The 139,106-nt window shown below is 42.6% G+C and overlaps 2 protein-coding genes across 4 annotated transcripts; one reads left to right on the forward strand and one right to left on the reverse strand.

Annotated features, from left to right (window-relative positions):
* The first annotated feature begins 9,767 nt into the window (after window positions 1–9,767).
* On the forward strand, window positions 9,768–24,557 carry LOC134610461 (zinc finger protein ZFP2-like). Its single transcript, XM_063453427.1, has 7 exons — window positions 9,768–9,802; window positions 16,751–16,860; window positions 17,459–17,581; window positions 18,463–18,607; window positions 19,084–19,182; window positions 20,746–20,853; window positions 21,955–24,557. The coding sequence occupies exons 1-7, from the start codon at window positions 9,790–9,792 to the stop codon at window positions 23,376–23,378; spliced, it is 2,022 nt and encodes a 673-aa protein (XP_063309497.1). The 5' UTR covers window positions 9,768–9,789; the 3' UTR covers window positions 23,379–24,557.
* Window positions 24,558–46,019: 21,462 nt separating this feature from the next.
* CYTH1 (cytohesin 1) lies at window positions 46,020–113,651 on the reverse strand. 3 transcript variants are annotated; one of them, XM_063456243.1, is made up of 13 exons: window positions 113,530–113,651; window positions 59,871–59,953; window positions 58,564–58,628; window positions 57,045–57,111; window positions 56,839–56,957; window positions 56,618–56,698; window positions 56,393–56,505; window positions 55,781–55,929; window positions 55,450–55,561; window positions 49,353–49,429; window positions 48,744–48,815; window positions 48,002–48,156; window positions 46,020–47,216 (listed from the first exon to the last, which is right to left on the reverse strand). In XM_063456243.1, the coding sequence occupies exons 1-13, from the start codon at window positions 113,597–113,599 to the stop codon at window positions 47,138–47,140; spliced, it is 1,242 nt and encodes a 413-aa protein (XP_063312313.1). In that variant the 5' UTR covers window positions 113,600–113,651; the 3' UTR covers window positions 46,020–47,137. The 3 variants fall into 3 exon arrangements, with proteins under 3 accessions (XP_063312313.1, XP_063312314.1, XP_063312315.1); XM_063456244.1 differs by lacking the exon at window positions 113,530–113,651 and adding an exon at window positions 72,479–72,649 and having other exon boundaries at window positions 49,353–49,431; window positions 55,449–55,561; XM_063456245.1 differs by lacking the exon at window positions 113,530–113,651 and adding an exon at window positions 65,753–65,833 and having other exon boundaries at window positions 49,353–49,431; window positions 55,449–55,561.
* Window positions 113,652–139,106: the final 25,455 nt, after the last annotated feature.

The raw sequence follows: 139,106 nt of genomic DNA on the forward strand, positions 1-139,106 counted from the left end.
GCCTAACCACAGGAGTGATTTATCTACTAATCTGCTCCTGCGGTTTAAAATACGTAGGCAAGACTTTTCGTCCTTTAAAATTTAGGATACGTGAGCATGTGAATTCCGTTAAGAGACACCTGGAAACACCGGTGTCGAGACACTTACATTTACACCATAACCACTCCTCTGCAGGAATTAGGTTTATGGGTCTTGAACATATTCCACAACCACCACGCAAAGGAAATTGGGACTTGAAACTGAGACAGAGAGAAGCCTTTTGGATCTATCAATTAAAAACCCTGTCACCGGCAGGGCTAAATGAAGGTTTCTCTTATTCCCCATTTATTTGATAAACTGATTATTAATGATATTCCAGCTAAGTTAAGACACATTTGTATATATCACTTCACACTGGTTAAGATTTCTCTTTAATTAATTTTTTGAGCCTATTTCTCCTATCGAGCATTGATGTGTTTAGTCTGCATACATCGATTGATTTGTATCATACTATATTTGAATAGTTACATTTCAATCGTGGTTTGTATGTAGGCACAACTTGAACCACACATTAGCTACATAGTTATCAATGCATGCATATTATGGACACATCTGCTGTGTGAATGTCATTATGCAGTATATAAGCCATGGGGAACAGAGGCAGACACAGTCACTTCTTAGTACCGGTACAATATTACATATTTGAGCAGGCTTTATATGTAGCTGTGTTTGCTCAATGGTAATTCTGTATGATATACAGTACAGGCATAAACTTATTACTTTCTTATTGGTTATGCCGTTTCATGTTAGATGTACATGTTTGGCAAAAGTATATAAAGTATATGAAGTATACTTGCCTTTTGATGCTAAAGATTGCCCTTTTATACTATACAGGCAATGTAATCAAACTGGCTATTTTACATAGTTATAGGCATTACACTGGGTTATCAGACAGGTTATATACTCGCTCGACTACCAGTTAAGCGTTACACCTGCGGACACACAGTGTATCTATAACTGTTGATGCTGCATTGATCTTTTGTACCGTTTCGAACTTAACCCTGGAGGATGATTAGGCACTCTATGGGTTAATTCTACTATGCTCCCAGTCCTCCAGATCGCCGTATAAGTTACGCAACGGGGCAATCAGACACGCCCCGTTTGCGTCATTGACAGACGATCGGTGATTGGCGGACTCCGATACCGGCACAATTAGCAGGGTATATAACAGACGGCCGGGTAGGCCGTACTAGCGTTACCCCTGATGACGGCGTGTGGAACACGCTGAAACGCGCGTCGGGTTTTAGCCTTCACTTCACTCACGTTTGAGCACCCTGCACAATTGATATGATTTGACACTATTTCTAACTATTGGACCTTCTCTATTATTAGCTTGAGCTAAGATTAGAACACCCTCGAAGGTGTTTCATAGGAGCATAGGGTTTAGCACAGCGTGAGACTGTTTGTCGGGAGTTTGCAAAGGGTGGGAGAGGTTTATTAGTTTTGGTCGTTTTATACCTATCGTCCTCACCTACCTCTCTCCCTTATTTCTCCGACTACCTCTCACTGTCTTTCCATATACCCTATACCATAGCATTAGAGAGCTTATCTCCTTTCTTGTTTTTAAAGGTAGCAGCTTCTCTAGTAGGCGGTCTAGCCTCTGCCTATTTATTCTATTATAATTTTTTTTGCTTGGTCTCTCCACTATTTCTGTAGCTTTGTGCTAAGACTAGGACACCCTCGAAGGTGTCATCAGAGGAGCATAGGGCTTAAGCACAGAGATGGTTGTGTGGGATTTGGCAAGTGGGGGGAGAGGTATATATGTTTCATGATTGTATTATATTAGTCATTGACTACTTTAATATTACCTCTCTCCTTTCATACTCCCTCTCCTCTCATTGTGGTTTTAGCCCCAGTACCAGTGTACTCATTCCCTTTTGAGTCTTGGAAGTGAGCACTTTCTATGGTAGGCTATTACTTTAGCCACCCTTTGTATTGTGCTTTGTCTCCCCACTGTTCTCTCTGGCTCCTCTTATTGAGATCGTTTTCCATTAGTTATTATGTTTTAATTTTGTGTGCTTTTTTCTATGTTAGATAGAGTCCTGAGTTATATACCCCTGTGGGTTTTCCAGGAGTACTGCCAGTACTATTCAGTATATTCCTTCTAGTTAGAAGGTATAGTCAAAGCAAGCTAATTTTTAGCCACTTTGTCTATGTTCTGATGGTAGGGATTTCTCTATCTACTTAGATTTGTACTTTTATATACAATTTCTATCTAATAAAGTTATTTATTATTTTTTTCTTATTATACTTACGGAATTGGACTGGGTAACTCTCCATATGGCTGTCTCTTAGTTAGACAACCTAAGGAGATCTCTTCTTTATATTTTGTGTCATTTCCCCGAGGGTTATCCCCTCTTTACCCAGTCTAGGTGACCACTTTTCACCTTTTGAGTCGGCGACAGAGTTGAGGTTTTCCTTCCTGTCTTCTGGTCTCTTAAGGTTTCATTTATATCAATATTTACAGGTGTTATTCGCCATAAGGTCACCATCATTATTTACTTATCAGATTGTCATTTCATTAAATGGCGGGCTTTCTGTCTAATAAACCTAATGCAAGTACCTGGTGTGCAGATGCTGATTCAGTTTTCAGTACAGAAACGACAATAGAAACTTTGTCTCCCCCCAATATCTATACGAGTTTTAGTAAATTAACTAAACTTTTTAAACAACAAATTAAGATAAGCTGGGAGGTCTCTACCCTACAAAAATATATCTCAAAAAATATTATACCTAGGGGATTAAGAGTGCAAATTTCCCCAACACGACAAGTAGACCTTGATGAATTCCACAAAGAATGGGATGAGGCAGCAACAAAATGCTCTAATACCTTTATGAACATTATTTGTAAATATGAGTCGATCAAATTAACCAACGTCCAACTAGAATTGGATAAAGAGATTGAATTGGTTCAGGGTTTCAAAGTAGAACCATTATTTGAGACCTTAGAGATTAAACTCAAATCCAATCTAGATAAGTTCTCACATATTATCAAACTGAGAAAGCATCAGAAATATATGAGGGACATAAAAGACTTTGAACAAGGTAGAGTTTACCATCCATTCAAAAAGAGGACTAAAGTAGACTCGGATCAATTCAGCACGTCTGAATATGAATCAACTGATACTGAAATCGAGAGTACCACAACCATAACTCCGAAAAGTCCATCCAAAAGTATTCTTAAAAAAGGGGTGGATTTTTTAGGCTTAAAACAAGCGGACCTGTCTCAGGGACCGCACACCAGGTACAGAGGCAGAGGCAGAAGCCAGAGACGGCGCAGAGAATGAATGAATCTTCCCTGCGCGTCATTAACCTCTCAGGTACCACTCTAGGCCCGACTGAACTTATGGTGTTGGACAAAGGTTTTTCGTTTGTGCCCACACCAACATTTAGTAAGTTCAACTGGACCAAGGATGTGAATTTGTTTGTGAGAAAATTGGCCCTTTTTAAGTATCATGCAATACGCAAAGAAATCAGAGCACAAAGCTTAGGTTTACTACCAAAGGACCTTGAGTGTCTGGATACTCTGGTTGAATTGTTGAATTTAGGTGATGAGGCTATACAAAATGATATCCCGCATACTAACCTTAAACCTAAGAGCAGATTTACCCCACATTTTTCAGACTATAAAAATCTGGAAGTTTTCCTTGAAATGGTTACCAGAGAAATAGAAAACCTGAATGAGAATGATTTTCACTTATCTCCTAATGGTAACCTTAACAAACAGGAACTTGAATCCCTTAAAAAGCTACAAAACTATACGGATTTGATTTTTAAACCATCTGATAAAGGGGGTAATGTAGTGGTATTGGATAGAACTCACTACATCAGCATAGCAGAGAAATTGTTATCTGACGGTAACACCTATCGTATAATAGCAAGGGACCCTACAAAACAATTCCAAGAAGAATTGAAAAATTTGCTCACGAAGGCAGCCAATGATCAATTGATCAATAAAGATGAGTTTGATTTCATGTACATTAAGCAACCATGCTTATCTACATTCTATTGCTTACCTAAAGTACATAAATCATTGACTGATCCCACCGGTAGGCCGATTGTATCGGGATGTGGCAACCTTACCCAAAATGCGAGCATCTATGTTGATAAAATCTTGTCTCCAGTGGTACAAAAATTACCCTCATTTCTTAGAGACACCAAACAACTACTGCAGCTTTTGACCACTCTTAAGTTGCCACAAAATGCCACACTATGTAGCTTGGATGTGGAAGCTCTTTACAGCTCCATTCCACATCATCTGGGCATTAAACACGTCGGCGAACTTCTTAAGTCCGAAAGTAATTTATCCCAAAATGTTATCAATTTCGTAATGGAACTATTAGATTTCATTCTAACTCATAACATTTTTCTTTTCAATGGTAGGATCTACCACCAGACCACTGGTACAGCTATGGGGACGTCTTGCGCGCCCTCATATGCTAATTTACATCTAGGATGGTGGGAACGATGCATTAGGTCTGATCCTAGGCTGAAGGCATACATTGATCAGATCTACTATTGGAAGAGATATATCGACGACGTGTTCTTAGTGTGGCTGGATACAATCGATAGATTTCATGAATTTGTAGACTTGCTGAACAATAATGATTTCAAACTCCACTTTACTAGTGAAGTTGGGGGCAAAAACCTCTGTTTTTTGGACTTAACTCTATTGATTTCCGAGGACGGTAGAATTGAAACTACACTATATAGAAAAAAGACTGCAACCAATAACCTACTATGCTGGAAGAGTCATCATCCTGTGTCACTAAAGTCAGGTATTCCAATTGGTCAGTACCTGAGACTTCGCCGTAACTGCTCAACTGTGGAGGAGTTTAAAATAAAAGCCAATGAATTGCGTCACATGTTCAAAAATAAGGGTTACCCCAATAGGGTCCTCAAGAGGGCATACCTGAGGGCAATACTCTCTGAACGTGAAAACCTTATCACAGATAGGACTACTAAGACCGAAGATACTAAAATACGCTGTATCGGCACATTTGACACAGGTTGGGATGCCATGCAAAAAACCTTTCATAAATTCTGGCCTATCCTATACTCTGATAAACATCTCAAGGAAATACTGCCTCCCTCCCCTTCCATTACAGCACGGAGGGGTAGAAACTTAAGGGACATGTTAGCACCTAGTCATCTTCAGACCACTGCACCTTCTGGTTACTTCCAGAAGTACTTACCAATAGGCACATTTCAATGTGGCCGGTGCAGTGCTTGCCCCTTTATTAAGAGACATTCAAAATTAACCACTGACAGTAGCGGTATGGGACAATTCAAACCTCGTTCCTTTTTTAACTGCCTAACCACAGGAGTGATTTATCTACTAATCTGCTCCTGCGGTTTAAAATACGTAGGCAAGACTTTTCGTCCTTTAAAATTTAGGATACGTGAGCATGTGAATTCCGTTAAGAGACACCTGGAAACACCGGTGTCGAGACACTTACATTTACACCATAACCACTCCTCTGCAGGAATTAGGTTTATGGGTCTTGAACATATTCCACAACCACCACGCAAAGGAAATTGGGACTTGAAACTGAGACAGAGAGAAGCCTTTTGGATCTATCAATTAAAAACCCTGTCACCGGCAGGGCTAAATGAAGGTTTCTCTTATTCCCCATTTATTTGATAAACTGATTATTAATGATATTCCAGCTAAGTTAAGACACATTTGTATATATCACTTCACACTGGTTAAGATTTCTCTTTAATTAATTTTTTGAGCCTATTTCTCCTATCGAGCATTGATGTGTTTAGTCTGCATACATCGATTGATTTGTATCATACTATATTTGAATAGTTACATTTCAATCGTGGTTTGTATGTAGGCACAACTTGAACCACACATTAGCTACATAGTTATCAATGCATGCATATTATGGACACATCTGCTGTGTGAATGTCATTATGCAGTATATAAGCCATGGGGAACAGAGGCAGACACAGTCACTTCTTAGTACCGGTACAATATTACATATTTGAGCAGGCTTTATATGTAGCTGTGTTTGCTCAATGGTAATTCTGTATGATATACAGTACAGGCATAAACTTATTACTTTCTTATTGGTTATGCCGTTTCATGTTAGATGTACATGTTTGGCAAAAGTATATAAAGTATATGAAGTATACTTGCCTTTTGATGCTAAAGATTGCCCTTTTATACTATACAGGCAATGTAATCAAACTGGCTATTTTACATAGTTATAGGCATTACACTGGGTTATCAGACAGGTTATATACTCGCTCGACTACCAGTTAAGCGTTACACCTGCGGACACACAGTGTATCTATAACTGTTGATGCTGCATTGATCTTTTGTACCGTTTCGAACTTAACCCTGGAGGATGATTAGGCACTCTATGGGTTAATTCTACTATGCTCCCAGTCCTCCAGATCGCCGTATAAGTTACGCAACGGGGCAATCAGACACGCCCCGTTTGCGTCATTGACAGACGATCGGTGATTGGCGGACTCCGATACCGGCACAATTAGCAGGGTATATAACAGACGGCCGGGTAGGCCGTACTAGCGTTACCCCTGATGACGGCGTGTGGAACACGCTGAAACGCGCGTCGGGTTTTAGCCTTCACTTCACTCACGTTTGAGCACCCTGCACAATTGATATGATTTGACACTATTTCTAACTATTGGACCTTCTCTATTATTAGCTTGAGCTAAGATTAGAACACCCTCGAAGGTGTTTCATAGGAGCATAGGGTTTAGCACAGCGTGAGACTGTTTGTCGGGAGTTTGCAAAGGGTGGGAGAGGTTTATTAGTTTTGGTCGTTTTATACCTATCGTCCTCACCTACCTCTCTCCCTTATTTCTCCGACTACCTCTCACTGTCTTTCCATATACCCTATACCATAGCATTAGAGAGCTTATCTCCTTTCTTGTTTTTAAAGGTAGCAGCTTCTCTAGTAGGCGGTCTAGCCTCTGCCTATTTATTCTATTATAATTTTTTTTGCTTGGTCTCTCCACTATTTCTGTAGCTTTGTGCTAAGACTAGGACACCCTCGAAGGTGTCATCAGAGGAGCATAGGGCTTAAGCACAGAGATGGTTGTGTGGGATTTGGCAAGTGGGGGGAGAGGTATATATGTTTCATGATTGTATTATATTAGTCATTGACTACTTTAATATTACCTCTCTCCTTTCATACTCCCTCTCCTCTCATTGTGGTTTTAGCCCCAGTACCAGTGTACTCATTCCCTTTTGAGTCTTGGAAGTGAGCACTTTCTATGGTAGGCTATTACTTTAGCCACCCTTTGTATTGTGCTTTGTCTCCCCACTGTTCTCTCTGGCTCCTCTTATTGAGATCGTTTTCCATTAGTTATTATGTTTTAATTTTGTGTGCTTTTTTCTATGTTAGATAGAGTCCTGAGTTATATACCCCTGTGGGTTTTCCAGGAGTACTGCCAGTACTATTCAGTATATTCCTTCTAGTTAGAAGGTATAGTCAAAGCAAGCTAATTTTTAGCCACTTTGTCTATGTTCTGATGGTAGGGATTTCTCTATCTACTTAGATTTGTACTTTTATATACAATTTCTATCTAATAAAGTTATTTATTATTTTTTTCTTATTATACTTACGGAATTGGACTGGGTAACTCTCCATATGGCTGTCTCTTAGTTAGACAACCTAAGGAGATCTCTTCTTTATATTTTGTAACTAGGTAGACAAGGCTTGTATACACATGCATATGCATTTTCCATGTTAATGCCACTAGCGCACTAATCAATATGACTACTCTATGTTAGTACCTTGTAAGCTTATATGTATCGTCTATGTGGTAACGGCGTTATGTGGTATACGGTATCGTATATGTGGTAATGGTGCTTAGCGTATACATACCCCATTAGCCTGTACAGGGTCACTGAAGCTCTATCGTAACTTATCTTACTCATGTATAATCACTTTCTTTACTACTACACGAAACTTAAAAGAATAACTTTCCATAATATAAAATGAGGCTATGAGATATTCAGGGATGATGTAAATTGCTCTGTATTATACCCGTAATGTGCGACACTTTATCGTCTCCCTTTTTCTATTCTGTACCCTATATAATTTTATGCCTCAATAAAAAAAGAGATTGACAAAAAAATATATATAATCAGTACAGACAGTGTATAATAATATTATAATATATATATAATCAGTGCAGACAGTGTATAGTAATATTATAATATATATAATCAGTGCAGACAGTGTATAGTAATATTATAATATATAATCAGTACAGACAGTGTATAATAATATTATAATATATATAATCAGTGCAGACAGTGTATAATAATATTATAATATATATAATCAGTGCAGACAGTGTATACTAATATTATAATATATATAATCAGTGCAGACAGTGTATAGTAATATTATAATATATATAATCAGTGCAGACAGTGTATAATAATATTATAATATATAATCAGTACAGACAGTGTATAGTAATATTATAATATATATAATCAGTACAGACAGTGTATAATAATATTATAATATATAATCAGTACAGACAGTGTATAATAATATTATAATATATAATCAGTACAGACAGTGTATAGTAATATTATAATATATATAATCAGTGCAGACAGTGTATAATAATATTATAATATATAATCAGTACAGACAGTGTATAGTAATATTATAATATATATAATCAGTACAGACAGTGTATAATAATATTATAATATATAATCAGTACAGACAGTGTATAATAATATTATAATATATAATCAGTACAGACAGTGTATAGTAATATTATAATATATATAATCAGTGCAGACAGTGTATAATAATATTATAATATATAATCAGTACAGACAGTGTATAGTAATATTATAATATATATAATCAGTACAGACAGTGTATAATAATATTATAATATATAATCAGTACAGACAGTGTATAATAATATTATAATATATAATCAGTACAGACAGTGTATAGTAATATTATAATATATATAATCAGTGCAGACAGTGTATAATAATATTATAATATATATATATATAATCAGTGCAGACAGTGTATAGTAATATTATAATATATATAATCAGTGCAGACAGTGTATAATAATATTATAATATATAATCAGTACAGACAGTGTATAGTAATATTATAATATATATAATCAGTACAGACAGTGTATAATAATATTATAATATATAATCAGTACAGACAGTGTATAATAATATTATAATATATAATCAGTACAGACAGTGTATAGTAATATTATAATATATTTAATCAGTGCAGACAGTGTATAATAATATTATAATATATATATAATCAGTGCAGACAGTGTATAATAATATTATAATATATATAATCAGTGCAGACAGTGTATAATAATATTATAATATATATAATCAGTACAGACAGTGTATAATAATATTATAATATATATAATCAGTGCAGTCAGTGTAAAATAATATTATAATATATATAATCAGTGCAGACAGTGTATAATAATAATAATATTATAAGATATATAATCAGTGCAGACAGAGAGCAGCCTACAATGTGTCATTATACTGAGTTAGCCCCAGCAGTACAGGCTGAGCTCGCTCTCTGATTGGCTGCCCTGCTCGGCCCTCGCATTGCATGACGGATGTTGTAGTTCAGGTTCCCCGCCATAGCCACTGTTCTTAATACGTGATGACGTCAGACGGAACTCCAGCCAATGACTGCGAAGCTTGTTGCACCCTGCCCCTTCCATACCCGAATGGCTGCTGCAGGTATAGGAGGAAATGCTGAGCGGGAGGGAAACGGGGAGTCCGGGGGGACATTTACTGAATGCAGGGGTAACCGGGGGACCAGGGAGGGCTCTCACTGACTGATGGGGGGGGAGGGAGGGGTATAGTGTGTGTTACTGTGTGTGGGAGGAGAGTGTGTATTACTGTGTGTGTGTGTGTTACTGTGTGTAGGAGGAGAGTGTGTGTTACTGTGTGTGGGGTATAGTGTGTGGGAGGAGAGTGTGTGTTACTGTGTGTGGGGTATAGTGTGTGTGTTACTGTGTGTGGGGTATAGTGTGTGTGTGTTACTGTGTGTGGGGTATAGTGTGTGTGTTACTGTGTGTAGGAGGAGAGTGTGTGTGTTACTGTGTGTGGGGTATAGTGTGTGTGTTACTGTGTGTAGGAGGAGAGTGTGTGTGTTACTGTGTGTAGGAGGAGAGTGTGTGTTACTGTGTGTGGGAGGAGAGTGTGTTACTGTGTGTGGGGTATAGTGTGTGTGTTACTGTGTGTGGGGTATAGTGTGTGTGTTACTGTGTGTGGGAGGAGAGTGTGTGTTACTGTGTGTGGGGTATAGTGTGTGTGTGGGGTATAGTGTGTATTACTGTGTGTGGGGTATAGTGTGTGTGTGTCACTGTGTGTGGGGTATAGTGTGTGTGTGGGGTATAGTGTGTGTGTTACTGTGTGTGGGAGGAGAGTGTGTGTTACTGTGTGTGGGGTATAGTGTGTGTGTGTTACTGTGTGTGGGAGGAGAGTGTGTTACTGTGTGTGTTACTGTGTGTGTTACTGTGTGTGGGGTATAGTGTGTGTGTTACTGTGTGTGGGGTATAGTGTGTGTGGGGAGGAGAGTGTGTGTTACTGTGTGTGGGGTGGGGAGGAGAGTGTGTTACTGTGTGTGTGGGATTGTGTGTGTGTGGGATTGTGTGTGTGTGTGTGGGATTGTGTGTGTGTGGGATTGTGTGTGTGTGTGTGGGATTGTGTGTGTGTGTGTGTGGGATTGTGTGTGTGTGTGTGGGATTGTGTGTGTGTGTGGGATAGTGTGTGTGTGTGTGGGATAGTGTGTGTGTGTGTGTGGGATAGTGTGTGTGTGTGGGATAGTGTGTGTGTGTGGGATAGTGTGTGGGATAGTGTGTGTGTGTGTGTGTGTGGGATAGTGTGTGTGTGTGTGTGGGATAGTGTGTGTGTGTGTGTGGGATAGTGTGTGTGTGTGTGTGTGTGGGATAGTGTGTGGGATAGTGTGTGTGTGTGTGGGATAGTGTGTGTGTGTGTGTGTGGGATAGTGTGTGTGTGTGTGTGTGGGATAGTGTGTGTGTGTGTGTGTGTGTGATAGTGTGTGTGTGTGTGTGTGTGTGGGATAGTGTGTGTGTGTGTGTGTGTGGGATAGTGTGTGTGTGTGTGTGTGGGATATTGTGTGTGTGTGTGTGGGATAGTGTGTGTGTGTGGGATATTGTGTGTGTGTGTGGGGGGGATATTGTGTGTGTGGGGGGGGGGGATATTGTGTGTGTGTGTGGGGGGGGATATTGTGTGTGTGTGGGGGGGGGATATTGTGTGTGTGTGGGGGGGGATATTGTGTGTGTGTGGGGGGGGATATTGTGTGTGTGTGTGGGGGGGATATTGTGTGTGTGTGTGGGGGGGGGATATTGTGTGTGTGTGGGATATAGTGTGTGTGGGGAGGAGAGTGTGTGTTACTGTGTGTGGGGGGTATAGTGTGTGTTACTGTGCGTGGGGAGGAGAGTGTGTGCGTGGGAAGGAGAGTGAGAGAGTCTGTCTGTCTGTGTGTGTGTGTGTGAGAGAGAGAAGGAGAGTGCCTGTGTTGCGTGGGAATGAGTGTCTGTTAATGTGTGTGTTGCGTGGGAATGAGTGTCTGTTAATGTGTGTGTTGTGTGGAAATTAAAATCTGTGTTAGTGTGTGTGTTGCGTGGGAATGAGTGTTAATGTGTGTTGTGTGGGAATGAGTGTCTGTGTTTGGGCAGTTGAGTGTTTGTGTTAGATTATGTTGTGTGTGTGTGTGTGTGTGTGTGTAGCATGTGTTACTGTGTGTGTTGTTTGGGCAGGGAAATGTGTGTGTTGTGTGGGAAGGAAAGTGTGTTTGTTACTTGTGTTGTGTGGGAAAGAGAGTGTGTGTGTGTTGTGCTGGCAGAGTGTGCATTTATGTACTTGTTTAGGAGAAATTGTGTGAGGAAATGCTGTGTGAGAGGGAAATGGGGTAGATCAAAGAAGCCATTCACTGACTGCAGGGTGGCAAAGGAGAGTGTGTGTTACTGTCTTTGTTTCAGAGTGTGTTACTGTATTGTATAGACATGAAATGTATGTAACTGTGTTCATTTAAGAGAGGGTGTGTGTGTTACTGTGTCTGTTTAGTTGAGGGTGTGTGTGTTGCTGTGTCTATTTAGGCGAGGGTGTGTATGTTATCATGTTTGTTTAGGAGTGGGTGGGTGTTACTGTGTTTGTTTAGGAGAGAATGTGCATTATTGTGTGAGAAGGACATTGTATTACTGTGTTTGTCTGTACGTTACTGTGTGTAGAAGGGTGTGTTTACATTACACACAGACACGATGTATGCTTCTGGCATCTGAAAACTCACCAGATCCTACGTGTTTACTGGACACACATACCCTTTGTGTTTACTGGACACACATACCTACTGTGCTTTTTGGTCACACATACTTTTTGAAGTGTATGGAAACTGCTGGCCTGCAGTATGTAGAATTCAAAAGCATTAGGAGATAGTCATTAAAAGAGCACTCCATTGGGGGGGAAACTATATAGTAGATATACCCCAGACAAAAGCATGCATGGATTTATTCCTGCATCTTTTTCATTGGGGGTAATCTAAAACCAGCTTACACAAGCTGAAGATCTCTTCAGATATATCTGAAAAAAAGGCTGGACCCGGAGCTACCTGAAATACCCACATTAGTGTCCAAGCTTTCAAAACTAGTTTACCTACCATGGCCAGCGCCAGGCGATTCCTGGTTCTATAACAATTACAGCACTTGACTGTGTGCCTGAATCTTGAGTTTATTGGGCCTTCCTGTTAAAGTAGCTCTGTCACTTTTTGGGTTTTTTTTTGTGCATATTTTGTAAAGATCCCGTGTTGTGACATTGCGTCTGTTGTAGGCACCACCACATGCTATGGAAGATCCTGGGATACTGTTGGGAACCTTATACCACAGCCATAAGGCAGTGTGAGGGGGGCAATCGACAGAACTTGGAGGTAGCTTCTGTCAAGTTTGACAACTTAGGACTTTAGTCCTTACTTTATCTTAAGAAATCTTTTGACCGCATTACACAGTATTTTGTATTCATTGTGTAACAATTGTATATTTATCAAATGTTCCAAAATATTTTGGGTGACCAACCTACTTTAGAGAAAAAAAAAGGTAATCTGTTGATGGCCTACTGGACATGTTTGTCGATAAGATTTAAATCTTACTGTAAACAGTTCAGCCGTGCCAAAATGTCTTTCAGTTCTTGAAATCCTACCTTAGGAGGCACCTTTAGTGATTGATTGAATAACAGCCACTAGAGACATTCCACCTGACAAATGTAAACTTCTGTTTCTCACAAACAATGTTTACATTTGTCAGAGATCACTGACTGGATCTTTGAACAAAAAAAACACTGCATTGAGATGTGGTTGTGGTCCTTCAAGTGTCCTTTTGGACGTGGGATTCACTCACTCTGTAAGATTGTGTAGCCCGTGGAGAGGCCTAGGGGCCTGCTACTATGGATTGTAATTTGGGTCCCTGTAACTAGTGCATTGCAACAATGCGGATTATTCTCTGGTGCGGCATGGGTGAAATCATTTATAGTTATTTGCTGGTGGATGCTAACATTTATATAGTATGATTCGGTGTTAGAACTATTGGTTGTGTGTTTAGTTTGCTTGTGTCTACTCTTCCTTCCTTTTGTTTAGAATTTATTATTTTTTTTTTTTTAATGGAAATTAGTTATTCTGATTCGGTTGTTATGCTAATGTTACTATGGCAGCTAATGTAATTAGTACAGTGCATTAATGTTTATATGTCAGTTAAGGAAGGGCTCGACAAATCCCTGGCGCCAGGTGGCGACTAAATATTTTTCCCAGGCGCCTGGGATTTGTCAACTTTTTATCTAAATAAGCAAATAATGGAGCCTGCCGCCCACCAGCGGGAGCATGGAGGCAAAATTGCCCTGAGCTTCATGGAGGCGGCCGGCTAAGTGAGCGTTGTAGCTGGCCGCCCTGAGCATCATGGAGGCGGCCGGCTGAGTGAGCGTTGTAGCTGGCCGCCCTGAGCATCATGGAGGCGGCCGGCTGAGTGAGCGTTGTAGCTGGCCGCCCTGAGCATCATGGAGGCGGCCGGCTGAGTGAGCGTTGTAGCTGGCCGGCTGAGTGGCACATCCAGGCGGTCGGCTGGGGCAGCTTGTGAGGGAGCAGTGATCTTCCAGCGGCTCCCCTGTGCTCCCTCGCGCTGTTTAGTGATGCCTGAAAACCGGAATATGACGTCATTCCGGCCCTGGCATCTCAGGGAGCAGAGAGGAGCTGCATGGTAGATTACTGCTCCCTCTAACACAGGAAGAGCGAGCAGCCCCAGTAGACCCCAGGGAACGTCCACTCAGCTCTCCCAAAAGGTAGGGAAGCTGAGTGGATTAAAAAAAAAAAAATGTACATTTGTATTTGAGAAAGTGTGTGCCCCTGTCAGTGTGTGCCCCTGTCAGTGTGTGCCCCTGTCAGTGTGTGCCCCTGTCAGTGTGTGCCCCTGTCAGTGTGTGCCCCTGTCAGTGTGTGTGTGTGTGCCTATGCCCCTGTCAGTGTGTGTGTGTGCGCCTATGCCCCTGTCAGTGTGTGTGTGTGCGCCTATGCCCCTGTCAGTGTGTGTGTGTGTGCGCCTATGCCCCTGTCAGTGTGTGTGTGTGTGCGCCTATGCCCCTGTCAGTGTGTGTGTGTGCGCCTATGCCCCTGTCAGTGTGTGTGTGTGCGCCTATGCCCCTGTCAGTGTGTGTGTGTGCGCCTATGCCCCTGTCAGTGTGTGTGTGTGCGCCTATGCCCCTGTCAGTGTGTGTGTGTGCGCCTATGCCCCTGTCAGTGTGTGTGTGTGTGTGCGCCTATGCCCCTGTCAGTGTGTGTGTGTGTGCGCCTATGCCCCTGTCAGTGTGTGTGTGTGTGTGTGCGCCTATGCCCCTGTCAGTGTGTGTGTGTGTGCGCCTATGCCCCTGTCAGTGTGTGTGTGTGTGCGCCTATGCCCCTGTCCGTGTGTGTGTGTGCGCCTATGCCCCTGTCCGTGTGTGTGTGTGCGCCTATGCCCCTGTCAGTGTGTGTGTGTGTGTGCGCCTATGCCCCTGTCAGTGTGTGTGTGTGTGTGTGCGCGCCTATGCCCCTGTCAGTGTGTGTGTGTGTGTGTGCGCCTATGCCCCTGTCAGTGTGTGTGTGTGTGTGTGCCTATGCCCCTGTCAGTGTGTGTGCCTATGCCCCTGTCAGTGTGTGTGCCTATGCCCCTGTCAGTGTGTGTGCCTATGCCCCTGTCAGTGTGTGTGCCTATGCCCCTGTCAGTGTGTGTGCCTATGCCCCTGTCAGTGTGTGTGCCTATGCCCCTGTCAGTGTGTGTGCCTATGCCCCTGTCAGTGTGTGTGTGTGCCTATGCCCCTGTCAGTGTGTGTGTGTGCCTATGCCCCTGTCAGTGTGTGTGTGTGCCTATGCCCCTGTCAGTGTGTGTGTGCGTTCCTATGCCCCTGTCAGTGTGTGTGTGCGTTCCTATGCCCCTGTCAGTGTGTGTGTGCGTTCCTATGCCCCTGTCAGTGTGTGTGTGCGTTCCTATGTCCCTGTCAGTGTGTGCGTGCCTATGCCCCTGTCAGTGTGTGCGTGCCTATGCCCCTGTCAGTGTGTGTGTGTGTGTGCCTATGCCCCTGTCAGTGTGTGTGTGTGTGTGTGTGCCCCTGTCAGTGTGTGCGTGTCTGTCTGTTTAGGTACCTGCGATCACGATTGGTGTTTTTACTCACCCTTTTTTTCCCACGATGTGCAGGTTTTGCCGTGGCTTGTCCCGCCTCCATTGCCGGGTTCATCAATCTTTTTGATCTCAGCTAAACAATGCATTCCAATAGGAAAGCATTGGGAGGATATAGCACATGTTCTCTATGGATAACATTCAGCGCGTCCATGCAGAGCACTGACACAGGACTCTCTAGTGGCCGTCTGAGTGACAGCCACTAGATGTCTTAGTAGGCAGCAATGTAAACACTGCCTTTTTTCTGAAAATGCAGCGTTTACATTGAAAAGGCTACAGGGACAGGCTTTAGGCACCAGAACCACTACATTAAGCTGTAGTGGTTCTGGTGACTATAGTGCCCATTTAAAAAAAAAACTGGCTCCTAACTTTGTTAGCTGGCTCCTAGATTCCAAACAAATTTGTCACGCCCTGCTATAATTGCTTAAAGCCTGTAGTCCCATGCTGCTTGCCAGGCCTTAAAAGTTACTTGGCAACACAAGCCCACAGCATATTCACCAGGGCTAAATTTTCACTCTCCAATGGTTAATGTAGAACGGAAGCTTTGAGCCCTGTGTACATTAATTGCTTCCAAGGCAGGCGGCCATTGCTGAAAGTGTATGTCCCTGATTTTTCTTTTAGATTTATTTATATCTTTGCCCTATCTAGTTCTATTGCTTTTTAAGTGGCTTCCTTTAATGGGACATTTGAAGCAACTTAAACCTATTGTTTAAATATTGGGCCTTAGGAAGTTTATTTCTTCATTATTTGGGCTGCAGCAGCAGAGAGAGAAACACATTTTAGGGTGAAACTGCTTGAAAATGTTTGGCGGTAAAAGTGGAGAAGCTGTACCCAAATAAACCTTGCACCATGGCTTTTGCAATCAGCTGGCACAATACAGTGAGCTGCTCTGGTTATGGAGCTTGGAGCGTGTTTTCTTAGTTGAAATAAATCTTTGAAACTAACATCTTCCATCCTTTCCATTTGAAAGGTCTCCATGTAGGACGATCTGACACTCCGATGATGAGTATGGGGAAAATGCAGATGGGAGAGAGAATCGTGGATCACGCCATTGAGATTATTTGCCTGCTGACTGGAGAGGTGAGAGCTGTTAGGTCTCTCAGAAAGACCTCGCTCAGTGTGGAGGCTAGTCACAGTATACAGTGGAGGGGAAGCAGGCAGAGTTGTTCTTGGCAATACAGAGTAGCCAATGGTCTCAAGGAAGGGGCAGAGTGCGTACTTAGAGATAGGAGGATGTGCTTGGATATGAAGATTTGGGTGCCCAGGGAAGAGGCTGAAGACAAAGGAGATAGTTAGTTAGTTAGTTAGTTAGTTAGTTATTCCTTGGTATATACAGTGGAGCTAAAGACGTGGGGTTTGCTGAAAAATACTACTGACCCAGGGAGAAGGTTCAGAGAGAACTTATGATATGGCTTTGCTCACTGATAAACTCCATTACCCACATAATCCAGAAGCCCTGAAGTTAGTCCTACACCCCTATATTTTGTGGAGCCCTGGATGTTCTAGATTAGAATATGGGCAGGCAACCTTCGGAACTAATCCGTCACAAAGCCCCTTGCTGCAAAAGGAAGAAACATCTGCTGGGTCATATTTAGGACATTACGTTATTTGTAGGTTTTCTGAAATTCTCTTCTCCAATATTTTTATATTTTTTATCCTGTTTTTGTTTGTTTTTTAGGTGTCATTATGTCAGCAACTGGCAAAATTAACTACTGTGAACCACGTGAACAAGGATTGCTCCCAAATGAACAAGATGATCGTGAAACACGCACAGCAAATCATCAGTTTGGTAACCAGAGAGGTGAGGGATGACTGGAGAGCAATAATTTTATATTTCATTAAAATTATCATATTATTTTTGAGGTTTTATTTTTTTCTCAGCTGAGCTAAACTCAAGAGGCCGCAATTTCCCAGAGTACCTGCCTTACAAAGACTTCCCATTGAGCTACATTGGGAAGTCTGTGATTGGACAGACACGGAAAGTCTGGGCGGGGCTAGAAGGGGAGGGTTTGCAAACACTGCAGAGCTGTATATTTATACTGTTATTATATATATATACTGTGGGTTTACTGTATATTTTTTAGATATACCTCAAATGAAAAAAGTGCATTATTAAATGCATGCAAGTTTCCATTAGGGGTTTATATACTAAATAATGATTTAATTATTTTATTTGGCCAGTAAAGTGTCCCTTTAACCCCTTAAGGACACATGACATGTGTGACATGTCATGATTCCCTTTTATTACAGAAGTTTGGTCCTTAAGGGGTTAACATGTCCAGATCTCGTACTGCTATTTGTTACAAAAATAAAGCATATTTACCAGATCAGCTGTACTTTTATTTCAACCATGATACTTCTATACACACAGCATTTTATGTTCCAAACGTAACAAAATTACTTTACATTTTCATGAGTACTTCACTCTGGTATTTTTTTCTTTCTGATAATTTTTCTGGAGATTTTATGGGGGGAAGAAAACGGGGAAATTATTTTTGATCGCTTCAAAATGTCCAGGAATTTAACATCTCTGCTCTTATACCAGAAGCGTATATTCATGATGGTATGTCCACCATCTGATAAATAACTCTTGGGCGACTTTTCTTAAATGCACTTACCCTTTTCAAGGATCTAATAAGTCTTTTTTTTTTTTTTATTTCTTTTTTTTTTTTGTTTTCCCAGATCCCAGTAAAATGTGGGGATGTTGCTGTTTATTTCTCCATGGATGAATGGGAATATATACAAAGTCACGAGGCACAATGCAAGAATGTTGTAGTAGAAGACCAGATCATTAGCACTTTGACAATTACAGAAAGTAGAAGTCCAGGTAACCACATAGAAGATAGTCCTAACATGAGGAGCATCCACAGTTATCAAAGTGGTCTTCACTAATAGATCCATTTACAAATCATCCAGCCACAAATTGTTTCAGACTTGTAGGTCAAAGCTTCTTCATTGCATTTCTAAAAAGTAACATGCAGACTCTGACTCCATGAGACATGGGTAATGCTCATTAACAAGCTACTACCCACTCAGCTATGCATTCAAAAACATGGCTCTCTTAAAGGATCACAAACATGTATTCCTGACCCTATAGTGAAAACCCACCATTTAGGTGGCTCTCTCCTCTGAGTTAAACCCGACAGTGCGTGGCTTAGCTCATTGGCTGAGATTTTTCAGCTGATGCTCTCTTGAGCATTCACCCCTCCTTAGAGGCAGTGACTGTCTTGGAGAGTGCCTGTGTTCCTAGTTGTCTGGATGGAGATTGCATTAACCTCTGTGATTATGTTTTCTGATTGCCAGAACACTGTGATGATGGTCTGTCACTACAATCTGCTGGGGTCAAGGAAAGATCTTTAGATGATGATCAGCAATTGGAAGTTGACCCAGACAGCCCTGAAGGTAGGTGTTATTAAATGTTAAGGGTCTTGTTTAACTTCTCGCCTCCTGTACAAATCCACCTGCTTTTAGCAGAGCTAAACAAAATTGCAAAAAATAATTATTCACTCATTTTCTTTCAAAGAATTCTCTGAACAGGTCTCCATTGTCTATTATTATTTTATTTATTTATTTTTAATTTAGCCTTGATCGAATCCGTGTTTTTAGTAGAAAAATAGTATATTAACTTTCTGCACAGTAATCCCTTTCTCTGGAGTAAATCAGCTAGTGCAATTATAGCAAGGATCCCAAAAAACAGCCACGGCTTGAATCAGGTCCAAACGTTATTCAGCAGATCGCAGGTTTATATACACATTCCTGACATGGGGCCATTAAGGCACACATTGCAATCCCGCCTTGGTGACTGGGATATACTAGAATCTGCACCCAGGTAATTTAATTACCAACCAGACACAAGGACGCCTTACACTAGTTTCCCCAACAACATGTTCCACACACGATATCCCCACGTGGTGTGCATTCCTGGATGGCTCTGGTTTGGGGGCACACTGTCCAAAAAGCACCTGGATCAGAGCTGTTTAGCCCAAACAATCCTTACACGAATTTTGACTGGGCCTCCACCTTTCTCCAATCTGGAGCAGAGTTCCAGGATGTTTGGTGTGAGGTCCCAGTCACCGACACTGGTTTCCCGTTGCTTCAGAGGCTGTGACTATACCAACCCTAGACAGCTTCCCAGGGTCCATGGAGCTAGCTGGACAGCATAACTAGGTGCCATGGATGTCAGGAGGGGAGCATGAACACAGTGACTTTAGCTCTTTTGGAGAGTAATTTGCCTTGAGTCCCGCACCAGTTAACATATTGATCAGTCCGTAACAAAGTTCAACTGTTTTTTTTGGCAAAAAAGTTGTAAATTATTGTTTAGTGAATAACCCTGAAATATAGAACAGTAAGCAAAAGTAATAAACACAATTGAAATATTCCTAATGATGGATCTTTGCAACAAATGCCCACCCTGCCCCAATACAAAATGGCAATTTTACACCCTTCCTGATTTGCAGCCCACTGGAGTTTTCTCATAGGAAGCAGGGATTGTCTCTTCATGACGTCAGAGTGACACCCCTTGCTCCCTGGGGAGCCCTGCAAGAAGCTGCCAATATGTATGGATAAGGGGCTATTTAAAAAACATCGCTCTGGAAGAGCATGCATCAAGGTTTAATCCGTTCTGATTGAGTGCCAGCGGGCTTTAACAAGTCCGTGTCAGTGAATGGTAATTCCCAACAGGCTCCGTGAGTTACTTTTCTGGATCAGTTTAGTCCGAACACAGTACAATGTACCTTGAACATTTGTTGCTGTTATCTTCTCTGTAGACTTTATTTTATTCTAGTACCTGAATAATTATAGCTATTATGTATGATTTGTTCTCAAATAGTAGTATTATAAATTATGTGTATTTGTTATAAGTATTTAATTAGATCATAATATGAGAATTCACTTTATTTTCTATTGATGATACAAATGACTGTGGGGTCAGTATTTATTGATTTTATTTTCATATTTTTCTCACAGTTGAAATGGATACTGAAAGTGTGCCGGGTGATAAACCAATAGAGGATCAATATGTGAAGTGTCTAGTAGAAGATCTCAAGCAGGAAATTTGTATAATCGATGACCCTGGTAAGCAAAAAAAAACGGATTAGTAACAGATTATAATATTGAATGATGCATTATTACGATTTGTGTGGGTATTTTTTGGAATTCGACGTTTATTCGTTCAAAAGGTACATACAGTAGTATAAAGCAATGGTTTTGAAGATGCAAAAATATCGAAAAGGTATTGCGTCATTTTATATAAGAAAAGCATATGCCCTGAGGATATATCACACAGTGGCATTGTTTTGCACAATAAATTATTACATAAGAAATAGAGGTAAAATAGCAAACGTAGCATGTAAAGAAAGCCTAGATACACATGGGTAATACAACGTTAGTATGGTATTGCATGGGTGTAGGCAGACCTACATGCCAGTAAAGCAGTATATAGGTGAGCATTACTGCACAGTAAGTCATAGCTTTTTGAAGCGTTACTTGGCCTAATTAGGACAATTTGTGTGTTTAGGAAGATAACTTCAAGGGTTAGTGCAAACAGCATGATCACTTCGGTGGTATCTGGAGTGTGTACATGCAGCGTTTCGCTATGAAACGCTTTTTTATTTTTTGTGTGTTAAAATGTTGGTGACAATACAAGTATAGTAAGTTTTAAAACTAAGCTTTGCTGTTGAGGGAGCAGAAGCAAAGCTTGCAGGCTTCCTACGTCCTTCTTTTTACAGCAGAATATCTGCAATATCTGAAGGCCGGTGAAATGGCTCAGTGGGCTAATGCATCAGCAGAATCTGTTCTAACCCTTGGGTTGCAGGTTCAAATCCCGGCAGGGTTGACCCTTCATCCTTCCGAGGTAGATTAAATTGGGTGATAGTAACAACCCCTGGATGTTGGGCTAAGGTACATCCCCAGGACGTACTTGGAAACCAGAGTAATCTGAATGTAACTTTCCTGGTTAAATACTTAGTTATTATGATGTTAGCCAGTTAGCACTAGTCTGGTCAGCTGTTGGTAAGTGTCTCGGTCGTGCAATTAACCTTTGTAGCATTGTGTATGGATTTCTCAACAGTGGGTTTAATTTCTTGTTGCAGATTTGTACTAAGGGTGGCATTGATATGGGCCTCCTATCAGATGACTTGGTCGTTTATACATTTGTTTTTTTCTTGCTATCCACAGCTCATTTTTCTACAGAAGATAGTTCCATGAGCAGGACTATGTGTGAAGAATCCCAAACATCCTATACTGTAGATACAGTAGCTGAACAAGATACCAATGGATCTCAAATATCTCAAGAAGACGCCTCTGAAGTCTTTTCACCTAGTGGTTCGGGAGCCTTTGGTAATAGCAGTCTCACCTACCCAGAAGCATCTAACCACTGTGAACAAAATATTTTTACTCTCGCTGAGAATTATTTCAGCAGCAACAGTACAGCAGCATTGGATTTATCTGTTCAGGAGAAAATGGGCCGAAAGACCAGTTTTAAAAGGGAATCTGCTCTGACTGCTCAACAGTCCCCAAGTAAAGTAGCCAAACCTTTTAGGTGTGATGAATGCGGGAAAGAATTTGAGTACAATTGCCGTCTGGTTGTACATAAAAACACACACACCGGCCATAAACCCTACATGTGCTACGAATGTGGAGACGTCTTCTTCTCGAAAGCAAAGCTTGTTGTGCATCAGAGATCGCACACCGGTGAAAAGCCCTTTGTCTGTAATGAATGTGGCAAGCAGTTTGAATATAAATGCCGTCTTATCGTACACCAGAGCTCACACACTGGCGCCAAACCATACAATTGCGAGCAATGCGGAAAGCAGTTTGCATCTAGACCCAATCTTATTGTCCATCGAAGATCACACACTGGAGAGAAACCTTTTAATTGCAACCAGTGCGACAAAACGTTTGCATACCAGTGTCGCCTTCTCGTCCACCAGAGGACACACACAGGGGAGAAACCGCACATCTGCATTCAGTGCGGGAAGCAATTTGCCTCTAGGGCTAGTCTTATCATTCATCACAGAACGCATACTGGCGAAAAACCATATAAATGTAAAGAGTGCGGTAAACAATTTATATCGAATGCTTATCTATCTGATCATATGAGAATACACACTGGAGAGAAACCATACGAGTGCAAAGATTGTGGAAAACATTTTCGCTCAGAGCCCAACCTTGTTATGCACATGCGTAAGCACTCAGCGGAAAAACCATTTATTTGCAATGACTGCGGAAAGATTTTCAACTTCAAATGTCGCCTTCTTGTTCATATCCGATCACACACGGGGGAAAAAAACCACCGTTGCAACGAATGTGGGAAACTGCTGGCTTCGAGATCAACACTCCTTTCACATCTCAAAACTCATTCTGACGGAAAACTGCACAAGTGCGAGGCCTGTGGGAAACGCTTTTTTTCAGAAGCTCAACTTGACGAACATTCCAGAACGCACACGGACGACAGGTATCACAAGTGTAAAGAGTGCGGTGAGCGCTTTATTTCCAAAGCTAGACTTATCAGACATCGGAAGGTACATTCTACAAGTGCTATAAAACCGAATAACTCTAAAGTCGTTTCTCTTAGAGAAAAAAGGAAAAAATTCACTTAATTTTAGGTAAAAGTTCATATTTTAAAAATGTTTTCCTCATTTAGGTTTACCTTGTCTTCCCAAGGTGTTACATGCTCTGTTTGCATATTTATGTTATTTTTTTCTCTGATAATTTCCCGTTTATGTTTAACATTAAATGGACCCTATCGCCTACGGAGCAGAAATGTGGAAGATGACATATTGTCTATAAGCACTGTTGGCAGAAGGCGTGCAAGTGTATAGTGTGAGAGAAAAGGGGGGTGTCTTTCATGTTTTTTCCTGCGTCCTGTGCATTTTGTGTTTCAAATGAAAGAATAGTTAGCGCAGGGAATTTAAAGCAGATCTTTCACTTCCTGGAAGTTACAAATGCTCTATCAGCACATGTATTGCATGCTCCAGTATTCCTTCCATAGTGCAGTATGCGTGCATGGTTCTGAAGGTTAAGGTATTGGACATGGTGTGCCATGGGTTTACTGAGACAGCAAAGCACACAATGCTAATTTAATATATAAAAAACTCCTTAGATTTAAAAAAAAAAAAAAAAGCATGACCCATATTTTCTTGAGCAGGTCATCGTGACAGTTCCACTTTAAAAGAAAGAAGAGGAAAACATGCTTTCTGGGAAATGACTGCTAAATCCTCATCCACCAAGCTTTAAATGTCTCCTGTAACAATCCTTCTGTAAAGCGTATGGGATATGCTAGAATTCTAGCCGTAACTGACAGCACGGGGCCTTTCTAAGAGCTCTTTCTGGTAGCTGTTGCACTTCTCGCTCAGAGAACCGTTCTCCTATATTACTGGTGCTCAATGATAGGAAAAACTATTTACCACCTTAAAAATTGATATGATAAGAAATCACTGCTGTGGTTTATTCAAGGGTCACATTCTGTGTGATTACCAATAGAGTATTTATCATTGTTCTAACTGTTTACAGTCTGCTCCAGTTCTCTGTAGTCACTTGCAGCTTGTTTTATGTAATCTAAAGATCCAAGTGTGGCCACAGGTTCTGAGGGCAACATACAAAAGTGTATTAACAAAAAATAAACTGTATTAAACAAAAAGTAAAACGAAAGCAAATACAAAGAATAATTGGATGTAACCACTATAAACCCAAAACTTGCAGATCACATATGTAGCATAGTGAACCCCAATGTAATATCCTGTATCTCCAACAGAATTCACAGGTCTTCATAAAGGTAAATTCAACGCTGTTTCTTTAATCCATTGAAGAACAGAAATGTGTGTACAAGCATCTTCATTTTAGTCCCTTAGGCTAATGTTTTCAAGATGAGATGCAATACATGTTCAATAAATGTGTATACACATTTCTGGACAGTCTGTAGTGGATTAAAGCATCGATAACAAAAAAGGAAATCCCTAGATGGAAGACTGGCAAAGTTCAGCCTCCTGGTGATTACTATAAAGCTATGTTGAAGTTTCCTTTACAAACACCCATGAGTGCGCATGTATCACATACATACGTATGCATATGTAATTATTAGACAATACTTGATCTGAGTTTCAGTATATTACATTTGGATATGTTGTGCTCTGTCATCTGGAAATTTCTTGTTAATACATTACTAAAAATTGCCTTTATTCTTTTACATATTTTTACTTTCTGTTTAACAGACTATTTTTTTTATTTAAGTATAATTTTGTAGTTGCTGGTTTGGTGCCCTCGGTATTGTAATTTAGGCTTTTTTATTTTTTTTGCTTTGGGAACATGGTCCCCTGGGCTTGAGCGGTGTATCTTTGTTTACGTATATATTGTTCTTTCCTCAAGAGTGCCCTTCTGTACTTACTAATCTGGTTTCCCATGTACTGGGTCACACAGACAGTGAGGATCTTTCGTTGCAGGAGCAACTGGAGCTTGCCGATGGTTGCTGGTGATTGGTTAGGTGCGCGCTTCTCCTTCACCGATGCCCACCAAAAACGCTTATGGTGATTCAGCACCCCACTTACAAAAACAAAACTTTTTGATGGCTAATGAAGATGAGACAGCAGGCAGAAGGACAAGGTTTTTGTGCCAGAATTTAAATTAATTTTATTTTTTAAATAAACACAAAATGTAGTGACTGGACCTTTAGCCTCCTTTCAGAGCTGTAGTGGTTATGATGCTTATAAGTGTCCTAAGTATCACTTTAAAATGTATGAAAATCTTACGTTAAGAGAATTTTAAAAAACAAACTGATGCTGAATTTTTTTTCTGTGTTTTTGGTTCCAGATACACCTTAACACACCTTAGCCTCATCAATACCGATTGATAGCTAGCTCCCTTGTTTAATAGTTAATGTGTGTGTATATATATATATTTTTATTTTCTTCTTGAGTTTTCAACTTTTGAAAGTTCGTTATTCCATATAAGCACATAAGTGATGAGTGCGAGTGTCCCGTCATCCAAGGGGGAGTTTTCATTTCATAATGTGCCTTCTACATGACTGTCTCTGTACAAACCTTGACTTTTGTGTTTCCTTATTAGATTTTCGTTTTGTTAATTTTAGGCTATAACTTATAATTGTTAAATTTCTTTTTGTATATTCTTTTTGTATACAACCATGTTAATGTTTCATATTGAAAGGCCTTACTCTGGAAATAAATACTATGTAAACCGTAATTTTCATCTGCAAATTTTAATTACTCTCTACAAAACTTTGCTTAGCTGCCTAGAGTTGCAGGATGCCATGGAGGTGAAATTCTTCGCCAGCAGCAGTGAGGGTTGGTGGTCCTTGAGGCATAGGAAAACGATTAACTGCTAGCTATTGGCTTTAACCCCTTAAGGACACACGGCATGTGTGACATGTCATGATTCCCTTTTATTCCAAAAGTTTGGTCCTTAAGGGGTTAAAGGGACACTGCCGTCACCAAAACAACTTTAGCTTAATAATGAAGCAGTTTTGGTGTATAGATCATGCTCCTGCAGTCTCACTGCTTAATTCTCTGCCATTTAGGAGTAAATCACTTTGTTTATGAAGCCCTAGTCACACCTCCCTGCATGTTACTTACACAGGCTTCTCAAACACTTCCCGTAAAGAGTCATCTAATGTTTACACTTCCTTTACTGCTAATTCAGTTTAATTTAGAATTTATCTTCTGCTCTGTTAATAGCTTGCTAGACTGTGCAGTAGCCTCCTGTTTGTGATTAAAGTTCAATTTCCAGAGCAGGAGATAACTTTTAAAGTTAAGTTACATCTGATTTAAAAGTGAAACTTTTTCGTTTCATGCAGACTGTGTCAGTCACAGCCAGGGGAGGTGTGGCTAGGATTGCATGAACAGGAACAAAAAGAAAAGTTATCCCTCTTTGTATTCTTTGCGTCATCCTTCTCTCCTCCTCCTGGTTCCAATAATGCTTTTATCACCCATGATGTGTTGTGCTTTGCCCCTCTGAGCTTTATCAAGTGAATCCAGCCGTATGGGGCAAGCCTCTTTCTTATATAAACAGAATATATAAATGGGTGAGAGCACACTAAAAAAGAGTAAACATTACCACGTACAAAGCAAAGGGTAATCCTGTAATACAAAAGGAGACAGGAAAAATCACAGGGTAATAAAGTTTAAATAAGTCAAAACAAGTGGATGAGTGGTCTCACTCACATGCTTAAGTGGCTCAGACTATTCCTTGAATGGAAAGGTGAAGGTGATCTCTGGATTTTCTATTGCAGCTTTCTCGTTCTCTATGATAAAATCCAGGATGCAGGATACCGAAAAGAATAATTTATTTAAACAAATATAAAGTGCACAGCAAATAAAAAAAAAAAAAAAAAAAATCCAAATACAGAGTTCACCAAACTCAAAATACACTTGACGTGTTTCGGCTGTTGCCTTTTTCAAAAGAATTTACCAACACGAACCATGAATTTCCTCCAGTATTGAACCCATTTACTAGTAGTTAACCAGTTTCAACCACATGATTTTCTCAAGTTTATGAAATGGGCAAAGAAGGACATCAATTGCAACCTAAATGACCTCTAAAGTCACCCAGACCACTTTGATGTAGAGCACTGAATTGGACGACACCGGCGACATGGTGTTGCGGGAGATGGAGAGGTGAGCAGCGCACAGGGAGTCAGAACTTTAAAAAAAAAAAAACTTTATTAAATTTTAGTGGGAGGAGGGGGAGCTATAGGTTTGTGTTCCAGATGTTAGTGTTCCTTTAACAGAACATGCAAACACTCTATTATAGCATACTGTAGTGGTTATGGTGTCAGGAGTGCATGGTGGGGGTTTAAATAAAAATTACTTGTCCAAGGGAATTATCTAGTAGCCCAATCTACTTGTCTTGGCACAAACGTTTAAATTAAAGAATTTGGAGAACCTGCGTAGACATGGACACTAAATCTGAATGAAAAAACTGTGGCCAAAATAGCCAAGGAGGGAAATGACAACAACTCCGCTATATCCAGTACTGGTTATTGTTTACATTTTGAATTAATTTGCAAACGTTTGGTGTTTCACCTTCTGTCCTCCCCCCTAGTGTGTCGACTGGGTGTAATGTGGGTGCTGGCTATATGTTGGTGTGTGTTGACTGAATGCTGGCTGAGTCAGAGTGCATGCTGGGAATACCAGAAGCTGCACTCTGACCCACGTAGATTCAGCCTCTACTTCGGTCTGTGAGCACTGAAAGAAAGATGCCTGCCCGTCACTACATGTCCCGGGCGATACAAATACCACATCCCTGCCTGGTGCTGAACCGGTCTTTTTGTGCTGTAGGAGTTCAGATGTCAAGTGAAATCCAGGAACTCGTTTGTAGGCTGAGAGCGTCAGCTGAGTACTTTCCACCAATGAATAAGTTCTTTGCACAAAATCAATTTCTGGTTTCTACAGCACTTTAAGCCCAGAAGCAGTACAGCAGGCCAGGGAAGTGTAAACCATGCTAAAATGGTTTAAAATGTTAGGGAGAGAAGTCGCCAGGGCATTCCTGGCACCATGACTACTGAAGAAGACTGTAGTGGTTATGATTCTCAGAGTGCACTTTCAGCTTTAATCAAAGTGTTTAACCCATGCCGTAGAATTTCACCAACTTTAACCCCAGTGAACAAACTCAGCAGCAGAATCCCATCTAATCAGCAATTAATGAACACTATCCCATCTACAGCTTAATGTAGTTGTTCTGGTGAGTTTAGTCAGTTCCTGCAGGCTTTTTTTTTTTTTGGAGAAAATACAATGTTTACATTAAAGCCTATGGATACTTCCACTGGCCACTCCTCAGGTGGCTGCTAGAGGTGCTTCCTGGGGCAGTGCTGCACAGTGTGACTGACATTCAGTGTCTCCTCCCTCTGCATTGAGACAGTGTACTTTCCCTATAGAGATGCATTGATTCAACGTATCTCTATGAGAAAATGCTGACTGGCCATGGCTGCATTTAGCTCTGTCTCCTGGTCCACCTCCTTAGCTGAGATCATCAGAATTGACAATATCAGCCAATTCAATACTTTCCTATGGGAAAGCATTGTGATTGGCTGAGATTATCACTTCTGATGTCAGCTAAGGAGGAGGATCCAGGGGCAGAGCCAGCACCAGCAGATCGGAATAAAGGTTTTATTATATGCAATAGGCTAGATAGTGGTTTAAACACTATAGGGTCAGAAATACATGGGTTTTTGTTCCTGTGAGCACGCACTGTGCAATACTGAGAGTAATTTAATCTATAACTCGGTTATAGCTGAGGGAGCACTTCTACAGACAGCCACAGGCGTGTTAACCCTGCAATGAAAACATTGATGATTGTTCCTGCAAAGCGGAAGACTTAATTGAAGCGGTCTTGGAGCCTATATTGTCCCTTTAACCCCTCAAGGACCAAACTTCTGGAATAAAAGGGAATCATGACATGTCACACGTCATGTGTCCTTAAGGGGTTAAATATATTATGTGTGATGTATAACACTAGTGTTAACCTTTCTAGGCAATTTATTTGCTATTGTTGCTTTAAATAACCCTATTTGCCGCTGTCGGTGAAATCTTCATGATCTTGAATGACATCCCGTACAGATTCAGCCGATCATGTGAGTACGACGCTGTTAATGCAAATCCCACTTAGTTACCTCTTTCTGTTTGTGGTTTGTAATTAAATGTCACCCGGCAGCCAAATATTTGTATTTGAATGGAATGATTGTTTGGTTTCAGTAGAATATTTGCATAATTGCTGTATTGTGTTTTTACTTTGACAAACGTCTGCTTGCCTATATGTTAACACTGATTTCTCTTATGTGAATGCTTCTTAGAAATCCTTTAAATTGTCTACTCAATTTTCACCACTAGAGGGGGCTACACATCTGTGGTTACTATGAGCACTTCATGTAACCCTTTTTATGCAGAACCACATTACAAATTTTACCGCTTAAGTACTGTTGAAGACAGAAGTATATATAATTACACAGATTGAAACGAACAAAGCGTAAAGTTCTATGCAATAATGCATGTGAGCTTGTGATCTAAAGCGACACTATCTTTGGATGGGCTAAGTCCTTATCAGGAGTCTCGATTTGGACAGAGAAGGATAATGGGGGTCCTGCTTTTACAAAAACCCAGGGCACCGAAACTGTAAAGTAAAAAGTTGATATTTTTGGAGGACGCAGAGTTGGAGTGCCCTTTTAAACGTTATTCCTAAATGCAATCTATTTTTTGCGGGGGAGCGTATTAGATTCTTGCTTTGTTTTGTTGATATTCCTGTTTTGTTTAACCAATATTGACAATCCATTAACATAATCTGCGATAAAATGTCTTGTATTATTCTGTTAAATGTACAAGAGGCATATTCACAATTTTTAGTGAATCCGGACCATAGCATAACCTGGTTTATGGACTATATCGTCCGAAATGACCATATTTATAGTTACTATTACCCAGAGCTCCCATACTACGAATGTCTTACAATCCCTGCTTGCACAAGTCTGTTAAGACCCGATTTATAACAAGTTGAGTCATGTAGTTACTTTTTATTATGCCCAAAACATGTTCCACTTGGCTGCTTGACAAATCGCATTAATCAACCTCAGTTTAATATAAGCCCCTCATAATTAAACATTGGGCACAGCATTTTTATAATCTGCGCTATGCATGGTCATCAGGAAACGCTAGGTGTTTTGGGTTTGTGGTTTTTGTGTGGGTTTAAAGGACATGACCTCCCTCCATTTCAGGGCACATACACATTGTTTATACAGAATATAGCTGAGGTCATATCTTCCCAGGACTGTGACTCCCACTAATCTCTGCAGTAAAGTCCTCCCCTTAACCTCTGCTCTACCCCAACCCACTACACGCACATTAGCCCCTACTCTACCTCCTTATTGACATAAACCATAACCTAAAGCTATCATGTAACATAAAAGATACATAACGATATAGCATGTAGGTAATTCCATGGGTTTGACTAAATCATTGACTTTTTTTCGAACTGTGCGTGAAACATTTGAGTCTATAAAGTTCCATAATTGCTCCCTGTCAAATTTTGTGTATCTATTATAAAATCGATCGTGAACACGCAAACAATGTAGAATACAGATAAACTGCTGGACGCAATGAGTCACACCAGAAATGAATTCTACAAACCCAACTGATTGCTCTATTAGCGACAATTCTTTATTAATATCCTTCTCAGGACAGAGATTGCATTCACAACTGGCCCTTGCACACCATGCACATTTCCTGCGCATCATCATGTCGTCTCATGGCAGAAGCTCTCAATGTGATTTACTCGTGTGGAGAGCAGAGTGGACGACACATTTGTGTCAGTGGAACAGACTGCTTGGATCTCTGCTTTCTCAAGACTGTTTAACAAACAGATCCATGTGATGGCCCTCATTAAAGGGACTCTCTACACCGCTAAGGCAGTTTAGCTTGAGGGAACGCGTTATGAGTGAAGAGTGTGTCCTCTTTTTTTTTTATTTTGCAAAATTTCGGATTTCAATAGAAATCGGCGCTTTTATAAATTAACCTGGTTACTCCACACTGGCTGTAATCAGACCACCGGTCATGTTACTTCCTGGTTTGGTTAGCTCAGTGGAGCTAAACTAAAGAGTTAGCAATTTCCCAGATCACCTGCCTTGCAAAAACTTCTCATTGAGCTGCATTGGGAAGTCTGTGATTGGACAGCTACAAAAAGTCTGGGTGCGGATAGAAGGGGAGGGCTTGCAAACTCAATAGACAAAGGATTTACACATTTTGCAACCTGATTTTAGATATACTGCCAGTTATAAATGTATACCTACACTTATCAGCCACAACATTATAAACCACCTGCCAAAACAGCTCTGCTGCGTCAAGTCATGGACTACACAATACTGGCACCACTTTGAACAGCATAATTGGTCATAGGGGCTGGTGTAACCCCTTAAGTCCATACTCCATTGGTATTGGGGATGTCGAACAATGCCCCTAGGTTTTATACTCTTTGCTCTGGATAAAGGTTCCCCCCCCCCTGACTGTGGAATATACTACTCTATTCCTATTTACGCATACCCTGCATCCTTGTTAGTAAACTTGTGATAAGGCCCTGAGGGCAGACTCACGGGAGCACCCCCAGGGACCTGTGGGAGCGGTGTAAGGATCCCCAAATGTTCTGATAGCAGCCCTACTGGGGAGACGTTACAACACGAACAGGCTCAGCCTATGCCCACATACACAACCACACAGACTGCATTGGACACACATGCAGAATCCACATTGACTAATTTCAAAAGACTGGTGGGGAAATGCTAGTTGGGATGAAAAGGGTGACCGAAAAATAGCAGGAAATAGAGTTAAAAACAGACAGCTCAACTTAAGGACAGATAGAGAAACACTGGAAAAGAAAGACTGTGAGAAAGGAAAAGGGGGAGATTAGGAGAGAGAAAAACGAGAAAGGTAACTATATGGGAGAAGAGACTAAGGGAGCTGTGCGGATACACATGGTGGCGGAAAACTGAATTTTGCCTAGAGCCCTCGAGGAGGAGCTGACATGACACCTAATCTCTGCACCGTCTGGAGGGGCAAGAAGGCTTCTGAAAGATAATGTCCTGTTAGGAGATAGTGTGAAATGCTGGCTCCTTATTGATACTTCTATCAAATCTTTCCAAATGCAAATGATACGTATACAATAGTCCTGAGGTAGGTAACCTTTGGCACTCCAGATGTTGGGGACTACACCTCCTTTAATGTCCTTACAGCCATAATGCTGGCAAAGCATCTGGAGATGAGGTTTGCAACATCTGAAGGTGCCGTAGGTTGCCAATCCCTGTGGAATAGTCTATAGTACGTTCTATGGTTCTTCCAGATTGCAATGAGTGACAAAGCAACCAGACCTGCAGCCATCGGCTTTTTGGATTCAGTAAGAGGCGACCCATTTATTATTACTATTACTTAAACTGAATCTGTTTCATTTTCAGCTCTTCCAATGAGGCTCAAAGATTAGCAAGGTCTAGTACGCATGAGGGCTAATAAATCCCAGGGCTGTGTGATTAGCATGTTTGTTTTGTGTCTGACTCTGTGAAAATCTTATTGATGTCAGCCAGCTTCAACACACACTTTTATTTTCTTTGCTGTTGAAAGGTTTTGTGAAGCTTTCTCTGTGTCAGGAAATTCCTATGGATCAGATACCCCACCGTCGTTTTCGGTTTGATGCAGCCACAATACCATCAGCTTAGACAAAGATCATCATGTTGGCAAACAGAAACAGCCGATCCTGGTGTCCCTGTATGTATTTATTAATTACATAGAGCCCATAATCAGATTAGCAGATGTGTTCACTTAAAGAGGTTTCGCAGAGTGTAGTTATATGATAAACTTGTACAGGAGGAACATTGTATCACTATAAATGAAGAACTAAGAGATGGCCCACAAGCTTGCAATCTAAAGGAGATAGATTGGGATCCGAAATAAATTGGGTTAGAAGATAATGTTGGTGGCTAAGAGGTTTGGGATTTGAGAAGTTTGGGCGGATTGGATGTGGTTGGTGGTGAAGGTGGTGAAGGAGATGGACATCACTTGATGTAAATAATGCCACCCCAGACGGTTTCAGAATAGTAATTACACTCCACGATTCTGCTAGTCCTTCCACTTGGGTTATTAGCCTTTCAGCTAGGGAGCCACATTATCTACATGGCCTTTATTTGTGGCCTTGCTCTTCAATGGCAATAAGTTCTTCAAAAAGCCGCCCGTTGCAGTTTGTTTTTTAATATTCTCTGTCCTGTAATAAAGGATGGATTTCTAGAATGTGGTTTGAATAGGTTTATTCTGTTTATTCCATTATCTTCTATAAAAATGCATCATCTGACAGCATCACACACAGCACCCCCCATCTCCTCAGTCCCCCGGAAGACATTACTGCCATGGTGGACTTTGCACATTTATTAAGCAGGTGTACGTTAGCGGAAGCAAAAGCCTTTTAGCAGAAAACAAAGCGTTTTTGTAGATTAAAAGCTGTGAAACAAAACCAGTTTTTCTTCAGCAAAATCCAAATAAAACCCTTGTCTGAGCCGTGTTATAAAACCAGCTTGGTGGGATTAGGTGAGAATATGGGATCCCAGCGTGTACACAGCGTCCTATCCTTTCAGAGGACTCCACCTCATTACACGGTATTCTGCCAAATACCTTGAATTAGGTACAGTGTAGGCACCTAAAGTAAGAATGTATCTGATATAGCATACCTCCCAAGTATCCCTATTCAGGAAGGATAGTCCCTATTTTAGTCGTAAATCCCTCTGTCCCTCTTTTCTATTATAATGTCCCTCTTTTTTAGAAGCTCCATATTGTTTGTGTATCTCAGTGTATAACAGAGCTCCACAGCAATAATACTCCCAGTAATGTGTCTGAGTGTATAACAGAGCTCCACAGCATTAATACTCCCAGTAATGTGTCTGAGTGTATAACAGAGCTCCACAGCAATAATACTCCCAGTAATGTGTCTGAGTGTATAACAGAGCTCCACAGCAATAATACTCCCAGTAATATGTCTGAGTGTATAACAGAGCTCCACAGTAATAATACTCCCAGTAATGTGTCTTAGTGTATAACAGAGCTCCACAGTAATAATACTCCCAGTAATGTGCCTGAGTGTATAACAGAGCTCCACAGCAATAATACTCCCAGTAATGTGTCTTAGTGTATAACAGAGCTCCACAGTAATAATACTCCCAGTAATGTGTCTGAGTGTATAACAGAGCTCCACAGCAATAATACTCCCAGTAATGTGTCTTAGTGTATAACAGAGCTCCACAGTAATAATACTCCCAGTAATGTGCCTGAGTGTATAACAGAGCTCCACAGCAATAATACTCCCAGTAATGTGTCTGAGTGTATAACAGAGCTCCACAGCAATAATACTCCCAGTAATGTGTCTGAGTGTATAACAGAGCTCCACAGCAATAATACTCCCAGTAATGTGTCTGAGTGTATAACAGAGCTCCACAGCAATAATACTCCCAGTAATGTGTCTGGGTGTATAACAGAGCTCCACAGCAATAATACTCCCAGTAATGTGTCTGAGTGTATAACAGAGCCCCACAGCAATAATACTCCCAGTAATGTGACTGAGTGTATAACAGAGCTCCACAGCAATAATACTCCCAGTAATGTGACTGAGTGCATAACAGAGCCCCACAGCAATAATACTCCCAGTAATGTGTCTGAGTGTATAACAGAGCCCCACAGCAATAATACTCCCAGTAATGTGTCTGAGTGTATAACATAGCTCTACAGCAATAATAGTCCCAGTAATGTGTCTGAGTGTATAACAGAGCTCCACGGCAATAATACTCCCAGTAATGTGTCTGAGTGCATAACAGAGCTCCACAGCAATAATACTCCCAGTAATGTGTCTTAGTGTATAACAGAGCTCCACAGCAATAATACTCCCAGTAATATGTCTGAGTGTATAACAGAGCTCCACATCAATAATACTCCCAGTAATGTGTCTGAATGTATAACAGAGCTCCATATCAATAATACTCCCAGTAATGTGCCTGAGTGTATAACAGAGCTCCACAGTAATAATACTCTCAGTAATGTGTCTGAATGTATAACAGAGCTCCATATCAATAATACTCCCAGTAATGTGCCTGAGTGTATAACAGAGCTCCACAGAAATAATACTCCCAGTAATGTGTCTGAGTGTATAACAGAGCTCCATAGTAATAATACTCCCAGTAATGTGTCTGGGTGTATAACAGAGCTCCACAGCAATAATACTCCCAGTAATGTGTCTGAGTGTATCACAGAGCTCCACAGCAATAATACTCCCAGTAATGTGTCTGTGTGTATAACAGAGCTCCACAGCAATAATACTCCCAGTAATGTGTCTGAGTGTATTACAGAGCTCCACAGCAATAATACTCCCAGTAATGTGTCTGAGTGTATAACAGAGCTCCACAGCAATAATACTCCCAGTAATGTGTCTGAGTGTATAACAGAGCTCCACAGTAATAATACTCCCAGTAATGTGTCTGAGTGTATAACAGAGCTCCACAGCAATAATACTCCCAGTAATGTGTCTGAGTATATAACAGAGCTCCACAGCAATAATACTCCCAGTAATGTGTCTGAATGTATAACAGAGCTCCACAGCAATAATACTCCCAGTAATGTGTCTAAGTGTATAACAGAGCTCCACAGCAATAATACTCCCAGTAATGTGTCTGGGTGTATAACAGAGCTCCACAGCAAAAATACTCCCAGTAATGTGTCTGAGTGTATAACAGAGCCCCACAGCAATAATACTCCCAGTAATGTGTCTGAGTGTATAACAGAGCTCCACAGCAATAATACTCCCAGTAATGTGTCTGTGTGTATTACAGAGCTCCACAGCAATAATACTCCCAGTAATGTGTCTGAGTGTATAACAGAGCCCCACAGCAATAATACTCCCAGTAATGTGTCTGAGTGTATAACAGAGCTCCACAGCAATAATACTCCCAGTAATGTGTCTGAGTGTATAACAGAGCTCCACAGCAATAATACTCCCAGTAATGTGTCTGAGTGTATAACAGAGCCCCACAGCAATAATACTCCCAGTAATGTGTCTGAGTGTATAACAGAGCTCCACAGCAATAATACTCCCAGTAATGTGTCTGAGTGTATAACAGAGCCCCACAGCAATAATACTCCCAGTAATGTGTCTGGGTGTATAACAGAGCCCCACAGCAATAATACTCCCAGTAATGTGTCTGAGTGTATAACAGAGCTCCACTGCAATAATACTCCCAGTAATGTGTCTGAGTGTATTACAGAGCCCCACAGCAATAATACTCCCAGCAATGTGTCTGAGTGTATAACAGAGCCCCACAGCAATAATACTCCCAGTAATGTGTCTGAGTGTATAACAGAGCCCCACAGCAATAATACTCCCAGTAATGTGTCTTTAAACTACAATGTAGGTGTTTAGAACTCAGTCTGTGTCAATAAGATACATTGTTCTTATTCTAAATTACATTTTAGTTGCATAAATTATTAATGTCACCTAAAATTTCTCAGCCCTGCTCCTGGTCACACTCACACTCAGAACAGCACTGTCCCCTGACCACACTCTCACTCAGAAGAGCCCCCCTGTCCTTGGCCACACCCCCACTCACACTCAGAATAGCACTGTCCCCTGGCCACACCCCCACTCACACTCAGAATAGCACTGTCCCCTGGCCACACACGCATTCACACTCAGAACAGCACGGTCCCTTGACCACACTCACACTCAGAAGAGCCCTGTCCTTGGCCACACCCCCTCTCACACTCAGAACAGCACTGTCCCCTGACCGGACACCTGCTTAACACCTAAAATTAAAGCGTCCCTGTTTGTGTGTTTGCAATTGTGTTCGTGCGTGATACAAAATATACACATTATGTGTGTTTTCTTGTAAAAATGTCAAAACCACCAAAATCTGCTCATGTGCTACTTACAGCTATCTCAAAGCTTTCTATAGCAGCCACTCATATGTAAGGTAGACTCTGCCACAGTCATAAAAACATGAATGACTCTACTTATTGAATTTAGTACATATTGTCAAGGTTGCTTCTATTAACTTGCATAAGGAGATTCCTTTATTTCAGGAATGAAACTACTTGCGACCTTGTAATGGTTACTTTGCAGCTTTCACTAGAAAACAGAGAACGTTCTGTGCATTTCATTTGGTCAGCAGGTTTGAACAATTGACCGAGACTGCCGGTGAAAGTCTCACGGGTGCGTTATATAATCTCTTCACCTCGTTTCTGTTAGTTTTCATGTTTGTCATTTATTTGCCGTTGTCACTGTAAAATGCAGAATATGTTGGTGTAATTAAGGATAATAACGAATGTTTTGCTTTTGTATCCCATACAGCGCGGTGGGCGGCGTCTTGCTGCGCATTGTAAACTATATTGCAAGGTGTGATCGATATTACGCTGCACGGGACTCCGAATCTCATGGCGGCGTTCAGGCCTCTGACCGCCTGGTTTATTATGTCTCCAAACTCCGTCGTTGCCATTATTTTCCCGTAGTACACAGTTCACCGCTATGTTTCCTATGTATGTGTTTTATATACTCTAACTCTCGAGTCCAGCTACTGCAGAACCTCTTTAAAAGCAGACTGACTTACTGGTTTTATTGCTGCTGGGATCCTTCACAAACCAAGCACAAAATAGTTTCACCTAATATTTTATTATTATTATTTATTTAAAAGGGGTATTCCCTAGCTCGGAGTAATGGCAGATTTATTTTACATTCTATTATAAAATAGTTTTTCTCTTGGTATAGGACAGTATGTTGTCGTTCCCCCCAAAAAAATGTTTCATATTTGGAAATAAATGTATTGATGAGTTCGGGGATTTTTTTTAGGGATAATTTGATCCATTCTGATCAGAAAAGCTTCAATCACAGTGTTATTTGATCTGGGTAACGTTACTAGTCTGTTTTAATCTGGTCTGTGAACAGTTAACGGTGCTAGCCGGCTCTGTTTGACAGTGTGTGCTGATCACGTCCTCTCTAGTGTCTATTTCTAGTTTGTACAGGGAGAAAAATTGCCAGAAAAGAGAAACTCCTCACCACAATGAGTCATAATCAGGCAAATCCACCCCAGGCGTGATCTGTGGCCGGAGACGACCATGTCACGGTCACAAAGCTGCTGACAGAGCAAATATCAACACAGGATTGGAAACTGAAACCCTGGAGGTTTGGAAGACGGCTACTCTGGCAACTCTCAGCCACAACAGCACTAAACTGTAAAGCACACAACTGATCTTTAAAGATTCTAAAAATGGCTAAAATGTATTTTTGGATCCATTCCATGATGATTGACAGCATTCACCCAGTGTTATCTTTTTAATTTAAAATATATTGTGAGTGTTCTGGGAGCACTGTTAATTTGCCTCTGTCCTAACCAGCGCTACAATAAATATCAACGTTTCATTAACGTTTCCCCCGGTGAGCATATTACGGATTGCAGCGGCCGGTGACTGTTTAATAGCCTACGACTTTGAATTGGGGTATTACATGGATTCCACGAGCTGTGATATGTGGACTCTGAAATATAACTGTTGCCAATATGATATACTATAAAAAAAAAAAAAAATAGATACTTCAACAGTCAACAAATCACTGTCCCCAGTGTGCTGCATCACTGGAAATGGCTTTTAGATCATTTATTTAATGCCCTTGTGTACGGCCGGATTAAGAACCTATTGGGCCTGGTGCTGATAATTACAATGGGCCTAAATACAGAATCTTATCACGTCTCCCAATTGTCCCGATTTTGGCAGGACAGTCCCGGTTTTCGGGTCTTGTCCAGAGAATTGTCTAGAACAGCGGTTCCCAAAATGTATATTCCAGATGTTGTAGAACTACAACTCCCATGAAGCTTTGCATACCTTTAAAATGACAAAGCCTCATGGTAACTGTAGTTTTAAAACATCTGGGGAATCTACCTTTTGAGCACCCTGGTGTAGAACAATAGGTTGTGCTCGTGTCAGGGCACTAGGACACTGCAGGGAGTACTGAGACAGTACTTCCTGCCTGACCTGCCCTCAGTAGGCCAGCCTGAGAAATGGACAGGTAGCCTAATGTGTATTCACATCAGGCTGACCTGCCAGTAACTCAGGTAGACCCGCCCCCTTCTCGGGTGAATATGGCCTTTTGGGGTGGAGTTAGTGACATAATTGCCTTACTGGCCCATCCCCTTTACCTCCCTCGCACCGGCGGATGTATGTTATCAACAGAAAGTATGAAAACAATCATATCTCCCAAGTGTCATGTATCTGGTAAAGGGAAACTCACAGGGTGCAGCTGTAAGAAAACACAATCCCAAGGCTAATCTCTAGCTTTCATCTCTCAAGCAAATTCCATACACCCTAACAGCAGCGTCCAGTGAAGCAGGACGTCAGCTGTCGGGGGTAAAAGGGTGGGCCACGAACGCAAATCATGTAACCGGTACCAGAAAACAGGGGCAAGTCTCCCCAAAGAATTAGGTCACCCTGGCGTGAATACATATCATCAGACTGCCTGCCAATCACGCAGTCAGGCCAACTAAGGGCGTACTATGCAGACAGCACTCTGCGTCTAACTAATCGCTCGCTCTGCACTTTCTGGGGACTGTACCCCTGCACTAGCTTGTCCTCTCCTTCGCTTCTTACTAGCAGGCAGACACTCCTGGTATACAGTCTGGGACAGAGAAAAGCTGTATATAGTGAGTGTAGAAGAAAGGGAACATGCCACAGTGTTAGAGAGAGTAAAGCAGAACAATTACATAATGCGCAAAGTCAGCTTTACCTTCACTAATTTATAGACAGCCAGTCCATACAAATTTTGTTCCACTAAATCCCTCTTAAGTTTCCATACTTAATTCCCTCTCCACAAAGCAAGAACATGTGAAAAGTAAAAATAAAAAATTTTCTATGTATATATATATTTTTAAATCAATGTACCTAGTCCTTGTGCATGGACCTGGAGCTTCAGCTCCTTCAGCCCCTATGTTAATCCAGCCCTGCACCTATGCAGTGCTAAACTCCCTATTGCTGAATGCTATCAATACCAAAGTCAGCCACTAGGAGGAGTCCAGAGTCAGCTCATGGTTGCTTTCTCTGCTCATTTTGACACAAGCCCAGATCTCCTGCAGAGCAGTTACAGCTCCGGGCCCCATTTCCAATCAATCAGGAACATAATGCAGTAAGAAACAGACTAGAACAGGGGTGGGGAACCTTTCGGCGCTCCAGATGTTTTGAACTAAATCTGTCATAATGCTCTTACAGCCGTAATGCTAGCAAAGCATCAAGGGAGATGTAGTCCACAACGTCTGGAGGGCCGAAGATGGTTGCCGTAAAATATGCATCTGTAAATACGACTGGGGTTTTCCACAAATTTAAATCTCAGTAGCAAAACTGACTCAAAATTAGCTGAAATTACAGACAAGGTGGGTTTTTCCTTTCAGAGTCAGTTTGTGAAAATGCAGAGTGAATATCTGTAATTTCTCAGTCCTATTTCTTTGGTCAGGAACTCCGCGCACGTCCTTATTTTGGTATTTTATTCATGAAAGAGAGAGTCTACGCCGTGTCCTCAGTTAAACTGGAACAGTAGTTTATTTGTGATTTCCCCCATAATGAATTAATTACTTGTGGTCTGGTGAATATAAATGCAGTTATTCAGCAAAGTGGGAATTTCGCTATTTTTTTTTTCCCCCAGTTTGACTCTACTGGTCTAAACTTTGAAATTTACGTTCAATTCCTGACAATTCACACTTTTTTAGTGCATAACCAGGATTGTGTTGGTGCAAATCGGAGCTTCCTGTTTCCCGAATTCTCCATCAAATATATTGAATAGTAAAGGGGACCCATCAATTCCTCATATATTTATCTATTACATTGTGCTATCCCTTTTAAGGTACACTTGAAACACCCAAAGCACTGCAGCTTGCAGATTTTAATACAAATTGTCACATTTATAAATGAACATAGTTACACCCACCTGGCTGTCAATCAGATAGCTGGTCCTTTACTTCCTGGTTTGAAAGAGCTCGTGCCTCACAATGACGTCTCATTTAACTGCATTGGGAAGTCTGTGATTGGACAGTCACAGAAAGTCTGGGTGGGGTTAGAAGGGCAGGATTTTATTTTATTTTTTTAAATATCCTTATTGAAAAATGCAGCAATAAATGCGTACATGTTTTCATAGGGGGTGTATCTACTGAATTGTAAAAAAAAAACAAGAAAAAACTTGGGTGTGATCTTTTAACTCCTTAAGGACCAAACTTCTGGAATAAAATGGAATCATGACATGTCACACACGTCATGTGTCCTTAAGGGGTTAAAGGACCACTATAGTGCCAGGAAAACAAACTTGTTTTCCTGGCACTATAGTGTTAATTGGTCCCCCCACACCCTCATGGCCCCCCTGCCGCCGGGCTCTAGGGGGAGGAAGGGGTTAAATTCTTACCTTTCTCCACCGCCGGTCTCCCTCGGCGCTGGGAACTCTCCTCCTCCTTCCGACGTCATCAGCTGAATGCGCATGCGCGGCAAGAGCCACGCGCATTCAGTCAGTCAATAGGAAAGCATTCTCAATGTTTTCCTATGGACACTGGCGTCTTCTCACTGTGAAAATCACAGTGAGTAGCGCGGAAGCGCCTCTAGCGGCTGTCAATGAGACTGCTGATTTTCGGGGTTTATCCCCGGTTAATGCCTAAATTCAGGCACTACCACGCTCTGTTTTACTTGGGGGTGATAAGCTGAACCTGTAGACCCCTAACTTGAGCTCCCAAGTCATCGGGAATCAGTGGAGGCGCACCGGGGCCTACAGACGATTGGACTGCAGGAAGGCAGACGATTTCCCTGCTCCTTAGGTTGCTCCTCCTCTTGACTGGTGGGGATTATCCCTGTCACCACTGGACTGACTCACCTTAATCCTCTGTGCCTCAAAAGCAACTCACTATAATTACCTACACGCAGTGGATAAAACTAAAATGGCAGATGGGCCTCTGACGGGACACATGATCTGTGGTGACTTCACTAGATGCCTCCTACGAAACCTAGACCAATTTTCACAGCGTTCTGGGCTAGGCTGGAGAGGCGAGTTGCAGCTTCTCACCGACCGCTTACGGAGAAAAGCTGGCGGGGCGACCAGGGCTGTCGATAATATGAATAGGACTCTGGGCAAAGCATTTTCTTGGCCCCCCTGGGCCTTGCCCCCCCCCCCCCCCCCCCCCCCCCCCCCCAATCACACTTTTCAGCCCGATGCAGTGGGGGAACTAAAGTAGAAAGATTCAAAACATACTTACACGGCCATATATACTGACACATACACACACACAAATATATACTGACAGACATATTGACACACATTCAGACATACTGACACACACACATACACTGACAGATATACTGACACACACACATACATATACTAACAGAAATACTGAAACACACAGACATACACTGACAGACGTATTGACACACACAGACATACTGACACATACAGACACACTGTATGTCTTTATATCTGTCAGTGTGTGTGTAAGTATGTCTGACACACACACAGACATACTGACACACATGCTACATTTGGAGGGTGGTTTCCCTGGGGTCCAGTGGCAGACGGAGGCAGTTGGGAGTTATCTTCTGGAACTCCCCTCCTCCCGCGCGGCTCTGATCTCCGGTGGGAGGAAGTGCCGCGCGGCACTCACTTTCTCCCAGCCGGCTGCCGAACAGGAAGCGGCCCGGTCGCACTGTTCAGGCACAACGCCCCTGCTAAAATATGCCCCCCCGGTTGGCCCTTAGTGCCTGGGCCACCTTGGGGGCCTCCTTAGTGTGCAGGCTGGTGCAGCTCTGTGCACTGCCTGGTCCATGGGGCCCCCCAGGAGCAACTGGGCCCGGGTAAGCTGGCCCGTTTTCCCCGCATTAAAGACTGCCCTGGGGGCGACGGCCGAAGGTCAGGTGAGCATCCACAGGACACAAATAACCAACAAGCCCCAGCTACTCTTCTCTCAGTCCCGCCAAGGCCTACTGGGGGCATGACTCCCAAGCATTCACCACACCAGCATGGGTCGGATACATGCATGACCAGGACCAGCTGTTATTTCCCACACAGGGAGGACTGGGCTGTTCTGGCACCACGCGTCCGCAGCCAGATGGCTTATGAGCATGCCTGGGGTTCCACCCAGAGTCAGTCTCCTGAGACCACTGAATTAGTCGTATTGCCTTGTTTTATTATGTTTATATTGCTTCATTCCCCTTTCTCATATATTGTTTAGTGAGCCAAATTGCCTCTGAGTGCAGTCACAGTGGTAACTTTAGTTGTCTACAGCAAGCCTAGTCGTTAACCAGTAACTTCAATTTTCTTTTCCTCAATAAGCATGTTTCATGGCCTCTACAGAACGGTCAGCTCATCCCAATTGTCTAATTGTCATTACCGACATGTATTCCATGTTTTCCCCAAGCATTTTCTAACTTTGCAGACACGTTTACCCAACATGAAACCCTACAGTTCAGAAAGTGCAGTTTAGCATGACGTACTAGGCTACGGCTATAAGCATGTTTTATTATATTGTTCCTTTACTGATATTAATCGCTATGTCTAACTTGCCTCTTGTGTCTACCTGCTTAATTTAACCCAACGTTTTAGACATATATTCCTATCCTGAATTTATTACATCATATAATTAGTGCTGTTATATTGAAATGACACAAATCTACGCTAACATGTATTTTGAGTTGCCTGTTATCGCTGTTGGGGCATTGCGGCCTTGTCTGTACTCACCTTTATGCACGGCAACAATAAAGAATTCAATATTTATTTATTTTTTAAAGCAAACGTAGAAATCAACACCACGTGTAATTATTGTCCTGGAACTGAGAGCCTCCGTTTTGGCTCCTTGTTAGTTGGCACAGAGAGAGGAGGTTAAATCATTTTCCTTGAATGCGGCCCAGTCTGTGCCAGGACTGAACGAGTTTGTGGTGTCAGTTGCTAAAATTTTAACTTAATAAAGAAGGATCATATAAAAAGGTAAAACACGTTCTAGGTGATAATCAAGGTTTTACCGAGACGTCACAGTTCCCCTTTAAATGGTCTGGAGTACTTTAACGTAAGATTGCTGATACTGGATTTTGTTGCCTCGCATGACATTCACGTGAGTGCACGATGAGCTTTTACTTTCCATACACATCAGAAACATGAGAACCGGTTTGTTTTTCTGCTTTTTAAGACTTATTTTTCAAGTTCAATGAAAAACCACAAACTCTGTGTCAGCTGCAGAAAATGAAAGGCGAGCAGTGAGGAGGGGGGGGGGGGGGGGTGAGGAAAATATCACATATTTGCAGATCTTTTGATCTTGGTCAGACAGTTTAGATTCTTAGAATGTTGGTGTACGGAGACGGGTTATTATTAAAACAAATGAAAATTGTGAATGCCATGCTATTTGCTCAATGGTTTCACTCCAGCACAACCTGGTCCTCTTAAAAGCCTCAAAGTGACATTAAATCATATTCAATACTTAGTGACATGGTCACATTAATATTTCTGTATGTTGGTTTTAAAAATGTTTTGCTTTTACTTTTGTTTAAAAGGAACATTCCAGACACACCAAACAAGTCAACGGTTTATAAAAATGGCAATAGAAATCATCTCTTTTTAAGAAAACTCCTCCCTGAACCTTTGTTCCTCTTCCATTAATTCCACAGAACTAACGGAAGCGGTAAGCACATTGGGCAAGAGCACGCTTGCCTTCCCCCGTGGTACAGCTCACTGCGCACTGCACACTGCGTGGCCTTGCACTGCAAACTTTACGATATGCCAATTCAAGATTTCTTTTAGAGAAGGGTTATGCAGACCTCAGGGAAATTAAAAGAAAAAAAGCATGGCAGTGCCACTTCGAGGAATTAGTGACGGTCTGTCTGGTAGCCACAGGAGGCATTCCTTAAACATCGTCATGTCTCCAACGTAGTGATGTCTTACGTTGTCTCAGAAAAGAGTTTGCATCTATGCATCAAAATCACTGCAATTCTTAGAATGTCTCTTTAATCTTTTGATAATAAACCTCCAAAAAAGTGGGATAGAAATCTTTTATACATAACATCAGGGCCAGCACAGGCGGACAGCTTAGGGCGAACTGACCAGGGGGAACAATGTCCAGGTGAACGCTACATGTAGCGTGGCCGCGAAGACTGATGAAGGATCTTCTACTCAGTTTGACAGTCCAGAAGATCCTCTATCACAGTCTGCATGGCCATGCTAGAAGGAGAAAGGGGAGCAGAGACCACAAGGGAGGGAAAGATGCACAAAGGGGAAAAATGGGAGTAAGACATTCCACAAGAAGTGGTAAGAAAAACAAAAAGGGGGTTTGGCCTGTCTAGCCAAGAATCCTCGCACCGACCTTGCATAACTTTATTAGACAGGTAGTATAGTTAAAAAAACATATACCAGTGAGGGCGCCACAGTCACAAACGTGTGTATATAGTTACCATACGTGTAGTTGGAATAAACATATATGTAATCCAACTACACGTATGGTAACTATATACACACGTTTGTGGGGCCCTCACTGGTATATTTTTAACTATACTACCTGTCTACTTCTGTGTCTTTCCGGGATTTGGAAGTGATCCCCTTATTTGAGTGGCTAGCCTGCACTGTTTCTGCACTTTCTCCCATATACCGTTTTTTGTATACAGTTATTGCATAACTTTATGCCATGGACACTACTCCAGCCCCATTGTAAGTGTGAGAAATAAAACAGGACACCGGCACAATGTTTAGCATTTATTAGCTACAGTAAGCAGTGCGTTAATCTGCCGGGCTGTAGCGAAACAAAGAATTAAGAATGATAAATTAACATAAGATTTAATTGTGTCACGTGCATTTTGTGGGGATTTCCCCGTTGCAGGAATAAATTCTTTGGAACAAATAAAGAAAGATATAAACAACAAATATAAAGCAAAGCCCCAAAAAAAAGAAAAAAGAAAAAAAAGATATTATTTACATTATTTTTTTATAAATAGGATAAGGTAACACTGTTTCACTGCACAGGCCCTCGTATAAGAGCAAGTACCAAGAAATCGGACTAAAAAGGAAATATTTTACATTAAAAAAAGCAAAAATATTTACTTCCGTTAGAAAAAGACCTAGACAATGGCTTTATTTATGCACCGTTAAGAGGTCCCTCCTGCTCTCTGCTCTGCTGGTTAACGTACACCAAGACTAACCCGCACCTAGGGGAAGGAACAAGCCCGTATTTTGGTAAATAAACGGTTCCTTTTTAACCCCTTTCAGCAGTCTATATCTTCAGAGGCAACAGGAGCAGCACAAGGTCCTCTAAGCAGCAATGGTTAGAAGATTCTCAACGTACTAATTCCTTCCATTTTGAATGGGCCTGACCTATGACTTTAGGAACACCTACTATTGCTGGCACTCAATGAGTTCTCCAGGTACTATCCAGGACATGGAGAAAATTCTGGGATATCTCTTGGACCCTGGGAAGATCTCTGAATATCCGGAAGGTACACTTTGGACTGAGACACATGGCTGTTCTCCCTACTTAATAGACTCAGATTAAAGGAAGGGAACCTGGCAGAAATATGGTTTGTCTGCCGCGGTATACACGTAATAGTGGCCCCCAGACTATAGTAATAGTGGCCTCCAGGTTGTAACAGTAAATGGAATGTGACAGTATAGGGATCCAGTACATCTATCGCTGCACTAGGGGCCCACGTAAGGCAGAGGGAAGAGTGGAACGAGAAGATTTCCACTCTGGCTGTAGCTCCATGGGCCAACGTCATTATTACAGTGCTGAAAGAGCTAAGAGTCAATCACACGAACAGGTGGAAGAGGCACGGTCTGCGGAGGAGCACCACCAGCTAACATGGTCCTAATGTCGCTTGGTTGAAGACACTTTCTTTTTTCGCGCAGCCAACATCTCATAGAACGGATCCCTGCTGATGGCAGCCCTGCGGGAGAGAAATTCAAGGAATTTTTTTTTTTTAACAGGGCAAAAACACAAACAAGGCAGCAGTTAAGAGCTTATACATATTATTAGAGCAAAAATGAGGACCATGTAAATGACAACAATCACACACATCCTAGAACGAGGCACATGACATGACCACAAACGGGGCATGGACAATACCATAAGAGAGAAATCACACGCAGATCCTTATTATAACATTTGCCTTTTAAATTCCAGCATCTTTGAGTCTAGCAAATAAAGTAAACATGCACCATAGAGTTAATCGTGCTACCAGGGACAAAAGCCTTTTCTGTACATCGTAATGAAAAAAAATTCTATACAGAGACTCACTTAACCCCTTAAGGACCAAACTTCTGGAATAAAAGGGAATCATGACATGTCACACACGTCATGTGTCCTTAAGGGGTTAATCAACGTTTTTCACAATGTGAATTGTCAAGAATTAAAATTTTAGGGTAAAATAGCCAAATTTAATTATTTTTGCATATTTATTTATTATGACCTGAAACTGAAAATCCACTTTGAATTCTTGACAATTCACAGTTTAACTCTGAAAATGTCGCTTCACCTAAATCATTCCTAAAACTGGTTAGTAACAGAGTCGCTACCAGAGGCACTGGAGAAACTCCAGCACATTTCCTGGTAGGTATGTAGACAAAGCCCTTACCTGTTTTTTTTATCTTACAAGTGACAACATAATGGGCAAACACAATAGCAGATAAACTAGTCTAAAAACAGGTCCAACTTTTCCAAGAATTCACTTACTTTATACACTTCATCCACTCGTCCTTCTCTTCGGGTGTGGGGGCAGAGATCCGATACACTGTGTGGTTTCCCTCCACTACACGTCCATCAGCCTCAGTCTTGCACGCCTTGATGACTTGGTCCTTGTTATCCGGAATATACAGCTCAAAGCAGTTCTAAGGAAGAGGACGAGGGACAAAGGTCACAAAAAGTAATGTTTGGAAAGACATGAGCAGGGAACAAAGGGTGGAAGCACGGAAATATTCCAGGGTGGGATTAGCAGAGCTTCACAGGAAGCGAATGAAAGAAAGCTGTATAGAACAAATGATAGGGGGAGGAGAATAGAGGATAAAAGTTACCTAGGGGGCAGTATATCCTGTGATTGTATTGGATAAACCTAACCAGCTGCTGATCTTTGAGGCTCTCGGGGTTCTAAGCAGACAGTACAGTTGTTTGAAATCTAGCAGTTTAACATGTCAGGCGGCTGCTGTACAGACTGTATGAAAGATGTAACTCTCAGACTTGGCGTCCTAAATGGGGCTATATTAGGGCCTGCGCCCATGCTGCAAATCTCAGGATCACATTTAGAAAGTTAGAGAATGCACATTTATAGGACCACTGCCTTTAATGTAATTAGTCTCTTGTCACAATGTGTTTTACAAATAGCACAATGTAGCGATCAATGCATCAATTCTGAGTATTTCTGTCCAAGTGGATGCTGCCATTCCATTCTAATCTACCCCTAGCCCCAATAATCACTCACAGTCTTCTTTGAGTCGTCCACTTCTCGGATGCTGAGATTTTCTAAAGGAATTATCCCTCGTGGCTCTTTATCCTGGTGGAGAAAGCAGTGTTTTTAAGCACATTTACTGTACCTCTTCCTTCCACTATCCACAGACTAATACAATTACTGGGCAACTATGAATGTGCACTGACACCGGCCAAACCAGAAACCGATATCCAGAGTGTAAAATGATTCAGCTCATCTCTACTCTACACAATAATCACTCGTCAGAGAATGATCTGGCTAGCAAACGGATTAGAGGCCAACATGCCAGCATTATTGTGCTCTCGGACAGGAATTCCTATCTGTACACGTGAAACTAAGGGTCTATTCAATAAGATCCAAATGACACAATGTAAGCTATAATAGTCAAGTTTTTAACTATTTTAGCCTAGATTTTGCCATTTGGTTTTAATTTAATGGACCCTTGTGTGTAAAACATGTTATTATCCTGTTGTCTCTGTATTAATCCACATTTGACTCTCTGGCTGGTGATAAAGTACCACCATGATCCTCTGAAATGCATTGCGTTGCCCACCCCTCGTATGTACAGAGACAGTTGTATACTCGTGAAGCCAGGCCTCTCACCGTTGTGTACTCAAAGTAGTACAGACAGTTGTCTGTCAGGATGAACCAGCGCCTTTTCCAGGTTTTAACACGACCACCTGCAGAGGTAAAAAAAAGCCGTTTAATTGGGAATCGTTTGGCAAATGTCAGGAAACTGGAAAGGAAGGTAAGGTTCACACACAGAGGGGAGCTGAAGGGAAAGTGGACAGGTTTGGGAGGGGCGGGGGACAGCACATGTGGTAGGATGGAATTAGGGATTGGGGGGAGACAGGATATACAGTTCAGGGTCAGCTAAGTCAGGACATAAATTAAACAAGAACACAGAACATAGAAAGCAGAACAGACACATCCTGTGTACCCAACGCAGAGAGACATTACAGCCTTCATCACAACCAGAAATGGGTGTTAACGACAGCTACGGGAGCATCCCAATGGCAGAGAGATGGAACCATATGCAGAATCGACAGAGAAAGCAGAAGCCCAGAAACTGGAGGGAACACAGCCACTATTACATGTCTAAGGGACGGGACAAGTGCTATGTGCTTATATTGAATACTGTGCCAGACAGCTTGTGGTACTCAGCACTGCTATGGATAAAAAGCATATTTTCCGTCTCATTTGGATCCAAAAATGTGAATCTAATCCATCATTAGAAAATGGCATCACAGTTTATCTCTGGATTATCTGCGGCAAGCTTACCGAAAGCTTCCGGCAAATATGTATTTTGATCTATACTTTTATTGGCTATTTCCCTAGATCAACGTGGAGAAACAATGCATAGACCTGTCAGAAAATGACGGTCGTCCAAAACGTCCACACTGGATAAAGAAAGTCTGCTGCCTTAAAAAAAAAACATTTTGTTGCTTATTGGACCAATGATAGATTGAAAAGCGGAATAAAATACGGATCTCTCTGCTGGTGAGTGAAATGGTCATTTTATTGCTCATAACAGAAGATGCTCGGAGTTTCAAAAAACAAAACTAAAATTCATCCATCATGTTTTAGCAAATCTAGATTTATTGTTATCAGTTTATTGAAAAGATAAAGGGACTACTTTATCAGACGGTCCCTTAATTAAACGTAATTAAATTCTCACAACAAATGCAAGGCTATTCGCTAAATTGAGAATTGCCTGGAATTCAAAGTGGTTTTTAAACATAAGGGTAAAATAAGCGAACTGGAAACAGAATTGATTTGCAGAATTTATCTAATTCTTTCCCTTAATTTTGAAATTCACTATGAATTCCCGGAACATGGCATTGCATCTTTAAAAATGAAGTAGACTATCTGACCAGGTGGAGAGGCTGTTTACATAACGTGAAGACGTTTAATTAACCCCTTAAGGACACATGACATGTGTGACATGTCATGATTCCCTTTTATTCCAGAAGTTTAGTCCTTAAGGGGTTAAATGACAGAAAAACGGTTACATAGACTCCTGTTCTCCAAATCAGAGCATGCTTGTAGAGCAAGGTACTAGACATCATTATTATGAATCTAGATTTCAATAAATCTCTGAGGTGTAAAACTGTAGACGATTTCAGACATGGTGTTAGCAAGTTTGCAGCATTCCCGCTGGCATTAAAACTGCTCAGTACGAGCTTAACGTGAAGTCAAGGCCCCTGTAGACATTTCAGTCTAAACAGAAAGGACAGCAGCAGCAAAAACAAAATTATAAAATGAGAAAAAAAGGGGGTAGCCACAGAAAGACATGAGATGTGCAGACAGAGACAGCTCTTTATGCACCAGTAGGCACAGAGATTCCAGGGATCCCGATATAATGCTTTGCCCCTGCAGAGTCCATTAGAGATCGTTCTACCATTTAATGGGAGCGAGGGGGGAGTATGGCAAAAGGAGGAGCTGTACGAATTAATACTGTACTCCACCAAGGAGAGACACAAACAACCCCACAAACAGCACAGATCAATAACAGCACATTCTAAACTGTACCAGAGGTGTCTAGACTGCTAACTGGCAAAGAGATATCTAAATAGATCTAAATTATGAAAATAAACACGGATATATTTCCGGAAGTGTCATGTAGACAAAACATGCAGCTCGGTGTAATGAGTCACAGTGCGTGTGTCATGGGGCGTACACTAATCCCTGTAGCAGAACATGTATGTACACGTTTCTGTGGGAGTCATTGCGTGTATAGGGATCACTATGTGTCAATAGGGCTGAGTACGTCAGTATATGGAGTCATTCGGCAAGGCTGGAGACAGGCTTCACACATTAACATAGAATTAGCCTTGAAGGGTTTATTTACAACATTCGAAAAATGTGGACAACGGACAAGAGAATTACAAATTAACCAAATTGGTGGAAGCAAAAAAATCTGCAACTGGGAAATTTTTTAGCTCAGCTCAGGTTTATAATGTGCAATTCTCTGCTGAGATCCTGAGTGGATTGCGGTTTAGTGAGCAAGTCCAGTATGTTAACCAATGTTCTCCCCAGGCCATAATCCAGCACTGACGGGGATTTGGCTCCGGCATTGTCCGTGGGTTCCATATAGAGTCTAGTAATGAAATTCAGGAAAGGGATGCAGGAGAACGTGTACCTGCTCTGTATGCCAGGCCGAGGGTCATCCATTAAACTAACCTTTCCGCTCCATTACATTTAATAGGCGCCTGCGCAAAACATTACATTTCAGGGACTTGTGTGCCACTGCCAACTCTCTCTTAATTACACAATGTTAATTAGTCATGGATCTGGTTTCAAGAACAATACGTTCTGGATCAGAAGCACTCTTGACTTGTACACTAATGTCAGGACATTAATTTGAATGGGAGGCACAGTGTGTCCCCCTCTTATTATGAGAGGGTTTGGTATGATTTCATGATATCTGTTTGATTTTAGTTTGCACTAAATCAGCTGCTTACATTTCAATGCATAATGGCAGCCTTCTGCTGGCCTCTCCAGGGTAGCAGTGGGCAAAGGTGTGCTACGGTGCCCCCTGGAGGAACATCATCATTGAGGGAGAAGAGCTAGCACTCCGCAATAGCCGATGTGAAAGAGGGTAGAGCAGGATGAAAGGAATGCTCAGTTCTATATGGTGATATCATGTGAAAGCCATCTGCCCGTCATAACCAGCATTTAAAAAACTTATTTCCCTGGTTAATACCATTTACTCCTACACATCCAGTTACATTTAGCATGTGGCAGATACACGTATCCAGGAACCTGAGGTTTATGGTTATTATAAAGACATCAGGCCCGCACAGTTATTTTTTTTTAATTTAATGAAAGGGTGAGGTTTTTTTTTCTGAGGAAGTGGTGTGATGTCAGAATGATGACTCAGCCCGCATTTATAGCTTTATGGTAAACAGGTCTGGCTGCAAAACACAGAACATTGATTTCTGAAATAACAAAAGGTGTCTTTCATTCAGGCCTTGCTCTCACAATCATTAACAAGAACTACTATGCAGAAGTTGATATGGGTTGCTACACTCTATTCCCTGCTAAGAAAAATCATGGAGTGGATGTGATATCACTAGACAGTAAGTCAGGCACCAATCAGAGGACAGTGCTACAATGTGCCAGTGGGACGTTAATTAATTACAACCTATTTAACATCTAGGATAGGCAAGTGACCTTCGGCACTGTTGCACTTCTTAATTGTTGCCAATGATTTCTGCCTGCATTCTGTGGAGTACACTGCAGCATATACGAGTTATTACGCAAACATTAAGACTCGTCGACCTTTGTGCTCAGTCCCAGTGTTGGAGCAGAGCTATGACTCGGTGTCTGGTAAACTAATATGCAAAGATGTCATTTATGATAAGGATATTTCATAATATCCTAATCAAGGAGATTAATGAAGGTCGATTAGGTTAAAGGCATATTACCTGAAAACCACTGTGTTCCTCTCAACTGTATTTACAGGCGTAATCCCAGCAGGGACATCAGGGCCACACAATCAGCACCGTTTTATTAAACAAAATATCTATGAAAGGTCTGCTTTCTAAATCACGATAAGGTAAATACGGTAAATATGACCTGAATTTAGATTAGAGTATTTGTGTTTATTGCTCCAGCTAAGAAAACCAAATATTAATACACAAAACAGAATATAAATAATCTATAAAACATTCGGCAATATCTCAAGGGGGTCGTCAACAAAGACGTGAGTATCTGACCACAGGTCTGGCTAATGCCAAGTCAGCACATGGCAAACTTTCATATATGAAGCCTTGTGGGGTATAGTGGAACTTTCCAAGCAAAATAAAGCATCAACTAACTGCATTTATCAAACAATGGGACATATTCCAACACACAGAGATAAACGTGTGTGGCACTCTCCCAGTGTAGCCCCAGGTTAAAGACATTCTGTCAGAACTCTTGAGATATGGGTAGGCATGTGGATGCTGACCCCCACCATGCCCTCAGCCCAAAGGTAACCAGGTCCCCAATATCCGTAATAAAAAAAAAGATAAGATTGGGCACTGGTATAAGGTCCAAACCAGGGTGAGCCTGATAAAGGCTCTTCTTGGGCCAAGATGTTGTTGTATGCTGTCCAATAAAACCTGCCATGGACCTCATTTCAGAGTCCACTCCTATCTTTCATTTTATAGAACTCTGAGCTGCAACGCACAGCATGAAAACCTCGATCAAACACGTGGTGATACATGGTCATGGATGTACAAAGCAATCCACTATACTGCAGCTCTGGTCCAGTAAAATACAGTCTCTGAAGGGATTTGTCTGCTGGGTACCAAAGAGGAAGAGGCAGCACGCGTGTAGCCAGCAACATGCTGCTCTTCCTCTGTGGGTCTCCTACATGGTGTGCTGTATTTAATCCAAGCGGTCTGGGATTCCTTACGGGCTGAGTGAGGACAGATAGCAGCACAGAGAGAAACCACCAAGCGAGAAACGGGAGACCAGGAAAGCAAGAAACAGCTTGAATACTGGGCCCTGCATCGGCACAGACTGAGCACAGAACCATGGCTACATACCTCCTGCAGGGTGGGGCATGTAAAAGGCGGCCCAAATGAAGGAAACATACAAATAAGGGAGAAAAGGAAAATTAAAAACCAAAAAAATAAAATCACCCCCCCTCCCACCAACATGCAATCTGCTAAAAATAACATAACTCCATAATAAGGTAAAGAAATTAAACCTTGGCCTGCGGTGGATCCCAGCTATATTAAATACATGAAAGTCTGCGCATAGGAAGCGTGTGTAATAATGCATTTACATGCTAGGCTGGCAACCTCTCCATTAAATATAGAAATTCCATATTCCACCAAGCTAGACTGGGAAGCTGATTTTTGATTTTGTCTATTCTTAAAAGGTGTTTCAAACTGCTTTAGCAAGAAGCTGTACCACCCTGCAATGCACGTATGGGAACAGGAAGGAAAGTTTGCTCAACAAATTGGTTCCCTCAATTTTGTTGCCCAAAAAAAAAAAAAAAAAGGGAGAAATTACGAATTGTTTTATAAAAGGGCATGGAATATGTTTTTTATTTTGTGTGTGTATATATATATATATATATATATATATGTATAATGCATTATGTGGGCAGCCATGATAGTTATTTATTGTTAAGTAGTTCTGGAAACCAGATAAGCCAAATCTGTATAATGGACAGACACACAATACGGATAAAACATTCTGCTTGGAAAAGTTACCCCGATGTGATAACGCCAGATTTCTAAATAAAATAAAATGAATGCAGGGTATGCGTTATAGGAATCTGGAATGATTTATGCTGTCATCACTGTAGCACATGCTGAACGCCCCGGGGAACAGCCATTCGAGATATGTTTCTGACATGGAGCAAAATCGGAGGAGGGGTTTAGAGAGAGAAGATACAGGGAGGAGATGCAAGGCAAATACATGGCTGAGGATAGTGTGGAACTAATGTAGCAATCTGTAAAACATATAGCTGTCCCTAATTTATTCCAGCTTTATATGTTTATATCTATAATCAAGCCCAGACTTGTTGATGTTTTTAATGTTCTCCTTTGCTAATGGAAATACCCATGTCCTAACCGCATAGCAGAGAATGGTTTACCCCAGCCTGATAATGTACCATAGCCCTTGTCCCATACATAACCCATCTCACTGCACCTAACTTTATTAAGCACCCTAAAATGGTATGGCCCAGATCACTCACCCAGTTTCAGGAGCCAGCCCTCTCTGTCAGGGTTGAAGAAGGTGTGTGTTAAGTCGTTTCCATCATCCTCTGGAATTTTAAAGGGTTCGTTCTTTATACTGTCATACAGGTTCTGGGAGGGAAGAAAAATAATTAGTCCATGAATGTTACAGTGTCTGCACTAAAGTCAATATCAATGAATATGATACCGCTATTAAACAGGACATGAAGTGATGATTTAGAATACAGAGCCAGATCTACAAGCTAAGCTTAGTTCTGTCAACTGTCCATGCGAAATGGCCAAAGTATTCCCGCACTTCATATACCGCACTGCAAGCTTCACAGCACTGACCCTCAGAAGATCCTCCGGCAGGTCACCTCCATCGTTGATTCCGCGGTTCATGGCAATAAATCGGTCCACGCCTGGTTTGTCTTTGACGTTGGGATTGTGCAGGCTGGTGTTCAGCATTATGATGGCAAAGGAGAGGACATAGCAAGTGTCTGCAGAGATAGTGATCAGTGGTCAGCACGGGTGGACTAGCACAGGGAAAGTGTGTGAAGCAAGAAAACAAAAAAGTGTAGCAGATTTTTGTTTACCAACACCAACAAATGCTTGGGATAATTTTAGAGTTTGGAGTTCACTACTGCACATGAGAGAAAGAATGGCAAGCAAACTGAACCACGAATGTCGACAACAAAGTTATACATGCATTGAGAGCGCAAAAGACAACAGACTTGACCAATGGGGGAGCAGTCAGAATCGAACAGATGTCCAGTAGGTAAGCATTCAGACTGCTTTGTCCAACATGTGACAAAATGAATCCAGGTGTGATTATTAGATTTAGCCAATATTGAGGATAGACAGTAGAACTGTATGATAGGGAAGCAGAATGATTTTGAGAATGTGGAGGAATGTGAGCGGGTGAAATACTGAAAGACAATAAACAAAACGTAAAAAACAAACCTGTAGATTGAAAAACTCCTGGGTTGCACTGGCAGTAGCGCTGTGCGAACGCCTCCATCATTCGATCGATTTTTTGAGCTTCCCCCGGTAAACGGAAACTCCACAAAAACTGCCTGTGGGAGAGAGACAGAATGTAACATTGCCTGAGGGTTGATAAACTCCAGTATTGCAAGTAATGAAGTCACTAGTCAACTGGTCTTACGTGCTCAATGTAACAGAACTCACCGGAGAGCCTGTACCAAGTTAAGGTCCATAAACTCATGAAGTTCCACAAATGCATGAAGGACTTGGATGTTGAAGTCATCTCTGCAAAAAAAAAAAAAACATTAGGCATTAGAATAGATGGCAATGAGAAAACGAGTAAAAATAATCGATAGACCTCATGTATTTACACTCCTCTAGTAAATATGTTCCCCTTCTGCTTCAGATAACCCGTCCAAGCTTACCTTTCCCCCAAGTAGTCCCCAATAGCAGTCTTATTCAGTCCTTCGCCCTTGTACAGGAACTGTGCAATGTCTTCACATGTATGTTTTAACAGCTCGTTCTCTATCAGGAACTGGATGCCCTGTAGATAGAAGTCAGCCAGTGTCACGGGAGAACAAACCTAGTCCACTCAAGACAGCATAGATGCGCAATACTCTTTGGGTCATACCTTTTTAGGGTCCATGTTGAATTTCTTCCTTCCCATTGCTACCTGTTTGTTCTTTTGCATGTTCTTCCTGTAGAACAGAAGAAGCCATTTAAGGATTTCTGCACCAACGCAAAATAGGAGCCTGAACTGTGAAAAAGCTGGAAATATTGGTCATTTCTCCAAGCTTTGATCAGAGTTTGTACTTAACACATTCTGCACTAGGAATGCCTTAATGGCGATCATTCAGTTTCAAGTTAACTAAACATTTGGAAGAGAACTAGAGCTGCGTGTAGCTTACTCCTGCTGTCGCACTCCATTTTCATCCTACAGGTCTAGAAAGACACAGTTTGACACAGCTAGGCAGCACGTCAGAAGCCTCATGGTCGATTTAAGATTGTAAATTAGTTTGGGCAAGGCCCTCTTCATCTACTGTTCTCATACGTCAAACGTGTTTTATTAAAATGAATGCCTTGTCTTGGTTTATCTATTGTACAGCGCTGCTGAATAATCTGGTGCTCTAACAATGATTGTAATTATACTGGCGACACAGAGCTGCTTTATGCAGTTACTATCACTATTACATTTTAATTCCCATTGTAATATATAAGCAGAAATGTCACCTAAAATCAAGAGAGCAGAAACCCAGCAGTAAAGATTTACAACCATATTCTGTGTATGTACGTATGTTTATATATTATATGTAAAATTAACTCTGTGTGTACACACACAAAAAAAATTTAAAAAAAAGAAAAAAATTCTTGCCCATCAGCAATCTTTCTTATATTACTAAAGATTGCGCAAAGCAAACCCATTTATGAAAAGCCTTCGTTGACCACATTGGTGACCTAAAAGCAATGCGTGTCACTAGTGTTTCTCCGTGCTCAACACGTGAGCTCGCTCCCTCCTCCCCCACAGAGTGCCCACCACTCTGACCTTTATCTGTCCTTCCCCCAGTTACTAATATCACTTTAATCTGATTGCACCTGTGCTAAGGATATAATCAATTAATGTGCTTACTAATGACTTAATAGTTACTTATCCATGGAAAGCTTCCTGGAAAGGATGCTACAAGACAATTTATATAATTATAATCTACACAGCGCTGCAGAATAAGCCGGCATTATATAAATACTAAATAATAATATTGGAACTGGCTTCTTCAGGCAACGTTTGAGAATGCAATATGTAGAATTTATATGCTCTAATGCAAAATGAATCAATCACAATGGCTCCTAACTGGATATCCCACCAAGAGCACATTCATTGCAAATACTGCTGGCCCCCTCTGACAGAACGCAGAATTCATACATCTCTTGTGAAAATCTCCTGTGAAAATATGGAGATCTGGACACCGTGCCTGTAAAAGACAGTGGGAAATATACCCTGGTCCCAGTTTCCCTCGCTCAGTCTGCAGTAGTGTATTCCCTAGTACCGAGAGATACGCTGTGCTAACAGGTAACACAGCACTGGCCTAACAGAAACTACAAGTGCAGGACTCCAAGATATTAACAAACTACAAGGGTTGGGGAAACAATCTCACCTCTCCTCGGTGGAACCCAAGTTCTCAATTTCATTCGTAACTTCTGCTATCTCATCCTTCAGCCGCTGAGACAGGGAAAAAAAAATAAAAACTAAATTTTACGAGATTAATAATGGAAGGGGGACTAAGAGCTGTTTTTTGGAAGAAAAAGGGGCAGCTGAAGAAAGATGGAAAAAAAAATAAAGAGAACAAGAAACGTTTGGTAGGGAGGGAGGGACAAGATAAAAAGCAAAAAAAATAGATTATGAGTCAGGAGAGGCAAAATAATTAATAAATAACAGCAAAGATTTATGTTAACACTCTAAAATCTTTTTACCCTTTCTTACTCTCCTGCTGGCTAAGGGGTCACGAAAACCCACTGGACAGCCCCCTTGGGGAACATCATATTTACACCAAGTGAGAAGAAGATCTCCAAATTATGAAATGTCCCCATAGATTTGTCTTCTGCTCAGTGACCTGAGAATATTTTGTTATGTGCTTGGTACATCCCACAAGTCTCACTGTGCCTTTAGCTGCCCCCACCTCGCTATCACCCCACTACCACCTCGCACTGCAAAGACTACAATTTTCTGCCCCAGAAAATCCTGTGGAGTCGCCAGTCTTTGCCTAAGGGGGTGAAAGCCAGAGCCGACACAAGCTGCACCTGACCCTACAAACAAAAAAAGGGGGAGGCAGGGAGGGAGGGAGAGATGAATTGTTATGGGAATGTCAGCGTGATGCACAGTCTCAGGCGCGGCAAGACTGCCATAAACGATGAAATGGACATAGAGTCAAGCTGACACCGTGAGAATCCCCCCACCTCAGTCCCACCAGTATGAAGGGTTTATAATCACATGGAATGTGACAGCCGCTCTCCAGGTCAGTCATGTCACAGATACACTCCCTGAGACTGGGTCTGTCTAACCCTGTGATACAGACTGCCATTAATTCCAACTGGCGATTAGGGAAAGAGCTATCTGTACCATCTAGTTAAAAACCGAAAGTGGAAAGTAGAGTTACCATCGACTGATAGGGCAGCGGAAGGACAGAAAAAGCAAGGATTCCCTGTACTTTTAGTTATAAAACAGAATGTGAAAGTCCCACTACAAAACCTAGAAATGGACAGAGACAGAAATGCGTGGCACCCGGATATACATTATTATTATAATTTTTTTTTAGTTTAGACCAATCTCCGTTTAAATGGGTCTTCACTTATCCAGGGAAAAAGCAGAATTGGCTGCAGGAAACCACTTCCGTTGCCAGGGATCTGATCAATATAATGTGCCTGTTCGAGTCCAACGTGATCTCAGATTAAAAAGATGTGTTACCTGTATGTCCGCTAGCAGTTCCTGCTTCCGACGCTGAATGTGCTCCAATTCCTGACGCTCTTCAGCTGTCAGGTCACTGGGTACTGAGGGAAGAGAAATAAACACATTACAAATCACATCAGTCCTCTACCACGTTTAAATTGACAGCCATCCTGCCAATGAGAGACCACTAACTCACTAAATAAAACCTCACTCAACAGTAAAGCACCCTATTGGAACTACTCTAAATATACAAACCATACAATAAATATAGACACGGCTATTAGCGAACATACCCCACTGACACCCAAGGCATCCACGGTGTTGCTCGCCAACTTCTTTCCCATCCACTAAGCCCTCTTTGGGGCACCACATTGGAAGAGATTCCCTGTTTTGTTGCAATTCAAATAAAGCAAATTGTGGATGGTCTGGTATTGCAGGTGAACTAACAACTCATTGACAGCAATGCAAACACTCAAACATCTGGCACATAAAGGACTAAAACCCTTGCAGCCAGGTCTGTCCATGTCACTACAGAACATGCCATCAAGACCCCAACATTCTATCATAACAGACATATTGAAATAAGAACCTTGCTTTCTGGACATTTGATACATGTATTGACCATCAAAATAGAAGGTATATAAAAATCACTAGCCAACGCTTGTCTCTATTATATGTTACATGTTTGATGTTTAAGTATAGCTTTTTGCAATTAGGCACCCCGCTATTTATATAAAAAGATAAACCGGTATATTAAAACAAAATGGAAATGTTACTTTGAATACTCTTTCTAGAGTATTGAACATCTATTGATCCAGTGATGAACTACCAGGGTGGACTGGATGAGTAGGGACATCTACCCAACCAGCGCCTCAGATAAAGAGTTGGCAAATAGTTCCAACATCTGCCCTGCAGACATGATTAGGACCCCCCATATACATCGCCTAGGCTTCCGCTTTGAGGGTAAATGAATTGACATGATTGGCGAGACAAGCTGATTTCAAATACAAAAGGGAAATAATTGGATTAGACTTGTAAAGAGAGACGTGGAACAGGGGCCAATTGCACAGTCCAACAGATGGCCATGAACACAGACAGGAGAGTGAACGGAGAATGGTGGGAATCGCTGCATCAAGTCTACATGACTTCATGAGATTACTTTTTTTCATGGTAACCCCCCTATCGCCCCCATACGTCAAGACAGACAACAACATGTAGCCCCGTTATGAGAGCCAAAACTTCCAGACAAAAAAAAGCTACAAAAACAAAAAGGATTGGGTAAAAAAAAAATAATTTGCTTGACTGCTCAGATAACCTAAAGGGCCACTCTGAACACCAAACCCACTTTACCATAATGAAGTGGTTTGGTACATAGACCCTGTCGGTTTTGTCTGAGAATGTAAAGCAGTGTTAGAGAATTTTACATTTTGCCTAAACCTTACACCTAGCAGTTATCAGACTGGCAATCACTAGAACCACTCCCCGATAGAAGATTGGACGATGCTTCTCAAGAGACGAATCTTGGTGAAGCATGGCATGTGACGTGCATGCGCCATAGTCCCTTAATGCTTCTGTATGCGAAGGACTAAGAGATAATCTCCGAACAGGAGGAGCGGCTGCCTGTCAGAATGTGTCCTGATTCTTCATTACCAGTGAGTACCGGTAAAAAAAGCATATTTTTATTACAGCGCTACGGAATTTGCTGGCTCTATATAAATAATAATAATAATAATAATTACAGGACTGAGTGCCTTCAATCTGAACAATATATATATATATTTCTTTTTCACCTTAGCGAGTCCCTTAATGCTGCTAGATCGTTGACATAAACGTGCTTCTCATGGTTACTGACAAAATCTGCAATGTACGGACCTGAACAGAGATGGTACGCTCAATGAAGACCGGTTGGAAGAAGCAAAACAAATTGCTGGAAGTTATACAAACATTACAGTTTTCTGAATACAATAGTAACTATGTATTTGTTCCTACTAAATTCTGCCGCTGTTATTTCAAATACGCGCATATTTCTGTAGTATAATAATATAACCATAAGTGCAATCATTAATTAGAAAAAGTGTCTCAATAAGAATACAGAATTTCTGAATGCGTGTTTAAGGGGGAGGTGTACGCAAATCCATGCGTTACGAGATAATGGGATTTGGTGGAATTAAGAAATAGCTGCTGTTAGGTACATGACTGGCAGACGGTGGTAAAGCGCTGGTTGAACGCACATACAGCTTGGATATACCATGTTTTCATGGCACACGGCGGCTCACGTTCACATTCAGAAAGCACAAGGCTTTCACATGAGCACAGTTAATTGCACATTGACCAATATAATAAAAATCCTGAGAGAAAAATGTAAAAAAAAAAAAAAAACAACAACTTTAAAGCAGGTATTTTCTACGCAAGTCCCATTTCCTGTGTCTCTGTAAACATACGTGACCCTCTACGTGCATGTAAGGAATAAAGAAGGGATTAAATCCATCATTAACGATGAGCAGGCTTGTCAATCAAACCCTGTGAGCTCTGTAGTGTGACACTCACTGAGTGATGGAGACACCAGTCTGACCTTTATAGAGCTCAGCCTCTGAGATAAGACTCACCCCTCATTAGTCAAATACACCCAGCCTGTCTCTCACCAACCTACAGAGCAGGAAACATCACGCACTCAATAGGAGTTTATTAACAACAAAATCTGTGATTGTTACAGATGTATAACAGACGTCAGGCAAGAATGCATAAAATATATATATACAGGGAGAGCAGGCCTCTACGACATGGATGGTGTAGTAATGCAGTCGGGGGCGTCCTAATCTTGAACTTTTTTAATGTAATTTGAAATAGCTCCAAGCCTGGGACTTAACGCCACTGATCTGAGGCTGCACTGGGAAATTGATGTACTGCCCTTAAAGTAAAGTTCTCCCCTTAGCCCCTACAATACATAACAGAATACACTGAACATTACTGTGAGTGCAGGTATTATGGGAGACAATTATAAAACACCGCGGACCCTTGGGCTCATAAACCGGTTACTGTTATCATATTCGATAGACAGATGGACGGACGGACAGACAGACATAAGTGAAAGTGACCGGCGCTGAGCAAACACCAGGTACAGGTAAAAAGTCAACACATCGGCAAACAGTTTGACTACTTACACTTGGGGTAAGTTACAGCACTTCTGGCACCATAACCACTACAGCGCACTGTTGTAATTAGGGTGCTTGGAGTTATTTTAAATTTGCAATTCCTTGTTGAATTTCAGACAATTCACAGTTTAATAAATAACCTTCTGTGTGTTTACCAACAACAAAATGGCAACAAAAACTAGGATTTAAAAAAAACAAAAACAAATCTATGTATGGAATTATAACTATGATCCTAAAGTGAATGTTGTTGTTTTCCCACCCCCCGGTTACTAGAAATGCACGTACTTTTCAGATTATATTCAAACATGTCATATGTCCTCCAAAAACATGCCGAAAAATATGTATTGATGTAGAGAAATAGCAAAAATGCAAATTAAATACAGGCGATGAGAGTATGTTCCCGAGAAGCTACGTCTCATGTGTGTGTGAACAAGACAACCACAAACAGGAAATATCAGACACAATGTCATATCTGAAATCTCGAGCGAACGCAGCAATGTTTGGTCCTCTCTCCCTGGTACCCTGCCAGGCAGGTGATCAGGACATTATCGCGCACAAGAACTCAACCATGGCGACTACAGCAATCTCCATCCCACTGATTCAGCTTTAAAACAATTATCCTGTCCTGTCTGCTCCTGGTACAAACTGTACTTAATAAAATAGCAATCATTTACTGCATTTCAAATGTACCTAGGAAAGCCATGGATTTTATTTTTCACTACATTGGTTTTATTATTATTATTATGTTTTTTTCCACACCAGATTACGCCATTTATTTGGCTGGCTGAGCTTCATGAGACATGTCTACCGATCACTGGAATATTATACTGTGTAAACAATGTCACAGTATCATAATAACCACACAACTAATATTTAATAGGCATTACCCCCCCCCCCCAGGAAGTGGACAATCTTTCAGCCCCTGAATGGTTAATAATAAACAGTGACAGGGTGGGGGTGGATAGATAGAATCCCTATTAATGTATTTCTGTGGAAAGGTCACTGGGTGAGTGGGTGTGTGGGTAGGTGTATGTGTGAGTCCATGAATGGTCGAGTGGGTGAGTCCATGAACGGATGAATGAGTAGGTGAGTCCATAAATGGATGAGGGAGTGAGTGGGTGAGTCCATGAATGGGTTGGTCAGGGAATGAGTGGGGGAGTCCATGAATGGATGAATGAGTGGGTGAGTGAGTCCATGAACAGATGAGTAAGTGAATGGGTGAGTCCATAAGTGGATGAGTGAGTGGGTGAGTCCATGAATGGGGTCGGTCAGGGAGTGAGTGGGTGAGTCCATGAATGGGGTCGGTCAGGGAGTGAGTGGGTGAGTCCAGGAATGGGGTCGGTCAGGGAGTGAGTGGGTGAGTCCAGGAATGGGGTCAGTCAGGGAGTGAGTGGGTGAGTCCAGGAATGGGGTCGGTCAGGGAGTGAGTGGGTGAGTCCAGGAATGGGGTCGGTCAGGGAGTGAGTGGGTGAGTCCAGGAATGGGGTCGGTCAGGGAGTAATTGCATAAATGGGTCGGTCAGGGAGTGAGTGGGTGATTGAGTGGGTGAGTCCACTCACCCACTCACTCCTTCATCCATTCACAGTGAAGGAGTCCATGAATGGATGAAGGAGTGAGTGGGTTATTGAGTGGGTGAGTCCATGAATGGGTCGGTCAGTGAATGAGTCCACGAATGGATGAAGGAGTGAGTGGGTGATTGAGTGGGTGAGTCCATGAATGGGTCGGTCAGTAAGTGAGTGGGTCAGTGAATGAGTTCATGAATGGGTCGGTCAGGGAGTGGGTGGGGGAGTGAGTCCATGAATGGGTCAGTCAGGGAGTGAGTGGGGGAGCGAGTCCATGAATGGGTCAGTCAGGGAGTGAATGGGGGAGCGAGTCCATGAATGGGTGGGTCAGTGAATGAGTCCATGAATAGATGAAAGAGATAAGTGGGTAAGTGAGTCTATGAATGGATGGGTCAGTGAGTGAGTGAGTCCATGAATGGCTCAGTTAGTGGGTCAGCAGGATTTGTGCATGGTGTTTATAAAAAGAGTGATGATGATAATTTATCCATACTGTCAGTGTGTTAATGTCCCAACAGAATCAGGGGTGAAAGGTGAGTGGCTAGAGGCTAGGTAGGTAGGTAGGTTCTGTTACCTTACATGAAAGCAAAGCCCCACCCCCATACCCTATGACTACCTCCTTCACCAGCCAGGCACTGGGTCCTGTTATTCACCTGTCAGTACTCCCCCCCCCCCCCATGACTACCTACCTTCCTCAGCCTGGCACAGGGTCCTGTTATTCACCTGTCAGTACCCCCCCCCATGACTACCTACCTTCCCCAGCCTGGCACAGGGTCCTGATATTCACCTGTCAGTATTGCCCCCATGACTACCTACCTTCCCCAGCCTGGCACGGGTTCCTGATATTCACCTGTCAGTATTGCCCCCATGACTACCTACCTTCCCCAGCCTGGCACTGGGTCCTGATATTCACCTGTCAGTCCCCCCATGACTACCTACCTTCCCCAGCCTGGCACAGGGTCCTGATATTCACCTGTCAGTACTCCCCCCAGGACTACCTACCTTCCCCAGTCTGGCACAGGGTCCGGTTATTCACTTGTCAGTACACCCCCCCATGACTACCTACCTTCCCCAGCCTGGCAGAGGGTCCTGTTATTCACCTGTCAGTACACCCCCCATGACTACCTACCTTCCCCAGCCTGGCACAGGGTCCTGTTATTCACCTGTCAGTCCCCCCATGACTACCTACCTTCTCCAGGCTGTGGCTCCTGTGGTCCCTGGGGGGTCAGGCAGTCAGGGGGCCCCCCATGCCCATGCTGTGGATATCCTGCCAGGCTCTGTCCAGGGTCTCACCCACCGCCATGGCACAGGATGGGCTGGGGGCCCGGGGCCTTCCCTTGACAGATGATAAATAGGAAGGATGCGAGAAGCGGCGATAACGGTCCCGGAGCGGCTCCTCCTCACTCGCAGGCCGGGAGGAGGGCTCAGACCTGCGCACACGGTGCGACCCCCTTAACCCTTCCCCCGCCACAGCCATGGGGCCCCTGCCGGAACGGGGCCCCTGGCAGCATTACCCGGGCAATGGTACCTACAGCACCAGCCCCCAGAGATACCCAGCACAGGGGGGCTTCCATATCACCAGCCCCCAGAGATACCCAGCACAGGGGGGCTTCCATATCACCAGCCCCCAGAGTTACCCAGCACAGGGGGGCTTCCATATCACCAGCCCCCAGAGTTATCCAGCACAGGGGGGCTTCCATATCACCAGCCCCCAGAGTTATCCAGCACAGGGGGGCTTCCATATCACCAGCCCCCAGAGTTATCCAGCACAGGGGGGCTTCCATATCACCAGCCCCCAGAGTTATCCAGCACAGGGGGGCTTCCATATCACCAGCCCCCAGAGTTATCCAGCACAGGGGGGCTTCCATTTCACCGGCCCCCAGAGTTACCCAGCACAGGGGGGCTTCCATATCACCGGCCCCCAGAGTTACCCAGCACAGGGGGGCTTCCATATCACCGGCCCCCAGAGTTACCCAGCACAGGGGGGCTTCCATATCACCAGCCCGCAGAGTTACCCAGCACAGGGGGGCTTCCATATCACCAGCCCCCAGAGTTACCCAGCACAGGGGGGCTTCCATATCACCAGCCCCCAGAGATACCCAGCACAGGGGGGCTTCTATATCACCAGCCTCCAGAGTTACCCAGCACCGGGGGGGCTTCTATATCACCAGCCCCCAGAGATACCCAGCACAGGGGGGCTTCCATATCACCAGCCCCCAGAGATACCCAGCACAGGGGGGCTTTCATATCACCAGCCCCCAGCGTTACCCAGCACAGGGGGGCTTCCATATCACCAGCCCCCAGAGATACCCAGCACAGGGGGGCTTCCATATCAACAGCCCCCAGCGTTACACAGCACAGGGGGGGGGGGGGGGGCTTCCATATCACCAGCCCCCAGAGTTACCCAGCACAGGGGGCTTCTATATCACCACCCCCCAGATTTACCCAGCATAGGGGGCTTCCATATCACCAGCCCCCAGAGTTACCCAGCAAAGGGGGGGCTTCCATATCACCAGCCCCCAGAGTTACCCAGCAAAGGGGGGGCTTCCATATCACCAGCCCCCAGAGTTACCCAGCACAGGGGGCTTCCATATCACCAGCCCCCAGAGTTACCCAGCACAAGAGGGCTTCCATATCACCAGCCCCCAGTTACCCAGCACAGGGGGGCTTCCATATCACCAGCCCCCAGAGTTACCCAGCACAGGGGGGCTTCCATATCACCAGCCCCCAGAGTTACCCAGCACAGGGGGGCTTCCATATCACCAGCCCCCAGAGTTACCCAGCACAGGGGGGCTTCCATATCACCAGCCCCCAGAGTTACCCAGCACAGGGGGGGCTTCTATATCACTAGCCCCCAGAGTTACCCAGCACCAGGGGGGGGGGGGGGGGGGCTTCTATATCACCAGCCCCCAGAGATACCCAGCACAGGGGGGCTTCCATATCACCAGCCCCCAGAGTTACCCAGCACAGGGGGGCTTCCATATCACCAGCCCCCAGAGTTACCCAACACAGGGGGGCTTCCATATCACCAGCCCCCAGAGTTACCCAGCACAGGGGGGCTTCCATATCACCAGCCCCCAGAGTTACCCAGCACAAGGGGGCTTCCATATCACCAGCCCCCAGAGTTACCCAGCACAAGGGGGCTTCCATATCACCAGCCCCCAGAGGCTATTCCAGGTATCTACTACCCTTTCTATATCACTGTTAGCTTTTACTGCTTCCAGGCTTGTAAACGCAGAATTGATGGGTAACAATAATTTTATTGGGGGGACAGACAGGCCCAAAACTACATTGTTGCAGCTTAGAAGCTTTTTAAACATGTTATCATTGAACTTGGACATCCTCTTGCCCCAGCTTGAGTTGCCAATTTCCATTCTTTGGAGACGGTTTGATAGTTCCCACCTAAACGAGCACCGGAAAGCATGGAAAGGGCCTTTTTATGTTTATTGTGTTGACATTGATTTGTGTCCACTGGAATTTTGGCATTTCCAGGTGTCTACTACTCTTTATATATCACTGGCAGCCCAAACATCCACTGAAAGGCCATTCCACGTCTCCTGGACCATGTGAATATAATATAAATGTTGGGTGGACAGCCCTGTACAGTGGGCTTTAGAGGAGAACTGTGAATAATCAGCTGATACACTCAAAAAGAACAGAATGTAGAGAGCAGCTGTTAAATAGATTGACAACGTTACCACCAGGAATTTACTGACCGTTTAACCACAGCCTTCAGAAAGGACTCACGAACTGGCCAGGGATTACATGTATAGCCTCATAGTAACTAAAAAAAAACATTAGCAAGTCAACCGTTTTTAAATTACATTCAATGCATGGCTGCCCTGGCACAGCTAGAGCACACTATGCAAATTAATATAACTCCCACAGTGCAATGCACCATATCACTCATGCTCTCAGTGGGCATTTCAATGGACGAACCTGGGAGCACATGGATTTAAAGTGGAAGTTACGTTGTCCCAAACACACAAACTTTAGAGGTAAATGTTTGTTATAGTTTATTGTTTTGTTTTTTTAGTTTTCATTAGCACTTACTGCGGTGTAGAAAATGAGTTGCTCCGCGTTAAGAATTTCATCCACTTACCCAGTAGACTAGAGTTTCAATAAAAATGACAGATACATGATAATTGATCTATTTCTGTGCTGCTGGTAGATTGGAAAGTTGGTCTTAAATGTCCCAATCTCCCACTGAACGTTCGCATGATGCATTATTTAACTTGCACACGCAGTGGGGGCATGCAAGATACAGCCATTTTGTATATCAGGATGCCCAATGCTAAATCCCTGTTTAAAGGCGACTTTTCTTATTTGAAGGTCATTACTCTATTCTTTGATTTGAGTATAGACGGTGCCAGATGTAGGTTATGACACGATGACGGCCTCCTCTAAGAAACGCCTCTCCCTGCTAATCAGCCAGCCGTGACCTAAATACAACAGCCGTGGGTATGTGCCCGGTGTGATTTTACCAATTATATCATGCATTATTAAGAGGCTTATTCTAAATGTTACGTTACTTAGCAGTAAAACAATGCATCTCCCTGAGTAAATCAATAAAGGTGGTAGAATATACGCCCTCGCAAGGCCCAGGAGCGGCTGCTCGCTGATCGGCAGGTGCAGGAGCATTGTTTAAAGCACTCTGCCGGCTGTGCCATATATAATAACAGATAGGTGGGGAGCCTTTTATTCTACAGCTGATTGCTACACCCACAGACTGAGTGGGTGAATGGCTGTTTATTCCCAAGCAAATATATAGAACAATGGAAGCACAGGCAGCGATGCGATGGACGGGCACGTCTTTGGCCAAATGGAGATATAGGATACCGTGTTGGCAAGATTAGATGGGCCCTAACTACCTTAAAATAAAATGTAAAAAAAGCAAATAAAACCACACAACACCTCCTTCCCTGTTTCGCAAGCAAAAAAAGTTGAGGGGGAAAAAAAACCCAATAAGTTACCCTCATCAATAAAGTGCACTAAAAACGGTGGTTAACTATCAATCCTTTTAATAAACTGGTTCTGCGTCATCGCAACGTTATTCTGACTGTTAATTATTAATTAAAGTGAATAACATGAAATATTCTCGCAAAATAGGTTTTTATTCACGAACATAGAGGCAGAAGGATGAACAGTTACAACTATTTACCAGCCACTTTTTTCTTAGAAATCAAATTTAAAAAAAATATTAATGGCTGCACCCTTTATATAAAATCATTTTGCCAGAAAAGAATTCTGAAGATTCAAATTGCAATATTTAACGTTAAGATTAAAGTGTTTTGTTTTTTTAAACGAAGCAAAGCCTCACTTTGTTATATTTCCATATATTTGTGATTGTGAATCGTAGCGAGCACATCTTTTTATTCTCTCATACCTTTAGCGTTATCTATAATAGATTAAATAAAGATAAACGTTAAATATTGCCTTCATAAAGCAGGGCTGGGAAGCAGAGGAAATGTAGTATTTTTCAATGTGTTTATTGAGCCAGTTACTGCCACGGAAACACGTGGTGCAGGCCCAAGGTTCCCACCAAACCGGCCACAATATGGATTTCTCTTAGAGAGCACCTGTCAGGAAAGCATGCCAGCCATGCACTTTTTAGGGCGCAGTTGTTTTCGGTCGGTGTTTTGCAATGCAAGCACGCATTTCTCTAACACAACAATCAATTTAAAACAGAAGTTTGCTGATGTAATAATGTACGTTAACATTTTTTAGTGATGGAGGAGAATAAATTGCTGAACCCTCTGGCACACTGCAGGTTTATTTTGCAATCCATAAATATGCACATTGGAAAAGTGTTTTCGATTAGGATAAAAAGTTTCAGATATGCATTCTGGGCCATTTTGATCGTGTATTTACAGGGGAATTCACTAAAGGGAGAATTTAAAGGAAATTTTTAAGTGTAAGGCCAGAGGAGCCGAAAAGAAAGCATAGGTAACTTAGAGGATTTTCCCAGTTCAGGCATTTTGATCTTAAATTCACTTAGAATTCACCTTGAATCCTCACTTTAGTGGATATCCCTTTTAGTGCCCGAGAACCTTAAAATCATTCTTTGTTTAATTCAGAAACTGCCAGATGCAAAAAGAATAAAAGAACGCCTGTGCGGCTCCGGGCTCACCGAAGCGACGCCTGCGCGGCTCCGGGCTCACTGAAGCGATGCCTGCGCGGCTCAGGGCTCACCGAAGCGACGCCTGCGCGGCTCAGGGCTCACCGAAGCGACGCCTGCGCGGCTCAGGGCTCACCGAAGCGACGCCTGCGCGGGCACCAGCGGTCACAAATGCCACGTTTCGCCAACTCTGGCTGAGCCAAAACAGCTCCACAGCTCTGGCCTGAAACGTAAAGTTATTCATAAGCGGAGCACAGGGATGCCCACTTATCATACATTTAATCAGCGGGGCGAAAACAGTGAATTGTTTTATGCCAGCAATTCATGCTAGTTTTAGAAATCTAAAAATGTTGCAATTCAGATGTATGCATTAAGTGACCACATTATTCGCCAAGCGTGAAATGTCAGGAATTCAAATTTTAGGCCCGAATTACTGAAGTGTAAAATCCAGCTTCTCCGATCCAGCCATGTTATTAGTCAGTACAGCTATTTTTGGACGAGAATTTGAAATTCCCTTTGAAATGATTCTGAATTCCCTACAGATCACACTCTTACACACTATGCTGTTTGCGCGTCTAACAGCGCACAGTGTGTCACAATCAGGGAAGTGATGCAGAGTTTAGTAATTCAACTACCTGTTTCGCTCTCTGCTTACGCCTACAGTCGTTTCATTGTCGTGTGCTATATTCACTTCTCAGAAATTAGAAACAAATACTTTTGCATTACACCCCCAATATTGTACAAGTTTGAGCCCCCTTCCTCTCTTCCTAAACTGCAGCTCCCATCATCCTTATCCAGCCTCCTATATCAGGAGAAGAAAGCTATAGTATCATAGCAGCTGGAAGACTCAATGCTGACCTTCACTTTACCTTAACCACCAATCTCTTAAACCACCTTATTCAACCAAACGTACTAATCTGAGTAACACAGAATACGCGCGTTTACGCTGCATTTAATAAGGGACTCGTATAAACTATATTTCATTCAAGGAACCGTCATAAGTGTTGCATTAAATAAACGAATAGGTAGGTATCAAAAGGACTTTAATCGTCACTTTTTTATTAATTTAATAAGACGTGGGGAGGGATTTATTACACGTTGAAAATTTCTGAATTATTGGCCGATATTTAATTTGTCAACACTGAACCAATAGCTTTAAATAAATAATAAACCCGCCAGATAACAAGACATGCTTTGTTTAAATAAATAACATAAGAGATTATGTAGAAAAAGATCTACTGCGTTTCCTAGACTGGGTTAACCGAGGACCTTATCCAGATACTCTTAAATTAATTAAAACAAGCAGAGGAGTTAACTCCCTTAAACGCAAACCGGAAAGCACATTCACGTTAATCTTTTTAGGAACTCCTTGTCCTATTCAGTATATCAGTATAATTAGCTCTCCCGATATGGGGTGTAACAGACCAGCCCCCCCCTAAAAACTGGTTCTCCCAGACAATACACCAATCCTCCTTAAGCGACCATTTTCCACCATCACAGCATTGTACAGCTGGCATCTTATCCCCAAAACACACTGTAAACCTCCAACCTTTAGCAGGGTTACAAATTAACCAAACGAACATTACGTGAAATGAAAACAAAGAATGGCTCTGCTCAGGACAATTTACGGTCTAATAACACCATATAAAACGAATACCTTAGTGCTGAATTTCAGACACGTCTTAAGCCATTATGTATGACACATAATTCTGTAAAATATTGTATTGTTCTGCGGATTTCGTAGGTAGCGAATAGAGAGCTTCTGTAAAGCTTTTAACACCTATTGCCATAACTCACCGTCAGTAATTAGCACCATTCTCCTGGTTTGGTGCCCTCCTGGATGGTAAACAAGGTTCCACAAACGAGCTGCTTTGTGGGCTTTGTAAAGTTCAGACCCAGGAAGAAATTGTCACTGATCTCAGACTTTCAGAACTGACAGCTGCAAACCCAGGCTGGGGAGGAGAGTCTGGGGCAACACGTCACACTGCCCCAGGGAGGGGGGGGGGGACTGAACAGTGTCACACCCTGTTCCTGTCACACTAAGGCTCTGACCCAAAAACTTAACCCCTGCAGCACCGACAGGATGGAGGAGAATGCAGTGTTTGCAGGTTTACAAGGTGTAATATGTAAAGGGAGGATGTTATCATGGTGTCTGGCTCTAGGTAACACTCCCACAGGGATAGTTTGTGGAATCTAAGCTGGGCTTATTTAATGTACACAGGCTGCTATAGAAACATCAGCATATTCAGGGAGAGACAGGTATACACAGGCAAGCCTACACAGGGAGCATACCGCCACTGGAATGCAGGGGAAGAGACATAAACAGACACAAATCACAGGCATACACAGGGTGTATATTATATATAAATACACACACACACACACAGCACATACAGGTACACACGTCACAGGTATGAACAGAGCACATACAGGTACACATACCACACTTGCAACTGAACACAAAACAGGTACATGCCACACGAGCACATACAGGTACACATACACATCACAAGTGTGCATGAGAACACATCCCATTGTACAGTGCTGCAAAATTTGTTGGCGCTTTATAAATAATAATACAGGTACACACACCACAGATGTGCACATGAACACATACTTGTACACACACCACAGCAGCAGCTGTGTGTGCAGGAGCACATACAGGTGTGCAGAGAAGCAAATATAGGTGGGCGCAGGAGCACATAAAGGCACAGACACACCACAGGTGTGCACAGGAGCACATACAGGCGCACACACACAACACAGGTGTGCACAGGAGCGCACACACACGCCACAGGTGTGCACAGGAGCGCACACACACGCCACAGGTGTGCACAGGAGCGCACACACACGCCACAGGTGTGCACAGGAGCGCACACACGCCACAGGTGTGCACAGGAGCGCACACACGCCACAGGTGTGCACAGGAGCGCACACACGCCACAGGTGTGCACAGGAGCGCACACACACCCCACAGGTGTGCACAGGAGCGCACACACACCCCACAGGTGTGCACAGGAGCGCACACACACCCCACAGGTGTGCACAGGAGCGCACACACACCCCACAGGTGTGCACAGGAGCGCACACACACCCCACAGGTGTGCACAGGAGCGCACACACACCCCACAGGTGTGCACAGGAGCGCACACACACCCCACAGGAGCGCACACACACCCCACAGGAGCGCACACACACCCCACAGGTGTGCACAGGAGCGCACACACACCCCACAGGTGTGCACAGGAGCGCACACACACCCCACAGGTGTGCACAGGAGCGCACACACACCCCACAGGTGTGCACAGGAGCGCACACACACCCCACAGGTGTGCACAGGAGCGCACACACACCCCACAGGTGTGCACAGGAGCGCACACACACCCCACAGGTGTGCACAGGAGCGCACACACACCCCACAGGTGTGCACAGGAGCGCACACACACCCCACAGGTGTGCACAGGAGCGCACACACACCCCACAGGTGTGCACAGGAGCGCACACACACCCCACAGGTGTGCACAGGAGCGCACACACACACCACAGGTGTGCACAGGAGCGCACACACACCACAGGTGTGCACAGGAGCGCACACACCACAGGTGTGCACAGGAGCGCACACACCACAGGTGTGCACAGGAACGCACACACCACAGGTGTGCACCGGAGCGCACACACCACAGGTGTGCACCGGAGAGCACACACCACAGGTGTGCACAGGAGAGCACATACACCACAGGTGTGCACAGGAGAGCACATACACCACAGGTGTGCACAGGAGAGCACATACACCACAGGTGTGCACAGGAGCACACACACAATAGGTGTGCACAGAAACACGCACACCACAGCCGCACATACAGGTAAACACCTTACATATGCATAGTAGCACATAGCATTTGAACATACATCACAGGTATGTACAGGAGTACATTCAGGTGCACACATTACAGGTATCAACGGGGGAGATGTCCAGGTACACACAGAAAGATATGCACAAAGCTGCGTGACATTTTGTACTTCCCAAGGACACTTTTACTTTTTGTTTTTTCTCGAAAAGGTTTTATTTACAAAAAATGCATATGCCTACTTTATACGGTTACTCAAATTACACATTATAAAGTGCCACCCAACTCATAGCACACAAACAAATCTTAGCAATGACCAGTTAATATCCATTAAGTAACTATATGTATCTGGCATGGAGGGCCATGGTGCATTGGCCAACATGGAACAGGGTGGTCAGGAAGAGATAAAGTATCATACGTCTTCCAGGCAGTGAGAATATTATCTCTCACTCAGCCCTGGCAAACGTCACAGCAGCTGCACCCACACTGCGGTTACAGACACACAGCCCCTTCCTTCCTTTACACACACATATAGGGAACTGGGGGGGCTCTGTACCAGTATGTCCCAACTTCACAGCAAATTAAAACAACTTTATTAAGATGGGCGTTTATTGGATGCTTAGTAACAGATCATTTTACAGAATAACATATTGTATATACACCCCTCTTGTATAGCTGTAATACGCTGCAGAATATGTTGGCACTATATAACTAAAGAATACTAAAATATTCAAAAAACTCAGAAAGCCTTACTCATGTCGGCCAATCTTACTAATTTCCAAGCTGTGCATGCCGCAATATTATTATAATGTTATATTATTTAAAGAGCAATATAATTATCATCATGCAATATATTTATTTTGTAAATTAAAACTTTATGGTTATGAAGAGTTCAATGCTGTAAAGTTAAACAGATATGTACTCTATTATAGGAGCCGACAAATGTGTTTAGAAGTTAAGATAAAAAGATAAACAGAATTATAGTGCAGCTCTAAGCACCATAACAACTTTGCAATATTGTACTGATTAGGGTGCTGAGAGATAATTGCATCTATTTGTAAAAACTAGAAGATGAGGGGCCTTCATTTGTGTCAGTTAAAACTTATCCATAAAAGTATGTATCTGTCATTTGTAAACACTATTTGGGTAAATATGTAACTAAATTTGATAATCAGATAACTTTTAAAAAACTCACATCCCAGGAAATCTCTATATAGCCTCCTTTTTGCTGATTGTATGTTTTCACCTGTATTATTGCATATTTTATTGTATCCTTCCTGTATGATGTGAGATTATATATTATATATATTTTTTTTAATGGGGTAGATTCCTGCGGTTTTAAAAGTTAAATTAAAGAACCACTAGTCTCCCAGGTCACTACATGTTAATGAAGTGGTCTGGGAGCAGTGGCCATGTCCTTTTAACCCTGCCTGTTTACATTGCAGGGTTAAATCCACCTTTAGTGTCTGTCATACTGATGCTATGTGATGTGAAAGCATTAAAATCAATGCTTTACTATGAGGAAGCTTGGATGTGCACATTAGGTCCCCAATGCTCATCTATGAATCGGACCACGTTGGAGGAAGCCATGCCTCCTCCATGATGTTGCAGGAGATGAAGTACGCAGTACCAACTAAGTCTCGGTGCTAGAAAAACCTTTATTTTAGAAATGTTTATTGCATTTTTATATAAGCTAGTACCGGGGGCACTGTAAGGAACATATTCAGAATTTTATAGAAAATGGTGAGCATGCGGCCTTCTTCCGAATCCTTTTGACGCCTGGGGGGATGAGTGGAGTTCGCGTGAGACCACCATCTAACCAGTGGATTAGAGGTAAAGAAGTTTTTTTTGGAAGACCCTAAATCTAAACAATCAAATGTTTGTGCACTTCTGAGTTATAAATGTGAGTGCTCCTTAATGTCAATCCTTTGGTTCAATTTCAGAAATGAATAAATCCTGAATTTCTTTTAATCAACTGAGTGACTATTTCTAGACTAAGGAAAGTGTCTGATGATTTTTTAGGTTTGGCTTTTTCCAGATTTTTTCCCCCTCTACAAAGCGATTTTTCAGGGTGTGTAATTTTTTTTTGTAATATTTTTCCTGCTAGACATGACCTGACACATGTTCTCATTAGCACTTTCATAAACAGCACTTTTTCAGGAGAAAATGTTAAAGTATCTGCTTGAGAGCTTCCAGATCTCCACACTGACTGTTTATTAAACTGGAATTTCAGAATTCAGGGACCAGCGAGACAGAGCTTCAACTAAGAATCGCAAGTCAATAATTAGCCTTTCCTTTGTATTTAGTGTGCTCACTATTGTGCAGAAGCAGCACACAAGCAATGGTTTTGAGGACAATGTCGCACGCCCCCCCCTTAGTCAAAATCCCATTCACACCTGGCCCAGCACATTAACACCCTCTATGCCTGTGAGCATCTCCCCCACCGAATTATCATTTGCCAGAGCTACTTCACATAGCAATCGCCATGGGTACCGTAGGAAACACATTCCCAAGTTACCTTCTGTTATAATGAACTGCCCACCTACAGACCAGGATTAACCAGAAGGAAACTTTAGGCAGCTGCCTATGGCCCAGGGATTAGAAAGGGGCCCTGGAACCAGGGATTTGCTTGCATAGTATTATAAATCATGGTAAATAACATGGGGGTATTGTTGCCTCCCATCTGGTGTCTGGCTATTTGTATATTTTTTTGAGAATGTTTGAATAAATTTGTATAATAACAGTCTCCAAGAATCAATTGTTATTTGCAGAGTGTCCAAGGACTGAGCGATGGAGAGATTGACCAAGTTGGATCTTTGATGATTGACTTTGCTTCAGCCATATTTTCACAAGAAAATCACATGGCTACTACAAATTTCACATCAAAAGTGAATTAGAATCTAGCTTTGTAAACTCTTTCTCCTACGGACTGTCTGTCTGTTTATATTTTTACTCTGGATAATTATATAGCAGGCTGACGGGTGTCTATCGGCAGTTGGCTACTCATGGATGAGCCAATATGAGGAGAGAATCTATTTCCAAACATGATGTTAAAGAGTGCAGGGGGGAGCCATAGGGGTTAAATAAAGATATGCGGTGTCAGAAATCCATAACAAGCAGGGGGTCTAGTTATCTCAAACACGGGTCAAAGACATGCCTAGGCCTGTAAAACATCTCAGCAGAACAGCCTGGGGTATGGAACAAATACAAAATACAAATTAAAGTGAAGAGAAAGGGCCAATAGCTCAACCTTGTGACATAACCAGCTGCGTGCAGAGAGTCTTGGGAATTTACAGAATACAGCCCACTGCTCTGGGGCTATTGAGACAAAGTCCCCACATGTAGCTGTACCAGGAGAAAAATACACAAAATACCAAAATCAGCCAATCAGCTGGTGGCATTACCAACAGGGGACACCGAGATTTATTATGTCACAAACAGGAGGGAGCATACAAAGAAAGGTACCCCAAGAATCTCTCTGACTGTACGGGGGTAAAGGAATCCCGCTATATCCCCTAATAATATGGCTCTAAGCAATAAATGTAGCCAGTTAAAATTACAAGAAACGTATCAGGAATAAATTCCGGGGTTCTAAACAGTAGAGGAATCAGAAAACATTCCACAGCTTTTGACGGCAACAACTCAATTTTTAGAACTTTGCTCACACACTTGCTCTTTACAAATGACCCAAAATTATGTAAACAATGGGTCATCTCCCCTTGACCTGTTCATTCATTTGTAAAAGGTGCACAAATGTTACATGAGAGAGAGATTAGAGGCGACCTTTAGTTCAGTTAGTTGAAAGCACACAGATAGCTTGACTGCTAGACACTTACAGACAACTTGCTCCTGTTTTAAAGAAACACTCCAAGCACCATAACCACTACAGCACACCTGGACCAAGGTAAAATCAAACCACAACTACTTACTACTGTTCAACTACTTACTGTGGGAAAGCACCGGCACTGGCACTGGCACCATAACCACTACATTCCACTGGGACCCAGGTAAGCTGTCAAACCGTACAAAAAGATGAAGTAGGGCTGCGCCAATAAAGTAACATAAAATAGTCCCAAAAGTCTCACTAGAACAAAAGATTGTCAGTATTGGATAAATGTAACTGAATAGACTCTTCAGTAGGGATAGGTGCGTTTGAATGTCTCATGGTATTCGTTTATATGGAAGAAAAAAGGAGACAGAGGCAACCAATAGTGTAAAAAGTCTAAAATCCGTAGTGTAAAATAGTAATAGGAGGAAGAAAACTCACATTTAAAAGAGCTACGGCCAGCTCTGGTGTGAAGGCCATACAGCGGTATAATCCCCGCTTGTGGGATATGTGAAGAAAGTGCGTCTATCAGCACCGGCTGGTCATCTAGGGCTCCGAGGGAAAATAAAAAAGCAACAATAGTGCTCTCAATTATGATAAAAATAAATAAGATAATAGTCACAAGTATAGAGCAGGAACACTGCTCTATTGATAAGGCACTGGTGGTATGATCCCTACCTGTGATTGCTTTGAGTAAAGGAACAAAATAAAAAGCCAGGAAGAGTAAAAATAATAAAAGTACAAAAAAAAAAAGAGGCTTGGCACAGCGGAGTTACCAAAAAACTTTTAATGATCTAAAAATACACAATATAAAATAACCATTACGCGTTTCACCAATATAGGCTCTCTCAAATGGCATAAAACAGACTACTCACAGTGGGACAGCACCAGGGAACTCCTGGCACCATAACCACTACATTCCACAGGGACCCAGGTAAGCTGTCAAACTGCACAAAAAATGGTTCAACTACTTACTGTGGGACAGCACCAGGGAACTCCTGGCACCATAACCACTACACTCCACAGGGACCCAGGTAAGCTGTCAAACTGCACTAAAAATTGTTCAACTACTTACTGTGGGACAGCACCAGGGAACTCCTAGCACCATAACCACTACATTCCACAGGGACCCAGGTAAGCTGTCAAACCGCACTAAAAATGGTTTGACTACTTACTGTGGGACAGCACCGGGGAACTCCTGGCACAGTAACCAGTTTAGCAGGCTGTAGTGGCTATGGTATTTGGAGCAGTCCTTTAATGTGACTAACAGGAAATATTTTATGGTGCCCCCACTCTAATTAAGCCAGCAGGGATACATTAGGTGTAGTGCTGGTATATATGAACCATAGGTTATAAGCAAAGAGACTCACATTGTCCACTTCTTAGATTGGTTGCATAGACTGCTCTGTTTTTAGTATCAAATTATGGAAACCATTAGAAATTGTCAGGATCGCTAAGTACCCGAGGCCCTGCTGAGTTTAATACACAGTCTACAACTGTATATTACTTGGTTTGGGACAGATTATAGATACTCACTTAAGGAACTAGAACTAAATAATTATATAAATATTTCAACACATAAGCAGCAAGGCCGCAAGCACGTCCCAGACCAGGAAAAGGCTAAACCAATCAGACGAAGGGTTTTCCCACTAAGCCATGTCAAGCACAGATTTATGGTATTTGGAGCAGCCGTTCGGAATGGTAACACCCAATAAACTGATAACAGTCTGTGTCACCTGGTCACCCAGAACTGGTACATGTCTCCTAACCACCACCACCTTCCTCTAAAAAGAACTATATTCACACCATTAACACCCTCCAGCCACTGCCTTCCAGCCCAGCACCCTTTCCAGTGGCTCAAAGGTCATCACAGACCGGAAAGTAACTGTAGTGGCAAGGAGCGCCTGACCGAGAGCAACCACCAAACCCTATGGAACTCCTGATCGGATTGCGGAGTTGCTGCGGTCTGTAAAACTTTGTCAAGGCCACTCTCAGCCCCAGAGTCACCTATCAGAGCACTATTTTAAGGGGTGATAGGTGAGGTGGTGAGGCATTAACAATACTCAGGACTTGAGGGAGCTCCATGTACCAACAGAAAGCACCAACATTTTAGGTGACCGGGATTTCCCACCCAGCGCCTTGGAACAATGCGCCAGATCGGAGGACTGTCACAGCCCAGTCAAAAACTTTACTTCAGTTAATTCGGGCTAGTCACCTCCGATTGGAAGCACTGAGTGGATGCACAACAAAGATTTGGATGACGAAGGAGGATTTAACACTACCTAGTTTTACATCTAAAAGAGAAATTAGGGTTTTGTTGTTTTTTTGTTTAGGTGCTTAGACATAAGGACACACTTTGTTTTGTTTCCCCAAACGCCATGACGATAGGTGGTTGTTACAAGGAAGGCTGATTGGGTGGTGGTCAATCCCATTCTAGAAACAAAGCTTTCTCAGTGTAGGTAACAGACCGGGTTCTGGGTTTAGATTCTGAGTTAAGAGATTTTGCTTTCTGCGAGGATCATCTGCCACAATAGAGCCTACTCCTGAGCCCACAAATGAGTCTGACATAAGAAATGTATAAAATTGGCACGAAAAACTTTGTGATGTTGACATGGACAATAACCTACAGTCTAATGTAACACTAAATGTGGTAAATTCACTAAAAGTCGAAGTGAATAATGCCAAAGACTGGGTACTGATCAATTGGAGCAGGTCCACTGGCCGTTCGGCTTGGTGGCCATCCCTGACATTACGGAGGATGTCTGCTATATAATGATATGTCTTTAGACATGTTGCATCAGCTCGGAAACCGGGCCATTTTGTCTTGTTTCCTGTCTATTTGAAGTGGTAAAGATCCTGTAAAGTGATTTAAAATGCCACAAAATGTAAATTAGTTGCCGTTTCCATCACAACGGAGCAGATTTTCACAAAACTAGTGCATGTTTTGGGTTTCTTTTCCGGTGTGAAACTATAGTAGATTTTGATTGCTTCTAGCTTATTACCTAGAAAAGTTAAAAGCCTCAAAAAGTGATTGGCAGAACTTAAATAGGATCTTAATTTATTCTGATATTTTATTTATTTATTCCACATATACAACCAAACCTGAGCACTTTATTCTATGGCTCTGCGTATGTAGGCCAATTGTCAGCCTCCAGGCACACAGTGTTCCTTACTAGGTATCTACATAGCCAAAGATCATGCCTGTGGCAAACACAGCCACTGTATATTGTCCTTATTATATGTATCATGTTTATTGCGTATGTATGCCTTTAAGAACCAAGGGTCTAATGTGGTTCAAGCAAGTAAGGGCATTCATATGCTAGTATTCGTATGCTGGCAGCAAGAAAAGCCGCCAGCCTCCCTGCAAATCGTTTCACGAACGGTGAATTTCATCACTGTTCGTGAAACAACCAAACTACCGAAGGGAGACCACACACAGGAGGTCGTGTGGCCCTCATTAAGGATTGCAACAATGTTGCAATCGGTATTTAAGAGGATTCAGGGTGGCCGTCGTTCGACTACCGACCACGCGGCGGTCGGCCATTTTGGATCCTTTGTTCGTCCAGTGGTATTTGGTCGTCGAGCGCCTGGAACTAAAATCGGCTACTCGGCGGCACGAATACCGCTGGACTTCCATACCGTTCAGGAGCCCGGTCTTTCGGTAATGTGGTCCCCTAGGTTCAATCGGTAGTTTGAAGGGAACTTAAGTGTAAAGTGTATTTGGTACGGTGTTCGGTTATTTCAGCTGGGATCTGAGCGGTACTCTCACGAAAGGTGTGCTCAGACCCCAGCTATCTCCCGATCGTCCATTCGTTTAAATGTACCGAATAATGTAAGAGTTATGATTTTTAATGTAAATTGTCAGTTTTGCTGCACGAGGGGATAATCCACTTAATTGTATATTCTAGTGGGAGTATCCCTCTCGTGCAGCGGTGCCTGATGGGAGAAATGCCCATGTGATTCAGTTCCCCATGTAGTCCCCTACTGTACAACCCCTGGAATGTCTGTAGGGAAACCCCTTGCATGGGGAATCCCATAAATACTGGAAGCCTGTGAATAAAGCTCAGTTGACTCCCAGCCTATGTGTCGTCTAGTTCTTGGGAGGAAAGGATTGTATAACGCTACCTGGATTGTTGTATGCTGTACCTGCCTATTTGGATTATTACCTGTCTACCAGCGGAGACCCTGTGGATTAAACTACTTCTCCGCTACAATGCCGATAAATAAAAATTACATTTCAGGAATGCTCTGTTAGAAACACAAACATGTACAAATAGTGAGTGTGTGTTACCAACGACCTCAAAAACAAAAACAAAAAAAGACTATTTTCACCATTCTGTGGACTTCCCGTTTACCTTGCTGGCAAAGCCAAACAGAGCACCCAAGAGGCCAGCCACCCGGTAAAAGAACTGTCCTAATATGAACCTCGAGAAGGGACTCAGAGAACTCAAGCCAGCCGCATGTCTGATTTCTCAGAAGAGAGAGTGCTTAGTTTGCCAAGACTTCAGGGATAGTCTCATTGCACCTGAAGCACTTCATTAAACCAGAGTTGTCCTGTTGCCAAGAGTGATCTGGATCTTTTGCACGACACTATTTATATTACTCTGCGTTTATGTGCAGAAGTGTTCCTTTAATGAAGAATATTAACTCTCCCTTAAAACTATATGCCTATACTCGTAGAATGGAAAGGGGATGATAAAGGAATTGCATGCCTACTGGCTGTTCCCGATGCAATGTAAATTATTCCAGTTCTGTCACTCTCATTCCTGCCCGATACCGGGGCTTTCTCCCTTCCTCTTTGTTACCCATGTCCAGAAATAAAGAATGCCATGACATGATCCAGTGTGGCAAGTTGTCGCACACACTGCCCACAGAACATTTATCCTTCTGGTGTCCTGTTACTTTACAGAACAAACTGCAACATACTATAAACCGCTTTGGTGCATCATATTATTATTGGCCTTTATATAGCGCCAACTTATCCCGCAGCTCTTGTACATGTATACACACACACACACACACAGTAATAGAATGGTAATGGAAAAAGGAAAATCACTGTTAAATTGTTACCTGATGCAAACATAACATGTTTAAACCTCTACCCCATCCAACCCATGAAGCAAGTATTTGGCTAACGCTATATCCAACACGTTGCAACAGCAAAATCAGCGCACTCTAAAAAACATCCCTTAAAACATATTATTCTGAATACTTTACACAGCGTGGTAACAGGCTGTAGGAGTATCTGAGTTTTATTTTAAGTTTCTTCCTTAACCTACTTCTCCTTTCTGTTTCCTCTGTACAGATGCACATGTCACTGAAGCGTATTACTGGCAAAGTGACATCATGACTCACTGCATGACAGTTACAATGAGGCAAAAAAACAAAACCAAATTATATAGATATAAATATAGTTCTCGTAGTAATAAACAAGATCAGACAGCTAAACCTCCTTTGCGAACATCAATGTAACTGTGCTAAGCTTTGGACCCAAACAGCGCCCTTGGGTGCTGAAGATGTCTAAAACTGTAAAGACTATTAGTTTATGTTTACTAATTTTCTTGCGAAGTGTAGTAAAATATGTCTCACTCCTGCCAATCCATTTACAGCGAATATATCATCCAGATTTTGTTCAGATGACAAGTTTACCTTCAGGTAGGAATCAATAAATACCCCTGTACTGGTAAAACTGCCAGCAATTGTGTACATTCCAATTATAGATTATCAATATTTATACAGCATTTTCCGCAGCACCTTCCTATAAAAAAAATAAAAAAAATGGGGATATTAAACAAGTAGCCTACAGATAAAAATAAAGTTGACAGACATAAAAAGTGATGAAGGCTCTGCTCACGTTATCTAACAATCGAAGAGGAATGGGGGCAAAGATACACACACAAAAAAAAAAAAAAAACACATTTCAGGGGAGAGGAACGGTGGATCAATACGATGCCTGTGTCTAGTTACGCTTGTAAAAGTGCTGTGTGGAAAAACTGTGGAGTAGATTAGAATATACTTTAACAAACTAGCACTCGCTTGGCCAATTTAAAGTGACACTAAGCACCAAAAAAAAAGTTATTTTAATAAAGTGTTTTTGGTGCATGGATCTCGCCCCTGCAGTCTCACTGCTTAATTTTTCTGTCTCTTTGGCTCATGGCGATTCAGTTACCAGGATCCATGTAAGTGCTGGACTCTTGCAATCGTGCATGCATGAGACTTCAACCCTATGGTCTATATAGGATCCCATGAAAACCTGCTTAGACCAAGCCTGACTCCCACCGTACTATTTTCTCTTATAGTGTCTTTGAATTCAGTTGGCATTTCAGTGAACCGCAGTCTTAATCAGTATTTCATAACAGATCCACTTTAAGTAATAATGACTAAAGGTCTATGCTGTCATAATAATCTGCTCTTTAATGATCAGGCACTGTACCAGGCCTGTACACAGCAGCCAAGCCAAATAAGTCATATTCAATTTTTGACACCGGGAATACAGCTAGAGGCTTGCATTGATATAGTGTGGCATCTGGTGCTTAATGTGTTAATTGTATTTAATTGCACGGGATATCCTGTTCAGTAGCTTCAGCACATATGGAGAACGTGGGTTTCTGGATGCCTGCGATAAATAGCTGGTAAAGAACTGAAAAAATGCAACATTCAATTAAAAAACCTGAAGGACCCACAGCTGCTAATAAGCCGACAAATGGCCAACCCACTGGACCTGACAACCTTATCACGGAGAAAGGTCATTTAACAAGGATAACCTACAAAATGAAGGGTGACTCAACCATGGTGAAAGGTGGTATGTGTACCTGGTTAAAGCAACTTTAAAGGACCACTATAGTGCTATGTAGTCCTTAGGTTCCCCCCCACCCTCATGGCCCCCTCCCGCTGGGCTGAAGGGGTTAAAACCCCTTCAGCTACTTATCTTTCTCCAGCGCCGGGCTCCCTCGGCACTGGGGAACTCTCCTCCTCCTGCCGACATCAGCTCCGAATGCGCGGCAAGTACTCAATGCTTTCCTATGGACGTCAGCGTCTTCTCACTGTGATTTTCACAGTGAGAATCGCGGAAGCGGCTTGATTAACCCTCCGTGTAAACGTAGCAGTTTATCTGAAACTGCTATGTTTACAGTTGCAGAGTTAAAACCTGGGGGACCTGGCCCCCAGACCACTTCATTGAGCTGAAGTGGTCTGGGTGCCTATAGTGATCTTTTAAGGTCCAAGTAGCTAATCCTGAAGCACAGCCAACTTAGAGAATATCTCCAATTCGGCGAATTGGTCTTTAGTTTTGAAATTTTTAAGCAGTACCGTCACCCCAATGGCCCCACAAAAGGAGATAATGATAAAATTATTACGAAATACTCATACTGGCCGTGTTGAAATATCACTGAAATTCCAATCCAATCAAAAGATATATGGAGATAAAATAGGGACTACTTTGTCTCAGTATTTTTCCTACGCCGGACACTGATCAAGAAGTGTCAATTGGCTCTATCTATGGATGATCCTGCGGTCTTGTGAAATACTCCATATAACTCAAAGTCAAAAGTATACAAAATGGAAGCACAACTAGCTTAGTGAATTCTTCCAATTCAGCTACCTTAAATTTTAAATTCACTTTGAATCCTCACTTTAGTGGATAACCCTGTTAGTCTGTGTTAATTCCTTCAGATGTGATGATTGTCCAATCCTGGATATGTTGTGCTAGTTAAAGATACAGCATTTTGAATAGGTTTAAGACATCATTACCAGCTGTCCCATTTTTGCACATTTTGGGTTCCCGTTCTGTCAGGAACTGTCTTAGGCCATGCCTAGCATTAAGAAATCAGTGTACAATTCATTCTGAGACTGTTACCATTAACATCACTGATTTAAAATTAAACTTTCAGGCAGATCTTAGATCTGTCGCATAGCCAAGCACAATCATCGTTCCCAGCATCTGATATTAATTGACAGCACATATACTGTGCATGATATGAGGAGCAGGGATGTGATATTCAGATAAGTCACCCCAGGCCTACTATCCCCTCCCCTCCCCTAACCCCAGCAATAGAGAACCAGTCTCTGTCCAATCCCACTGGCTCTGAAACTGCCTTTATAATGCCAGTATGGAATCAATGAGCAGTTCCCGGCCCATGGTTTGCTGTGAGCAATGTATTACTTTCCTAAAGCAAGGAGGAGTAAGAGCTCAGAAAGTGTAACTGATGTCTTAACAGGAACTAAAAATGGTTACTCTCGCAGCGGCCATCACTCTCTCCTTCCCTGCACTCACACATCCCTCACTCTCCCCTTCTCTGCACTCACTCTCTCCTTCCCTGCACTCACACTCAGGCAGCACTCATTCTTTCCTTCCCTGCACTCACACTCAGGCAGCACTCACTCTTTCCTTCCCTGCACTCACACTCAGGCAGCACTCACTCTTTCCTTCCCTGCACTCACACTCAGGCAGCACTCACTCCCTCCTTCCATGCACTCACACTCAGGCAGCACTCACTCTCCCCTTCCCTGCACTCACTCCCTCCTTCCATGCACTCACTCTCCCCTTCCCTGCACTCACACTCAGGCAGCACTCACTCTCCCCTTCCCTGCACTCACACTCAGGCAGCACTCACACTCAGGCAGCACTCACTCTCCCCTTCCCTGCACTCACACTCAGGCAGCACTCACTCTCCCCTTCCCTGCACTCACACTCAGGCAGCACTCACTCTCCCCTTCCCTGCACTCACACTCAGGCAGCACTCACTCTCCCCTTCCCTGCACTCACACTCAGGCAGCACTCACTCTCCCCTTCCCTGCACTCACACTCAGGCAGCACTCACTCTCCCCTTCCCTGCACTCACACTTAGGCAGCACTCACTCTCCCCTTCCCTGCACTCACACTCAGGCAGCACTCACTCTCCCCTTCCCTGCACTCACACTCAGGGAGCACCCACTCCCTCCTTCCCTGCACTCACACTCAGGCAGCACTCACTCCCTCCTTCCCTGCACTCACACTCAGGCAGCACTCACTCCCTCCTTCCCTGCACTCACTCAGGCAGCACTCACTCCCTCCTTCCCTGCACTCACACTCAGGCAGCACTCACTCCCTCCTTCCCTGCACTCACACTCAGGCAGCACTCACTCTCTCCTTCCCTGCACTCACACTCAGGCAGCACTCACTCTCCCCTTCCCTGCACTCACACTCAGGCAGCACTCATTCTCCCCTTCCCTGCACTCACACTCAGGCAGCACTCACTCTCCCCTTCCCTGCACTCACACTCAGGCAGCACTCACTCTCCCCTTCCCTGCACTCACTCTCCCCTTCCCTGCACTCACACTCAGGCAGCACCCACTCTCCCCTTCCCTGCACTCACACTCAGGCAGCACTCACTCTCCCCTTCCCTGCACTCACACTTAGGCAGCACTCACTCTCCCCTTCCCTGCACTCACACTCAGGCAGCACTCACTCTCCCCTTTCCTGCACTCACACTTAGGCAGCACTCACTCTCCCCTTCCCTGCACTCACACTCAGGCAGCACTCACTCTCCCCTTCCCTGCACTCACACTCAGGCAGCACTCACTCTCCCCTTCCCTGCACTCACACTCAGGCAGCACTCACTCTCCCCTTCCCTGCACTCACACAGCACTCACTCTCCCCTTCCCTGCACTCACACTCCCATTTTCCTATCAGAGTAGATTCACTCACTACCATAAGTCTTCATTATCAGCCTCCTGTGAGTGTCTGTCAGACAAACAGGAAATAGGTGGGGGATCAATGTCAGTGACACCGGAAGTGACATCAAGGTCCACTCAAACAGGAAGTGACATCAAGATCCACCCATACTGAGCACTCCAACGGGAAGTGACAACATAGCCCCTCCCACACTGAGCACTCCAACAGGAAGTGACAACATAGCCCCTCCCACACTGAGCACTCCAACAGGAAGTGACAACATAGCCCCTCACACACGAAGTGACGATATAGCCCCGCCCACACTGAGCACTCTACAGAGCCCCTCCCACACAGAGCACCCTAAAAGGAAGTGATGTCCCTGCTAGATCTCCTCTCCTCCTGTCTCTCCCCCTCTTCCTAGTAGTGACCCACCTTGTCTCTGTGACCCCCCTCCCCCATTGTCTCTGTGTGACCTCCTCCCACCTTGTCTCTGTGACCCCTCCCACTTTGTCTCTGTGACCCCCCTCCCCCATTGTCTCTGTGTGACCCCCTCCCACTTTGTCTCTGTGTGACCCCCTCCCCCATTGTCTCTGTGTGACCTCCTCCCACCTTGTCTCTGTACCCCCCTCCCCCATTGTCTCTGTGTGACCCCCTCCCCATTGTCTCTGTGCGACCCCCTCCCCCATTGTCTCTGTGCGACCCCCTCCCCCATTGTCTCTGTGCGACCCCCTCCCCCATTGTCTCTGTGCGACCCCCTCCCCCATTGTCTCTGTGCAACCCCCTCCCCCATTGTCTCTGTGCAACCCCCTCCCCCATTGTCTCTGTGTGACCTCCTCCCACCTTGTCTCTGTACCCCCCTCCCCCATTGTCTCTGTGTGACCCCCTCCCCCCTTGTCTCTGTACTCCCCCTCCTCCCATTGTCTCTGTGTGACCCCCTCCCACCTTGTCTCTGTGAGAACAGCTACATTAAAGGACCACTCCACACCCCAGAGCTGGCTGAAGTGCTTTATGGGCGAGGAGTATCCTCGTTTAACCCCAGTCGGAGAAATCAGCAATAGGGACCTCCCACAGCCAGAGGATTCCTTCCTACTGCGTTAGCTCTTCTGAACTAAGGAAAGTGCTTGGCACGCTCTACTCCCCTCCCTCACATACCAGCTGACGGCTTCATCCCTGCACATGCAACCAGTCTGGTATACGTGCACGAGCTGATGCGCGCATGCACGTGGGGACCAAGTCAGAGAGGCTTCTCCATGAGAAACCCCTGATTGCTTATTTCCTTGTAATGAGACTGAAAGTATCTTCGGGGGGAAAGGGGAGGTGCTTACAAAGGATGCAGTAATAAGAACTGCAGCTTTTGTAATCTATTTTAAACTACATTCCCAATGAATACATACATGAAAATATGTTGTTGTTTTTTGGTGGGGGGGTTTGGAAGTGTGGAGTGGTCCTTTAAGCTGTAGTGGTTCTGGTGACTATAGTGTCCCTTTAAAGGGACACTATAGTCACCAGAACAATTACAGCTTATTGAATTTGTTCTGGTGAGTAGAATCATTACCTTCAGGCTTTTTGCTGTAAACACTGTCTTTTCTGAGAAAATGCAGTGTTTACATTACAGCCTAGTGATAAATTCACTGGCCACTCCTCAGATGGCTGTTAAAGATCCTTCCTGGGTCATAGCTGCTTAAAATGCATCCAAACATTCAGTATCTCCTCCCTCTGCATGCAGACACTGGACTTTCCTCATAGAGATACATTGAATCAATGTATCTATATGAGGAGAGGCTGATTGGCCAGGGCTGTGTTTGAATAATCCTGGCTCTGTCCCTGATCTGCCTCCTTGTCAGTCTTAGCCAATCCTATGGGGAAGCACTGTGATTGGGTCAGGCTACCACTTCTGATGATGTCAGCAGACTGCTTGTTTTTCTGAGTCTAACAGCATGCAGAGTTACAGCTTCAGGCTTGAATACAGTAAGATTTTTACTATATTTATGGAGACATGAGGGGCCCAGGGGGGCTAGATGGTGGTTTTAACACTATAGGGTCAGGAATACATGTTTGTGTTCCTGACCCTATAGTGATCCTTTAAGTTATCCTACATCTGCATTATTTCACTAAGCAGAAATATATAAATCAGTCTGCCCCTTTGGCAACCTTAACTTTTTTTTTTTTTAATTCAAAAAAGTTTAAAGTTAAATATAAAGTGCATATCTTGTCATCGAGAAAACCATCTCCAGAGCATGCAATACCCACAAGAAAGTGAGCCAACGCCCTCAGCAAAAACACAAGCTTTGTTAAAATATCACGTTATACACATGGTGATCTGATTTAATGGTAACCCTTAATTAATTAGTCATCCTTCACTTAGGTGCTTGTTTGCTGTGATAGTGTGTTACCTTTGCATGTGTTGTTTTAATGTAAGCAAGAAACCATGTTTTGGGAAATAAAGTGAAGCGCACTTTTTCGATCATTGCCAGGATCGTATTTTGCGATTTTTTTTTTTTTTTTTTAAAGGGACAGAAGCCCAGATTGGTTTCCAGTGTGAATTAAAATTTGCTTTGTTTTACTGATTTTGTGTTCACATGCGAAAGCTACCTGTAAAGCGCTGGTCGTTTGTACCTAGAAAATAATGAACGTGATCTGAATCATGCACACGCTAAATGAGTTCATTACTATATTATTTGTATCTATACATGTATCACTGTATTTTGTATAAACTAATGACAGTATATGCAAGCGTTCCAGTTATCTGAACAGATTAAAACTAATGGAGGTAGAGAGGGCTTTTTTTTATAAACATATATTAACATATATTTCCTTCTGTGAAATAAACGTGCATTTTAAATAGATTTTTATGACTGTATTTTTTATATATTTTTTTTTTGCTCTTAAAAATGTTTGTCAAGCCCTGTGTCAGCCAAAATGTAATCTTACTCTGAAGAAATATAACAAGCAGAGGGTCAGATACCGGGTAATCAAATAAGAGGATGGGCACACTTAAGAGAAACCCACAGTAAGCAAGTACAACTGAGCGAAGAGGACCAGGAGACAGGTTGTTATACATGTGAGAAGAGGTACGCTCACTCCACATCATCCCTGGGCTCCTGACACACCTCCTGCCACTTTAAGAAAGTACCTTCCCACCGCGTGCACTCCTAGGAAGGCCAGATCCTGCCACCATGCCAAACTGTTGAAGCCCTTCCCGGCCTTTTTGCGGTCCACAAGTAGGATGCAGCACTAATACTGAATCAGACTCGCTAACAATTTGCGGGTGTCAAATTGGTTGGGCTGAAACTCTGCAAAGGCTGGTGTCTCCACGAGGAGAGAGGGAGATGCAGCAAAGTAAGCCGGGGGAAGTGTGAGGACCTGAAAAGATGTTGCCTAAACCCTACTTCTATGCCATTGGCATCACTTTATCCTTGTGTTGAGTGGTGGTGTTATTTATACAGTCAGTGGAGTACCAGGCAATCTGAAAACTATAGGAACTAATGTTTTCAGTAAAAACCAAGAAAACAGGTCATTACCTGCCTTTTCTCCTGCAATGAGAGTTCATCTGAGCTCCTGGCCACTACACCTCCTGTGATGTCATCCAGCTCTCAATGGCCAATCCAGTGCTCTTCATAGAGGAGTATTGGGAACTTCTGCGCATGTGCACCAAGCTCCAGATACTTCTCGCAGGAAAGCATTTCATTCAGTGCTTTACTATGACCTGCAACATCATGTGACAACAGAGTTTCACTCAGCTGTTGTAGAAGAAGCACCTCTAGTGGCTGTCTCAAAGACATTGTTTTACATTGCAAGGTTAAAAGGACAGGACGACTGCACGAGACCACGTCTTGGATTTGAAGCAGTCTGGTGATTTTAGCGGTCTTTTAAGAAGCCACAAACGTTTAAAAAGTAGAAGCTGAAGTTATTTTTAAGCAGACCTCATAATAGTTTGACAATAGTGTGTATAGCTCTTGTTACAGTCTATTTTCTTATTCATCTTGTCTGTATAAAAGCACACTCAGACAGACACTGCGACACCGGCGAGTTTAATTACATTCCCAATGTTGATATGGAAGGAGAGCTGGTGGACTCCCAGTGTGCTGACCGTAAAGCAACGTTCCTGAGTCATGAATTTATAAAATAGTCCAGCGCATGCTGCAGCCCCAGTGTACATCTAATCAGCTGTCAGCCAGGCAGGTACACAAACATGTATTCGTGACACCATAAGTCTAAATAGCTGTTTAGTCCAACGTCCTCTCCTTGCCTCTGGTTAAAAAGGTGATTTATTTACTTTTTTTCAGTGGTCCCACTCATGCCCTGCCCCCTTGACTGAGATCAAACTTGATTATCTCAGCCAATCCAATTCTTTCCCATAGGAAAGCATTGAGAGGCTATTTTGCATGCACAGCAATACGTCGCTCTGCGCCAATCAGCAACTCCTCATAGAGACGTATTGACTCAGTACATCTCTATGGGAAGGGTTCAGCGTCTCCAAGCAGAGCATTGTGCAGCACTGGGCCAGTAAGCACATCCAGTGTTTGTCTGAGTGACTGAGAAGAACCTTGTTACACCCTCTGGCTATCAATCAGACAACCGATCCTGTTACTTCCTGGTTTGATTAGCTCAGTGGAACTAAACTTAAGAGGCAGCAACGGCCCAGAGCACCTGCCTTGGGAAGGCTTCTCATTGAGCTGCATTGGGAAGTCTGTGATTGGACAGCCACAGAAAGTCTGGGCGGGGTTAGAAGGGGAGGGCTTAAGAGATCTGCAGCTTTGCAAACTGTGTAAAAATTGCTTAATTAAATGCATGCAAGTTTCCATTGGGGATATATCTACTAAACACAATTAAAACAAAGTACTAATTCATAAAAAGAGCAATTAGACATGCATGTTGTGTCTCTGTGAAATCTCCCATGATGTTCAGCAAGGCTCCAGCCTGCAGAGCCAAGGTGATCCAAGACTAGTTATTGTATGTTGTGTGCATTTTCCAAGTGGAGACGTCCTTCAGCTTTAGCCTTACACGCTGCAGATCTTACATTTCTCTCTATCGCTTTTCTAAAAATGTCTCCAGCTATAAACAGATTTGCGTCACTGTTTGTCAGTGCGCATTATAATTCATTTGTTATTATCTCTTTCTGTACATGCATTGTTATGGGAAAAAAAAAATATTCCTTGTATTTTCCAGCAGTTGCTGTATGAGAGCTGTAACCATATGATGTCAGAAAATGTCTTGTTTATTTTCCACAATACCTTTAGGGTATTATTTTCTATTAATATTTTATTTCTATTCCTTTAGAAACGTTGCTCCCTATTTACTTTCTAGCAATATTTATGACCCTATAATTTGATCCCTTGTGGCGGTGATGACTAACACTGGCGTATCGGAAGTCAGAACACATCGAGCAGATATACTTAGCTTTTCAAATATATATATTTTTAATGCACATCTACCATTTCCTTAAGTATAAAAACAGAATCTCTTTGCTTCACAAAAAAACCCAACTCACACTGGCAGAGTAAGGATTATTTACTAAGGCGAGAGAATTCAAAGTGAGTTTAAAGCCAGACTAGCTGACTCGGATAATTTTTCCAGTTTGACTATTTTCATCTTAAATTTGAAATTCACTTTGAATGCACCTTAACTTCTCACTTTGGTGAATAACCCAGTAAATTCATTGGGAATAAACAATGTTGATTTGTGTGTCTTTTTTTTTCTATATTGATAGCACAAAACATCTAGCCCAAAACAAGCTTAGAAAAGCAGGCGAATGATTGATGACACAGGAGCACAGCGGGATTATTTGGCATGGACTGGGTGCAAATAAAAACGAATTAAAGGACAATTAAACACAGTGTGGCCACTTTTATTACGTAGCATCCATTATATCCATACCTAGAAATATTCTGCATATCAGGATTGACACAGCTACTATTTGCATATAGCTTCGGCACGCCAGATGTTGTAGACTAAATCTCCCTTGAGGCTTTGCTACCATAATGGCTGTAATAATAGCATTATGGGAGTTGTAGTCCACAATTTCAGGAGTGCCGAAGGTTGCCTGCCCCTGGTTTAGACGATTCTGTTCCCATTGAGAAAAACCTTGACGATCAAATATTTAAGCCCCCTCCCCCAAATTAAATCTATAAATTAAATGAACACTCTGGGTACCATAATGACTTCATCAGAATGATGCTTTTATGATGATAGGAGGTCACAAACATTCTAAGCCAAAGTATTCTCTCCAGCTCTGAGAATGTCAGCTGACGCTCTAAGTCAACCAGTAGCTCCCCGTTCATAAAAATGGCTTTTGAAAAGTATGTACGTTCACGAATGGTTTAACTACTAAAGGTAAATCAACACCAGGCACCATAACAACTTAATTCTGAGCCCAAAGTTTCCCTTTAATGCATACATTTTATTTATAAATACCAGCATCTCACCATTACGGTTAACCTTGATATTCTCATTTGATTTATACCAGGAATCTAGATATTGTGGAGAAACTGACCAGAGTCCGATTTTGAATTGTTGAAAATTCACAATAATTCCAGGGATGATGAGTCTGCTTTCAGCTACTTTGTCAAATATTAAAGGGTTTCAGGTTTAATAAAATGTGATTTAAATACAGTTTTTTTTTCTTGCTATGAACTGTAGGTTGGAGGAATTTTGTCACTTTGCTACTTACAATGCCCTTTTCTGCTTCTGGTAAGTATTAAGTAGATATTTAATAAAATCACTGAATAAAGCTACAAAATACCCTCCTTTGTTTAAACACCCTACTGATCATTTGTAACGGGATCTAAGCAGACTGTCTGTAGGTGGAAATACTTGGTTTGTGTTTTTGCTGAAATACCCATTTTAGCCATAGAATTTTTCAAAGGGAATTTTTTGTGCATTTATGTGAATATTATCAATTTACAATCTTTGACATACAGAAATTCCTCTACCTGCACATTTATTTTTATTTTTTGCTGAGTAGTTGCTCTAATTCAATTCTATTAAAGGGAGACTGACTCTATGTCCAAAATGCATGAATATAATGTATAATGCCTTTAATGCATATAATTAATTGTTTACTAAAATTTTCACAAACATAGAAACATAGAATGTGACGGCAGATAAGAACCATTCGGCCTATCTAGTCTGCCCAATTTTCTCAATACTTTCATTAGTCCCTGGCCTTATCTTATAGTTAGGATAGCCTTATGCCTATCCCACGCATGCTTAAACTCCTTTACTGTGTTAACCTCTACCACTTCAGCTGGAAGGCTATTCCATGCATCCACTACCCTCTCTGTAAAGTAATACTTCCTGATATTATTTTTAAACCTTTGTCCCTCTAATTTAAGACTATGTCCTCTTGTTGTGGTAGTTTTTCTTCTTTTAAATATAGTCTCCTCCTTTACTGTGTTGATTCCCTTTATGTATTTAAATGTTTCTATCATATCCCCCCTGTCTCGTCTTTCCTCCAAGCTATTCATGTTAAGTTCCTTTAAGCTTTGCTGGTAAGTTTTATCCTGCAATCCACGAACCAGTTTAGTAGCCCTTGTCTGAACTTTATGTAAAGTATCAACATCATTCTGGAGATACGGTCTCCAGTAGGGATCGACCGATATTGATACCGATACCGTTAATCTGTGAACGTTCAGGCCGATAGCCGATAGCTTACCACAGTGGCGTACACACAAACCATGGGGCCCCGGTGCGAAAATGAACCGTGGGCCCCACCCCCTCCCGATTCCCCCCCGACACACACACACATACATAGAGAGATACACACAGACACATACATACATACAAACAGACAGGCACACACAGACACATACATACAGACAAACACACAGACAGGCGCACACACAGACAGACAGGCACACATACAGACACACACACATACAGACAGTCAGGCACACATACAGACACACGCACAAGACACACATACATATAAAGACACATATATAAAAAAACAGACAGGCACACATACACACAGGCAGATACAGACAGACAGACACACAGACAGACATACACACACACATACAAGACGCACATACATACAAACAGACAAGCACACATACATACAAACACACAAAATGTTTGTCACCCTCCTGTTTCCTACCTTTAAGGTGCAGGAGGGTGACTGGGGTCCAGTGGTGGCTCAGGTGGATGGAAGTCAGAGTTCCCACTCCCGCTTCCTCCCGCATGGCTCTCAGGGTTAGCTGGGAGGAGTGACGTGTGGTCACTTCCTCCCAGCTTGTGATGTCATCACAGGGGGCCCGGTCACGCTTTTAAAGCGCCCAGTGCTGACCGGGCCCCCTTACAATCCACATCCATCGGGTGGCCCTGACAGCATGGGCCACCCGATGGTCTGCAGGGCGGCTGGGCCACCTGGAGTGGCGCGCCCGGTTGCAGCTGCGACCGCGGTATGTATGCCGCTGGCTTACCAAAAAAAATGTTTTTGGGGAAAATATTTTTTTTATTAAGTTGTAAATGCACAAAATATACATGCAAGTCATGTAACCTGTACCTTAGTGCCCTCCCTTAATGTTCCTCTCTCTCCCCCTAGTGTTCTTCCCCCCCTCCCCTGTCCCATAGTGTTCTCCCCCCATAGAGTTCTTTCTCCCCTCCCCCATAGTGTTCTGCCCCCCCAAACAATAGTGTACTGTCCTATAGTGTTCTTTCCTCCACCCCCCTTCCCTGCCCCATAATGTTTTTTCCTCCCCCTCTCCTGTCCCATAGCGATTTTCCTCCCCCTCCACATAGTGTTCTTTCCCCCCCTCCCCGTCCCATAGTGTTCTTTCCTTCCCTCCCCTGTTCCAGTGTTCTTTCCTCCTTCCCCCTCCACTGCCCTATAGTGTTCTTTCCTCCCCCTCTCCCTCCCCTCTCCCAAAGTGTAACGTCCCCCTGTCTTGTCTCCCGCGGTACAGGAGATTCAATATCCTGTACCAGGCCGGACTGACAGGAAGTGCTCTCTCAGTGAGCACTTCCTTTCAGTCCGGCCGGGTACAGGAAACATAAGTACCTGTACCACGGTGCGCACTGCTCTGTTTGATCACGCTACACAGAGTGCCTGGCAGGAGAGAGCGCCGTACGTACCGGCCCACCTCATTATCGCCATTACCGGTGATTATTGGCCGATACCGATACTTACCAAAAAATCGTAATATCGGCTGATAATATCGGCAAAACCGATAATCGGTCGATCCCTAGTATCCAGTACTGCGTACAATACTCCAACTGAGGTCTCACCAATGTTCTGTACAATGGCATGAGCACTTCCCTCTTTCTACTGCTAATACCTCTCCCTATACAACCAAGCATTCTGCTAGCCTTTCCTGCTGCTCTATTACATGTCTGCCTAACTTTAAGTCATCTGAAATAATCACCCCTAAATCCCTTTCCTCAGATGTTGAGGTTAGGACTCTATCAAATATTCTGTACTCTGCCCTTGGGTTTTTACGTCCAAGATGCATTATCTTGCACTTATCCACATTAAATGTCAGTTGCCACAACTCTGACCAATTTTCTAGTTTACCTAAATCATTTGCCATTTGGCTTATCCCTCCTGGAACATCAACCCTGTTACATATCTTAGTATCATCAGCAAAAAGACATACCTTACCATCAAGACCTTCTGCAATATCACTAATAAAAATATTAAAGAGAATGGATCCAAGTACAGGTCCCTGAGGTAACCCACTGGTGATAAGCCCATGCTTTGAATATACTTCATTGACTACAACCCTCTGTTGCCTGCCACTCAACCACTGCCTAACCCAGGCTTTCCCAAACTCCGGCCCTCCAGATGTTGCTGAAATACAACTCCTATGATTCTCAGCCTATCTATTTCATTCATTGAATCATGGGAGTTGTAGTTCAGCAACATCTGGAGGGCCAGAGTTTGGGTAAGCCTGGCCTCACCCATTCAACAATATTGGAATCCAAAAAAGATTGCAGTTTATTGATAAGCCTTCTATGTGCAACAGTGTCAAAAGTCTTACTGAAATCTAGGTAAGCAATGTCTACTGCACCATCCTCATCTATTATTTTAGTGACCCAATCAAAAAAATCAATAAGATTAGTTTGCCATGATCTCCCTGAAGTAAACCCAACTGTATACTCAGCACAGAGGACACATTTTTATTCCAAAGCTTCTCATAAAGACTATGGATTGTATTGAGATTTAGAGATTTGTATATAAAAATAAATACATTTTAAAAAATGTTTTTTTTAGGGCTGTATTAGTGTAAGTGCTGCTTTTAAATATTATTTTTATGGGTCCATTGAATGGCAACTTGCCATATAATGGTGATATGGACTGATATCCTTATCAGGCTCGGCCAACCACTGTTGCATGATGATTTGGATTACATTCTGTTTAGCAAGTGGTTGTCTCACTTTACTACTACATCAGTTGTATATTTTAAATCCCACCAGCTTAATGTTAGAATTGTAGTCCTATAACGAGGCTAGTTCGATTCAAAATATACAACTTACTTGCTATCAATTTGATGGGACATATATTCCCAAACAGAGTGGCTTGGATCTTTCTTCAAGAACCAGAGCCAATTTATGATTTTTCTTTATCGGGAAGTTTGAGGGTCAAATTGCCCGAGAGAGACGGACAGCAGGAGCTTTGATACTATGTGTGTAACTCCAACAGAGATAGACGGCATGTACAAGTCATCTGGGGTTAGCAAGCTGTGTGCAGACACCAGATGCAAAAGTTTGAAAAATCCGATATCGCCCGCCAGGAAGTCAATATTCTAGCTCGCTGACTGACAACCCAGGGAGGCGGCCCTTTGCAAAGAAAAATGAAAGGTAGAGTGCAGGGGAAGGTGAGTTTAGCTTACCTGAACCTGTCCCTCAAGGCAGCTGCCATGGTCTTCCTCACAGTCCTTTTCAGCGAACAGGAACCAAAATCTGTGCTGTACTATCGTGCATGCGCAAGAGTACCACACAGAAATCTATGGAGGATCTTGCAAGACAGCAGGATCCTCTGTAATCAGAGTCTTATTCCCATCAGCAGTTACTAGTGATGGCTTAAGTCTCAACACAGTGTGACAGCGGTAATTCCGCCTTTTGGTCAAGTTTGTCAAACTTGGGAAAAAAACACAAGACAAAGTAGTCCCTACTTTCTCATATATCTATTGACAGAGTTGGATTTTCAGTGAAATTTTATTTTTAGGCTCATTTCTGGGGGGAGGGAGGGTGACAGAGTGATTTAAGACTAAAATTCTAAGGTTTGGTTACAATCCTGCTTGTCCCATATTTTGCAATTCCTCTACAGTAAATCCCCTTGTTGGAGTCCATCAACGACGGAATTAAATAAACTTCTGCAGTTTCATTAGGTAGAAAAAAACTCTAAATTCCCCCACATTGTTTACATTCTGGGAATGTACCCAGAAAGACACACTCGGTGATCTAATTAAATAGTTTCAGAAATTAAATAAGAGTAAAATATCTATTCACTGCGCCCTGACGTGTGAGTGAGATACAGTTTTTCCCACTTTATGCAAATTAGCCAAACTCTAAGGAAATAACAAACTTATTGAATTGGAGATTTTTCCACACTCCTTTATATTGGCAAATATTTGTTTCATACTGTTGTCACAGTTTATTAAAGGGTTACGCCAACCATCCAAACCGCTACAGCCAAGTGTGTGCCCTCTTAGTTGGATCCTTCTGGGCGCAGAGTCTCCTGTTCAGCAGGGTTATGACATCCAGCTTCTGCAGAGCTGCCGATCCTGACGCTCGTTGAGTGTGAGCTAATCACTCTCAGCCAATGAACTTTTCTGTGCATGGAAATATGCACAGAATTGACATTCGCCAGCCCAGAACTCTTGTACCAGGATTGCTAACGGCGCTGCTGGAGGGGGAGTTCAACACAAAACGCTGCACGTACACACTACAGCCAGCATGACCAATTCAAATCACTGAAGTGATAATGGTCCTTGGAACAACCCTTAAACCTTTCTCAGTTCCTCTCTGAACTGGTACAATGCTGTCAAAGCAAAAAATAAAAAAAAGCAGCATAGTCTATTTATTTCTTTTTCTTGGAAAAACAATACAAATTGCTCAACAAATAAAGTTCCGGAACTGTTTGGAAATTCTAAGTCCATGTATAGCGACAATATATTTTACCATGATCTGTAGACGGTTATGGAAAATGCATTCTGTAAATCGTAAGCCAAAATAGACAAACTGGACAGTTTTTTTTCCATTACAGCTGTTTTACCTTAAGCTGCGTAACGTGGTTGTCAAGACACTGAGTTATTGTCCGTAATAGCACCTAATGTTTAAATCGTCATGCCGCCAACTACTCGCATGTTAAGTCTGCACACAAAATGTCACCAGGGTTGTTTGCATTTTTTGTTTTTATAGTTCCAGTATCCTCTCTCTTCTATTTACTGGTTTCCCCATCCCCACCTTGAAACAGTCTTTTTTTATTTTCCATTGCCGGTAGAACATTCACTAAGTAAATATTAAAGAAGCACGCTAAACACTATGCTAACTAAAGCTCATTGTAGTGGTTCTGGTGTAACGCCTCTTTGGTGTAACGCCCCTAGTTTGAGAAGTTTGACAATAAACAGGACCCTTCTGGAACCCACCATCTGGTCCAACTGCTGCAGCTTGGCAAATATGTGGGAAAATGGTCCAAAGGCTCTTTGCTTCATAAATACTAGCACAAGCTGTAGTAGTTATGGTGCCCTTTAAATGTGATGTGTCAGCTGACTGTTTTAGGAGGTAAGGTATGCGATTTGTTTTAGTTTTACTTAACAATGAATATTAAAAAGTTGGTGTAAACACATTACAAAACAGGGGGTAAAGTAGGTGTTGTATGACCACAAGCGATGTTTCTTCAACAGCAGGGAGACACCCTATAGGCCAAGCAAGCTAAAAACATCAGACAGGGAGATTTGAAAGTTTCCCTCTAGCCCAGTCGGTTTCCTTTTTAAAGGGACTCTCCAAAACTATAACAACATGTGAAAACGCGCGTCGGGTTATTTCACTATTTATTTTTAATTCACTTTAGGTCACTATGGGAACACTAGGTGTTTAATTCTTTGGTTCACCTATGTTTTTTGTCCAAACAGCACTGACTGATGCTATTTAGAAGGAATACTACTACAGGCAGTTTGATTAGTACAATCCTTTTCTCCTCATTGCTCCTAGGGACAGCATAGAACACCCTTGAATGTGTTTCTTAGGAGTTGTAGGGATATAGATTTGTTCTTTTGACTCTCTCCTTGCTGTGGCCTAGCCTATAGATTCTTTCTGATCTATTAGGGATAGCCTAGTACACCCCTGAAGGTGTCTTATTCTAGGAGATTTAGGGTCTATGTTCTATATTGTACTATCTCCTTAAGTGTATCACTTATATACCGGTGGACTCTCTAATTTTCCACTGTTTAGAGTATCAACCACTACTACTTAAGCCTCAGTGTTCTTTCTTCTTTGGTACTCCTCTGATGGTAATTTTGTGTTTTTTTGATTTCTGTTCCTTTTTGAACATAATAAAGTACTTTGATTATAACCAAATACCTTATATTTGGAGGTACCTATTAGAATATTTTTGATACTTCATAAGTATTCAGTGCGTTTGGTTTAGTCATCATTATATGTATTAAGTTGCTCACCATCTATTGTATCAAAACCAGTTTAAGAGCCCCACTTCTGTGAGTCTCTAATATACTCATGATATTATCATCCTCGGATAGCCCTACAGACCAGCTCTGTCACCTGGTGTTGGGGGACTGTTGTCGATATGTTAAAGTACTCCATGCTGTTGTGATGAATTTCAGGACATTTAAGCACATATGCAATAATGTCCACAGAGCTCAGTGTATGAGCACCAGCCATCCTAGCATGCCATTCTGGGGTCACATGCCCCCTTTACATACAGGCACATTGTCAGTGGTGCCAACCTGCGATGTACCCACCACCTCCATCTCTTGAATGTATAAATTATGGTGTAAGGAAACCTCCTACATTCTCAATTTCTGCAAGACAATCATGATATGGTCATGTCCCTCTATCCCAACTTTGTTCCCTGATGTCCCCAAAAGTGGGATGTTGTAAATTTGCTGAACAGAAGACTTGGTGCCTGGCAGGGACCCAGGTAAGAGGGCAAACTGTTGCCAGTGGTTTACACCATTACCGGTGAACTGCGCCAATATGCTTCAACCATCACAACCACAAAAGCAGGCTGTAGTGGTTATGATGATTGGAGTAAACCGTTCGGTGGAAAAGTCAGAAAACCATGCCGTGTAAAGGGATCATGGATGGACCAGAGTCCAAGTGCAGATCACAAACTATTCCCCAGTCAGCCAAACCAGATAACTGAGATAAAGTGGTCTGTGAAACTTTAGTGGTTCTTTAATGTAAGGTATTCTTTATCGAGGGCTTGCTGAACACCAAAAAAGCAATGTGAATACCTCTACGTCTCTTTCCAGCTATAGTTAACCCTGGTATTGTATAACATTTTAATGAGCAGGACATGAAAAAAGATGACACTTTGGGTGCCCATTCAGTTGGTAATGCCAGGCCCCTGAGCATACTGACCAGACAATGTCTGCACTTTGGAGCCAATAGATGGGGTTAGCAGCTGCTGGGAGCATTGCCGTGAAGATAGATTCGCACTTTGTGTTTGATTTGACATTTAGCATATTGCTCCTGCTTACCGGAGATCCAGGACTGATTTTGGCATTGCCAGATTCTCCAGTCAGTCCCTCGAGGGCCAGGAAAATCCTGACCGGCTCAAGGAAGGAGGCAGGGGCACAATGATGGTTGTCAAATTGGCCCAAACACTCCTCTGCACTGTATGTTTTTGAATATTTAAATACCTATATCTATTAAATGAATTAAAAACACGGAGGTCCCATTCAGCCAGGACTGTCCCATCAATTGTATATCGAACATGTATTTTAACCCCTTTAGGACACATGACATGTGTGACATGTCATGATTCCCTTTTATTCCAGAAGTTTGGTCCTTAAAGGGGTTAATGTATTTGCAATAATGCCATCCATGCTCTTTTTTTTTAATGTTTACTTCCCAATATCTTGAGTAACACAGGTGCTGCCACCTTGTGGAGATACACTGAAATGATCATTTTGGGAAGTTGACTATGACTCATTGCATTCTGTCCCTTCCCAGCTTAGTTTAGTATTTATTTACCTTTTGCTTTATCCTATGATTATCTGGGGTGGATTTATTTAACCCCTTAAGGACCAAACTTCTGGAATAAAATGGAATCATGACGTGTCACACACGTCATGTGTCCTTAAGGGGTTAAAGAGATAGTACAAAGAAAACACTGAATTACACTGCTTTACTTCAATGTGGTTCTACCCCCTGAATAACACGTAATTTTAGTCTCTGTGCACTTAGAAAGTGTAACACGTATATCTGTATGATCTATGGCTCAGTCGTGCTTTTTGTTGTTGTCGGTCTCAAAAAGCCAGGATTCCTGAATGGCGGGCGATGATCCCAGATCAGCCAATGCCATCAGCCCCAGGAGCGTTAGATATGCTTTCATTCAATGTCGCTTTGTTGACGCGTCATATTTTCCCCAAATACATCTGACTCTTCTCTACTTTGCTCTCAATATCTGCTTAAACAAACACTTTCATTTAATATGTTCTAATTATCTGTGTTCTTGTTTTATTTTAAATGATTGTCCACTATCTTTTAAAAAATATATATTTTTAAAATAAAAAGCCATTAACACGTACCTTTTTATTCCAGCACTAGGACAGTGTTCTCGCTGTGCCTCCAATCCTCCTCTGGTTAATTTTGATGACTTTTGTCCACTCCAATGCCTCTCATTGAGATCAGGAGAGGATGGGGATTTACATGAATGTAAAAATTCCCCCTGCATAGTGACTTTCACACTAATATTGCGCATCTATTTAAATCCTCTACTTTGTTTTAACTGTTTTATGACTAGATGTCATAAATCTCCTTTTATAATAATAATGATAATAATTGCACCCCGTCTGCGAAAAAAGGCATTAAAGATTTATTTTTTAACAAAAAATGCACAGATTTTCCGTGGTTTTTTGTTTCTTTGCTGACATGACCAATTTAAACACAGCCTGTTCCAGTTTTTAAGAAAGATTTGTTCAAGCTATACATAGGTAAAGCAGGCACTTATTATTTCAAAAGCAATACTCCAAGCACCATAACCACTACAAAAAGATTTGGAAGGGCTGCGACAAATAAGGGTAGATAGTCCAGTAAAGTATTGCTAGGGTGCCAATAGATGGTATAGGATACTTGATAGAGTTCCTCTGTGGATGCGTCTAGTGTAGACCGTTCCGTATATGTAAATACAAGAGAGATAGAGGAGACTAATGGTATAGTATGAAAGTTCAGGGTGTGATAGGTAACAAAATGTAGAGAACTCACATTCAAGAGAGCTATGGCCAGCTCTGGTGTGGATTGCGTACAGCAGTATAATCCCCGCTTATGGGATATGTAGGAAGAATGAACTTAAGGTGAAACGCGTTCATGGTTATTAATTCTGTATTTTATTGTGTATTTTAGATCAATAAAAGTTTTTTGGCTACTTTATTGTACCAATCCTCTTTTTATTGCACTCTCTATGCACTTTAAACTTTTTTTTACCTATTCCTTGCATTTTAACCTTTCCTGGTTACTTTTACTTCCACTGGCAATTTTAAAGTTCCAGTACTCCAAGAAATCTTAGGTGGGGATCATACCACCAGCGCCTATCCATAGAGCAGTACCTCTGCTCTATCTTTGTGAGTATTAATTTATTTCCTCTACTACTCTCTTAACCTATCATAATTGAGAGCACTATTGCTGCTTTTTATTTTTCTATATTGGAGCCTTGGATCACCAGACGGTGCTGACGGACGTATCGCTGCTACAAATCCTATAAGCGGGGATTATACCGCTGTACGCTATCCACACCAGAGCTGGCCATAGCTCCCTCAAATGTGAGTTTTTTACCTCTTCTTATCTGCACACTGAACCACATCAAAATTGAGAGCACTATTGTCGCTTTCTGTCTTTCTTTTCCGAGTTCTGGACTACCAGACGGTGTTGACGGAGACCCCCTCCCTACATATCCCATAAGCGGGGATTATACCGCTGTACGCAATCCACACCAGAGCTGGCCATAGCTCTCTTGAATGTGAGTTCTCTACATTTTGTTACCTATCACACCCTGAACTTTCATACTATACCATTAGTCGCCTCTACCTCTCTTGTATTTACATATACGGAACGGTCTACACTAGACGCATCCACAGAGGAACTCTATCAAGTATCCTAGACCATCTATTGGCACCCTAGCAATACTTTACTGGACTATCTACCCTTATTTGGCGCAGCCCTTCCATATCTTTTTGTATCTATCCACCGAAGGACCCGAGGGGTTTTCCTTCATTTGGGTTGCTGCCTACCTTGACTAATTTTGTGATTACTAGCGCTGAATTCTTTTTGTGTTTAACCATAACCACTACAGCTTGCTGGCATGAAGTACCCTGGTGCCTGCCAATCTTTAGTAGTCAAACCGTTTTTGAACTACCTGGGGAGCTGTTCGCTCTCAGCCAATGAGCTAAGTCCTAGATTTCCTGCTTAAGAATTAAGAACTACGGCTCTCTAACATTAGTACCGGAGGCCGGGAGTAGCAACCAGCAGATCCCAGGTAAGAAGTCCCACTGTTCAGAAATGATTTGACTGATGACAATGGACAGGCGCCAGGGTAATCCTGGCACCATAACCACAGCAGTGGGTTGTATGGGTTGTGGTGCCTGGAGTGTTCCTATAAAGCAATATCCAATGCTTTTACACATATGATGCTAAACATATGTTTCAGGTTCAATATCTGGCAGTGACTGCTGAGCCTCTCCAAGATTGGCCAAGCAAGTACTGTTACGTTGAGTAATAAGAATGTGTAATTTCCATGACATATGTGAACACAAGTGAAAGGTTCCCTTCCTAATTACTGGTATTGTCAGGGCATGGCGATGGCTCTCAATAAAGAATTGCTTTAAAAGGGGGCTGTTACCTTCCCAAATGCTTGCTTTACTGGCTATGAGAAGGAAGGTAAAGCCAGAATTGGTGACTGAGGGATTATCTATGGTTTGGCAAAGGCCATCAGATGGCACGAGCCATGAAAAGGCCACCAGAAGGAATCAGCCATACATAATAGGCCATAAATAGGCCATCCAAAAAAACATGAGCCATGAATTGGCCACCAGAACACATGAGCCATAAATAAGCCATCCAAAAAACATGAGCCATGAATTGGCCACTAGAAAACATAAGCCACGAATTGGCCATCAGAAAACATGAGCCATGAATTACCTACCAGAAAACATGAGCCATGAATTGGCCACCAGAAAACATGAGCCATGAATTGGCCACCAGAAAACATGAGCCATGAATTGGCTGATTACACCACCAGAATTCATGAACCTTGTTTAGGCCACCAGTAGGCCCAAGCCATTAATCGGCCACCAGAGGGCACAAGCCATTAATAAGGCTGCCAGTTGCATCATATTTCTGGGCCTGCATCTTCTACGTTGGTAGTACATTACTCAATAAGTAATAAAGTGCAACTTTAACAACTTAAAAAATTTCTATTGACAATTAAGACCTGGTCACTATCAAATATGAACCCAGTGCTACAACCCTTAAAGATCTCGCAAAACCAATCTGTGCTCCAAAAAAAATAAAGCATTAAAAAGTGCGCATAAAACTGTAAATATAACATAAATTTAGTCCTCACTTTATTTACTGCATGATAATATATATCTGTAGTTTTTTTGAAGACACCCTTAAGGATGACAGGTCTGCCTACATGATGGCTCCGTCAATGGTGATAAGTCTTCCAATTCTGCGTTTGAGATAAAATATGGGGGTCTATGGAAGATGAGGCCAAAGGATCCTCGATAGATTTTCTAATAATATTAAATGCAATAGCTATAATAACTATGAGTTTCAGTGGATAAATGTAGTAATTGGGAAAGGATGACAGCCTGAGTTTAAGCTAAATGCTCCTAATTGAGCCAATTTATGATGTGACTTTGTAAATAGACCAGGGTGTGCGTAGGCTTAGCCTTCGAGGGTCTCAGATTGGGTTAATGAAGACCCACACCCATGTAAACAGTCATTTCATCCACACCCAGTGCGATCATAATATATAACATAGTACGAGCCTAGCAAGAGGAAAAAAAAGTTACATATTACTCACCCTGGCAGCACAATAAGGGTTAAGTATAACTACAAATATGGGGTGTGGTGACATTTACTGCCATTAAGTGATTTCTGCAGAAGCATCAAGAAAAAAATTGTGGCATTTAAAAACTGACATCCATCGCATCGTCACCTCTGACTTTATACCTTTAAATGGCACACCAGGCTCCCACACACGTTAGATGCACTGTGTAGGTTAGGTTACAGTTAGTTATACTGGGTGGGTTTATATTATTAAAGGGACACTCCAGGCTCCCACACACGTTAGATGCACTGTGTAGGTTAGGTTACAGTTAGTTATACTGGGTGGGTTTATATTATTAAAGGGACACTCCAGGCTCCCACACACGTTAGATGCACTGTGTAGGTTAGGTTACAGTTAGTTATACTGGGTGGGTTAATATTATTAAAGGGACACTCCAGACTCCCACACACGTTAGATGCACTGTGTAGGTTAGGTTACAGTTAGTTATACTGGGTGGGTTAATATTATTAAAGGGACACTCCAGGCTCCCACACACGTTAGATGCACTGTGTAGGTTAGGTTACAGTTAGTTATACTGGGTGGGTTTATATTATTAAAGGGACGCTCCAGGCTCCCACACACGTTAGATGCACTATGTAGGTTAGGTTACAGTTATACTGGGTGGGTTTATATTATTAAAGGGACACTCCAGGCTCCCACACACGTTAGGTGCACTGTGTAGGTTAGGTTACAGTTAGTTATACTGGGTGGGTTTATATTATTAAAGGGACACTCCAGGCTCCCACACACGTTAGATGCACTGTGTAGGTTAGGTTACAGTTAGTTATACTGGGTGGGTTAATATTATTAAAGGGACACTCCAGGCTCCCACACACGTTAGATGCACTGTGTAGGTTAGGTTACAGTTAGTTATACTGGGTGGGTTTATATTATTAAAGGGACGCTCCAGGCTCCCACACACGTTAGATGCACTATGTAGGTTAGGTTACAGTTATACTGGGTGGGTTTATATTATTAAAGGGACACTCCAGGCTCCCACACACATTAGATGCACTGTGTAGGTTAGGTTGCAGTTAGTTATACTGGGTGGGTTTATATTATTAAAGGGACACTCCAGGCTCCCACACACGTTAGATGCACTATGTAGGTTAGGTTACAGTTAGTTATACTGGGTGGGTTTATATTATTAAAGAGACGCTCCAGGCTCCCACACACGTTAGGTGCACTGTGTATGTTAGGTTACAGTTAGTTATACTGGGTGGGTTTATATTATTAAAGGGACACTCCAGGCTCCCACACACGTTAGGAGCACTGTGTAGGTTAGGTTACAGTTAGTTATACTGGGTGGGTTAATATTATTAAAGGGACACTCCAGGCTCCCACACACGTTAGGAGCACTGTGTAGGTTAGGTTACAGTTATACTGGGTGGGTTTATATTATTAAAGGGACACTCCAGGCTCCCACACACATTAGATGCACTGTGTAGGTTAGGTTGCAGTTAGTTATACTGGGTGGGTTTATATTATTAAAGAGACGCTCCAGGCTCCCACACACGTTAGGTGCACTGTGTAGGTTAGGTTACAGTTAGTTATACTGGGTGGGTTTATATTATTAAAGGGACACTCCAGGCTCCCACACACGTTAGGTGCACTGTGTAGGTTAGGTTACAGTTATACTGGGTGGGTTTATATTATTAAAGGGACACTCCAGGCTCCCACACACGTTAGATGCACTGTGTAGGTTAGGTTACAGTTAGTTATACTGGGTGGGTTTATATTAATACAGGGACACTCCAGGCTCCCACACACGTTAGATGCACTGTGTAGGTTAGGTTACAGTTAGTTATACTGGGTGGGTTTATATTATTAAAGGGACACTCCAGGCTCCCACACACGTTAGGTGCACTGTGTAGGTTAGGTTACAGTTAGTTATACTGGGTGGGTTTATATTATTAAAGGGACATTCCAGGCTCCCACACACGTTAGATGCACTGTGTAGGTTAGGTTACAGTTATACTGGGTGGGTTTATATTATTAAAGGGACACTCCAGGCTCCCACACACGTTAGGTGCACTGTGTAGGTTAGGTTACAGTTAGTTATACTGGGTGGGTTAATATTATTAAAGGGACACTCCAGGCTCCCACACACGTTAGGTGCACTGTGTAGGTTAGGTTACAGTTAGTTATACTGGGTGGGTTTATATTATTAAAGGGACACTCCAGGCTCCCACACGTTAGGAGCACTGTGTAGGTTAGGTTACAGTTAGTTATACTGGGTGGGTTTATATTATTAAAGGGACACTCCAGGCTCCCACACACATTAGGTGCACTGTGTAGGTTAGGTTACAGTTATACTGGGTGGGTTTATATTATTAAAGGGACACTCCAGGCTCCCACACACATTAGATGCACTGTGTAGGTTAGGTTACAGTTAGTTATACTGGGTGGGTTTATATTATTAAACTGTGAGTTGCAGTTCTGCAGAATGTGAGCAGCTGAAAGGGACCCCTGGTGTGCTTGTGGTATCAGCTTAGCAATGCTATATTGGGTAGCGTGATTGACTAAGTTCCTGTTTTGGTGAGAGCGCAGTACACCCTGGGAGTTTGCTGCAAACATTGAAATTGCAAGTTTAATTTTATTTTTTTTAAATATATTTATTTCATTTGTTGTGTTTATTATTATTTATACAATGCACCAAAAAAGAACGGGTAAGCAGTAGCATTACACTGAAGTGTCATCCCCCAGAAATGTGTAATAACAACGCCCACTTCAAGTAGACAATTAAACAAAGCGTATACATTGCGTGCGATGCTTTGTGGGATACCAAATTATATATAATGAAACCAATTAACCAACCCACCCACTAGACCCAACATCATCTTGGTCTCTATCCCGACCTATATGAGCTTAGAGGGTCACTATGGTCACCAGAACAACTACAGCTTCATAAAGTCATTCTGGCGTCTAATGCCTGTCCCTTAAAACCCCTTAAGGACCAAACTTCTGGAATAAAAGGGAATCATGACATGTCACACATGTCATGTGTCCTTAAGGGGTTAAGGAGAAAAGGGAATTAATTGGATTGGCTAGTTTGATTATCTCAGCCAAGGGGGCGGAGCCACCCGCAAGGAGACTGGAGTGGTTGAGTAAATCACCTTTTTAAAGGGGGCACAAGAGGAGCTAGGGACCTAAACGGCACTATTAGAACGATAGCGTCAGGAAACATGTTTGGATTCCTGATTCCTGGTACTTTAGTGTTCTTTTCAAGTTTGATAAAATAGTTTTAACACATTTTCAAGGACAATACAATGAAATATGCTCTTTTATTTGCAAGACGGGTGCACTTTTACAGATTGGAGGTGCACTTTTACAGATTTAAATTAGAGAATTTTTCCAAATTCCTCAGTTTTGCAATTTGGATTTCATTTTCTGGAATTTATAGTTTGCCGAATAACCAGATTAGGAGCATTCGGTTGTATATTGCTATCATTCAGGTCTGCATTTCAGACATTCCATAGCATCAAGTCAGACTAAAATCCAGATCACATTAAAATGTATTCGGAAACAGTTATTTGAAATTCGAACATTAATAAATCTGGTGATGTTTTTGGAGAGTTTTCCGTAATCCAATTTGGAAGCATTTGGACCGTACTTATTAAACCTCCAAATATCAACCTGTGTTTCCTTCTTTCTGTGGGACACGGCAGAGAACTGAAAGCGGAATTGTAAAATTTAGGCTAAAAAGCTAAACAAGAACTACAGCATAGTTGTCGATTTTTTCCAAACTAAACTAATTGAATTGAAACCGGAATTGCAAAGGCTTAAGACAAAGACACAAGACGTAATTATCCATGTTAATGGTGGCAGAGAATTATTCAAAATCACTTATTTTAGCCTTAATTTTGTCTTTCAGATTACGATTTGTTACAACTAGGAGTTTACGGAATTTTTCAATTCACCCCAATTTGCTGTTTAGTGAATGAACCCCTGAGTAAAGGAATGAATTGGGCATGCAGTGCTGCAGTAAGTACTCCTCTCCCAAGAGCTTGAACAAACAGGTAAACCCTTCCTCGGCTTGGATTTTATATAAATGCTGTTATTCATCTACCCACCAGGAAACAAAAATACTAAAGCAGTCCATTAAACCATGTGGACAGTGGTGATGGTGGGTCTAAAATGATGACACCACTGTCAGGCAATGCAAGTGTTAAATACTGTAATAACGCATATTAATACTGTGATACTCCATACTGATACTGTAATAACCCATACCGATACTGTAATAACCCATACTGATACTGTGATACCCATATTAATACTGTAATAACCCATATTAATAATGTGATACTCCATACCGATACTGTAAAAACCCATATTAATAATGTGATACCCCATAAAAAACTGTAATAACCCATACTGATACTGTGTTACCCCATATTAATACTGTGATACTCCATATTAATACTGTGATACTCCATACTGAAACTGTAATAACCCATACTGATCCTGTAATAAGCCATACTGATACTGTAATAAGCCATATTAATACTGTAATAACCCATACTGATACTGTGATACCCCATATTAATAATGTGATACCCCATACTGATACTGTGATACCCCATACTGATCCTGTAATAACCCATATTAATACTGTGATACTCCATACTGATACTGTAATAACCCATATTAATAATGTGATACTCCATACTGATACTGTGATACCCCATATTAATAATGTGATACCCCATACTGCTACTGTAATAACCCATACTGATACTGTAATAACCCATACTGATACTGTGATACCCCATATTAATACTGTAATAACCCATACTGATACTGTAATACCCATACTGATACTGTGATACCCATATTAATACTGTGATACCCCATACTGATCCTGTAATAACCCATATTAATAATGTGATACTCCATACTGATACTGTGATACCCCATATTAATAATGTGATACCCCATACTGCTACTGTAATAACCCATACTGATACTGTAATAACCCATACTGATACTGTGATACCCCATATTAATACTGTAATAACCCATACTGATACTGTAATACCCATACTGATACTGTGATACCCCATATTAATACTGTGATACCCCATACTGATCCTGTAATAACCCATATTAATAATGTGATACTCCATACTGATACTGTAATAACCCATATTAATAATGTGATACCCCATACTGATCCTGTAATAACCCATATTAATAATGTGATACCCCATACTGATACTGTAATAACCCATATTAATAATGTGATACTCCATACTGATACTGTAATAACCCATATTAATAATGTGATACTCCATACTGATCCTGTAATAACCCATAATGATCCTGTAATAACCCATATTAATAATGTGATACTCCATACTGATACTGTAATAACCCATATTAATACTGTGATACTCCATACTGATACTGTAATAACCCATATTAATAATGTGATACCCCATACTGATCCTGTAATAACCCATATTAATAATGTGATACCCCATACTGATCCTGTAATAACCCATATAAATAATGTGATACTCCATACTGATCCTGTAATAACCCATACTGATACTGTAATAACCCATATTAATAATGTGATACTCCATACTGATCCTGTAATAACCCATACTGATACTGTAATAACCCATATTAATAATGTGATACTCCATACTGATACTGTAATAACCCATATTAATAATGTGATACCCCATACTGATACTGTAATAACCCATATTAATACTGTGATACCCCCCTGAAAGGTAATGGGTATACCCCCTATATGGGAGCCCTGGCAGGTAATGAAAGGGTTAATACTGTAATACCCCCCCTATATGTGAGCCCTGACAGGCAATGAAAGGGTTTATACTGTTATACCCCCTATATGTGAGCCCTGACAGGCAATGAAAGGGTTAATACTGTTAAATCCCCCATATGTGAGTCGTGACAGGTAATGGAAGGGTTAAATACTGTTATACCCCCTATATGTGATCCCTGACAGCTAATGAAGGGGTTAATACTGCAATAACCCCATATATGGGAGCCCTGACAGGCAATGAAAGGGTTAATACCGTAATACCCCCTATATGGGAGCCCTGGCAGGCGATGAAAGGGTTAATACCGTAATACCCCCTATATGGGAGCCCTGGCAGGCGATGAAAGGGTTAATACCGTAATACCCCCTATATGGGAGCCCTGGCAGGTGATGATGGGCTGTGATGGGCTGCGGTGGGCTGTGATGGGCTGCGGTGGGCACTGAGACCCCCAGGACATGGAATGGTTGCGGTCCCTTTAAGCTCTCACCTGCCTGCACGATGGAGTTATAGAGGAATGCCTGGAAGCTGGACACGCACAGCTCGCTGACGGTCCCCATAGTGAATAGCCGGAGAGCGGCGATCCATGTGCTGATAGAACGCGGAGAAGTTCCCAGTCTGAGCTCCGGATACTTTGTAACTCAGTGAGCTATGAGCCGCGCATGCGCACTGACCGCCAGCCTGACTGATACCTAGTGTCGGTATCCTGGCTGTCGCATAGCAACAAAGTGATGGGAAGGTGCATCCTCTGCTGAGCACTAACAGGGATTGTCTGCAGGCAGGGGGGAGAGGGACTCAGGTACACAGTGTGGGAGTGAGAGAGTGGAGGGTGAGAGGGACAGAGCAGGAACAGAGAGTGGGGTGTGAGAGGGACAGAGCAGGAACAGAGAGTGGAGGGTGAGAGACAGAGCAGGAACAGAGAGTGGGGGGTGAGAGGGACAGAGCAGGAACAGAGAGTGGAGGGTGAGAGGGACAGAGAGTGGGGGAGTGAGAGGGACAGAGCAGGAACAGAGAGTGGAGGCTGAGAGGGACAGAGCAGGAACAGAGAGTGGGGGGTGAGAGGGACAGAGCAGGAACAGAGAGTGGAGGGTGAGAGGGACAGAGAGTGGGGGAGTGAGAGGGACAGAGCAGGAACAGAGAGTGGAGGCTGAGAGGGACAGAGCAGGAACAGAGAGTGGGGGGTGAGAGGGACAGAGCAGGAACAGAGAGTGGAGGGTGAGAGACAGAGCAGGAACAGAGAGTGGGGGGTGAGAGGGACAGAGCAGGAACAGAGAGTGGAGGGTGAGAGGGACAGAGAGTGGGGGAGTGAGAGGGACAGAGCAGGAACAGAGAGTGGAGGCTGAGAGGGACAGAGCAGGAACAGAGAGTGGGGGGTGAGAGGGACAGAGCAGGAACAGAGAGTGGAGGGTGAGAGGGACAGAGAGTGGGGGAGTGAGAGGGACAGAGCAGGAACAGAGAGTGGAGGCTGAGAGGGACAGAGCAGGAACAGAGAGTGGGGGGTGAGAGGGACAGAGCAGGAACAGAGAGTGGAGGGTGAGAGACAGAGCAGGAACAGAGAGTGGAGGTTGAGTGACAGAGCAAGAACAGAGAGTGGGGGGTGAGAGGGACAGAGCAGGAACAGAGAGTGGGGGGTGAGAGGGACAGAGCAGGAACAGAGAGTGGGGGGTGATAGACAGAGAGTGGAGGGTAGACAGAGAGTGGAGGGTGAGTGACAGAGCAGGAACAGAGAGTGGAGGGTGAGAGGGACAGAGCAGGAACAGAGAGTGGAGGGTGAAAGGGACAGAACAGGAACAGGGAGTGGAGGTTGAGTGACAAAGCAGGAACAGAGAGTGGAGGGTGTGAGTGACAGAGCAGGAACAGAGAGTGGAGGCTGAGTGACAAAGCAGGAACAGAGAGTGGAGGGTGAGAGGGACAGAGCAGGAACAGAGAGTGGAGGGTGAGTGACAGAGCAGGAACAGAGAGTGGAGGGTGATAGACAGAGCAGGAACAGAGAGTGGAGGGTGAGTGGGACAGAGCAGGAACAGAGAGTGGAGGGTGATAGACAGAGGGTGGAGGGTAGACAGAGAGTGGAGGGTGAGTGACAGAGCAGGAACAGAGATTGGAGGGTGAGAGGGACAGAGCAGGAACAGAGAGTGGAGGGTGAGAGGGACAGAGCAGGAACAGAGAGTGGAGGGTGAAAGGGACAGATCAGGAACAGAGAGTGGAGGCTGAGAGGGACAGATCAGGAACAGAGAGTGGAGGGTGAGAGGGACAGAGCAGGAACAGAGAGTGGAGGGTGAGAGGGACAGAGCAGGAACAGAGAGTGGAGGGTGAGAGACAGATCAGGAACAGAGAGTGGAGGCTGAGAGGGACAGATCAGGAACAGAGAGTGGAGGGTGAGAGGGACAGAGCAGGAACAGAGAGTGGAGGGTGAGAGGGACAGAGCAGGAACAGAGAGTGGAGGGTGAGAGACAGAGCAGGAACAGAGAGTGGAGGGTGACAGACAGAGCAGGAACAGACAGCGTGTGAATTCTACATACTGCCAGACAGCACTGTTCTTGCACCTTTGACAGCATGTGAATTCTACATACTGACGGGCAGCACTGTTCTTGCACCTCCTGACAGCTTGTGAGTTCTTCATACTGCCGGGCAGCGCTGTTCTTGCATCTCCTGACAGCTTGTGAATTCTACATACTGCTGAGCAGCACTGTTCATGGACTTTTCTGACAGCATGTGAATTCTACATACTGGCGGGCAGCACTGTTCATGGACCTTTCTGACAGCATGTGAATTATACATATTGACAGGCAGCACTATTCATGCACCTCCTGACAGCTTGTGAATTCTACATACTGCCGGGCAGCTCTGTTCTTGCACCTCCTGACAGCGTGTGAATTCTACATACTGCTGGGCAGCTCTGTTCATGCACCTCCTGACAGCGTCTGAATTCTACATACTGCCGGGCAGCACTGTTCATGCACCTCATGACAGCTTGCGAATTCTAAATACTGCCGGGCAGAACCGTTCATGTATCTTCTTCTATCAAGGCAATGCTGGAGTAAAGCAATCTTTATTAACGTTTACAGATTGCACTGAGTTGATAAAGTATTCGTTTCCAGATGAATTGTTACAGGATCAATATATGACACATATTTATTTATAATTATTATTTATTTTTTTATAATATATATATACACACACACATTTTATTTATTTATTTATAAAATATTTTACCAGGAAAGATACATTGAGATTTCTCTCGTTTTCAAGTATGTCCTGTGTCCACAAAACATTGCATTGATACAATAGGATACAATATTACAAAAATACAATATACAAACTATATAGATATACATACACACATACACACACATATATAAATGTAATACATAACCGGTAATAAATATATTCAACCACAACAGGTGCATTCTGTGCTGAGGTATATTGCCATAGATCTCTTAAAAGATTTTAGACTGAATGAAGATTTGACTGTGTCCCTGAAGTTATTCCATAATTGTGGTGCTCTGTAGAAGGAGGATCGGGCTGCTTTTTTGTTTTTGTATTGAGGTAGACTAAATAAAGTGCTGGTACTGGATCGGAGGTTATAGGAGGTGGGAACAGCTGGGGAGAGCATTCTGCTCAGGTAGGACGGGAGCTTCCTAGAAAAGCTCTTAAACACAAGGCTGGAAAGATGAAGGGTGCGTCTGAATTCCAGCGACAGCCAGTTTAGTTATTTTAGCATGTCACAATGGTGGGTCCTGTAATTACATTGTAGCATAAATCAGCAGAACGAGTTATACAATGTATTGAGTTTATTAAGGTGGGTTTGCGTTGCAGGTGCACATACTACATCCCCATAATCAATGATTGGCATCAGCATTTGCTGTACAATCTTTTCCTTTACTATAGTAAGCATGTCAAACTCGCGGCCCAAAATGGACGTCTGCAGCCCGGCGAGCCGCGAGTGCATGCTTAGGGTTAAAGCAGAGTAGGCACCTGCTTTCTCCACATTGCAGATGCCTACACTGCTACAAGTTACCCGGCTGGGGAGGAGAGGCTCCTGGCCCTCCAGATAGAGGAGGGCCCACACCAGCTCCCAAAGGTAGGGAGCAATAAATAAAATGATTTGAGTGCAGGAATGTGTTTGTGTGTCTGTCAGTGTGTGTGTGTGTGCCTGTCAGTGTGTGTGCCTGTCAGTGTGGGAGTGTGTGTGTGTGTGTGTGAGTCAGTGAGTGTCTGTCAGTGAGTGTGTGTCTGTCAGGGAGTGTGTCTGTGTGTGTGTGTGTCTGTCTGTGAGTGTCTGTCAGTGAGTGTGTGTGTGTGTGTGTGCGTCTGACTGTCAGTATGTGTTTGTGTGAGTGTGTGTGTGTGTCTGTCAGTGAGTGTGTGTGTCTGTCAGTGAAAGTGTGTGTGAGTATATGTGTGTTGGTCAGTGTTGCATTGGCTACGACTGGACAGTGGAGCACCTGGAGGTGCACAGAGACACGAGACGCCACGTCACATTCCGACATGACATCGACGTGCTCCACCTTTCACAGGAATTCAAGAAGTAGCGGGTGGATCAGATTTGGCACAGGGTGCGGACGGCGCCATTTGGGGTATACCAGAGGCCGGACCCTAGAGACCCATACTGGCAGCGGCAATGTGAGTGGAGCCTGCTTGTTGGCTAGAGGGGGGTGCAGGGATTTAGTAGAGGGGGGTGGTGTTTATTATTTTTTTTTTATACTGTACTTTTCAAAATAAACCTACGTTTCTATGAAAATTTTTTTTGCGGCCCACATAAACTTAAACCTTGTTTATGTGGCCCGTGCTAGCCTTTGAGTTTGACATGCTTGCTGTAGGGCTTAGGCAGGATCTGTTTCTGTACAGGGCACCTAGTTTTCGATAAAGTTTAGGTGCAAGTTTATCTATGTGGAGGCTAAAAGATAGATTGGGGTCTAACAACATACCCAAGTGTGGACTGCGGTCAGTGTGCTATTTGATTTTGTTTTGATGAATAGGTGGGAATTGTGTAATTTGTGTAATTTAGGTACTGTTCCAAAGATCATTGTGACAGTTTTGTCAGTGTTCAGGAAGAGTTTGTTTTTTTGCGATCCACTTTTCTACCTCTGTAAACTGGTCTTGGAGCACAGCGTCAAGCTGCGGTAGATTGGATTTGCTTCATATATTACTGTGTCGTCTGCGTACATGTGTACATTTGAGGATTTGCAGACATTAGGCAGGTCATTGATAAATTATGTGAATAGTAGTGGGTCAAGAATGGAACCTTGGGGAACACCACACGTGACTGGGAGAGGGAGGGAGTCGCGGTCAGAAATGGACACATATTGCAAGCCATCCAATACATGCGATCGAAACCAGGTTAGCGAACGATCACCAATACCTGAGTTTTTGATTTTGTGTAGTAGAATGTCGTGGTCTACTGTGTCAAAGGCCTTTGCAAAATCAAGGAAAATAGCTCCAGTTAGGTCTCCTTGTTCCATGCCAGTTTGGATGTCATTGCAAACTTTTCTTTTTTCCAATTTACAATTTTTATTGTTTTTCATGGTTCGGCCCATGTTGGAGGGGTCGAATATGAGGTTCGTACTGGATACAGAAAGTAAATAGGGCTGGGGGGAGAAACATTTACACATTTGTCTAGTACACTGGTAGGACAGTTTATTCACAACGTTTGAAGATCATTCAGGTTTATCTCCCATTGGCTCCTCTCTGCTCTCTCCCCCGGGTAGAGGCGTAGCCCTTCTAGCCTTTATAGGCCAGCTATTCTGTCCTATTTTCTCCTGTGGGGAATCCCCCTTTCGTCCTTCTATTTGCTAAGGTAATTTAGTTGTGATGGGGCTGGAGATTGGTGATATGTCATCATTGTGCTGTCCATTATTGTGGGTGGTGGGGGGGCATTGCAAACTTTTAAGAGGGCAGTTGTAGTGGAGTGCTTCGGGCGAAAATGGATGAGGTCAGCTTTTATCCAGTTCATATGTGCTCCTTTCACTCTCACCTTACGCAGCAGGGCATGCAAATTTCAAACTTGTAGGAGTGCAGACTGAAAGAATTCAACTGCACAGTCTAGATCTGGGATAACGTTTAATCTGAGTTGGTTATAACTCAATAAAGTGTGGCGTCAATCTGCTTACCCGAAGCAGGGTCTGGGTATAGGAAGCCATGTAAATACAAATTGACCACATGGGAATGAACTTCCCCCCAGAAAGTGCCCTCGCTGTCTGTGTACTCAGACGCAGCCAGTGACTGACCACAGGATGTTAAAAACAGAATGACTGGTTTCCTTTATCTACAGAACTGACAATGTTTCCTTGTCGGGTACATGGGGCAAGATGGAGTCAAAGCTTCAGGCAGAAGTTCTGTTCTGAGTGGGCCCTATCTCTGCTCCTGGTACGTGATTCCCTGGCCGATATTAATCTAGTTACATCGTTATATTGGGTTAAAAAAGTTTAATCGACTGTTGATTCAAAAAAACAAAATTTGTAATCCTGTGTTTGTGATTCCACGCTGGGATATCGGTCACATACCTGTACGCACACATAATGTTTATATATTGTAAAGCGCTGCTGAATAATCTGGCGCCATATAAATACCAATAATAATAATAAAAATAATAAAAATATATTGATTTATTTTAACCAGGGCTTCGATTAAAGCAGACTTGGTTCAGGGATTAAACCCTGTGTGCGACCAGGATATCCTGCAACACAAATCAGCAAAGTCTCTGTAGAGACAGGAGACTGTATCATATTATTTATTGGGTCACTTTGTTCCCGGTCAGTTTATTCTGTGATTTATACTCTCCAGTTCTACGACAGTTCTACGACCAGCCATGCCATATCACCATAACTCCTGTACTGCTGCTCTGTCCTGCTCCCCCTCTTTGTCATGGTACCCCAACCTTGGCAGGGTCCTGAACAGAAATCACCCGAGCCTGGATGTATACACCTTCCTCTGGACAATAGGGAACTTGTATCTCCTGCAGACTAAACAAACTATTGTGCATTACTGTGAGTTTTATTATGTGGAGCTCTGTGATACTCATACAGATTGTGCATTACTGTGAGTTTTATTATGTGGAGCTCTGTGATACTCATACAGATTGTGCATTACTGTGAGTTTTATTATGTGGAGCTCTGTGATACACTCATACAGATTGTGCATTACTGTGAGTTTTATTATGTGGAGCTCTGTGATACACGCATACAGATTGTGCATTACTGTGAGTTTTATTATGTGGAGCTCTGTAATTCTTTTCTTTCAGGAAGTGTTCCGGAGGATTGGAGGAAGGCAGATGTGGTTCCTATATTCAAAAAGGGTTCAAAATCCTTGCCTGGAAATTATAGACCTGTGAGCTTAACTTCTGTGGCTGGTAAAATATTTGAAAGGTTATTAAGGGATAATATTCAAGAATTCCTTGAGAAGAATATGGTTATCAGCAAAAATCAGCACGGTTTTATGAAGCACAGGTCATGTCAAACTAACTTGATTGCGTTCTACGAAGAAGTAAGTAGAAGTATAGATCAGGGTGTTGCAGTGGATGTGATCTATTTGGATTTTGCCAAGGCATTTGATACAGTTCCACACAAAAGATTAGTGTTCAAACTCAAGGAAATCGGTCTCGATGAAAATGCTTGTTCTTGGGTAGAACATTGGCTTAAAAACAGAATACAAAGAGTTGTCGTTAATGGTAAATTTTCAAGATGGACAGAGGTGGCAAGTGGTGTCCCTCAGGGGTCTGTTCTGGGACCCCTTCTATTTAACATTTTTATAAATGATCTTGAAGACAGCATTGAAAGTCATGTTTCAGTGTTTGCAGATGACACAAAACTTTGTAAAATAATACAATGTGAGCAAGATATTACTTTGCTGCAGAAGGATTTAGATAGACTGGAGCACTGGGCACTCAAATGGCAGATGAAATTTAATGTTGAAAAATGCAAAGTTATGCACTTCGGCGTAAAGAATACACAAGCAACGTATACCCTTAATGGAAGCGAATTAGGGATAACAACACACGAAAAGGACTTGGGAATTGTTATAGACAACAAACTATGCAACAATGTGCAATGTCAATCAGCAGTGGCCAAGGCCAGTAAGGTATTGTCATGCATGAAAAAGGGCATTCATTCTCGGGACGAGAATATCATTTTGCCTCTCTATAAATCACTGGTAAGACCACATATTGAATATGCTGTGCAATTTTGGGCACCTGTTCTAAAGAAGGATATCATGGCACTAGAAAAAGTGCAGAGGCGGGCTACAAAATTAATAAAAGGAATGGAACATATCAGCTATGAAGAAAGGTTAACAAATTTAAACCTATTTAGTTTAGAAAAACGTCGCCTGAGAGGGGATATGATAACATTATACAAATATATTCGGGGCCAATACAAACCATTGTGTGGAAATCTATTCACAAACCGGACTTTACATAGGACACGAGGCCATGCGTTTAGACTGGAAGAAAGAAGATTTCGTCTAAGGCAAAGGAAAGGTTTTTTTACTGTAAGAACAATCAGGATGTGGAATTCTCTGCCTGAAGAAGTGGTTTTATCAGAGTCCATACAGATGTTCAAACAGCTACTAGATGCATACTTGCAAAGACAGAATATTCAAGGATATAATCTTTCAATGTAGGGTAATAACTGCTTGATTCAAGGATAAATCTGACTGCCATTCTGGGGTCAATAAGGAATTTTTTGTCCTAGCTTGTTGCAAAATTGTGCTTCAAACTGGGTTTTTTTTTTTTTTTTTTTTCTTCTCTTTTGGATCAACAGCAAAAAACAGGTGTGAGGAAGGCTGAACTTGATGGACGCAAGTCTCTTTTCAGCTATCTAACTATGTAACTATGTAACTATGTAACTATGTAATACTCATACAGATTGTGCATTACTGTGAGTTTTATAATGTGGAGCTCTGTGATACACTCATACAGATTGTGCATTACTGTGAGTTTTATTATGTGGAGCTCTGTGATACACTCATACAGATTGTGCATTACTGTGAGTTTTATTATGTGAAGCTCTGTGATACACTGCTACTCACTGAACATTACTGTGAGTCTTATTGCTGTGGAGCTCTGTGGCACGCTCATACACATTAGATATTACTGTGAGTTTTACAGCTGTGGAGCTCTGTGACACACTCATACACATTGGATATTACTGGGAGTTTTATTGCTGTGGAGCTCTGTGACACACTCATAGACACTGGACATTACTGTAAGTTTTATTGCTGTAGAGCTCTGTGATACACTCATACACAATGAACATTACTGTGAGTTTTATTGCAGAGGAGCTCTGGGATACACTTATACACATTGGACATTACTGTGAGTTTTATTGCTGTGGAGCTCTGTGACATGCCCAGACACACTGAACATTACTGAGCTGACAGCAAGGAGGGTGATTAGGGCTCAGAAGAGGAACAATGATTAAAGAGAGACAGCGAATATTTGACGATTAGTAACAGTGTCATTATATTTAGTTCCATGTAATTAAAGCAGGAGTTACACAGAGCCTTAACTGGCGAATACTTAGCAGGAAGGAAGAGGGGGGCAGCATGCCCGCGTGCGGCTATGCGCTGTTCACTGTGCTCTATTGGTTTGGCTCTGATCTGTGTGGTCTATACAACGTTTGAGAGAAAATCTACGTATTATTTGTGGGTTCTGACAAATTGCCAGTTTTACCGACATGCAGTGGAAAACCCCTTATTACATCGCGCCAGTAAATACCTCACAGAGAATTATTGTTCCTGTTTAACACATATAACGACTGCAATGGCTTTGTGAGCTTTATAGAAACTCAGTGAGTGCCAGGAAAATGGCCATTAATGAAGTGATCCTGGCCCTGCAGGCTCTGCATTGTAAACACTGCCTTTTCTGAGAAATAGACACATTTACATTTGTCCTTAGGGCACCCTTAGTGGCTGTCACTCAGACAATCAGTCAGCATACCCCCCAACATCGCAAATTGACAGAGGGGTGATTCAATTTCAGGGTGGGGCTTTTCTGTGGGAGAGTGTCCATAGGCAGCAGGGCCGCCATCAGGGGGTGACAACCATAACAGTTGTCACGGGCCCGGCGGCCCTGGGGGGCCCGGCCGCCCGGGCCCCACATGTGGGGCCCATCGGGTGGCCCACACACTTAGGGCCACCCGATGAGCCACCTCCTTCAGGGGCCCGGTCAGCGCTGTGGCCGTTGTATAGCGCGACCGGGCCCCTTTAAAAAAGAAAAAAAAAGCAGCCGCAGGCACTTCCTCCCAGCACACTCCGCGCGGGAGGAGCGCGCGCCCAGTCGTGAAGAGGGAGAGCCAGGCAGTGAAGAGGGAGGCGCGCCGACTCTCATCATCCCCAGCCACCCTCCTGCAAAGAAAAGGTAAGAGACAGGAGGGTGGCTGGAAAATGAGCTGTGTGTGTGTGTGCATGCATGCATGTATGTCTGTCTGTATGCATGTATGTCTATGTATGTATGTCTGTCTGTATCTGTATGTGTATGCATGTATGTGTGTATGTCTGTATACATGTATGTCTATGTATGTCTGTCTGTCTGTACAGGGAGTGCAGAATTATTAGGCAAGTTGTATTTTTGAGGATTAATTTTATTATTGAACAACAACCATGTTCTCAATGAACCCAAAAAACTCATTAATATCAAAGCTGAATATTTTTGGAAGTAGTTTTTAGTTTGTTTTTAGTTTTAGCTATTTTAGGGGGATATCTGTGTGTGCAGGTGACTATTACTGTGCATAATTATTAGGCAACTTAACAAAAAACAAATATATACCCATTTCAATTATTTATTTTTACCAGTGAAACCAATATAACATCTCAACATTCACAAATATACATTTCTGACATTCAAAAACAAAACAAAAACAAATCAGTGACCAATATAGCCATCTTTCTTTGCAAGGACACTCAAAAGCCTGCCATCCATGGATTCTGTCAGTGTTTTGATCTGTTCACCATCAACATTGCGTGCAGCAGCAACCACAGCCTCCCAGACACTGTTCAGAGAGGTGTACTGTTTTCCCTCCTTGTAAATCTCACATTTGATGATGGACCACAGGTTCTCAATGGGGTTCAGATCAGGTGAACAAGGAGGCCATGTCATTAGATTTTCTTCTTTTATACCCTTTCTTGCCAGCCACGCTGTGGAGTACTTGGACGCGTGTGATGGAGCATTGTCCTGCATGAAAATCATGTTTTTCTTGAAGGATGCAGACTTCTTCCTGTACCACTGCTTGAAGAAGGTGTCTTCCAGAAACTGGGAGTTGAGCTTGACTCCATCCTCAACCCGAAAAGGCCCCACAAGCTCATCTTTGATAATACCAGCCCAAACCAGTACTCCACCTTGCTGGCGTCTGAGTCGGACTGGAGCTCTCTGCCCTTTACCAATCCATCCATCTGGCCCATCAAGACTCACTCTCATTTCATCAGTCCATAAAACCTTAGAAAAATCAGTCTTGAGATATTTCTTGGCCCAGTCTTGACGTTTCAGCTTGTGTGTCTTGTTCAGTGGTGGTCGTCTTTCAGCCTTTCTTACCTTGGCCATGTCTCTGAGTATTGCACACCTTGTGCTTTCGGGCACTCCAGTGATGTTGCAGCTCTGAAATATGGCCAAACTGGTGGCAAGTGGCATCTTGGCAGCTGCACGCTTGACTTTTCTCAGTTCATGGGCAGTTATTTTGCGCCTTGGTTTCTCCACACGCTTCTTGTGACCCTGTTGACTATTTTGAATGAAACGCTTGATTGTTCGATGATCACGCTTCAGAAGCTTTGCAATTTTAAGAGTGCTGCATCCCTCTGCAATATATCTCACTATTTTTGACTTTTCTGAGCCTGTCAAGTCCTTCTTTTGACCCATTTTGCCAAAGGAAAGGAAGTTGCCTAATAATTATGCACACCTGATATAGGGTGTTGATGTCATTAGACCACACCCCTTCTCATTACAGAGATGCACATCACCTAATATGCTTAATTGGTAGTAGGCTTTCAAGCCTATACAGCTTGGAGTAAGACAACATGCATAAAGAGGATGATGTGGTCAAAATACTCATTTGCCTGGGGCGGGGCCTGGCTGCCGGCGGGATCAGACGCGTTCTGTCTGAGCTCCTGCTCCGGGAATGGAAAAATTGCGAAAACCGCTAGAAATAGCTCACCCAGCACTCCGAAACGGCAAGCAAACTGCCCCCCAGCTGCAGAGGTACACGGGGACACCCGCCAAGACCACCAGCACCTTCCCGACAAGGGCCTGGGGCACATGGGAGCTTGAGCCGGGACGAGACGGCCGCTCGCCCGGGTCTCCGGCCGGTGCCTGGCCTCCCCCCCCCCCTCTGGACCGGGGGGGTTATCCCGGTCTGCATGGGCAACCGGAGGTGCGGCAAGCAAATGAATACCCTGCCGCAGATCACGGGGCATTCCTCATTAAGATGGCCACCGCACGCCAGCCATGTGCGCGACCTACCCGCAAATGGAGCGAAGGGGAAGCCTTCCAACACTGCAGCCGGCCCCAGTGATATACCGGCTGACCATCACCAAAGGTACAGTTGACGAGCATAGAAAAAGGGGGCATTAAAAAGTAACACCCTACAGGCTAACCCCTATCACACTAAGCCACAACGACCACCGCACCCCCGATGCCGCGGGGCCAGCAAACACTGACCTGGGGGGCCGAACAAGCTTACCACCCACCCAGCACACTGCCAGAAATAGCCCTACTTAAAAGTCTGGACCAGAGGCACAGCAGCCACTGCCACCCATTACCAAGACACCGTCTTTTCCCGCCAGAATGCTGACAAATGGGGTTACCACGGCTTGGAGACAGACCACCTACCTCTCACCCAGCTTGCAATAAACTGACCCACGAACCGACGAACAGACGCTAGTGACACCAAGCTCACCACGATGGCTGACCCAGACCCTCAGAGGACCGAGAGGGAAAAATGTATTGGAATGCAGCTGCAGCCTCAGAAAACCCGCGCACAAAAGCATACTGCTTTTATTACTCATGTTTGCCTAGCAATTGTTTAGCTTTGTGTATTAGCCTGCAGTGCTATAAGCCTTACTAATAAGCACTATGATTAGCGACGTATGCAAACTTTATATATATCTATCTCACTGCAGCCTTGTATGAGAGTCATGTCAGAATAAAAATGTAGATTTCCCTCCTATACTCAGATGACAGTATACCACATACCTAGCGTGTACCCTCCATCTTGACAATTTAGATGTCATACACCACTCTTGACAGGTATACTTTGTGCCACAGTATGCATAGCCTCGCTACACCTAGCCATGCAGACCAGGAGATTCATTTGCCCCTGAGGAAGTTCAGGTTACTGAACGAAACGCGTAGGGCTTTCTATTGTAGTGCAGAATTTGATTTTGGTTTTATTTTGTATTTTATTTCCACATCTCTTTTTTGGACATTGGTCATTTTGATATTCCTGATTCCAGGGATCCTGAGATTGGATTTATTGATGTGCCTGTTTCCCACTTCTATTTTGTAAGTGTGTTTGTACATTAAAGTGTTAATTTTATCAAAGATACTCTGCACTATTATTTTTATATATTTTTTCTCCTCTATATCTGCCATGATGCTTCGCAAGTCCTGAGGTTTATGATAAGGCCTACAATCAATTTCTGTTTGTGAGTGTGACTATTTTGCATCTACTCACCATTTTAAAGTGTTATAGCATTATTGCACTATGTTTTTCTGTTGTTATTGTATTGTAGATTTTCTATTTTCCATGTTAATCTGAGGACTGTGAGGAGTCCTTATCTACAATACTTCAGTACAAGGGTAATTGTTTTTAGAGTTTTTCTCTATCTATTTACCCACTAAGTGTGTGTCTTTTTTTATCCACGCTCTGGTGTATCTGGACATTTCTGTATTTAGTTATGTTTGTCTGTATGTCTGTGTGTATGTCTATGTCTGTCTGTCTGTATGTATGTCTGTGTGTCTGTATGCATGTATGTGTGTGTCTGTATGTATGTCTGTGTGTCTGTATGCATGTATGTGTGTGTCTGTCTGTCTGTGTCTGTATGCATGTATGTCTATGTATGTATGTCTGTCTGGATGCATGCATGTCTGTCTGTATGTCTATGTCTGTCTGTCTGTATGCGTGTATGTCTGTCTGTATGCATGTATGTCTGTGTGTCTGGATGCATGTATGTGTATGTATGTCTGCCTGTATATGTATATCTCTCAGTGTATGTATGTCTGTCTGTGTATGTATGTCTGTCTGCATGCATGTATGTCTGTCCGTATGTCTGTCCGTATGTCTATGTATGTATGTATGCATGTATGTCTATGTATGTCTGTATGCATGCATGTCTGTATGTATGTCTGTGTGAATGTCTATGTATGTATGTCTGTCTGTCTGTATATGTCTGTATGTATGTATGTCTGGATGCATGTCTGTGTGTATGTCTGTATGTATGTCTGTGTGTATGTCGCTGTCTGACTGCATGCATGTATGTCTACGTATGTATGTTTGTGTATGTCTGTATGCATACATGTATGTCTGTATGCATGTATGTCTGTCTGTCTGTATGTATATATGTATGTCTGTATGTCATTATATATGTATGTATGTCTGTATGTCAGTATGAATGTATGTCTGCATATCATTATGAACGTAGGTCTGTGTGTATGTGTGTATGGATGTCTGTATGCATGTATGTCTGTCAGTATGTCTGTATATATGCATGTATGTCAGTCTGTATGTATGTCTGTATGCCATTATGAATGTATGTCTGTGTATGTCTGTATGCCATTATGAATGTATGTGTGTATGGATGTCAGTGTCTGTATGTATGAATGTGTGTGTGTGTGTATGTATGTCGGTGTCTGTATGTATGTGTCTTTATGTCCTCTTGCATGTGTGTCTGTATGTATGTTAGTATGTGTCTGTCTGTCACTATGTATGCCTGTGTGTATGTCTCAGTATGTGTGTGTCAGTATGTATGCCTGTATGTGTGTATGTCTGTTTCAGTATGTGTGTCTGTTAGTATGTATCTGTGTCCTTTTGTATCAGTGTGTGCGTTTGAGTCTGTGTGTGGACCCAGTGGGCGGTATTTGGAGGCGGGCCCCAGGGGGCCCAGACCCTGAGCTAAGATAGGGGCCCCAAAATTTCTGGTGGCGGCCCTGATAGGCAGGGCTGTTCTGAGTGTGAGTGGGGGTGTGGCCACTGGCGGAGCTGTTCACATTACACATTACTGGGAGTATTATTGCTCTGGGCTCTGTTATACACTCACACACTTTACTGGGAGTATTATTGCTGTGGAGCTCTGTTATACATTCAGACACATTACTGGGAGTATTATTGCCGTGGAGCTCTGTTATACACTCAGACACATTACTGGGAGTATTATTGCTGTGGAGCTCTGTTATACATTCAGAAACATTACAGGGAGTATTATTGCTGTGGAGCTCTGTTATACACTCAGACACATTACTGGGAGTATTATTGCTGTGGAGCTCTGTTATACACTCAGACACATTACTGGGAGTATTATTGCTGTGGAGCTCTGTTATACACTCAGACACATTACTGGGAGTATTATTGCTGTGGAGCTCTGTTATACACTCAGACACATTACTGGGAGTATTATTGCTGTGGAGCTCTGTTATACACTCAGACACATTACTGGGAGTATTATTGCTGTGGAGCTCTGTTATACACTCAGACACATTACTGGGAGTATTATTGCTGTGGGGCTCTGTTATACACTCAGACACATTACTGGGAGTATTATTGCTGTGGAGCTCTGTTATACACTTAGACACATTACTGGGAGTATTATCGCTGTGGAGCTCTGTTATACACGCAGACACATTACTGGGAGTATTATTGCTGTGGAGCTCTGTTATACACTCAGTCACATTACTGGGAGTATTATTGCTGTGGAGCTCTGTTATACACTTAGACACATTACTGGGAGTATTATCGCTGTGGAGCTCTGTTATACACTCAGACACATTACTGGGAGTATTATTACTGTTGAGCTATGTTATACACTCAGACACATTACTGGGAGTATTATTGCTGTGGAGCTCTGTTATACACTCAGTCACATTACTGGGAGTATTATTGCTGTGGGGCTCTGTTATACACTCAGACACATTACTGGGAGTATTATTGCTGTGGAGCTCTGTTATACACTCAGACACATTACTGGGAGTATTATTGCTGTGGAGCTCAGTTATACACTCAGACACATTGCTGGGAGTATTATTGCTGTGGGGCTCTGTTATACACTCAGACACATTACTGGGAGTATTATCGCTGTGGAGCTCTGTTATACACTCAGACACATTACTGGGAGTATTATTACTGTGGAGCTATGTTATACACTCAGACACATTACTGGGAGTATTATTGCTGTGGAGCTCTGTTATACACTCAGACACACCAACAATATGGTATTTGGGCACAAAATAGGGACTCTCCCTCACGAATAGGGACACTTGGGAGGTATGTATCAGTCATTCAGACAGCCACGTAAGGACCAGCTTCCAGCATCTTCACACTCTGCATGAGAATACTGAACACTCCCAAACACTCCTATATGAATAGATTCTGACTGGCAGTCATAGAGGGCGAATGAAATGGCTTTGGGCACCATAATAACTTCATCAAGCACTGGCCTACCTCTAGGAATTAAACCGAAATGCACGCCCTCTGCAGCCAATCACACACTGCGGAATGTGATCACCATTGCGCTATGTGCACTGCCCCGCACCAATCAGTGTCTGCGGTCAGGCTGTCTCAGAGCTTCGAATCATATTGTGAAAGCTAGTAATGGCATCATTTCGTAACTGAGAGGGAAATAAACTAGTAAAATAATAGCGTGATGGTTAGTGTTGGATTAATGTTGCTGTTACGATTAATGTTAGGGTTAATGTTAATGTTAGGGTTAGTGTTAGGGTTACTGTTATGGATACTGTTAGAGTTAGTTTTAGGGTTATTGTTAGAGTTACTGTTAGGATTAGTGCTAGTGTTAGGGTCAGTGTTAGCATTAGTGTAAGGGTTAGTGTAAGGGTTAGTGTTAGGGTTAGTGCTTATGTTGGGATTAATGTTAGGGTAAGTGATAGGGTAAGTGTTACTATTAGTGTTAGGATTAGGGTTAGGATTAATATTAGTGTTAGGGTTAATGTTAGTGTTAGGGTTATTGTTAGGGTTACTGTTTGAGTTACTGTTAGGGATAATGTTGCTGTTAGGGTTAGTGTTTGGTTTACTGTTAGGGTTAATGTTAGGGCTAGTGTTGGGGTTAGTGTTACTGTTAGTTGTAGTGTTTGGGTTACTGTTATGGATACTGTTACGGTTAGTGCTAGTGTTAGGATTAGTGTTAGGGTTAATGTAAGGGTTAATGTAAGGGTTAGTGTTAATGTAACGGTTAGGATTAGTGTTATGGTCAGTGTTAGGATTAGTATTCGGGTTAGGGTTAATGTTAGGGCTAGTGTTACTGTTAGGGTTAGTGTTAATGTTAGGGTTAGTGTTAGGGTTAATGTTAGGGTTAGAGGTAGTGTTAATGTTAGGGTTAATATTAGGGTTAGTGTTGGTTAGGGTTAGTGTTAATGTTAGGGTTAATGTTAGGGTTTGTGTTAGGGTTAATGTTAGGGTTACTGTTATGGATACTGTTAGAGTTAGTGTTAGGGTTATTGTTAGAGTTACTGTTAGGATTAGTGCTAGTGTTAGGGTCAGTGTTAGCATTAGTGTAAGGGTTAGTGTAAGTGTTAGGGTTAGTGCTTATGTTGGGATTAATGTTAGGGTTAATGTTAGGGTAAGTGATAGGGTAAGTGTTACTATTAGTATTAGGATTAGTGTTAGGGTTAGGATTAATATTAGTGTTAGGGTTAATGTTAGTGTTATTGTTAGGGTTACTGTTTGAGTTACTGTTAGGGATAATGTTACTGTTAGGGTTAGTGTTTGGTTTACTGTTAGGGTTAATGTTAGGGCTAGTGTTAGGGTTAGTGTTACTGTTAGTGGTAGTGTTTGGGTTACTGTTATGGATACTGTTACGGTTAGTGCTAGTGTTAGGATTAGTGTTAGGGTTAATGTAAGGGTTAATGTAAGGGTTAGTGTTAATGTTACGGTTAGGGTTAGTGTTAGGGTCAGTGTTAGGATTAGTGTTAGGGCTAGTGTTACTGTTAGGGTTAGTATTAGGATTAGTGTTAGGGTCAGTGTTAGGGTTAGTGTTAGGATTAGTATTAGGGTTAGGGTTAATGTTAATGTTAGGGCTAGTGTTACTGTTAGGGTTAGTGTTACTGTTAGGGTTAGAGTTAGTGTTAATGTTAGGGTTAATATTAGGGTTAGTGTTGGATTAATGTTGCTGTTAGGGTTAGTGTTAATGTTAGGGTTAGTGTAAGGGCTCATGTTAGGGTTAGTGTTGAATTAATGTTGCTGTTAGGGTTAATGTTAGGGTTTGTGTTAGGGTTAATGTTAGGGTTAGGGCTAGGGTCAAGGTTAGGGTTGGTGTTGAATTAATGTTGCTGTTAGGGTTAGTGTTGAATTAATGTTGCTGTTAGGGTTAATGTTAGGGTTAGGGCTAGGGTCAAGGTTAGGGTTGGTGTTGAATTAATGTTGCTGTTAGGGTTATTGTTGAATTAATGTTGCTGTTAGGGTTTGTGTTAGGGTTAGTGTTAGGGTTAGGGCTAGGGTCAGTGTTTGTGTTGAATTACTGTTGCTGTTAGGGTTAGTGTTAGGGTTAGTGTTGAATTAATGTTTCTGTTAAGGTTAGTGTTAGGGTTAATGTTAGGGCTAGGGTCAGTGTTAGGGTTACTGTTGAAATAACGTTAGGGTTATTGTTATGGTATGTGTGAGGGTCAATGTTATCGTTATGTTTGGTGTGAGATATAGCCAGGGTTACGATTAGTAAGGTTAAGCCAGGATAGGGTTAGCTAGGGTTAGACATTGGTCAGTATGCTCACACAGACCGTATTAGCCAACAGCAGCTCTGGGAAGGAAGCAAAGTACACCTTGTTTGGAATGTGACCCTATAACTGCTCACCCCATTGATCCTCGTTTAACTGCCCCCTCGGGGCATACCAAGCTGTGAACAGCTTCTGCCAGGCTGGGTAGATGTTAAAGAAGATCCCGCCATGGTCCACAATGCCAAGCAATACAGTAATAGCCACAAAATGGAGGTGATTGAGGAAGAGACCCAAAAGATAAGGAGTAAGATATGCAGAAGGTGGGAATAAGAGAGGCAGAATGGGGGAAAACATTCAATAAAAATGAATCCCTGGTGATCTAGTAATTGTCCATGGCTGGCACTTCCAGCTGGTGCAGAGAATTATAATCACTTTGTCTTGGTTCCAGCGCTCAGTGAGGAAGTCAGAATAAAGCCACCAGGATTCATAGCCTGCACTCTGACTACCTCACTGATCACCAGATCACCACAAGCAATTATTACGGTCTGCTCCAGCCTGAGAAGTAGATCAAACACTCACTAATCCCCCCACATGACCACCAGGGATTCATTAACTACCCTCACTGAACCACCAGAGAGTCATGAACCCCCCAACTGGACAACCAGAGAATCATGACCCCCCCCCCCCACTGAACCACCAGTGAATCATGAACCCCCCAACTGGACAACCAGAGAATCATGATCTCCCTCACCGAACCACCAGAGAATTATGAACCCCCCACCGAACCACCAGGGAATCATGAACCCCCCCTCCCCCCCACAGACCACCAGTGAATCATGAACCCCCACCGAACCACCAGAGAATCATGAACCCCACCGGACCACCAGAGAATCATGAACCCCCCCCCCAAACCACCAGAGAATCATGAATTTCCCCCAGCCCCCCACTGGATCACTAGTGACAGGGGCACCGTAAATTCAATAAATCAGTAGGTGAAATTTGAAAAGTCTATAATTTGACCGTATAACTTCTCAAAAATCTGTAAAAAATAAATAAAAAGGCTATATGGAATCATATTTGGGTACTCTTGGGCAGTAGCCGAATACACGTAGAGGAACCTTACAGTACAGTAGTGAGACACACAGTCTGTGAAATTCCCAACGAAAAGGAAACATTAGTGTGGGGGAAAAATGACCAGCAGATTTGGAAGATGTTGGAGATAAAATGGATAAACGGAAGAAATCCACAACGTTCCTTGTCAGTAAATACGTTGGAGGTCTTCTTTCTATAAATAAATAATTTTGTGCAGGAGGTTTGGATTGTGTGACTGCTATTAAAGTTATACAGGTTTATTCACTAAAAAAAAGTGAATTCAAAGTGAATTTAAAATTTTAGACCATAGTAAGCCAGTCTGGAAAAATATCTTACTTTTTCCAATTTGTATATTTTGGCCTGAAATTTGAAATTCACTTTGAATTCTCAATTCAGTAAATAACCCGAGAGTCTCAGCAGACAAAATATTGCAAAGGTTTACCTTAGATCCCTAATTCGTTCCTTGAAATATTTGTCTTAGAACCTCCAAAAATGAACTGAAATCCTAGACAAATGAGGAATTTCAACAAGCAGGGCTAACAAGCGAACTCATTAGTTTTTTTTTTCACAAGTTGCATTAGATGTGTAGAAATGATTTAGAATCAAACACCTGCTCTCGCTCCGTGCGGCGGGCTGGGGCTCAGGGCTGCCGGGCTACCGGGCTGCCTTCATCAGAGACGGAGCAGGCGAACACAGCCGCTATAAAGCAATTTACTAGTGGTGCCATCGGAGAACGCTTTGGCTTTTGCCACCCGGAAGAAAGTCTATTATTGTTGTGACGTCATGGTGAATTGTTGTATATACCCCGTCATTTAACTTGAAATTTATTTATTTTTAAGTCCATTTTGGGGTTTTATTTAATAGTTTAATTCAAAGAGGATTGATTGGTTCCCTTTTAATTAAAACATACGTAGTATATTTGATACTCTAATTTGTGTGAGAAAGGCTGAAAAACTCAACATGGTTTATATATTTATTTTGATCCTTTGTGTAAGACAGGCATCAACAAAGCATTTGATCACACATACTGTACACATCCAGTAAAGAACCCATTTTACAATATTGTAATTATAAAGAAACTGCCTTTACACAATGCATTCCCCTACCCATGCAGTCATTCTTTGAGGTCCGTTACATTCTACGGATTTTTACAATACACATTTTAGTTTTGTTAGAGACTTTGCCTTTGAGGTGATAGCAGACAAGTTAAGTGTTAGGCTAGGATTAACATAAGAGCTTTGCCATAATGTTGGCAGATGAGCTAACACTTTATGGACATTCCGTTCTACTAAAAAGCTCTGCTGTTTAAACGTAAACATTGGGATTTGGGATAGTGAGCAGGTAACTTTTCTTGCCATGCTTTATTGATTATAGTTTTGGCAGCACAATATAATGATTGTATTGAACTTTAACGAAGTGGGCTTTCATAACACATCTGAACGATCTTAATTAAAATACCTCGTTGTAGAACTGATGACATGTTTTTCACTTGGCACTATTCTATGCTTACTCCATCACCAAGGAAGCTGTGGTATTGGTATAAAACATAGTATATTGCATAAATCTGTAATTTAGGGTCTGATAAACTAATTTTGCATCAAAATCTTCATAAGAACTTTTTTTTTTTGTGGAACAGCCTATAAACAACACACTTTAAGACACTTTTACTGTCATATTTTTTAGTCCATGGAAACCAACGTCTGCCGATGGGTCTACATGGTGATAGGAAGAATGCTCACCCTAGTGATTGGCCGCGGAGGGAACCAGGAGTTGGTTGAAGATGGAAAAAGACACGAATGTGGAGCCGTCATCTGAGTAACCTTAAGGTTTTGACACCTACTTATTGAGAAAGAATTTTTAGCTTCTAGGGTTTGGTGCTAATTAATTCATTCACATATGGACCATTTTGGAAGAATTATGATTAGTGAATGATAAATATATTTGAATTGCAGGTACATTGTACCCAACATATTTATGTAGTGAAAGATACACAGCCTGATGACTGATCATGGATGGATCCAGGGGTTGGGTGAAGATATAAGAAGACACGTATGTAGAGCTAGGTAGGAGTTTGAAAATTTTACATTTTGGGACCAATTAACTCACTCATACATGGAATATTTTGGAACAGCTTATTGAATTCTGTATATATCTGAATTACAGACACATCACAAACTTGTAGAAGGAAAAAAAATGTATTTTATTATACATTTTTTTTTACAAAGTTGTCTCTATTTCATATGTATTCATTTTGCTCTGAAAATGTGTTGTGTTTATTCAAATAACAGGCATACACAGTGCATAATTGGGAATTTCATTAAGTTTCCCCACATGCTGATGTTGGAGGAGGCAAAGCCAGCGCCGCAAGGGGGGCGGCACAGGGAGAGGGACACTAAAGTGTGTTAACATATTCTGCAATATAAATAAAATATACAAGTAAATGAGGCCTAGCAAAATTTGGCATACAGGAAACACTTAAGATTGCGAAGGGCGTACTCGATCTAACCTACAAAATACAGTGAATGGATTTAGTTACAAAAAAGACAACGTGCAGAATATTCTGAAGGGGAGATGTATACCGTTTAGTACAATATTTTATACAATTAAATGAGAAAAGGAACAAACAAAGGAATAACAAGCACAGGCAATGTAAAAGGTAACGGTAACCTGCTGCGGTGATATTGCCAACGTCAGTAGGAGCATTAACTATTAGGTTGTGGAAATGTGCTCTGTCCACGGCATCCGTATCTTTTCAAACATACTGGGTGCTTTAAATGAGACCATAAAGAATAGAAACATGTTTTGCTTTGTCAGAATGGGAGTTGGATGTACATCTTTTGGAAAATCATTGCTTTTATAAGAACTGTTTATTTACAATATGGGTGTGTTTTATGGGGTGAACTTCTTACTCAAACTCTCCATTATAGAAACGTGTGATTTTGTATTGTTTTGGTTTTTGCTTCAGTCAATGTACCATGAGATGTCCTTCAAGAAGCCCAAGTCCATTTGTTTAATGATAAATGTTGCAGTGGCCCAAACTGTCCAAGAAAACCCCCCCCAAAAAAACTATTAGCCGTGATAAGGACTATTGAGATGTATTTATTTTTCCTGGGGAAAGAGAGGGGTTTGCCTTTTGTATCTAACTGTATGATATCAGTTCTACCATTTCCCCTTCCCCTGGTTAATGGTAGTCTGGATTTGCTGCATGTCAAGATCTTGGAGCGTTGGAGGAAATTGTCCCAACTTAGGATGAATCTAAGACATGCTCAGTCTGCTCCTGTAAGGGGTTTCTAACATCACCCATTCACTTTTCTCTGGGATGTCTGAGTCTGCACACCATAGAAGAAATACATGGCTGTCATTAGAGGATCCTGACATGAAATGAAGCAATCCATGTAGTCCACTCCCAGCTACAGCCTTTTGTGGAGCAGGGACTAGTGAATCTGTTGGACTTTGAGTATCAGAGTGTCCACATCACTGCACATACAGTTTATAAATGTATGGAACATATATGTGGAATGTTGATCCCAGGAGAAATATAATTTCAGTTATAAAGTCAATAAGGAATTTTTCCTTTTTTGTGCCATAATTAGCTTCAAATTTGATTGTTGCTTTATTTTGGATCAACAGTATATAACGCTCTGTTTTCAGGGTTGAAATTGATGGACCGGAGTCTTTTCTTTAACCTAGATTACTATGTAAGACATTAGTGATGTTTACTGTTCAATAACTTAATTTTAATATAAAATACTATACTCTCATGCAGCTTATGTCTAAGTCTTCATAATGACACCTCAAAATCTTTTGGTCCCTAGCTTCTCGGGTGGGGGGGCATTTGCCCTGGTGCTCCACCCTTGGTTCCACCACCGTAAGAAGCTTGTGAGGCAGAGCACGGGCACATGGTGTGATGGCTGGCTTCATCTGGGCTGCTTCTGCGTTCCCTGTACACTAGGTACCAGGGCAGGGTAAGTGGAGGCCTTCAGAGCGAGGCTGATCCTGGCCTGGGTCTGCTGCTGGTGGCTGCTGTGTGGTTACATGGATGGTGATAGGGATGGGGTGATAGCTCATGCTGCTGGTTGTTAGAGAAAGGCTCAAGGAGATGCCTAGCCTAGTGATTGTAGGAGGAGATAGGTTGCCTTATAGTGGTGGGAGAAAGATGGGGATATTGACCATGAGCTGCCATCAGAATTTGTGGGGTCTTTTATGAAACCTCATGTGATACACCCTGAACACAATCTTCCCCACACACACACACGCACACACACACATACTCCTTTTTTTCCTTAAAATCGTCAGATAACATCAATATCAGGAAACTGGGATTGAGCGTTCCAACTGTCTGGTATCAATTTCTTCCCCATCGCCGCACGCACAACTTGGACTGAGCTCACTCTCCTTCTGAGAGATTGAGAGCTGAGCTGCACACCGCACATGCATGGACTGTAGTTCCACTGATTGCTGCATGCAGCGTTTATAATGGTTCTTATAGAGCGATGGGGTGATCAGGGCTGCCATCAAACAAAAACACACTGTGAGATACACACACAAAATACATTATACCACATACACACAGATACACTCTAACACATATGTTCACATCTAAACACTGCCATATACACACTCTTATACACAAATACAAACTGCCAGACACAAGTACAAACACACAAATATACACAGACAACCACTGATGGCAGCCCTGGAGTTGCTAATGAAAATTTGAGAGAGAAGGTCAGATGCCAGATAGTGATAGAGAAAGGAGGGGTGATGTTCAATGGGGATTGGAAAGGGTAGGGTGATGCCTATTACCAAGATAAGTTTCCCCCTCCTCCTCCCGTCATCATTAGATTTCACCCTCTCCCATTGTCAGTATCGACACCCCTCCCTCTCACATCAATATTGTGCATCACTCACTTCCTCTCCCACCACCATTTAAGGTTCAGTCTAATCGCCATCAAAACTTACAACATTGATGGTACATAGGTCAGGAAGGAGGTTCAGCGCTGATAAGTCAACAGGGAATAGAACAGGAAGGCAGCACACCTATGGGAAAGGGGTATCCCCTCTAAACCCCTTAAAATACGTATGGAGGAAAAAAGGAGAAATAAGGGTGCGCCTTAAAACAAGTGAAATAATACTTCTAGAAATACTGGAGTCCAAGCAGCGATATCGAATAGTCCAAATATAAGTGATCCACATTCACAGGTAGTGGTCCTAGTAGTACATAAGGTGGAATGTAAAGTCACAGATGTAGATTTGCAGTTCCAAAGTTGATATGTTTAGAAAACAGAAGACAAAGAAAACTCCAATGGTATAGTATGAACAGTAAAAAATATTGTGTGTATAGTAATAGAACTACTCACAATATCCAGAGCTTAAATCCAGCTCTGGTATGAATGGCACGAAGTGGAACAATCCCCACTCAAGACTATATGATGCTCCTCTTGTATTCTTTAGTGAAGTAATTTGATGGGGTAGTCCAGCTCAAGATAAAAGGAGATAAAACGTATAGTGCTCCCTGTATAGTTGTTTAGAATGATAAAAACAGAATAAAATATACTCATGGTATATAGAGCAGACGTACTGCTCGATGGGTAGCGTGTGGGTGGTATAATCCCCACCTCGGGATTCTTGGTACTTCAATATAGACAATAAAGGCAGTGGTAGTCAGGCCAGGGGGTTGAACAGGTATGTGGGGAGGGGATGGATTTAATACCTCTGCATGCATGGCAGGTCATCTTAGGTCTGAATGACACTCGATTCTGGCATTCTGACACTAGACCCCAAAAGACACAAGTAACTTGCATGTTTCAAAGCTGTTCAACAACTAGGGGGTCAATTCCCCCACTGTTGCCGACGAGCCTTTGGGTGGCGAAGTTATAATAGTTTTAGTTCACGCACAGCAGAGTTTAGGCAGCTCAGCTTCAAATAGTTCTACACGCTCGTACGTCTGCAGTCACAGAACACAAAATCACTACTTTCTAACATTCTTCTAACTGCCCCCCCCCCCTCCTATCACACCTTTTGTTTTGAAATTATGAATTTTTCAACACGTCTCCGTAACTCCCACTCAGTTGTGTCATGCAATTTCTCTTCCATCTGTTTCTGTTTAGTCCAAA

This window comes from Pelobates fuscus, chromosome 5 (assembly GCF_036172605.1).
Source record: "Pelobates fuscus isolate aPelFus1 chromosome 5, aPelFus1.pri, whole genome shotgun sequence".
NCBI classification, from domain to species: domain Eukaryota; kingdom Metazoa; phylum Chordata; class Amphibia; order Anura; family Pelobatidae; genus Pelobates; species Pelobates fuscus.

Excerpts from the sequence above, each read along its gene's own strand:
- LOC134610461 (XM_063453427.1), top strand. Across the intron at positions 17,582-18,462 it reads TCAGTTTGGTAACCAGAGAG|ATCCCAGTAAAATGTGGGGA; the intron begins GTGAGGGATGAC and ends TTGTTTTCCCAG. Across the intron at positions 20,854-21,954 it reads TTGTATAATCGATGACCCTG|CTCATTTTTCTACAGAAGAT; the intron begins GTAAGCAAAAAA and ends TGCTATCCACAG.
- CYTH1 (XM_063456243.1), bottom strand. The coding sequence starts at position 113,599 with ATGGGGACCGTCAGCGAGCTGTGCGTGTCCAGCTTCCAGGCATTCCTC. Across the intron at positions 56,958-57,044 it reads TCAACATGGACCCTAAAAAG|GGCATCCAGTTCCTGATAGA; the intron begins GTATGACCCAAA and ends TTCTATCTACAG. Across the intron at positions 55,562-55,780 it reads TGCCGGAGGATCTTCTGAGG|AACCTGTATGACAGTATAAA; the intron begins GTCAGTGCTGTG and ends CTTCCCTCCCAG.